Below are 130,394 nucleotides of genomic sequence, written 5' to 3'. Positions count from 1 at the left end.
TGTTGAACGCATTATCCGCTCGAACCATGCCTTGCTGGGTCTGCCCCATACTAAGCCTGTGGTCCAACCAGATCCTAAGGTTAAAAATAATACGGACAATGTCTCTGTTTCCCACAGACGGGGACAGAATAGAACAAGGACTCCTTCTCGATATAGTTGCCCGCAGATTAGTTCCTTTGGGCACCCAGACGGGCGCTCTGGTTGGTCTACACCGCCATCTCGCCAGGAGCGCAAGCGGCATATTTCCCCAGAACGGTGGGAACGGTCTAGCATTACACCTCGCAGAGATAGCAGGGTCAGCTGGGATCCCGATGGGATGAGTTTTACACTGGCCGTTCCTATCATAGAGTAATGGGAGGTTCCAGGGCTGACGGACTCAGGGATCAGACAGACTCCCAACAGGATCGGCACCACCCCAAGGGGGCGATAGTCGTAAGCCTGTATGCTTACTGTGAGATACTGTAAGCCTTCTGATAGACAACCTAAGGGATCGGTAAAGCATGAGACTCCTAAGAGGGAGGGGCAGACTTCAGTTGGTCATCCAAAATCAAGGCACAGCTGATAGTCAGGACTCAGAAGCATCTGACCCAACACAGTGAAGAGCTGGCACCCAGCCAGGGTCTCTTGAATTCCCTTATATCCTGGCAACACTGCCCACTGCTGAACAGGTACAGGCAATCTTCGATACAGGAGCTGATCACTCCATCATGGATCCTGTAATTTATTTTTCATTCATGGGATGTGGGCATCGCTGGCTAGGACAGCATTTATTGCCCATCCCTAATTGCCCATGAGAAGGTGGTGGTGAGCTGCCTTCTTGAACCGCTGCAGTCCATGTGAGGTAGGTACATCCACAGTGCTGTTAGGAAGGGAGTTCCAGGATTTTGACCTAGCGACAGTGAAGGAACGGCGATATAGTTCCAAGTTAGGATGGTGTGTGACTTGGAGGGGAACTTGCAGGTGGTGGCGTTCCCATGCATTTGCTGCCCATGTCCTTCTAGTTGGTAGAGGTCGCGGGTTTGGAAGGTGCTGTCTAAGGAGCCTTGGTGCATTGCTGCAGTGCATCTTGTAGATAGTACACACTGCTGCCTCTGTTCGGCGGTGGTGGAGGGAGTCAATGTTTTTGGATGGGGGGCTGCTTTGTCCTGGATGGTGTCGAGCTTCATGAGTATTGTTGGAGCTGCACCCATCCAGGCAAGTGAGAATATTCCATCACACTCCAGACTTGTGCCTTGTAGATAGTGGACAGGTTTTGGGGAGTCAGGAGGTGAGTTACTCGCCGCAGGATTCATAGCCTCTGACCTGCTCTTGTAGCCATGGTATTTATATGACTACTCCAGTGCAGTTTCTGGTCAATGGTAACCCCGAGGATGTTGATAGTGGGGGATTCAGCGATCGTAATGCCATTGAATGTCAAGGGGAGATGGTCATTGCCTGGCACTTGTGTGGCACCAATGTTACTTGCCACTTATCAGCCCAAGCCTGGATATTGTCCAGGTCTTGCTGCATTTCTACACGGACTACTTCAGTATCTGAGGAGTAATGAATGGTGCTGAACATTGTGTAATCATCAGCAAACATCCCCACTTCTGACCTTATGATGGAAGGAAGGTCGTTGATGAAGCAGATGAAGACGGTTGGGCCTAGGACACTACCCTGAGGAACGCCTGCAGTGATGTCCTGGAGCTGAGATGATTGACCTCCAACAACCACAACCATCTTCCTTTGTGCTAGGTATGATTCCAACCAGCAGAGAGTTTTCCCCTTGATTCCCATTGACTTCAGTTTTGCTAAGGCTCCTTGATGCCATACTCGGTCAAATGCTGCCTTGATGTCAAGGGCAGTAACTCTCACCTCACCTCTTGAGTTCAGCTCTTTTGTCCATGTTTGAACCAAGGCTGTAATGAGGTCAGGAGCTGAGTGGCCCTGGCGGAACCCTAACTGAGTGTCACTGAACAGGTTATTGCTAAGCAAGTGCAACTTGATAGCACTGTTGATGACATCTTCCATCACTTTATTGATGATTGACAGTAGGCTGATGGGGCGGTAATTGGCCAGGTTGGACTTGTCTTGCTTTTTGTGTATAGGACATCCTGGGCAATTTTCCACGTTGCCGGGTAGATGCCAGTGTTGTAGCTGTACTGTAACAGCTTGGCTAGGGGCGCGGCAAGTTCTGGAGCACAGGTCTTCAGTACTATTGCTGGAATATTGTCAGGGCCCAGAGCTTTTGCAGTATCCAGTGCCTTCAGTCATTTTTCGGTATCACGTGGAATGAATCAAATTGGATGAAATCTGGCATCTGTAATGCTAGGGACTTCAGGAGGGGGCCGAGATGGATCATCAACTCAGCACTTCTGGCTGGTGATTGTTGCAAATGATTCAGCCTTATCTTTCTCACTGATGTGCTGGTCTCCCCCATCATTGAGGATGGGGATATTTGTGGAACCACCTCCTCCAGTTAGTTGTTTAATTATCCACCACCATTCATGGCTGGATGTGGCAGGACTGCAGAGCTTAGATCTGATCCGTTGGTTATGGGATCGCTTAGCTCTGTCTATCGCATGCCGCTTACGCAGTTTGGCATGCAAGTAGTCCTCTGTTGTAGCTTCACCAGGTTGATACCTCACTTTGAGGCATGCCTTCCTGCACTCTTCATTGAACTAGGGTTGGTCCTCCAGCTTGATGGTAATGGTAGAGTGGCAGATATGCCGGGCCATGAGGTTACAGATTGTGGTTGAGTACAATTCTGCTGCTGCTGATGGCCCACAGTGCGTCCTGGATGCCCAGTTTTGCATTGCTAAATCTGTTCGAAACCTATCTCATTTAGCATGGTGATAGTGCCACACAACACAATGAGGGTATCCTCAATGTGAAGGGAGGATTTCGTCTCCACAAGGACTGTGCGGTGATCACTCCTACCAATACTGTCATGGACAGATGCATCTGCAGCATGCAGATTGGTGAGGACGAGGTCAAGTATGTTCTTCCCTCTTGTTGGTTCCCTCACCACCTGCCACAGACCCAGTCTAGCAGCTATGTCCTTTAGGACTCGGCCAGTAGTGGTGCTACTGAGCCACTGTTGGTGATGGACATTGAAGTCCCCCACTCAGAGTACATTCTGTGCCATTGCCACCCTCAGTGCTTTCTCCAAGTAGTGATCAACATGGAGGAGTACTGATTCATCAGCTGAGGGAGGGCAGTAGGTGGTAATCAGTAGGTGGTAATCAGCAGGTTTCTTTGCCTATGTTTGACCTGATGCCATGAGACTTCATGGAGTCCAGAGTTGATGTTGAGGACTCCGAGGGCAATTCCCTCCTGACTGTATACCACTTTGCCGCCACCTCTGCTGGGTGTGTCCTGGCGGTGGGACAGGACATACCCACGGACAGTGATGGCAGTGTCTGGGACATTGTCTGTAAGTTATGATTCCATGAGTATGATTGTGGCAGGCTGTTGCTTGACTAGTCTGTGGGACAGTTCTCCCAACTTTGGCACAGATGTTAGTAAGGAAGATTTTGCAGGGTTGAGTTTGCAATTGTTATTTCTGGTGCCTAGTTCGATGCCTAGTGGTCCAACCGGTTTCATTCTGTTTTATTGACTTCGTAGCAGTTAGATACAACTGAATGGCTTGCTAGGCCAGCCATTTCAGAGGGCATTTAAGAGTCAACGATATTGCTGTGAATCTGGAGTCACATGTAGGCCAGACCAGGTAAGGACAGCAGATTTCCTTCTCTAAAGGACATGAATGAACCAGATGGGGTTTTACAACAATCGACAATGGTTTCATGGCCATCATTAGACTAGCTTTTAATTCCTTATTTATTAATTGAATTCAAATTCCACCTTCTGCTGTGGTGGGATTCGAACCCATGCTCCAGAGAAATACCCTGGGTCTCCGGGTTACTAGTCCAGTGTAAGGCACAGTGGATTGCCTTTTATGAAATTCCTGTTACTATTTATGGTATTACAGCCACCCTGGAGGTCGGTTTAGTACCTTATTTGGTTTTCCCTCTTATTATAGGACAGCCTGATATTAAATACTTCCTTAAGATCACGTCCAGGCCTGTGGAAGCATCCACGGACCAGGATGACAGACAGAAATATATTCAGGCACAGCTAGACCGCACCTGCCTAGGGGGGAGGGGTGATAAGGGTCTTTTGGAAAAGCTCCTAAACAAGTACTACCCTTATCTACAGCGTCATCTGAATCAATGTGGCAAGGTAGATATAGAACCTCTCTCTCTTGATGCAGGCTGGCACAAGCCGAGAAAACAGTGGCCTATTCAGGATCATGAAGAGAAATTAGATACAATTCAATATCCCCGAGCTTTGAAAAATTTGCAGGCAAGTTTAGGACTCCTGAACTTTGCTGGATCTTTTACACCGACCTTTACTGAGCTCTCAGGACCTCTGTATGCTAGAGTAGGCGAGACAGTAAAAGGCCTGTTAATTTTTTCCCCAGATGATAATTACATCAACTGTGCTGTGATGTACAGAAGGCTATAGATTCGGAGCAAAGGGACTTGCAGGTCCCACTTAATCTTCATGTTAAAACATCTCCCAAAGTAGCAGTTGCAGTTTTTGACAATGAAAATCGAATTGTGCCAGTTCAGTTTCATAATGTTGAAAGATGGTACAATAAAAGATGGTACAAAAATATGACGATGATAGTTCAGTGCCTCATTCAGACACAAGCCCTTCAAGGGATACACCCCGGAATACCAGATTTGAGATCAGTTTTGCGAACGGCCTCTGATGAGATAAGAACCACTCAAATCCAATATGACAAATGGGCCTCCTTTTTGAATGATCGTACAGTCATTTTTAAATTTAAATAAAGCCCGCATTAATTTGTACAGCCTGGCAGGTTGTTTAACCTTGTCCATCTTGGAACGAAGATCAAAGTACGGAAAGTCCTCATCAGGGAATTCCTCTTTGCTGATGATGCTGCATTAACATCCCACACGGAAGAGTGTCTGCAGAGACTCATCAACAGGCTTGCGGCTGCCTGCAATGAATTTGGCCGAACCATCAGTTTCAAGAAAACGAATATCATGGGACAGGACGTCAGTAATGCTCCATCCAACATTATCGACGACCACGCTCTGGAAGTGGTTCAAGAGTTCACTTACCTGGGCTCAACCATTACCAGCAACCTGTCTCTTGATGCAGAAATCAACAAGCATGTGGGAAAGGCGTTTGCTGCTACGTCCAGATGGGCCAAGAGGGTGTGGGAAAATGGCGTTCTGACACGGAACACAAAAGTCCGAGTGTTTCAAGCCTGTGTCCTCAATACCTTGCTCTACGGCAGCGAGGCCTGGACAACGTATGTCAGCCAAGAGCAACGTCTCAACGCATTCCATCTTCGCTGTCTTCGGAGAATCCTTGGCATCAGCTGGCAGGACCATATCTCCAACGCAGAAGTCCTTGAGACAGCCAACATCCCCAGCATATACACCCTACTGAACCAGTAACGCTTGAGATGGCTTGGCCATGTGAGCCGCATGGAAGATGGCAGGATCCCCAAGGATGTATTGTACAGCGAGCTTGTCACTGGTATTAGACCCACCGGCCGTCCATGTCTCCGCTTTAAAGACGTTTGCAAACCCGACATGAAGTCTTGCGACATTGACCACAAGTCGTGGGAGCCAGTTGCCAGCGATCGCCAGAGCTGGTGGACAGCTAAAATAAAAACAAGAAATGCTGAAACCACTCAGCAGGTCTGGCAGCATCTGTGGAAAGAGAAGCAGAGTTAACGTTTCGGTCAGTGACCCTTCTTCGGAACTGACATATTAAAAATGTCACAGGTTATAAGCAAGTGAGGTGGGGGTGGGGCAAGAAATAACAAAGGCGAAGGTGTAGATTGGACAAGGCCACATAGCTGACCAAAAGGTCATGGAGCAAAGGCAAACAATATGTTAATGGTGTGTTGAAAGACAAAGCATTAGTACAGAAAAGGTGTTAACGGACTGAATATTGAACAGCAGCAAGTACAAACATGAAAAAACAGTGGGTAAGCAAACTGAACAAACTAAGATGAAATGAAATAAATGCAAAAAAAGGTTGCAAAAAATGTAAAAAAGAAAAAACAACTAAAAATGAAAGTAAAATGGGGGGCTGTCATGCTCTGAAATTATTGAACTCAATGTTCAGTCCGGCAGGCTGTAGTGTGCCTAATCGGTAGATGAGATGCTGTTCCTCGAGCTTGCGTTGATCTTCACTGGAACACTGCAGCAATCCCAGGATAGAGATGTGAGCATGAGAGCAGGGGGGGAGTGTTGAAATGGCAAGCAACCGGAAGCTCAAGGTCCTGCTTGCGGACTGAGCGGAGGTGTTCCGCAAAGCGGTCACGCAGTCTGCGTTTGGTCTCCCCAATGTAGAGGGGACCACATTGTGAGCAGCGAATACAGTATACTACATTGGGAGAAGTACAAGTAAATCGCTGCTTCACCTGAAATGAGTGTTTGGGGCCTGGGATACTGAGGAGAGAGGAGGTAAATGGGCAGGTATTACACCTCCTGAAATTGCAGGGGAAGGTGCCATGGGATGGGGACGAGGTGGTGGGGGTAATGGAGGAGTGGACCAGGGTGTCACGGAGGGAACGATCCCTTCGGAATGCTGACAGGGGAAGGGAGGGGAAGATGCGTTTGGTCGTGGCATCACGCTGGAGGTGGCAGAAATGGCGGATCATGATCCTTTGGATATGGAGGCTGATGGGGTGGAAAGTGAGGAGAAGAACCCTGTCACGGCTCTGGGAGGGAGGGGAAGGGTTGAGGGCAGAGGTACGGGAAATGGGCCGGACACGGTTGAGGGCCCTGTCAACAACAGTGGATGGGAAAGCTATAAAGGCAGGGCTGAAGAGGGGGAAGTCAAAGAGACTCAGCAGTTGGCAGGAAAAGAGACAGCAGTGTAAGGCGACAGCCAACTGTATAACAGCCCTGACAACCAACTTCATCTGCAGCGCCCGTGGAAGAGTCTGTCACTCGAGAATTGGCCTTTATAGCCACTACAGGCGCTGCTCCACAAACCACTGACCACCTCTAGGTGCTTATCCATTGTCTTTTGCACACAAGGAGGCCAAAAGGAAAGGAAGGAAGGAAAGGAAAATTAGTACAGATAGTGACTATTGTAAACGGGCTTACAATCAAGACCTTGTGTTCTGGGAGCAAACAGGTTTTATCAATCAAAAAGGTAAACCCACAAAACACAAGTCATTGTGGGAAGATATTCTCCATTCGCGAATGGAGAAATATAATTGTCAGGTAATTCATGTACCCGGGCATACCACTGGTTCAGTACATTCAAATGGCAACAGTCTTGCCGATGGACAGGCAAAACATTCAGGCTGCATGACACCCCGTCAAGAGGGGCCTGCCATAGTTCATGTAATCACTAGGGCAGAACGGACAGCTAATCAGAATGAGGAACTGATTCAGTTATTAGACCCGACAAAAGAGAATCCAAAAGAATATCCATCAAAGTACTCCTATTCAGAGACCCCGACTGGTATTGTACTGGTTAAGTTGCCCAAGGGTGTCGGGGAGGTACCCCCGAATCACAAACGAGAACAGCTTGTAAAAGAAGCTCACAAAGGTATAGGTCAGGCACATAGTGGTGCCCGAACAACGCTCTGTAAATTAACTCCTTTATATTGGTGGCCAGGCATGCTTAAACCTGTAAAACATATGTGGCAAATTGTCAGCCATGTAATTTGAGCAACAAATCATCACTTATTAAACCGCCACCATTGGCTCCTGTGAAGCCGAATAAATCAATGGAGAAATTTTTTGTTGATTTCATTGGACCACGACCCCCATCAATGAGGTATAAACATGTTCTTTTTTGTGTTTGGGATCTTCTTCACCCTGCTGCTCTCACATGTGTTCAAGTCTTCAGAAGAAGGAATTTTCCTCCACACAAGATCAGCTGGCAGGTTGTTAAACCTTGCCCGTCTAAGAGTGAAGACCAAAGTACGGAAAGTCCTCATCAGGGAGCTTCTCTTTGCTGACGATGCTGCATTAACATCTCACACTGAAGAGTGTCTGCAGAGTCTCATCGACAGGATTGCGGCTGGCTGCCTGCAATGAATTTGGCCTAACCATCAGCCTCAAGAAAATGAACATCATGGGACAGGACATCAGAACTGCTCCATCCATCAGCATCGGCGTCACGCTCTGGAAGTGGTTCAAGAGTTCACTTACCTAGGCTGAACTATCACCAGTAACCTGTCTCTAGATGCAGAAATCAACAAGTGCATGGGAAAGGCTTCCACTGCTATGTCCAGACTGGCCAAGAGAGTGTGGGAAAATGGCGCACTGACATGGAGCACAAAAGTCCGAGTGTATCAAGCCTGTGTCTTCAGTATCTTGCTCTTTGGCAGCGAGGCCTGGACTACCTATGTCAGCCAAGAGCGACATCTCAATTCATTCCATTTTCGCTGCCTCTGGAGAATCCTTGGCACCATGTGGCAGGACTGTATCTCCAACACAGATGTCCTTGAGGTGGCCAACATCCCCAGCATATACACCCTGCTGAGCCAGTGGCGCTTGAGATGGCTTGGCCATGTGAGCCACATGGAAGATGGCAGGATCCCCAAGGACACATTGTACAATGAACTCGTCATTGGTATCAGACCCACCGGCCGTCCTTGTCTCCGCTTTAAAGACGTCTGCAAATGCGACATTGATCACAAGTCGAGGGAGTCAGTTGCCAGCGATCGCCAGAGCTGACGGGCAGCCATAAAGGTGGGGCTAAAGTGTGGCGAGTCGAAAAGACTTAGTCGTTGGCAGGAAAAAAGACAGAAGTGCAAGGGGAGAGCCAACTGTGTAACAGCCCCGACAACCAATTTTATCTGTAGCACCTGTGGAAGAGTCTGTCACTCTAGAATTGGCCTTTATAGCCACTCCAGGCGCTGCTTCACAAACCACTGACCACCTCCAGGCGCTTACCCATTGTCTCTCGAGACAAGGAGGCCAAAGAGAAGAGAATTTTTGTGTTGATGCCTGCACTTCTTTCTGCTGGCTGGTCCCCACAAAAACTGTTTCGGAAAACGCACTTGTCAATGCTATTATTGACATTATTATTGTAGCTAGTGCACCCATAATCCTGCACTCTGATCAAGGCGGAGCCATTGTTTCCAAGGTTTTCAAAGACTATTGTGTGCAAAGGGGGATTAGGTTAGAGCACAGCACACCATGTCATCTGCAGTCAGTGGGGCTGGTGGAACGTAAAAACCAGAAAGTATAAAAGCTATTGACCAAACTGTTGAGAATCAGAGGGAATAAGTGGGCCGCCATCATTCCAGAAGTACAGTTATCACTAAATAATGTTCCCATGTGCGCATCAGGGACAGTGTTCCCTAGAACACCTTATTATTTAATGTATGGTGTTGAAATGCAGACACCATTTACTCGCAGTTCTTTTATTGCCTCTCCACTTTCTGACTCCTTGACTCAACAGCAACAATTAAATTTGAAACAAGAAATAACAGATCAACTTCATGAAATTGATCAGAGGTACAGAGAGAAGAATAGACAAAAACAGCTAACTAAAAAAGCTTGGCAACCTGTAACCGGGGAGTTAGTTCAGGAGAGAAAGTTTGAACAGAAACCTGGTTTGAGACATAAGTGGAAGAAACCTGTTCAAATACATTATATTATTAATGAAAGAACTGTCAAAATATTTGCTAACCAGCCGAATGGCAAGCACTCTTTTAAAATTGTCTCTGTCGACAACCTGAAGAGGTGTCCTGAAGGGTACAGGCATGGAGGAACAGTACAAGGTGCAGTCGTACTGTCTTTCAGGATCCAACCTGGAGGCTGGCATTGGAAACGGCGCGAATCGAACTGAAACCAACTCATCAATAAATGTTCCTCACCCACGCAGGACCTCGCAGCGCCTCAAAGGTTGGTTTCACAGGGAACCACACACGGCGCACCAAGCGATTGTCAAGTCACAACGACAGAAGAAGGAAACACTGTGGGAATGGAATGACATACTGCAGACTCTCAGTGATGAGACTTGCTCTCGTGTAAAGCAAGGATCAAGGTACTGCTGGATTCTTTTGTTCAAGATCTTCTGGATGCAAGCAGTGCATGTGACATGCCAGAGATGTCTTACCCTATGCAATTTCTTGCAGAGAAGCAGGAATAAAACATTTTACTGCATTTGCCCTGAGTGATGTTTGGAGGAGAAGTAATGCAAGTGATGTTCTTATTCATCGTAACATTGGAAGAGTGTGATGGTACTAAGCAGAACATGGCAGAATGGCTTTTCTTTGTATCGCCAAGTTCGCTTCTGATGGAAAGTACTCCAGTTATACAGATACTCAGGTTCTGAATGACGCTTCTACCCAGATGACCTCAGAATTTCCTGATATTAAGCTCTTTTCATTTTATTCCTGGTATGAGGACGTTGGCTAGAATGTGACTGACAATAGACTAAAGCACATTTTAGTCTATCTCAACAGGGCTTTATTGGTTCAAGATCAAGCCGCAGCTATGGATCCTTTTCTACTTCAGTATGTAATTTCATCGATTGTTCATTGATGTTCGACATGTCGAGCTACAGTCATCTTATTGAACATTTTACGATCTCAGATCGTGGACGCTTTGCATAGTTTTATTCTGAACTTTGTACTGGAATTACAAGATTTATTTTTGGAAAATTTAGATGATCCATGTAAAAATGTGGACTGTGATTGTTGTCAATGTACTCTTTTGTATTATTGCCCTGTTTCACATAATAGGTTATGACATTTTATTGAATCTTTATATTTTAGGCATTGTTTAGTTTAAACAATCTATTTTTGTTGTTCGCCTTTATCCAGGTCAAGAGGGGGGTGTGATGGAATATAGGTATAATAGGCTTGATTAAGTAGAATTTGAAAAAAGTTAGTATATTATACCTTTAGAGTTAAAGATTGAATAAATGTTAGTTTTCTAAGCTCACTGAAGTTCCCCTTTAAGATGGTAGAGTTAAATATTTCAAGGTCTCTGTTAGAATAGAATCTCTGTTGCCAGGGGCTTGGAAGATAAACACACACATTGAAATATCCTGTGTGACCTCAGTAAGAGGCAGCAATAAACTTAATTGGTGTATGGGGTTGTTCAGACAGGTCGGTTCTTGAGGTTGCTGTGGGTACCATGGAAAGGGTAATTAACAATAAATGGAATGTACTCACAGGAACAAGAGAGGTCAAGTAAACACAATTATAAACATTTTGACCAGATAAAAGCTCACAACTTCAAATTCCAGTAAAACATAAAATTAAAGATATGGGGCTGAATTTTACCTTAGACAGATGGGAATACCCGTTTCTGCATAGCCCAGGGATCTGTCCCGTATTTTACGGATCCCCGGACTTTAATTGTCCCGAGGCGGGACCTCCACCCACTTGAGGGAGGAGGTCCCACCTCCGTGAGCTGCTGGCCAATCAGGGAGGGAGAGGGAGGAAGGGGGGGAGGAGGGGAGGGAGAGGGAGGAAGGGGAGAGAGTGGGGGGCGGGGGAGCAGCGGAACGGAAGAGGAGTGCCTTTTTCTGTGCATGCGCCATAAACACAACAGCAAAAGACTTACTGGCCAGTCCCTGGACCCGGTGACACCAAGGTCTTCGCACGCTCGCTCCCCGCGGCTCTCTACGGCCTCTCGCTTCCGGCCCTCTCCATTCAGCCGTTCCCTCCAGCTGCGGATGCCCAATCCAGTTGCTTTCTCCCCTTCTCCACAGTACTTCAGGCATTGCAACTGTCTGGTCCCTGCATTTTGCATGCTCCCTCTCCCCACCCCTCCCTGCTCTCCCCACCCCTCCCCCTCTTCCACCCCTCCCTCTATCCCCTACCTCCACCCCTCCACCATAGTTGAATATCTGAAGTGCAGTTGCAAAGTCGGGGAAATAGCATGCAAAACAAAACCTCAACAATTCTGGGTTTAAATGATCCAGTTGCCTTCGTTGCTTGAATGCTGACCGTAAGTCTCGAGGATTGTTTTCTTGACGACATGTTTTACATGAAAAGAAGAAAAGCAAATCAGAGTCAGAGCTTGCCTCCCTCCATCCACTGAAATTACTGTTGTGCACACCTTTTTAAGTTCTGCAGTGAAGGCACCAATTGATAACGTCGCCAATGAAGCACTTATTACCCACCTCAGATGCAGGAATCATCACATCCTTGCGACATCTCCTGCACTGCCTCCTTTGCTGGAATGCCGTCCTTAAGTGTCAAGGATTGTTTTCTCAAGGGCACATTTTACATGAAAGGAAATAATGAAAGAACATCAGTGTCAGAGCTTCCCTCCCTCCAATGAAATTACTGTTGCGCATGCTTTATGCTCTGCAGTATAGGCCAATGGATCACTTAGTACCCACCTCAGCTGTAGGAGTCAGGATGATGTAACTGCCCCTATCTCGTGATGGTTCAATGCTGCTCTCAGGGAAAACATGAATGATGTGAGGGTGCTGGAAAAAGAAGCACATTTCTTTTGGACTATGAACATAAAGCAGGCCATTTAGCCCAGCTGTTCCCTGCTAGTGGTTATGCTACTCGTGCGTCTTCCCATCCATTCCTATTTAATCCTGCCTACTACTATCAGCATCATCTTCCATTTCTTTCACTCTTATCTACCTTTGCCTTAAAGCAACACTGAGGATGGAGAATGGTGTGGCTGCACTCCCACCTCACCAGTTGTGTACGCAGCAAGAGCATTCACATTTGTGCTACCACTGGACACGGCATGCTTGTTTCTTTTAGTGCTCAGTCTCTTCTTGCTGAATGTTCCCCAAGTGCTTGACCCCTTTGGACGCCTTCTCTGCTTGACAGGCAGCAGCTGGCAATTGCGGAGTCTCACAAGGCTCTGCATGGTTGTTTCAAGGGCGGATGGGGAAACATGTGGCTGTGTGTCCACGTGCACTGCTTGGATGGGTGCAGGAACAGGTGACTGTGTAACTGAACAGCAAGGAGAGGGTACCGCAGGTGGGGGAACTGGAGCTTTGAACAGGCAGGCGTATGTATGGTCCATCAGATCATTAGGCCAGGGGGTGAAACGCTCAGGATCCATGGATTGTGGCACGTGACTGATGTCCAGCGCATGGCTACCTCCATCCGAAGGTGCTTCCGGGCAATTGTTGGGCAAATTAATTGGCTCCATCTCATCAGCCAGTCCTTGTGTTTATGGCGCATGCACAGAAAAAGGCACTCCCCTTCCGCTCCGCTGCTCCCCCCCTCCCCCCCGACCTCCCTTTCCCCCTCCCTCCCTTTCCCCCCCGTCCCTCCCTCCCTCCCTTTCCCCCCCGTCCCTCCCTCCCTTACCCCCCGTCCCTCCCTTCCTTCCTTCCTCCTTCCCTCCCTCTCTTCCCCCCGGCCCTCCCTCCCTTCCCTCCTCCTTCCCTCCCTCCCTTCCCCCCTCCTTCCTTCCTTTCCCCCCCTCCCTTCCCTCCCTTCCCCCCCTCCCTTGAAATGTTTTCAGACCAACTTAACAACAGGGACTGGAGCACATGCGGTGCCCCAGACAATGTAAATATTTTCAGAGCAACTTACCTTGGAACAATCTCCTCTGTCTAATAAAAATGAAGCAAATGTCCAAAATGACTAAATAATTGAGATAAAATGCCCGACGAAACCTCTCCTCCTTCCATTTTCAAAAACTCGCGCCGAAGCTTTCGGAAGATATGCGCACATGGGCTCCGGCCATCTGCGCATGCGCTGCGGTCCGGCTTGCCAGGACCAGTTTGTGCATGCGCAGAGGCCAACCTGGCGTGTTCTCCGAGGAAGATGACGTTACGCGATGACGTCATCTGCGCATGCGCAAACTGGTCCTGGCAATTCGGACCGCTGCGCATGCGCAGAGGGCCTGAGACCGTGTGCGCATGTGCGCACCGCGGCGCATCCTGATGACGTAGCGTTGTCATCAATCACTTTGTTCAAAAAAACTCCCAGGCTGCCTAGCAGGTTAGTCATATGACTAGCTCCTTATATGGAACAGTCTCTCCTGCCAGGTTGGTGGATTGTACCTTAACAGTCTCTGGAATGCGAGCTCCCCCCACCTTCAACGTCTGGTAATCAAAATTTCATTGTTGGTTGAATGAGTCAGGGCATGGCCCTTTGTCCCTTGTTGCAACACTGTCGGTTACCATGGAAATATCTTTCCAATCAGGGGCTTGCAATGTTAAGTTTTAATGTTCATGTGGCGAAATCATGTGTGCCTCAATCTTGGCAGGTGGGCGTTTTAGCTGACACCTCCACACCCAGTGAAATGAAATGTGAATTGAAGAAAATGGCACATTTCATGACAGAGTTTGAGAGAAATATAAGATACAGAAAGAAACCATGCATTTCTCTAATTCATTTCCATTCATTCACCAATCTTGAAACTCATTAAAAATGGTCTGTTCTGGGTGCCAGGGCTGCTTTAATTTCCCCTTTTTTTCTTCCGGAGAGTTAGTAGAGGGTGGGTCTATCCTGAAATCTGAGTCATGCAAAAGGCTTTTGGCTTCAGGGGAAGGGTGGTTCCCTTTTCTTCTGATTGTGGAGTGGAGTCTTTGTTACTCTCCCCTTTGTTCTCTGGGACCATCCTACCTGCAGGTATTTGTGCAGACTTAACTGCATTCTCCTGTGACACTTTGACTAGGTGAGGCATCATGGTTTCCCTGCCCCCTAGAGGTCTCTCTTTGTCTCTGCAAGTTCCTGTAAATGGTAGGGTGCTTCTAGAGTCTGCATTCACATAGGAGGATGTAGGGTCTAACTTTTCACATTGTTCGGGGTTGGTTGACCAGACAGTAGGGGTTTTCATCCGGGATTCTTCCTGGACTTCCTTTAACCTGCCCTCTTGGTCACTTTTTCCCCACTTCTTTCTAAACCTTTGCCAGCCTGCCTGTCCCCTTTTGTTCTCGGCGGGGGTACCTTACAGTTCACCAGCCCTCTGCTGGAGGGTCCTCCTAACACCGGTACAGGACTTAGGGTTGCAGGTTTCACTGTAGGTTGGGGTTTCCCCTCAACCTGGCACATGTGGCAACTCCTGCAGTACTCCACCACATCTTTGTGTAATTTTGGCCAGTCAAACTGCTGCCTTATGTGGGTTTTGGTCTTTCGAATGCCGGCATGTACAGCCACTGTAGTCTTGTGGGTCCTTCTTAATATTTCTCCCCGGTACCTCTGTGGCACTACTTACTGGTGAACTACTGTCCACTCCTTGCCCTCAGGTCTGTGAGGAGAATTCCATTTCCTCATCAGTACCTCATTCTTTAAATAGTAGCAATCAGGATCTCCCTCTGCTTCACTTTCAGACTGGGCAGCCTGTGCTAACTCTTGCAATACTGGGTCGGCTGGCTGAGCCTCAGCTAGGGAAAATCCATTTAATTCATTGCCTGGGTCTCCTAACTTTCCAAAGAAAGTCTCAGACAGGTAGACCTCATGTTCATTTGTCTGCAGTGACAATGCAGTCTCCGCTGGGGGAGCTGGTTTGATTATGGCCTGACCCACTACGCATTCATGGACTCTGCAGGGGACCGTCTCCTGCCACGGCCCTGTCTATCTGACCTCCTGTGGTCTTTCTTTCACTACTGGGGGGACTACCACATTCACCTCTGCCAGATCATTACCTAGCAGCAGGTCAAACCCGTCCACAGGCAAACTAGGGACAATCCCTACAGTCACCGGTCCCGAAACTAGGTTGAAATCTAGGTGCACCCGGGTGTACCGGTACAGGCATACACTGCCCTCCAATGCCATTCACCAACATTTTGGTGTTCACTGCACTCTCTGGGGGAAAGGTCAGGCCTTTTCCCAGTAAAAGGGATCTGGTGGCCTCTGTGTCCCTGAGAATCACTAAGGGGTTGCTTGCCCCACTCAAGGGATATGCGGTTACTTTCCTTTATTAACTTATCCTATTAACTTTTCCTGCACTGGCCGTAGTAGGCTTCCTGGGTTGCACTCTTACTGCAGTCAAAGCCACAGCCCGTTCTGTGTTTTCCATCAGGCCCTCAACTTCACTGAGTAGGTGTGCTCTGATGAACCCTCCTGGTTTCCTCTTTAGTTTCTAGCAGTCAGCTTTTATATGCTCTGCCTTATTACAATGGAAGCACACAGGTCTCTGGGTCTCTTGCTCGCAACACCTTCCTTTTTGACTGGAGGAGGGTGTCCTGTGTCACCTGCTTTCCTTTCTCTTCCAGGACTGCCTGGGCTTCTATCACATTCCCACCTTTTGTCCTTTTCGTATTTGTGGGAGTGATTAGGAAAGGTTCTCCCTTGGGAAACCACCTTAGAAATTAAAGCAAACTCATCGGCCAGAACAACTGCTTGCTGGGCTCCCTGAAACCACTGCTCTCCTCGGCATGGGTTTTTATTGAGAATGGGAGAGTTTTTAAATTCCTCTAACAGGATCACTTCTCTGAGAGTCTCATAGCTGAACTGTATTTTTAAAGCCCTCAGCCACTGGTCAAAAGCCAGCTGCTTACTTCTTTCAAACTCCAGATAAGTTTGATTGGCTTGTTTTTTGAGGGTTCTAAACTTTTGGCGATAGGCTTTGGGAACTAATACATATGCCCTGAGGATAGTAGTTTTGGTCATTTCATAATTTGATGAACTCTCATCTGGCAACAAGGAATAAACCTCATGGGCTTTTCCAGTTAGTTCGTTTTGCAGTAAAAGAGACCAGGTCTCAGCTGGCCATTTTAGCTGCCTTGCCAGTGTCTCAAAAGGCACAAAATACGCTTCCACATCTTCCTCATTGAATTTTGGAATTATTTTATTTAGAGATACAGCACTGAAAGAGGCCCTTCGGCCCACCGAGTCTGTGCTGACCAACAACCACCCATTTATACTAATCCTACATTAACCCCATAATTCCCCTACCACCACTAGGGGCAATTTATAATGGCCAATTTACCTATCAACCTGCAAGTCTTTGGCTGTGGGAGGAAACCAGAGCACCTGGCAAAAACCCACGCAATCACAGGGAAAACTTACAAATTCTGCACAGGCAGTACCCAGCATTGAAGGTCGCTGGAGCTGTGAGGCTGCGGTGCTAACCACTGTGCCACTGTGCTGCAATTAGTTGGGCGAGTTTTAGCAATCTTGTACCCAATCCTGAATTCTGATCCTCCATATTGGCCATGCTTTCACAAGGGTTACTCCGTCGCCCCCTAGCTAACTCAAGCCGCCTCAACACTCTTTGTTCACATTCTTTCTGGAATATTCTTTCTCTCTCTCTCTCCTCTCTCTCTCGTTCCTTCGCCTGTCTTTCTTTCTCTTTACGTTCCTTTTGGAAGGCTCTCTCTTTCTCCCTCTCCTGCCTCTCTCTTTTTTCCCTCTAATTCAAGCTTCCTTTGCTCCCATTGTAACTTTGCTAGCAGTACCCTGTCTGGGTCTGCTTCTAACACTGCTTCTGCTTCGTCAGATTCAAGGGAAAAATGGTTAGCCACTAGCCTTAAGAGTTCAGACTTCCTCGCCTTGCCATGTAAAGTGATCCCACACTGCTCAGCCATTTTTCTCAACTCCTCCACAGACAGTGCTTTTAACTTATCCCAAGTTACTTCACCCTGGCTTGGGGAGCTACTCGCTTCAGTTTCAGACATGTTAGTATTCAATCACACACAACCACAAGAAAACCTGTATTGATATTTTCTTCTTTTTGATTGGGAACAATTTGGCTCCCCACTTTCCAATTTCTCTCATTTGTCTGTTGGTTAAATCCAGATGCTAGCACCAAATTTCTGTTACGACCATGGAGTTCAAATTCAAAAAAACTCCAAAGTTGCCTAGCAGGTTAGTCATTTGACTAGCTCCTTATATGGAACAGTCTCTCCTGCCAGGTTTGTGGATTGTACCTTAACAGTCTCTGGAATGCTAGCTCCCCCCACCTTCAACGTCTGGTAATCAAAAGTTCATTGTTGGTTGACTGAGTCAGGGCATGGCCCTTTGTCCCTTGTTCCAACACTGTCGGTTATCATGGAAATGTCTTTCCAATCAGGAGCTTGCAATTTTAAGTTTTAATGTTCATGTGGCAAAATCATGCGTGTCTCAATCTTGGCAGGTGGGCGGTTTGCTTCTTCTTTTTCTTTGGCCTCCTTGTCTCGAGAGACAATGGGTAAGCGCCTGGAGGTGGTCAGTGGTTTGTGGAGCAGTGCCTGGAGTGGCTATAAAGGCCAATTCTAGAGTGACAGACTCTTCCACAGGTGCTGCAGAAAAATTTGTTTGTCGGGGCTGTTACACAATTGGCTCTCCCCTGTCTTTTTTCCTGCCAACTGCTAAGTGTCTTCGACTCGCCACACTTTAGCCCCGCCTTTATGGCTGCCCGCCAGCTCTGGCGATCGCTGGCAACTGACTCCCACGACTTGTGATCAATGTCACAGGACTTCATGTCGCATTTGCAGACGTCTTTAAAGCGGAGAAACGGACGGCCACTGGGTCTGATACCAGTGGCGAGCTCACTGTACAATGTGTCTTTGGGGATCCTGCCATCTTCCATGCGGCTCACATGGCCAAGCCATCTCAAGCGCCGCTGACTCAGTAGGGTGTATAAGCTGGGGATGTTGGCCGCCTTGAGGTCTTCTGTGTTGGAGATACGGTCCTGCCACCTGATGTCAAGTATTCTCCGGAGGCAGCGAAGATGGAATGAATTTAGACGTCGCTCTTGGCTGACATACGTTGTCCAGACCACGCTGCCATAGGTACTGAGGACACAGGCTTGATACACTCGCACTTTTGTGTTCCGTGTCAGTGCGCCATTTTCCCACACTCTCTTGGCCAGTCTGGACATAGCAGTGGAAGCCTTTCCCATGCACTTGTTGATTTCTGCATCGAGAGACAGGTTACTGGTGATAGTTGAGCCTAGGTAGGTGAACTCTTGAATCACTTCCAGAGCGTGGTCGCCGATATTGATGGATGGAGCATTTCTGACGTCCTGTCCCATGATGTTCGTTTTCTTGAGGCTGATGGTTAGGCCAAATTCGTTGCAGGCTGCCGCAAACCTGTCGATGAGACTCTGCAGGCACTCTTCAGTGTGAGATGTTAAAGCAGCATCGTCAGCAAAGAGGAGTTCCCTGATGAGGACTTTCCGTACTCTGGTCTTCGCTCTTAGATGGGCAAGGTTGAACAACCTGCCACCTGATCTTGTGTGGAGGAAAATTCCTTCTTCCGAAGACTTGAACGCATGTGAGAGCAGCAGGGAGAAGAAAATTCCAAACAGTGTGGGTGCGAGAACACAGCCCTGTTTCACACCACTCAGGATGGGAAAGGCGTCTGATGAGGTGCTGCTATTCTGAATTGTGCCTTTCATATTGTCATGGAATGAGGTGATGATACTTAGTAGCTTTGGTGGACATCCGATCTTTTCTAGTTGTCTGAAGAGACCACGTCTGCTGACGAGGTCAAAGGCTTTGGTGAGATCAATGAAAGCAATGTCGAGGGGCATCTGTTGTTAGCGGCATTTCTCCTGTATCTGACGAAGGGAGAACAGCATGTCAATGGTCGACCTCTCTGAACGAAAGCCACACTGTGCCTCAGGGTAGACACACTCAGCCAGCTTCTGGAGCCTGTTTAAAGCGACTCGAGCAAAGACTTTCCCCACTATGCTGAGCAGGGAGATTCCACAGTAGTTGTTGCAGTCACCGCGGTCACCTTTGTTTTTATAGAGGGTGATGATATTGACATCGCGCATGTCTTGAGGTACTGCTCCCTCGTCCCAGCACAGGCAAAGCAGTTCATGTAGTGCTGAGAGTATCGCAGGCTTGGCACTCTTGATTATTTCAGGGGTAATGCCGTCTTTCCCAGGGGCTTTTCCGCTGGCTAGAGAATCAATGGCATCACTGAGTTCCGATTTTGTTGGCTGTACGTCCAGCTCATCCATGAGTGGTAGAGGCTGGGCTGCATTCAAAGAACAGCCAGGCGCTGCGCAAATGACTACTGGCAACACCTATGCAGTCATATTCAGCTGGCCTCAGACACCGGAAACATCAGAGGAATGTATGATGGCATTAAGAGAGCTTTTGGGCCAACCATCAAGAAGATCGCCCCCCCTCAAATCTAAATCAGGGGACACAATCACTGACCAACGCAAGCAAATGGACCGCTGGGTTGAGCACTACCTGGAACTGTACTCCAGGGAGAATGTTGTCACTGAGACTACTCTCAATGCAGCCCAGCGGTTTGCTTACAGTTAGATAAAGAAGGCTCCAGGAGGCTAGAGCATAAACACCGACATGGCCCATTTCTATGCTCTATATTTTCTGTATGTAAAATATAACATGCAAAAGCTCGCCCAGTAACTCAGTTCATAAATGCATTGCCAAATATGGTACTGAGCCACACAGATCAGGAAGATCCTTGGTTCAGTCCCTTCTGTCTATTGAATTTATCTCAGGTTGAGTAGCAGGAGGAAAGCTACAACTGACCACAGAATCCTGGTCAAAGGATATGAAAACCTAGGCAGAGTTCCTGTTTCTCATGACCACTTTACAGTGACTGGTGCGGGATAGTGGAACAGAATTGGGTACCTGTAATGCCTCCTCAATGGTAATTAGCCTCCTGACATTCACTATCAAAGTTTACACATGAAAATGGCTACTTGTATGGGGAGCTGCTGTCACCTGTAGAACTATACCCTTGCATGAGTAAATGCCTTCAGGAGAGTAAGGGAGTTGGAAAGCAAAACCATTCAAAGCTTTCCCTCTCCACCACATATCTTGAACTTTTCCAGCCCCTATGCTGTCAAACTGCTGGCCTAACATCAAATTCTGAATGACATGTAACTTCCTCATGCTAAACAATGAGAAGACTAAAGCCACAGCCTTCAATTCAATTTTAGATCTAGTATTATGTGATGAGAAAGGGCTAATTAATAATCTTGTTGTAAAACAACCTTTAGGGATGAGTGACCATATGACAGAATTTTACATTATGTTTGAAAGTGAGGTAGTTCAATCTGAAGCCAGAGTGTTAAATTTGAACAAAGGAAATTATGAAGGTATGAGGGGCAAATTGGCTGAGGTGGATTGGGAAAATACATTAAAAGGTATGACAGTACATAGGCAATGGTGGGGGGGGGGAAATAGTCTTTAAAGAAATATTATATAGTTTACAGCAACTATACATTCCTTCAAGGCACAAGAACTACAAAAGTAAATGCAGTCAACTGTGGATAACAAAGCAAGTTAAGGATTGTATAAGATTAAAAGAAAAGGCCTATAAAGTTGCCAGAAATGGTAGTAAACCTGAGGATTGGGAGAATTTTAGAATACAGCAAAGGAGAACCAAGAAACTGATAAAGAAAGGGAGAATAGAATATGAATGTCAGCTAGCAAAAAATATAAAAACGGACTGTAAAAACTTCTACAGGTATGTAAAAATGAAACGTCTGGCTAAGACAAATGTGGGTCCATTACAGGCAGAGTGAGGAGAATTTATAATGGGGAATACAGAAATGGGAGAGAAGCTAAATGATTACTTTGTGTCTATCTTCAACTGAGGAAGACACAAGAAATCTCCCAGAATTAGAGATCCAAGGGGTTAGGGGGAATGAGGAATTGAAGGAAATTAATATTAGTAAGAAGGTTGTAATGGAGAAATTAATGGGGCTGAAGTTTGATAAATCCCCAGGACCTGATATTCTGCATCCAAGAGCATTGAAAGAGGTAGCTATGGAGATAGTGGATGCATTGGAGATCATCTTCCAAAATTCTATAGATTCTGGAGCGGTTCCTGTGGTTTGGAAGGTCGCAAATGTCACCTCACTATTTAAGGAGAAGAAAACAGGGAATTACAGACCTGTTAGCCTTACATCAGTCGGTGGGAAAATGCTAGAATCTATTCTAAAGGATGTGATAAATGGACACTTGGATAATAATGATCTGATTGAGCATAATCAACATGAATTTATGAACGGGAAATCATGTTTGACGAACATGTTGGAGTTTTTTGAGGATGTTACTTACAGAATTGATAAAGGGAAGTCGGTGGATGTGGTATACTAGGATTTTCAGAAGGCTTTTGATAAAGTCCCCCACAGGAGATTGGTTAGCAAAATTAAAGCACGTGGGATAGGAGATAATATACTGGCATAGATTAAGGATTGGTTAACAGGCAGAAAGCAGAGAGCAGGAATAAATAGGTCATTCTCGTGTTGGCAGGCTGTGACTACTGGGGTACCACAGAGATCAGTGCTTGGGCCCCAGCTGTTCACAATATATATCAATGTTTTGGATGTGGGGACCAAATGTAATATTTCCAAGTTTGCGGATGACACAAAACTAGGTGGGAATGTGTGTTGTGAGGAAGATGCAAAGCGGCTTCAAGGAGATTTGTGAGTGGGCAAGAAAGTGGCAGATGGAATATAAAGTGGAAAAATGTGAAGTTATCCACTTTGGTAGGAGGAACAGATGTGCAGAGTATTTCTTAAATGGTAGGCGATTAAAAAGTGTAGATGTACAAAGGGATCTGGGTGTCCTTGTCAATAAGTCACTGAAAGCTAACATGCAGGTGCAGCAAGCAATTAGGTAGGCTAATGGTATGTTAGCCTTTATCGCAAGAGGATTTGAATACAGGAGTAGTGAAGTCTTGCTTCAATTGTATAGAACCTTGGTTAGACTGCACCTGGAGTATTGTGTGCAGTTTTGGTCACCTTACCTTAGGAAGGATATTATTGCCATAGAGGGAGTGCAATGACGACTCACCAGACTTGTTCCCGGGATGGGGGAGTGTCCGATGAAGAGAAATTGGGGAAACTGGGCCTGCATTCTCTCGAGTTTCAAAGAATGAGAGATGATCTCATTGAAACCTACAAAATACTTAAAGGGATAGACAGGGTAGATGCAGCAAAGATGATTCCTCTGGTTGGAGAGTCTAGAACCAGGGGACACAATTTCAAAATAAGGGGGAAGCCACTTAGGACAGAGATGAGGACAAATTTCTTTATTCAGAGGGTTGTAAATCTTTGGAATTCTCTACCCCAGAGGGCTGCGGAAGCTCAGTCATTGAGCATGTTTAAAACAGAGATTGATAGATTTCTAAATATCAATGACATAAGGGGATATAGGGATATTGTGGGAAAAAGGCATTGAAGTGGATCAGCCATGATCATAATAAAATTAAAATACTGCGGATGCTGGAAATCTGAAATAAAAACAAGAAATGCTGGAAATACTCAGCAGGTCTGGCAACATCTGTGGAGACAGAAGCAGAGTTAACGTTTCAGGTCAGTGACCCTTCTTCAGAACTGGCATATATTAGAAATGTAAAAGGTTATAAGTAAGTAAAGCGGGGGTGGGGCAAGAGATAACAAAGGAGAAGGTGTAAATAGGACAAAGTCACAGAATAGCTGACCAGAAGGTCGTGGAGCAAAGGCAAACAATATGTTCATTGTGTGTTGAAAGACAAAGCATTTGTACAGATAGGGTGTTAACGGACTGACAATTGAACAGCCGCAAGTACAAACATGAAAAAAAACAGTGGGTGAGCAAACTGAACAAACCAAGATGAAATAAAATAAAATAAACACAAAAAAACATTTTAAAAAAGGAAAAAGAAAAAATAACTAAAAATAAAAGTAAAATGGGGGGTCCGTCATGTTCTGAAATTATTGAACTCAGTGTTCAGTCCGGCAGGCTGTAGTGTGCCTAATCGGTAAATGAGATGCTGTTCCTCGAGCTTGTGTTGATGTTCACTGGAACACTGCAGCAATCCCAGAACAGAGATGTGAGCATGAGAGCAGGGGGGAGTGTTGAAATGACAAGCAACCGGAAGCTCGGGGTCCTGCTTGCGGACTGAGCGGAGGTGTTCCGCAAAGCGGTCACCCAGTCTGCGTTTGGTCTCCCCAATGTAGAGGAGACCACATTGTGAGCAGCGAATACAGTATACTACATTGAAAGAAGTACAAGTAAATGGCTGCTTCACCTGAAAGGAGTGTTTGGGGCCAGGGATAGTGAGGACAGAGGAGATAAATGGGCAGGTATTACACCTCCTGCGATTACAGGGGAAGGTGCGATGGGAAGTCATCAAACCTGCAGACAAGGTTGGTGCTGTTGTTGTATGGCATACCGACCTCTACCTTGCAGAGGCTCAGCGCCAACTCTCAGACACTTCTTCCTACCTCCCTCTAGACCATGACCCCACCACCGAACATCAAGCTACTGTCCAAAGGACTGTCACAGACTTCATCTCCTCTGGAGATCTTCCCTCTACAGCTTCCAACCTCATAGTCCCACAACCCTGGATAGCCCGCTTCTACCTCCTTCCCAAAATCCACAAACAGGACTGTCCCAGCAGACCTATTGTGTTAGCCTGCTCCTGCCCCACTGAGCTTATTTCTTCCTATCTTGACTCTATCATTTCTCCGCTGGTCCAATCTCTTCCCACCTACATCCGTGACTCTTCTGACGCCCTACGTCATTTTGACAATTTCCAGTTTCCTGGCCCCAGTCGCCTCCTCTTCACTATGGACGTCCAATCGCTCTACACCTCCATCCCCCACCAGGACAGTTTGAGGGTTCTCCGCTTCTTCCTTGAACAGAGGCCCAACCAGTCCCCATCCACCACCACCCTCCTCCACCTGGCTGAACTTGTTCTCACATTGAACAACTTCTCCTTCAACTCCACTCACTTCCTTCAAGTAAAAAGTGTTGCTATGGGTACCCGCATGGGTCCTAGTTATGCCTGTCTTTTTGTGGGATATGTCGAACATTCCTTGTTCCAGTCCTACTCAGGCCCCCTTACCCAACTCTTTTTCCAGTACATCCCCGAACTGGATAATTTTATCAAATTTGCTTCCAATTTCCACCCTTCTCTCAGCTTTACATGGTCCATCTCCGACATTTCCCTTCCCTTCCTCGACTTCTCTATCTCCATCTCTGGGGATAGGCTGTCTACTTATATTCATTATAAGCCCACCGACTCCCACAGCTACCTCGACTACACTTCTTCACACCCTGCCTCCATTCCATTCTCCCAGTTTCTCCGTCTCTGACGCATCTGCTCTGATGATGCTACCTTCCATGACAGCGCTTCTGATATGTCTTCCTTTTTCCTCAACTGAGGATTCCCCCCTACTGTGGTTGACAGGGCCCTCAACTGTGTCCGGCCCATTTCCCGCACCTCTACCCTCTCCCCTTCCCCTCCTTCCCAGAACCGCGACAGGGTTCCCCTTGTCCTCACTTTCCACCCCATCAGCATCCATATCCAAAGGATCATCCTCCGCCATTTCCGCCACCTTCAGCGTGATGTCACTACCAAATACATCTTCCCCTCCCTTCCCCTGTCAGCATTCCGAAGGGATTGTTCCCTCCGTGACACCCTTGTCCACTCCTCCATTACCCCCACCACCTCATCCCCTTCCCATGGCACCTTCCCCTGCAATCGCAGGAGGTGTAATACCTGCCCATTTACCTCCTCTCTCCTCACTATCCCTGGCCCCAAACACTCCTTTCAGGTGAAGTAGCCATTTATTTGTACTTCTTTCAATGCAGTATACTGTATTCGCTGCTCACAATGTGGTCTCCTCTACATTGGGGAGACCAAACGCAGACTGCGTGACCGCTTTGCGGAACACCTCCGCTCAGTCCGCAAGCAGGACCCCGAGCTTCCGGTTGCTTGCCACTTCAACACTCCCGCCTGCTCTCATGCTCACATCTCTGTCCTGGGATTGCTGCAGTGTTCCAGTGAACATCAACGCAAGCTCGAGGAACAGCATCTCACTTACCGATTAGGCAGACTGCAGACTGCCGGATTGAACATTGAGTTCAATAATTTCAGAGCATGACGGGCCCCCCATTTTACTTTTATTTTTAGTTATTTTTTTCTTTTTCCTTTTTTTCCCTTTTTTTTGTGTTCATTTCATCTTAGTTTGTTCAGTTTGCTTACCCACTGGTTTTTTTTCATGTTTGTACTTGCGGCTGTCCAATTTTCAGTCCGTTAACACCCTATCTGTACGAATGCTTTGTCTTTAAACACCCCATGAACATATTGTTTGCCTTTGCTCCACGACCTTCTGGTCAGCTATTCTGTGACCTTGTCCTATCTACACCTTCTCCTTTGTTATCTCTTGCCCCACCCCCGCTTTACTTGCTTATAACCTTTTACATTTCTAATATTTGCCAGTTCTGAAGAAGGGTCACTGACCTGAAACGTTAACTCTGCTTCTCTCTCCACAGATGCTGCCAGACCTGCTGAGTATTTCCAGCATTTCTTGTTTTTATTTCAGCCATGATCATATTGAATGGCGGGGCAGGCTTGATGGGCTGACTGGCCTACTCCTGCTCCTATTTTCCGAATTCCTGCAGAAACTCGGCAGCCCACGAGTGACTGCTTCCAACTGCCCATGCACTGTCTCAGAAGCCTCCCACCCTGCCACAACAAATCTGTGCTGAAACCCTCACACCTACAATTATAACCTCCAGACTCGACATCACTCCCTTCTTCACTGCCCTGCATTGGTGCCTGATCCCCAACAACTCAAATTAAAAATTCTAATATTTTTTTCAAATAGCTTTACTCTTCCCTATTTCAATAATCTCCTGTAGTCCTAGAAAGCTCCCCAAACTTTCTGTACATCTGACTCCAGCCTCTTGTGAATCTCTTACCTTTACCCCACTGTTAGTGGCCATGTTTTCAGTTATCCAAGCTCCACTCTCTGCAATTCCTTCATAAACCATTCCACCTCCCTCACTTACTTTAGACCCATACCTCTGACCAAGCTTTTGATCATTCTTCCTAATTGGCTCTAAATGCATTTTTTGTCACACCTCCATCAAGAGTTTTCGGATGTTTTTCTATGTTAAGGATGCTGTATAAATACATGTTGTTGTGGTTTATGAGGCTCCTTTCATGTAGGACTCTTATAAACAACAGGCAAATGAGACTTTCATTTATCATTCTAGGTTAGATTTGAATCCAGGACAAAAGAGTCCAACATACTGCACTGGAGATTCCAGTGCATGGACTCTGAGATGGAGAGTTTATATTTGAACCATCATGAGAGCTCTTGTTATAATGCTTTTTTAAAAAAAAATGGACCCAATACCGCAGCCCCCATACTTTGGTTATATTGTAGATTATCTATCTTCCATATGTGAGAACACATGGAAATATTTCTGTAAACTAGTTACCTGGGTTCGAGGCCTGATCTAATATCTTAATTACCTTTGCTTTACGATCTCTCTTCAATAGCTTTATGAGCAGAGCATATAAAAATAATTTGGCCAGATGGTACATTTGAGGGGTAGAGTACTCAATAAATCAGTTTCTTGATACAAATATGGTGGGGGAGGTCGCTTCTTGCTTATAATAGAAAGAACTAAAAAAATTAAGGCACTTCGTTTTAAAGGAAATGTACCTGCATGAATGGAAAGAGACAGAATACAAAGTATAAGGGTAATCTCATTTTTTTAATGATTGGCAGGATGTGGATATGATGTACTCCAGGAATTTCTCTTGGGCCCGCTTCTATTTTCCATTTATATAAATGATTTTAGCCTAATGGAGGGGCTTGCCATAATCTTCCAATCTTCCCTAGATATGGGGGAGGTGCCAGAGGATTGGAGACACACTTATTCAAGAAAGGGTGTAGGACAGTCCTAGTAACTAGAGGCCAGTCAGTTTAACATCAGTGGTGGGTAAGGTTTTAGAAAGAATAATCAGAGAAAAAATCAACAGGCACTTGGAGAGGTTTGAGTTAATTAAGGATAGCCAGCAGAGATTTGTAAAAGGCAGATCATGCTTGACTAATCTAGTTGAATTTTTTGATGAAGTAACAGAGAAGGTTGATGAAGGGAATGTGGTGGATATTGTCTATGTGGATTTTAAGATGGCATCTGATAAAGTACCACACCAAAGGCTGGTTAACAAAATTGAGGCTCATGGAATAGGAGGGTTAGTGTCCAATTGGATAAAAAGTTGGCTTAAGGACAGAAAACAGCGAGGCATGATAAATAGTTATTTTTCAGACGAGAGGATGGTAGACAGTGGTCAACCAAGGGTCAGTGCTAGGACCAATGCTTTTTTTGCTATATATAAATGACTTGGATCTTGGAATACAGAGTAGAATTTCAAAATTTGCCAATGATACCAAACTTGGAGGAGTGGCAAACAGTGAGGATGATATGAACTGTCTTCCACAGGACATAAATAGGCTAGCATAATGGGCAGACAAGTGGCAGATGGAATTTAATACACAGAAGTGTGAAGTGATGCATTTTGGCAGAAGGAATAGGGTGAGGCAATAGAGACATAATGGCGCAATTCTAAAAAGTGTGCAGCAACAGAGGGACCAAGGGCTGCATGTGCATCGATCTTTGAAGGTGGCAGGATATAGTGAGAGAGTGGTTAGCAAAGTGTATGGGATCTTGGGCTCCATAAGCAAAGGCATAGAGTGCAAAAGCGGGAAAGCTATGCTGAACCGTAATAAAATGCTGGTTAGGCCCCAATGAGGCTGTAAGACTGCGGATTATCACTGGAAGGGATAAGTTTTTTTTCCACATAGTGGGTTATTAAAATATGGAATGCTTTGCCCAGTTGGGTATGGTAGTATGCTGGTTATGGTCCTGAACTAAGTTGTGAGTTCAAAACATGGCAAGTGTGTATCTAAATTTTTTAAAAACTGATAAAAATGACCACGGAAGTCATGATTGTGGAAAAGAAATAAAACTCAGGGAAGACAACCACCTCTATCTAATCGGGTTTATGCGACTCCCACTCCAAACTATATGGTTTATTCTTATGTCTCTGAAGTGGCCTATGAAATCACTCGGTCGTAAAATTACTCAACTGCAAGAAGGCCCACCACCACCTTCTCAGGCCAACTCAAGAATGAGCGATAAATGAGATCTTAAAATCATAAGAAGGAGTAGGTCATTAGGCCCCTCGAACCTGCTCCATCATTCAATAAGATCATGGCTGATATGATTGTTATAGAGTCATAGAGTTATACAGCACAGAAACAGGCCCTTCGGCCCATCGTGTCTGTGCCAGTCGTATAGCGCCCAACTATTCTAATCCCATATTCTTGCACTTGGCCTGTAGCCCAGTATGCTATGGCGTTTCAAGTGGTCATCTAAATACTTCTTAAATGTTGTGAGGGTTCCTGCCTCCACCACCTCTTCAGGCAGTGCGTTCCAGATTCCAACCACCCTCTGGGTGTAAAAATGTTTCCTCAAATCTCCCCTGAACCTCCTGCCCCTTACCCTAAATCAATGCCCCCTGGTTCTTGACCCCTCCACTAAGGGAAAAAGTTTTCTCCTATCTAACCTATCAATGCCCCTCATAATCTTGTACACCTCAATCATGTCCCCCCTCAGCCTTCTCTGCTCTAAGGAAAACAACCCTAGCCTTTTCAGTCTCTCTTCATAACTGAAATGCTCCAACCCAGGAAACAACCCGGTGAATCTCCTGTGCACCCTCTCCAGTGCAATCACATCCTTCCTATAGTGTGGTGCCCAGAACTGTATTCAGTACTCCAGCTGTGGCCGAACGAGCGTTTTATATAGCTCCATCATAACCTCTCTGCTCTTATATTCTATGCCTCGGCTAATAAAGGCAAGTATCCCCTATGCCTTCCTAATCACCTTATCTACCTGTGCTGCTGCCTTCAGTGATCTATGGACAAGTACACCAAGGTCCCTCTGACTTTCTGTACTTCCGAGGGTCCTACCTTCCATTGTGTATTCCGTGGCCTTGTTAGTCCTCCCAAAATGCATTACTTCACACTTTTCAGGATTAAATTCCATTTGCCACTACTCCGCCCATCTTACCAGCCCATCTATATCTCCCTGTAATCTAAGGATTTCCTCCTCACTATTTACAACACCACCAATTTTCGTGTCATCTGCGAACTTACTGATCATACCTCCTATATTCACGTCTAAATTATTAATGTACAATACAAACAGCAAGGGTCCCAGCACCGATCCCTGTGGTACACCACTGGACACAGACTTACAATCGCAAAAACAGCCCTCGACCATTACCCTCTGCCTCCTGCCACTAAGCCAATTTTGGATCCAATTTGCCCTGGATCCCATGGGCTCTTACCTTCTTAACCAATCTCCCATGCAGAACATTATCAAAAGCCTTACTGAAATCCATGTATTCTACATCTACTGCTTTACCCTGATCGACACACCTCCTCGAAAAATTCAATCAAGTTAGTTAGACACGATCTCACCCGTCAAAGCCATGCTGACTATCCCTGATTAATCCCTGCCTCTCCAAGTGGAGATTAATCATGTCCCTCAGAATTGTTTCCAATATTTTCCCAACCACTGATGTTAGACTCACCGGCCTGTAATTACCTGGTTTATCCCTACTACCCTTCTTGTATAATGGTACCACATTCACTGTCTTCCAGTTCTCCTGTGGCCAGAGAGGATTTGAAAATTTGTGTCAAAGCCCCTGCTATCTCCTCCCTTGCCTCACATAACAGCCTGGGATACATCTCATCTGGGCCTGAGGATTTATTCACTTTTAAGCCCGCTAAAACCGTTAATATTTCCCCCCTTTCAATGCTAATATGTTCAAGTATATCACAATCCCCCTCCCTGATCGCGACACCTACATCATCCTTCTCCATAGTGAACACCAATGAATAGTAATCATTTAAAATCTCACCTATGTCCTCCGGCTCCACACAAAGATTGCCACTTTGGTCCCTAATGGGCCCTACTCTTTCCCTAGTTATCCTCTTACCCTTAATATATTTATAAAATGCCTTGGAATTTTCCTTTATCTTGCCCGCCAGTGTTTTTTCATGCCCCCTCTTCGCTCTCCTAATTACTTTTTTAAGTGCCACCCTATACACTTTCTATACTCCTCTAGTGCCTCCGCTGTTTTCAGTGCTTGGGATCTGCTGTAAGCCTCCTTTTTTTTCCTGATCCAATGCTCTATATCCCTTGACATCCAGGGTTCCCTGGGCCTGTTAGTCCTACCCTTCACCTTAACGGGTACATGTTGGCTCTGGACTCTCACTATTTCCTCTTTGAATGACTCCCACTGATGTGATTAGATTTTCCTACAAGTAGCTGCTCCCAGTCCACTTTGGCCAGATCTTGTTTTATCATATTGAAATCGGCCTTCCCCCAATTCAGTACCTTTATTTCTGGTCCATCTTTGTCCTTTTCCATAACTATCTTAAATCTTACAGAGTTATGGTCACTATCCCCGAAATGCTCCCCCACTGATACTTCTACCACTTGACCGGCTTCATTCCCTAGGATTAGGTCCAGTACTTCCCCTTCTCTTGTAGGACTTTCTACATACTGACTCAAAAAGCTCTCCTGTATGCATTTTAAGAATTCCGCCCCTTTTAAGCCTTTTGCACTAAGACTATCCCAGTTAATATTGGGGAAGTTGAAATCCCCTACTATTGTTACCCTATTATTTTCACACCTGTCAGAGATTTACCTACATATCTGCTCCTCTATCTCTTCCTGACTGTTTGGAGGCCTGCAGTAGACACCCAGCCAAGTGATTGCCCCCTTTGTTTTTAAGTTCTACCCAGATGGCCTAATTTGAGGAACCTTCTAAGATGTCATCCCTCCTTACTGCAGTAATTGACTCCTTGATCAACAGTGCAATGCCACCTCCTCTTCTATCCCCTCCCCTGTTGCGCCTGAAGATTCTATACCCTGGAATATTGAGCTGCCAGTCCTGTCCCTCCCTCAACCATGTCTCTGTGATAGCAATAATATCATAATCCCATGTGCTAATCAACACCCTCAATTCATCTGCCTTACTAGTAAGACTCCTTGCATTGAAATAGATGCAATCCAGCCTTGCATTTTTCCCTTGTGCCTTACCAGTTCTATATTTGTTCTGCCTTCCAGGCAGACTCATTTTCTGTTCTATATCACCCCCTACTTTACTTGCATTCTGTATCCCATCCCCCTGCCAAATTAGTTTAAACCCCCCCCAACAGAATCTCCCAGCAAGGATGCTTGTCCCATTCCGGTTCAGGTGAAACCCATCCAACTTGTACAGGTCCCACCTTTGCCAGAAACAGACCCAGTGATCCAGGAAACTAAAGCCCTCCCTCCTGCACCATCTCCTCAACCATGCATTTATCTGCTCTATCCTCCTATTTCTAAACTCACTAGCACGTGGCACCGCGAGTAATCCAGAGATTACAACCTTAGAGGTCCTGCTTTTTAATCTGCTATCTAGTTCCCTAAATTCTTGTTGCAGGACCTCATCCCTTTTTCTACCATGTGTACCACAACCTCTGGCTGCTCACCCTCCCCCTTCAGAATGTCCTGAAGCCGCTCTGTGACATCCCTGACCCTAGCACCAGGGAGGCAACATACCATCCTGGAGTCACGTTTGCGGTCACAGAAACGCCTATCTGTACCCCTTACGATAGAATCCCCTATCACTATAGCTCTTCCACTCCTTTTTCTCCCCTGCTGTGCAGCAGAACCATCCTTGGTGCCACGGACCTGGCTGTTGCTGCTTTCCCCTGGGAGGTCATCCACCCCAACAGTATCCAAAGCAGTATATCTGTTTGAGAGGGGGATGGCCACAGGGGATTCCTGTACTACCTGCCTGCGCCTACTACTCCACCTGGTGGTCACCCATCCCATTTCTGCCTGTGCTGCCATTACCTGCAGTGTGATCACCTCTCTAAACGTGTTATCCACGACTTCCTCAGCATCGCGGATGCTCCACAGTGAATCCACCCGCAGCTCTAGCTCCGTAATGTGGGTAGTCAGTAGCTGCAGATGGATACACTTCCTGCACACATGGTTGTCAGGGACACTGGAAGCGTCCCTGATTTCCCACATAGCGCAGGAGGAGCAGATCACAGGACTGAGCTCTCCTGCCATGACTTACCTTTAAATTAATTTAGTTACTCCCTTTAAAAAATACTAATTACACTAGGGGTCTTGTTCTACTTCAAACACTACCCACTACAATCTAAAGTCCTTAATAAATGACTCTAATTTATGTAGTACTACTCACAGTATCACTTGAGGTTTTAAAAAAAAACTTTCCCTTTTTTAAGCAATTTAATTGCACTAACAGCTGTTACTTACCCAACCAATCACTTGGCAGAATTCCCGTGATGTCACTGTAAGTTTTTTTTTCCTCTTTCCGAGTCTCAGCGTGTGCTGAGAGACACAGGGAGTCTGCCGCCGCTCCGCTCTGCTCCCAGGTAAGTGAAAGAGGGCCTCGAGCCCCGCTCTTTATTTACAGCCGCCGCTCTGCTCTGCTCTGCTTCCAGATACTGCTACCATTGTGGCCTTAACTCCACTTTCCTGCCTACCCACCCTCCCCATAACCCTTGACTCACTTGTCGATCAAAAATCTGTCTCACTCTGCCTTGAATATATTCAATGACCCAGCCTCCACTGCTCTCTGGGGAAGAGAATTCCAAAGACTAACGACCCTCTGAGAGAAGAAATTTCTCCTTATTTCCATCTTAAAAAAGGGAGACCCCTTATTTTGAAATTGTACCCCCTAGTTCTAGATCTCCCCCATGAGGGGAAACATCCTCTCAGCAATCTACCCTGTCAATCCCCTTCAGAATCTTATATGTTTCAACAAGATCACCTCTCCAATGAGTGTAGGCCCAACCTGTTCAACCTTTCCTCGTAAGACAACACCTGCATTCCAGGAATCAGCCTGTGAACCTTCTCTGAATTGCTTCCAATGCAAGTATATTCTTCCTTAAATAAGGAGTTAAAGCAAGCAAGTCCAGTAGGCAGGCCAGGCAGGGGCAGAACAGGGAGCGTGGAAGGTCTGGTAGGCTAAACTGCATTTACTTTAATGCAAGAAGCCTTACAGGTAAGGCAGATGAACTCAGAGCATTGATCGGTACATGGGATTGTGATTTTATAGCTATTACGGAAGCGTGGTTGAGGGATGGGCAGGACTGGCAGCTCAATGTTCCGGGGTACCGATGCTTCCGGCGTGACAGAGGTGGAGGTAAGAGAGGAGGGGGCGTTGCATTATTGATTAGGGAGGACATCACAGCAGTACTTAGAGAGGATATCCCGGGGGGAATGTCCAGCGAGGCCATATGGGCAGAACTTAGAAATAAGAAAGGGGTGATCACTTTGATGGGATTATACTATAGGCCCCCCCAATAGTCAGAGGGAATTGGAGGAGCATATATGTAGGGAAATCACAGATAGGTGCAGGAATTATAGGGTTGTAATTATAGGTGATTTTAACTTCCCTACTATTGACTGGGATTGCCTTAGTGCTAAGGGATCAGATGGGGAAGAATTTGTTAAGTGTGTCCAGGATAGTTTTCTGAAGCAGTATGTGGATGGCCCTACTAGAGAAGGGGCTACACTCGACCTCCTCCTGGGAAATGAAGCTGGGCAGGTGGTTGATGTGTCAGTGGGGGAGCACTTTGGGACCAGTGACCATAACTCTATGAGCTTCAAGATAGTTATGGAAAAGGATAGGACTGGTCCTCAGGTTGAAGTCCTAAATTGGGGGAAGGCTAATTTCGATGGTATCAGACAGGAACTCTCAAAAGTTGAATGGGAGAGGCTGTTTCCTGGTAAAGGGATGTCTGGCAAGTGGGAGGCTTTTAAAAGTGAGATAGGAAGAGTTCAGGGCCGAGATGTTCCTGTTAGATGGAAGGGCAAGGCTGGCAAGTTTAGGGAAACTTGGTTGACAAGGGATATTGAGGGTCTGGTCAGGACAAAGAAGGAGCATATGTCAGGTATAGGCAGCTGGGATCAAGCGAGTCCCTCGAGGAGTATAGGGGATGTAGGAGTACACTTAAGAAGGAAATTAGGAGGGCGAAAAGGGGCCATGAGATTTCCCTGGCAGATAAGATCCTAAAAGATTCTATAAGTATATTAAGAATAAAAGGGTAGCTAGGGAGAGAGTAGGTCTCCTTAAGGATCAGTGTGGTATTCTATGTGTGGAGCCATGGGAAATGGGCGAGGTCTTAAATGAATATTTCTCATTTGTATTTACCATGGAGAAGGTCATGGAAGCTAGTGAGTTCAAGGGAGGGAACAGTGATACCACGGAGCATATCAACATTACAAAGTAGGAGGTGTTGGAGGTTTTGAAACGCATTAAGGTGGATAAATCCCCAGGGCCTGACCAGGTGTATTCTAGGATGCTATGGGAAACAAGGGAGGAGATTGCTGGGGCCCTGGCAGACATTTTTGTATCATCGTTAGCCACGGGTGAGGTACTGGAAGACTGGAGGATAGCTAATGTTGTGCCTTTATTTAAGAAGGACAGCAGGGATAAGCCAGGGAACTACAGGCCTGTGAGCCTTACATCAGTAGTGGGAAAGTTATTGGAAGGGATTCTGAGAGACAGGATTTATATGCATTTGGAAAGGCAAAGTCTGATTAGGGATAGTCAGCGTGGGAAATCATGTCTCACGGATTTGATTGAGTTTTTTGAGGAGGTGACCAAGAGAATTGACGAGGGCAGGGCGATGGACATTGTCTACATGGACTTTAGCAAGGCCTTTGACAAGGTCCAGCATGGTAGGCTGGTTCGGAAGGTTCAAACACATGGGATCCAGGGTGAGCTAGCCAATTGGATACAAAATTGGCTTGGTGACAGGAGGCAGAGGGTGGTAGTGGAGGGTTGTTTTTCAGATTGGAGGCCGGTGACCAGTGGTGTGCCGCAGGGATCGGTGCTGGGCCCTCTGTTGTTTGTCATATATATTATTGACTTGGATGTGAATGTAGGCGGCATGATTAGTAAGTTTGCAGATGACACCAAAATTGGTGGTATAGTGGACAGTGAAGAAGGTTGTCTAAGGTTACAACAGGATATAGATCAACTGGGAAAGTGGGCAAGGGATTGGCAAATGGAATTTAATGCAGACAAGTGCGAAGTGATGCATTTTGGGAAGTTAAACCAGGGCAGGACATATACAGTGAATGGCAGGGCCCTGGGGAGTGTTGTTGAGCAGAGAGACCTTGGGGTGCAAGTACATAGTTCCCTGAAAGTGGAAACACAGGTAGACAAGGTGTTGAAGAAGGCGTGTGGCATGCTTGCCTTCATCGGCCTAGGCATTGAATACAAGAGTTGGGACGTCATGTTACAGTTGTACATAACGTTGGTTAGGCTGCATTTGGAGTACTGTGTGCAGTTGTGGTCACCGCACTACAGGAAAGATGTGATTAAGCTAGAGAGGGTGCAGAAAAGATTCACAAGGATGTTGCCTGGTTTGGAGGGCTTGAGTTATAAAGAGAGATAGGATAGGCTGGGTTTGTTTTCCCTGGAGCAAAAAAGGCTGAGAGGGGACATGATAGAGGTATATAAAATTATGAGAGGCATAGGTAGGGTAGATAGCCAGAGTCTGTTTCCCATGGTAGAGGTGACTAAAACTAGAGGGCATAGATTTAAGGTGAGAGGGAGGAGGTTCAAAGGGGATCAAAGGGGTAAATTTTTCACACAAATAGTGGGTAACTGGAATGAGCTGCCAGAGGAGGTGGTGGAGGCAGGAACAGTAGCAACATTTAAGAGGCACCTAGACAGGTACTTGAATGAGCAAGGCATAGAGGGATATGGAATTAATGCAGGCAGGTGGGATTAGTATAAATAGGCATTATGGTCGGCATGGACGCGGTGGGCCGAAGGGCCTGTTTCTATGCTATACGACTCTATGACTCTATGAGACCAAAACTGTATGCAGTACTTTAGGTGCAGTCTCACCAATGCTCTGTACAGTTGTAGCAAGACTTCCCTACTTTTATACTTCATCCCCTTGCAATAAATGCCAACATTCCATTTGCCTTCCTAATTACTTGCTGTGCCTGTATGCTAACTTTTTGTGATTCATGTACAAGATCCCTCTGTACTGCAGCATTTTGCAGTCTCTCTTCATATAAATAATATTCTGCTTTTCTATTCTTCCTGCCAAAGTGGACAATCTCACATTTTCCTGCATTATACTCTCTGCCACATTTTTGCCCACTCACTTAACCTACATGTATCTCTTTTCAGACACTTGTGTCTTCCTCATAACTTGCTTTCCTACCTATCTTTGTGTCCTCCGCAAATTTGTCTACAATACACTGGGTCCCTTCATCCAACTCATTAATATAGACTGTAAATAGTTTGGTCCCAGCACTGATCCCTGTGGCACTCCACGAGTTACAGTTTGCCAACTTGAAAATACCCCATTTATCATAACTCACTGTTTCCTGTTAGTTAGCCAATACTCTATGCATGCTAACATATTACCCCCAACACCATGAGATCTTATCTTGTGTAGTGACCTTTTGTGTGGCACATTATCAAATGACTTTTGGAAATCCAAATACACTATATCTACTGGTTCCTCTTTATCCATCCTGCTTTTTACCATCCTCAAAGAACTCTAATTTGTCAAACACAATTTCCCTGTCATAAAACCATGTTGACTCTGCCTGGTTGTAATTATGATTTTCTAAATGTCTTGCTACGACTTCCTTAATAATGGATTCTCGCATTTTCCCAATGTCAGACGTTTGGCTAACTGGCCTATAGGTCTATATCTTGGCAGGGTCACCCACATCCTAAGAGCAAAAAAAAATTTGAAAGTTTCTTTTGATGAAATTGGTATATTTATTTGAGAAGAAAGAGTATCAAACATATGAATCAAGAAGAAGGAAATGGAATTCAAATGCATAGCCTCAGCAGAAGATCAAGTAATGGGCTAGATGGCCTTCTTCTGGTATTGCAATTCCTAAGACTTTAAGGACTACAAAGGATGGCTGTTTTACTACATGGACCCAAACAGTTTGCAATTTGTAGTAAGCTTGTTCTTTAATAGTTTTCTTTCTCTTGTAGGTTGATGTTTCTGGGTAGAGTAATCAAATGTACTTGTAGTAATATGTGTTTGCAGTTAAATAGAGATATAAATTCACTGTTATGTATTGGGCTTATTATATGCTGTCAGCATGGGGAAGGGTTAGGGGTGTTATTTACGATCAGCAAAGTTACACAGATTGCAAACGAATTTCTCACCAAAAGTCATTTATCACATCCATTATAGGTTCTTTAAAACTTTCATTGTAGGTATCAATTTTTTGCATTGGCTATGTTTTTATTTTTTATTTTTAATTTATTTGCTATTGCAAATTTTTATTTTAAAACAGATAAACCTTAAACACAAACTCCATACACAGATATAAAATACTTAATATCAAACCTCATTGCCTCCGAAAAAGTTGAATTGGAGCTTTAATGCCCATCACCTGGTTTGGGAAGAGCAGATGGCGGGTTAACCACGCGGCATCCTGGGAGGTGTAGTCCACCTATCTTCCGCCGTATCGCGGAGCTAGGGAATCTCCTACCGAATCGAACCACAACTCCCAGGATGCGCAGCGGGACGTGCGGCCCCGCCTCGCTGTCAGTTAAGGAGCAGCTGGTCGACGATAACAAGAAACGTCAAAGGCGCCGTCTGCAGGCAGAGGGAAGGAAAATGGCGGAGGCTGTCCCTGACACTCGGCGCCTGTTAGCCAAACCCCAGAACCTTAACGACGCTTACGGGCCGCCCAGCAACTTCCTGGAGATCGACGTGGGCACCCCGCAGACGATAGGGGTCGGCAGGCAGCGTTATACTACCTACGAGGTCCGGATAAAGGTGAGGAGGCGGGCGGGGGGAAGCGTTCGCCAGGCCGGAGGGAGGGAGGGTGTGGTGGTAGTGTTCCCCCCACTCCCCGCAAGTGTTAAGGCGAAAGGGCAACAGCTTTTCTCTGTTCACTCTACTGCGGGTTCTTTCTTGCCAGGCCGATCTGTCCTTTTGGGGGTGTCGGTAGTATTAAGGGGCCGCGCTTTCCTGGGGTTGGCGGGGGAGGGTTTGGTGGCTGGGTTTCAGGAGGAAGGCGAACCCGAGCCTGGGTGACCCTCGACCCCTGTGACACCCCCCCCCCCCCCCAAACGTGTGTGTTGAAACTCCACAGTCTGGACAACTCATTATGTCCATAGGTTGAGTTCAGTTAAAACGCTGGAATGTGTTCAGTACCTTCTCGAGGGCAATAAATGCTGGCTTAGCCAGCGATGTCCATGTGTTCCTCCCTCCCCCGAACAAATAAGGTACTAGACTAGAATGCACGTTGCATTTGTTGTAACAGTGGAACGGAGAATTTGAGATGCCAAGAATTGTTTGCATATTCAACCTTTTTTATTTATAAAGGGTGCGCCTCGCAGTTAATAGACCTGACTAATCAAAACCAACATTGCTTCATTATGCTTGGGGGCCCTCTCTGTTGGGTTATATCCGAATCTGGTCAAAATGTGGCGTTACTACTATAGGCTAGGGAACGTCCAAGTACTTTTTGCTGGAACCAGATCACAACCGCCTGACGCATAATGTGTTATGTATGGTTTCTGTTCCCAGTATACAAGGTTGTAATTGACCTCTTTAAATAGGAGGAGCTCCAAATGCCCAGAAGTCAAACAAAATTGTGGCTTTATTTTTGAGTCACTCTGCACATTGGGCTGGTTGGAGTTTTTTTGCTAAATGCTAACTTATCCAAAACGTTTTGAGATTTTAAGTTTGAAAACTTTTCTAAAACTTGAGACCAAAATTGCCTGGAGGTGTGAAGCCAATTTAATGGATCTTGCTGGTAAATATGCATCATTACATACAACAATATATTCTATGGTTGACTAGATAGCAATTCAATTTTCAGAATTGACAAACCTGTTTCAAATGAGGGTTTATATAGAAGTCTTGTACAGTTGGGTTACATGTATGATAATTCATGAAACTACAAAAACCATACTGGAATTCACTGCAGCTAGAAAATCTGAGAATGATAGGTTACATCTGAATGTGCATCCTTGGTTTAATTGTTCAAAGAGCAAAGTACTACAGATCAAGTTCAATGCTGGAAACATCAGAGGGCACTATCTGAACTTAACAGACAAGTTGGAAGTTTTAGCTATGTCCTTCTTTCAGAGCTGAGATGTTAACTTGTACTTCCAGATACTGTGACCTCAGTACTTTCATATTTGAAGTTGCCTTTCAGATTTTTAACTTTCTATTCTGGAGTCCTTAATGACCTTCCTGTTAACTGTTAAGAGCAGTGTTCAGTGAATTATGTACATGAATAAATTCATAGTACAGTATGCATAAGTAGTTGCCACAATTAAATGTCTTCCTGCATTTATAGATACATGAAACTTGTGCCATAGGCATGTAATTGGCAAATTCAATATAGATAAATGAGGTGTATTTAGTATAACAAATAAGGTCACCTACTTGGTTAATTGCCTAAAATAGGGAAGAGTAAAGCGATCTAGGGTACAGATTACTAAAAGTAGTGATGCAGGTAATAGCTCAAGGCAAAAGAGCATTTCCGAAGGATGGAATTGATTAGCAGAAAGGTTATGCTAAATGTATTGAACCTTGGCTAGACTACATTTGGGACACTGTATGCATTCTCATAAGGAAGCATTGGAGAAGGTGCAAAAAAAATTCAAGAATGTTATGAGAAATGAGGATGCATTTACTTACCATGAGGCTGGGCCCCTTTTTCAGGGAAAAATAGTGACCTGAGGCCTTTAAGATAATGAGGGTAGAAAAAAATGTTTCTTGCAGGGTAGTTTAAAACTAGGGGCTGTTAATGTCGCTAATAAATCTAATAGAAATTCAGGAGTAAATTTAACCAAAGAATGTGTTCATGACCACAAGGAAGCGTTGAGACAAACGGTGTACATATGTTTAAGGGGAAGCTAGATTATTAATGAGGGATAAGTGTACAAGAATATGACTAAGGTTAGATCAAGAGCAGCAGAGGAGGCTTGGGTAAAGTTTTTTTTTTATTAGTTTCATAGGATGTGGGTGTTGCTTGCCAGGCCAGCAGTTATTGTCTATCTTTACTTGCCCTTGACGTGGGGATGGTGAACTGCTTTCTTGGACCGCTGCACCCACAGTGCTATTCAGAAAGGAGTTCCAGGATTTTGACCCAGTGACAGTGAAGGAATGGTGATCTAGTTCAAGTCAGGATGGCGTGGCTTGGAGGGGAACCTGCAGGTGATGTTGCTGTGCATCTGCTGTCCTTGTCCTTCTAGGTGGTAGTCTGTGGGTTTGGAAGGTGCTGTTTAAGGAGCCTTTGTGCATTACTGCATTGCATCTTGGAGATGGTATGTACTGCTGCCACTGCATCAGTGGTGGAGGGAGTGAATGGCACCTTGTCCACAAACAATCAAGTGGGCTGCTTTGTCCTCGATGTCGAGCTGCTTGAGTGTTGGAGCTGCACCCATCCAGGCAAGTGGAGAGTATTCAATCTCTCACCTGACTTACAGCTTGTGGATGGTGGACAGGCTTTGGGGAGTCAGGAGGTGAGTTACTTGCTGCAGGATTCTGAGCCTCTGACCTGATCTTGTAGCCACGGTGTTTATATGGCTATTCCAGTTCTGTTTCTGGTCATTGGTAACCCCCAGGATGTTTGTGGGGGATTCAACGATCATAATGCTGTCGTATGTCATGGGGAGATGGTTAGATTCTCTCTTGTTGGAGATGGTCATTGCCTGCCATGTGTGGCATGAATGTTACTTGCCACTTATCAGCCCAAGCCTGGATACTGTCCAGGTCTTGCTGCATTTCTACACAGACTGTTTCAGTATCTGAGGAGTCACAAATTGTGCTGAACATTGTGCAATCATTAGCCAACATACCCACTTCTGACCTTATGATTTGAAGGAAGGTCATCGATGAAGCAGCTCGAGATGGTTGGGCCGAGCACACTACCCTGAGGAACTCCTGCAGTCATGTCCTGGAGCTCAGATGATTGACTTCCATCTTCCTTTGTGCTAGGTAAAATGCCAAACAGTGGAGAGTTTGCCCCTTGATTCCCATTAACTCCAGTTTTGCTTGGGCTCCTTGATGCCCTACTCGGTCAAATGCTGCCTTGATGTCAAGGGCAGTCACACTCAACTCCTCTGGAGTTAGCTCTTTTGTCCATGTTTGAACAAAGGCTGTAATGAGGTCAGGAGCTGTGTGGCCCTGGCAGAGCCCCAACTGAGCGTCATGGAGCAGGTTATTGCTAAGCACGTGCTGATAGCACTGTTAACGACACCTTCCTTCACTTTAATAATTGAGAGTAGACTGGGGTGGTAGCTGGCTGGGTTGGATTTGACCTTTTTTGTGTAAGGACATATCTGGGTAATTTTCCACATTGCTGGGTAGATGCCAGTGTTGTAGCTGTACTGGAACAGCTTGGCTAGGGATGTGGAAAAGTTTGGAGCATGGGTGTTCAATACTATTGTCAGGGCCCCATAGCCTTTGCAGTATCTAATGCCTTCAGTCATTTCTTGTCATGTGGAATGAATTGAATTGGCTGAAGACTGGCATCTGATGTGGGGCACTTCAGGTGGAGGCCACGATGGATCATCCAATTGGCATTGTGAATTGGATTGGACTGAATGGTCTATTTTGTTCTGTGGACTCTGACTCGATGAAATGTGTAGATAATAAACTCAGTGCTTTCACCTGACTTGTATGTTTGTGCATCAGAAAGTAAACTCTCCATTTTTGGAGGGGGGTAAGTTGCTGATAGCTTTGTTTGCTTATTTGTGAGGAAATGCATGAATTTACTTAGTACCTTTTTTTAGTAAGTCAAATAAAATGTCTGTTTGCATACTTCAGTCAGTTGTACCATATTTGACTGAGTGACAGTGACCAGGGTGCTGGGAGAATTCCTTGTTTTATCCGTCTGAGCCAGGAGATTTGGTTTTAACATTGCATAAACTACCTCTAACTGTGCAGCACTCAGTACTATACAAAAGTCATTTTTTTTTTATAATGTGCTTGGTATGGTGTTTGAAGTGAGTCCTGCAAACTGCTGCTTGCCAGTGAGATTTTCTGCTGTTTTTGTTGCCAAAACTTGTTTTCACCAATTTTTAAATCCTCTAGACCATAAATGATTGCACAAGATAGGAGCTCACGGTATTGGGGTAATGTATTAGCATGAATTGAGGATTGGTTAGCTCTCAAAAGACAGTCAGGATTAATGGGTTTTTTTCAGGTTGAAAAGACGTAACTAGTGGAGTGCCACAAGGATCAGTTCTAGGGCTTTAATTATTTACTATCTATATTAATGACCTTGGAGGAGGGGGTAGAGTGTAATGTATCCAGATTTTCTGACTAAACAAATATGTGGGAGGGCATGTGATGACACAATGGATATAGATAGGTTGAGTGAGTGGGCAAAAACTTGGATGGGGTTTAGTATAGGGAAGTGTGAGGTCATGCACCTGGGTAGGAAGAAGCAAAAGGCAGACTATTTAAATGGAGAGATTCAAAGTGTGGCACTGAGGGATCTGGGTGTTGTGCATGAAACACAGTTAGCATGCAGGTGCAGCAAGTAATTAAGGCAAATGGAATTTTGGCTTTCATTGCTAGGGGGTTGGAGGTTTAAAAAGTGAAGTCTTATTACAACTGTACAGGGTGTCGGTGAGGCCACATCTGGAGTACTGTGTACAGTTTTGGTCCCCATATTTAAGAAAGGACATACTGGCATTGGAAGCAGTTCAAGATATTCTCTAGGCTGATTCCTGGGATGAAGGGATTGACTTGGCAAGAACGGCTAAACAAGTTTGGCCTTCATTCATTATAGTTTAGAAGAATGAGAGGTGAACTTATTGAAATGTGCAAGGTTCTAAGGGGGCTTGACAGGGTAGATATTGAAGATGTTTCCACTAGTGGGGGAATTTTGAACTAGGGGATGCTGTTACAGAATCAAGGGACACTCCATATAAAACTGATGCAAAGGAATTTCTTCGGGTCGTGAGTGCCTGGAATTCTCTACCCTAGGGAGTTGTGGAAGCTAGATCACAAAGTATGTAAAAAGATAGGTAGATTTTAGAAATATTGAGTACTGAGGAGCTGGCACAAGAGTTGAGGTCTGGGGCAGATAAGTCATGATCTTATTGAATGGGGCAGGCTTGAGGGGCTGAATGGCCTACTCCTACTCTTATCTTTTATGTTCTATTGCTGTATACTAATTTAAAAACTGAGCATAGTTCTCATCAGTGGTTGGGCAAGAGTGTTGATGCATTGATATTTTCAGGGATTACTTTGTGTATCTTTGAAATTGTATGGGGCATAATGTGATGCAACTACATGCTCTTAACATTTTGCTAGTGCTATTTGAATGTTTTGTATAGTGAGCAATGTTTCCTGAAGCTGAAATTGAAAAACTATTGCACAAAGTTTAATCAGACCTAGTTCTTTGTGGGAACAGATGAATTAGTCATAAGTGGGAATATTCAGCCCTTTAAGCAAACTAATATGCTGTCCTAAAATAAAAATACTGCAGATGCTGGAAATATTCAACTGGTCTGATAGGATCTGTGGAGAGAGAAACCGGTCTCTGACCTTTCAGAACTGGCAAAGGTTAGAAATGTAATCTGCTTTGAGCAAGTAAAGGGGGTTGGTAGGGTGGGGTGGAAAGAACAAATGTGCAAGTGTGATTGGGCAAAGGGCAGGGGAGATTAAATGACAATCTCTCCTTCCCTTTGGTTCTCACTACTACCCCTCCCCGCCCCCTTCACTTGCTCAAAGCCTATTTCGTTTCCAACCTTGGCCAGTTTTGATGAAAGGTCACAGACCTGAAACGTTAACTTTCTGTCCACAGATGCTGCCAGACTTGCTGAGTATTTCCAGAGCTTTATTTCTTATATGCTGTCCTTACATTTTACCTACCTAGAAGTGTGCCCCACATTCAATATGCTTATTCCACAAAGTACTCCTGAGGTCCTCAGTGGCAAGTTTGTCCCTTCGCAAGTTGGCATTCTGGTTCATGCTGGGAATGTAAATCCATTTTAAAACTTGGTCTTAACTTTGTTTTTTGTTTTTTTGAAGAGCCCATTAGCTTGTCCTACACTAATCCAACTTACCTAATTAAGCATTTAACCAAGTTTTGAACGTCTTTGACCTTTAACTCTGCCACTTTCCATGGCAGTCTTTTTAATTATCCTTTAAGTAAAGATTACTTATCATTTTTGATTCGATAGCCTTTGGTCTTATCTGTTTGTCCTGTGTCTATATTGTTTCAACTTTCGCGTTCTAAATTGGAATTTTAATATCGTGCAGTTATTTCACTATGCTTCATTCTTCCCTTTGTGCCCTCCAATTTGAAGAATGATCAAAATTGCATATGACTGCAAATGAAGTCTGATCTGAGGCATTATAAAGCCTTTGCATTACTGATGTAGATTTGTTTAATTTTGGTCAAGCATCTGAATATTTGAAATGTGAAAAATTCAAGTGACCAGTTCACTTGTATTTGAGACCTGATGTTTAAATAGAATCAAAATGGATTAACAATTTGCCACCTGGTTTAAGGGATCTTTTGTGTGAACTGGCAGTAGTTTTGGGATTATCCTGCAGGTGCTTTAAACAAAGTTCCTTAACTCTTCTGTGGCTTTTGGGTGAAATCCATTGCAGATTTTAATAGATATGAGCTTCATCCAAAATTGGATGAATTGCATTGCTTTTGTATGGGTTGCTATGCAATAGCTCTACAATAGATTGTCAAGATTCAAGTTTGAACTGGTGTTTGCAATGGGATTGGGTCCCTACATTTCAGGCTTCTGCGTCATCTGGCTACCAAATGGAGTCATTGGACTAATGTAGAATTGCTTTGACAGCTGTACTGAATTCTGTAGCAAACTTAAATTTCCCTGTTTGGGAGTCAAAACCTGACAAATGAATATCTGGTGAGCTGACTTCACAATGCTGTGTGATTATAACTAGAATTTGTTTGTATGTGGGATTACCAACGAAGCCAGCATTTATGACCTTGCAAAGCTACTGCAGTTCATTGTGTGGGGAGTGGTAGTGGTGGTGCTGGTTCTATTAGGCAATGAGTTCTAGAGTTTTGACCAGAACCACAGTGATCTATTTCCAAGTCAGATGTGCCTTTTTTCAAGTTGACAGGCTTTGGAGAGTTGGGTCACTCATTGCAGAATACCCAGTCTGTGACCTGCTTGTGGCTGGTCCATTCTGTTTATGGTCAATGATGACTGCTGCCCACCACCCCTGACTCAGATGGTAATGTTGTTGAATGTCATGTGTAGATGGTTAGATCCTCTTGGAGGTGATTATTGCCTGGCACATGTAATCATTTATCAGCCCAAGTCTGGATCTTGTCAGTCATGAGGAATTTCAGCTGAAGCTGCACAGTGCCTCATGCTGTGAGGAACTCCACTGATATTGGGGCTGAGATATTTGCCCACCGCCAACTTATGTGAGGAACAAGAGGATGGCCAGAGTGAGGGTAGGGCCGATCAGGGATAGTGGAGGGAACTTGTGCCTGGAGGTAGGGGAGGTCCTAAATGAATACTTTTGCTTCAGTATTCACTAGTGAGAGGGACCTGGTTGTTTGAGGACAGCGTGGAACAGGCTGATATGCTCGAACAGGTTGAGGTTAAGAGGGAGGATGTGCTGGAAATTTTGAATGACATGAGGACAGATAAGTCCCCGGGGCCAGACGGGATATACCCAAGGATATTATGGGAAGTGAGGGAAGAGATTGCTGTGCCTTTGGCGATGATATTTGCGTCCTCACTGTCCACTGGAGTGGTGCCGGATGATTGGAGGGTGGCAAATGTTGTTCCCTTGTTCAAGAAAGGGAATAGGGATAACCCTGGGAATTATAGACCAGTCAGTCTTACGTCGGTAGTGGGCAAATTATTGGAGAGGATTCTGAGACAGGATTTATAATTATTTGGAAAAGCATGGTTTGATTAGAGACAGTCAGCATGGCTTTGTGAGGGGCAGGTCATGCCTCACAAGCCTTATTGAATTCTTTGACGATGTGACAAAACACATTGATGAAGGAAGAGCAGTGGATGTGGTGTATATGGATTTTAGCAAGGCGTTTGATAAGGTTCCCCATGGTAGGCTCATTCAGAAAGTAAGGAGGCATGGGATTCAGGGAAAGTTGGCTGGCTGGATACAAAATTGGCTGGCCCATAGAAGTCAGAGGGTGGTAGTAGATGGAAAGTATTCAGCATGGAGCTCGGTGACCAGTGGTGTTCCACAAGGATCTGTTCTGGGACCTCTGCTCTTTGTGATATTTATAAATGACTTGGATGAGGAAGTGGAAGGCTGGGTTAGCAAGTTTTCTGATGACACACAAAGGTTGCTGGAGTTGTGAATAGTGTGGAAGGCTGTTGTAGGTTGCAGAGCTGGGCTGAGAAATGGCAGATGGAGCTCAACCTGGAAAAGTGTGAAGTGATTCATTTTGGACGGTCGAATTTGAATGCGAAAGACAGGATTCTTGGTAGTGTGGCTACAGAGGGATCTTGGGGTCCATGTCCAAAGATCGCTAAAAGTTGCCACCCAAGTTGATAGGGTTGTTAAGGCGTATGGTGTTGGCTTTCATTAACGGGGATTGAGTTTAAGAGCTGTGAGGTTATGCTGCAGCTCTAAGGCCCTGGTTCGACCACACTTGGAATATTGTGTTCAGTTCTGGTCGCCTCATTATAGGAAGGATGTGGAAGCTTTAGAGAGGGTGCAGAGGAGATTTACCAGGATGCTGCCTGGACTGGAGGGCATGTCCTACGAAGAAAGATTGAAGGAGCTAGGACTTTTCTCATTGGAGTGAAGAAGGATGAGAGGTGACTTGATAGAAGGGTACAAGATGATGAGAGGCATAGAGTGGATAGTCACTTTTCCCTAGGGTGGAAAGGGCTGTCACCAAGGGGCATAATTTTAGGGTGATTGGAGGAAGGCTTCGGGGAGATGTCAGCGGTAGGTTCTTTACACTGGTGGGTGTGTGGAATGCTCTGCCAGCGGTGGTAGAAGCAGATACATTAGGGGCATTTAAGCGACTCTTGGATAGGTACATGGATGATAGTAGAATGAAGGGTAGGTAGTTAGTTTGATCTTAGAGTAGGTTAAAGGTTCGGCACAACATCGTGGGCCGAAGGGCCTGTGTGCTGTACTTTCTATGTTCTATAACTGTCTTCCTTTGTGCCAGGCAGATCTTAAGCTAGTACAGAAATTTCTTCCTAACCTCACTCACTTCAGTTTGACTAAGGCTGTTTGCTGCCACTCTGATCTGATGTTGGGGGCAGTCACTCTTGTTGCCTCAGATTCAGCACTTTGCAGCCTTTATCCAGACATGAACTAATGAAGTTTGGAGCTTGATGAAAATTGAACTGAGCATTGGTGAATGGGTTATTGGTGAATAGATAATTGATAGTGCTGTTGCCTCTTTCCATAATTGGGAACTAGTGTTAATTTGCCAGGTTGGATTTGTCCTGCTTTGCCAGGGCATACCTGATCTTTTCTGATGCCAATGTCATAGCTATGCAAGGAAGTAAAGCCTGGCTCAGGATTAAAATTTAAAACCTGACCTGGGCCTAAGTCTTTTACTTTCTTAAATGCCCGACCTGAACCGGACGCATGTAGTTGCGTTTGGTTGTGCAGCCAGGCTTTCCTGTAGAGTGCGGAGACTGGACTGCATGTTTCCTGCCTTGACTTCCTGAATCTTCATTTGAAGATTTTTTTCCAGAGCAAGGCAGCACTGTCCCGTCCAGCCTGACCTGAGCCCAAATGCTGGACCTGGAAGAGACCTGACCCTGGCACATGTCATCTGGTTGGGTAGTCACACTTTACATGGAAGCTTGGCAAATGGCTGTAGCTGTTGAGCACTTTTTCACCACTAATATTAGGACCTGCAGTTTTCACTGTGTCCAATGCACTTGAATGTTTCTCTTGTGGAACAAATTGAATTGGCTGAAGATTGGCATCTGAGGTAGTAACTTGAACATCCTGCTATTTGACCTTTTGATTTGATTCCAATATGGCAAATTAAGAATGAAGTTGACAAATTTTTCTGAATCTCCTTGCATTATGGTTACTAACAGAATTAATTTCTTAATGCTGTTGACATTAAAACAATCAAATATAGTTGAACTTCAAACTAGTTTCAATTTTAAGAATTATATATTTGCACTGTTTTGGATGAATTTATTCTGATCTGTTTAATCATCAACTAGAGTTTAAAATATTTAACTCCTGACCTTTTTCTAGTCTATGCATTCCTGAATTTTTTTCTTCAAAGCAATCTCAGCAGTTGAGGCTGTGGTTAGTATTTTAGGTCTGTTTCCACCAGTGCTTCTGAACTTTGAACAGGTTAACTTTTGTCCTTTTTTGGTTGGTGGAGTTGAGGATAGAGGATTGTCAGAGGATACAGCAGGATATAGATCAGTTGGAGATTTTGGCAGAGAAATGGCATATGGAGTTTAATCCGGACAAATGTGAGATCATGCATTTTGGAAGGTCTAATGCAGGTGGGAAGTATACAGTAAATGGCAACCCTTAGGAGTATTGACAGGCAGAGAGATCTGGGCGTTCAGGTCCACAGGTCACGCAGGTGGATAAGGTAGTCAAGAAGGCATACGGCATGCCTGCCTTCATCAGTCGGGGCACAGAGTATAAAAATTGGCAAGTCATGTTGCAGCTGTACAGAACCTTAGTTAGGCCACAGTTAGAATATTGCATGCAATTCTGGTCGCCACACTACCAGAAGGACGTGGAGGCTTTGGCGAGGGTGCAGAGGAGATTTACCAGGATGTTGCCTGGTCTGGAGGTCATTAGCTGTGAGGAGAGGTTGGATAAACTCGGATTGTTTTCACTGGAACGATGGAGGTGGAGGGGTGACATGATAGAGGTTTACAAAGTTGAGTGGCATGGACAGAGTGGATAGTCAGAAGCTTTCCCAGGGTGGAAGAATCAGTTACTGGGGGACATAGGTTTAAGGTGCGAGGGGCAGAGTTTAGAGGGGATGTGCGAGGCAAGTTCTCTACACAGAGGGTGGTGAGTGCCTGGAACTTGCTGCCAGGGGAGGTGGTGGAAGCAGATATGATAGCGACATTTGAGACATCTTGACAAATATGAATAGGAAGGGAATAGAGGGATATGGGCCCCGGAAGTGCAGAAGGTGTTAGTTTAGGCAGGCATCAAGATCTGCGCAGGCTTGGAGGGCCGAATGGCCTGTTCCTGTGCTGTACGGTTTTGTTTTTAAATTTTGTTTAGAGATACAGCACAAAAACAGGCCCTTCGGCCCACTGAGTCTGTGCCGACCAGCAACCACCCATTTATATTAATCCTACATTAATCCCCATATTCCCTACCACATCCCCACCAATCTCCTACCACCTACCTACACTAGGGGCAATTTACAATGGCTAATTTACCTATCAACCTGCAAGTCTTTGGCTGTGGGAGGAAACCAGAGCACCTGGCGGAAACGGTCACAGGGATAACTTGCAAACTCCACACAGGCAGTACCCAGAACTGAACCTGGGTTGCTGGAGCTGTGAGGCTGCGGTGCTAACCACTGCTGTCCTTGACTAGAAGCTCAATTCCTTAACTCCTTCAAATGCAAAAGTTGTAGGAAATGGCTTCATATTCCATAAAGTTTGACAGCTGCTTCTGCATTCAATGATTCCTGAGATTTGTTTCCCACTTTGTGTTGGATGAAAAATTAAAGCTATATGTATAGTGGTATCCAAGTACTTGATGCTCACTTGTGACATTACAAAAACAACTTCCATCCAAGTGCAGTTGATGCATGAAACTTGTAGTCTTGACTGAACTTGAGCACAAGCTACATTTAGATTTGACTTTACAATGTGGGGGTTGAATCCAAAGATGATGGCATTCAACATAAAAGCTCACTAGTGGTAGAATTGGGAACAATCTCCAGTGTTAGTATGGCACAGGCAGAATTGTCGGCTCCATTTTTCCTATAGTGTATAGCCATATCAATTGTCAAGTTTTTCAATGTGGTACTCCTGCAACTTGGTCTTGCCTTTGTCCCATACATTAGCACAGATTGATTTTTCAATGCTGGGTGAAAAATCATTGCCACTTGCCTGTTTTATTGCTACCCCCCTAGGAGTAATTTGTTTTGTAAGTTGCTTAATGTCCATTTCACAGAATCTCAGAATTGTTGGTACAGAAGGAGACCATTCAGCCCATTGTGTTTGCACTGGCTCTCCAAGAGCAATTCACTCAATTTCATTTCCTTGCCTCCCTCTGAAACCTTGCGCATTCTTCCTTTTTTCATATAACAGTCCAGTTCTCGTTTGAATGCTTCAGTTGAACCTGCTTCCACCACACTTGGGCAGTGCCTTCCAGACCTTAACCATTTGCTGCATGAAAGTTTTCATGTCACAGTTGAGTTGATGTATGACATTTCATACAGCATATCCACATCTTGGTGTTAACAGATTCTGAACAAGAATGAAACCTATGGAATGAACATATTTTGTAGCCCCATGTTTGCACCTATCATAAAAGGACAAACTAGTGACATTTATTTGTAAGTTGGCTGTTATATGCAGAAGTCACCAAATGCCAATGAAGAATATTAATTTACAGCAATCAAGCACCATTATACTCTTTCAAAATTTCTGGCTAATGAGCAACTGTCAGAAAATGGACCAAATTGCTCTAATTTCTTGTACTTTGCAGCATTTATTGTGGGGAATTTTATAAAATATTTGGGCAGTATGCTTGAATGATTTTGAATTGAGATCAGTAAGTGATTTGCTTTCTCTGTTTTGAAGGTCTAGATTGTCATAAAATATTTTATTTCATGGGATGTGGGTGTTGCTGGCCAGGCCAGCATTTATTGCCCATCTGTAATTGCCCTTGAAGGTGGTGAGCTGACACCTTAACACTGCAGTCTGGTGTAGGTACACTCAATGCTGTTGGGGAGTTACAGGATTTTAACCCAGGAGCAGTGATTTTATAGCTTCAAGTCAGGATGGTATGTGGCTTGGAGCTGATGGTCCCATGCTTCTGCTGCTCTTGTCCTCTGTGGTAGAGGTTATGGGTTTGGAAGGGGCTGTCAAAGGAGCCTGCTGCCACTGTTGGTGGAGGGAATAAATGTTGGTGGATGGGGTGCAAATCAAGCAGGCTGCTTTGTCCTGGATGGTGTCTAGCTTCTTGTGGTGTTGGAGCTGCACTCAGCCAGGCAAGTAAAGAGTGTTCCATCACACTCCTGACTTGTGCCTTGTAGATGGTGGATAGACTTTAGGGAGTTAGGAGGTGAGTTACTCAATACAGAATTCCCAGCCCCTGACCTGCTCTTGCAGCTACCATATTCATAAGTATGGTCCAGTTTAGTTTCTGGTCAGTGGTAACCCCAGGATGTTAGTGGGGGATTCAGCAATCATAATGCCATTGAACATCAAGGAGATGGTCGTTGCCTGGCACTTGTGTGATTAAAAATGCAATTTGCCATTTAGCCCAAGTCTGAATGTTGTCCAGGACTCTATGCATATGGACACAGATTCACTATCTGAGAAGTTGTGAATGGTTAACCTTGTGTAAGCATCTCTACTTCTGACCTTTATTATGGGAAGGTAATTGAAGCATCTGAAGATGGTTGAGCCTAGGGATCAGTGCTGGGGCCTCAACTTTTACGGTTTACGTAAATGACTTGGATGAAGGGACAAAAGCTATGGTCACTAAATTTGCTGATGTCAAAGGTAGGGAAGTAAGTTGTGAAGAGGACATGAGGCTACAAAGGGATATGAATGAGTGAGCAAATACCTGGCAGATGGAGTATAATGTGGGAAAATATGAAGTCTTTCACTTTGGCAGGAAGAATAAAGTATCTAGATGGTGAGATTTCAGAGCTCAGATGCAGAGGGATCTGGGTGTCCTTGTGCATGAATTGCAAAAGGTTAGTGTACAAGCCTGTAATTAGGAAAGCTAATAGAACGTTATAGTTGCAAGGGAAATTGAATACAAAAGTAGGGAGGTTATGCTTTGGCTCTTTAGGGAATTGGTGACTCCACATATGGAGTATTGTGTACAGTATTGGTGTCCTTCATTTAAGGAAGGATGTAAATGCATTGAAAGCATTTCAGAGAAGGTTTTAGTTTTGTACCTGGAATGGGCAGGCTTTCTTGAGGAAAGGTTGGACAGGCTAGGCTTGTTGCTGCTATTTAGAGTAAGAGGCAACTTGATCGAAACATACAAGATCCTGAGGGGTCTTGACAGGGTGGATGTGGAAAGGATGTTTCCTATTGAGAATCTAGAACTAGATCTCTTTTTTTTTTTTAAAAAGGCATGTAAGGCAGATGTGAAATTGAAGGTATTGAGTCTTTGGAACTGTGCCTCTAAAGACAGTGGAAGTGGAGTCTTTGATTATTTTTAAGGCAGAGGTTGGTAGATTTTTGAGCAAGGGGGTGCAATGTTATCAGGTAGGTGGCAATGTGGACTTGAGGTTACAATCGATCACTAGATTTTGAATGGCAAAGCATGCTCATGGGGCTGCAGGGCCTACTCCTAATTCACATGTTTGTAGAGTGGGGATGTGATGGGCCATGAAGTTAAATTGTGTTTGAATACAATTTTGCTGATGGTCCACAGTACCTGTGGGTGCCCAGTTTAGAGTTGCTGGATCTGTTTGAATCTATCCCATTTAGCATGGTGGTGCCACACAACAGTTTAGAGAGTACCCTCCATGTGAAGATGGACTTCATCCCCACAAAGACTGTGCAGTGGTCACTCCAAGTACTATTGTGGACAGATGCATCTGTGACAAGTAGATTGGTGAGGATGAGGTCAAGTAGGTTTTACCCTCTTGCTGACTCCCTCACTGTTTGCAGACTGCTGTGTCCTTTAGGGCTTGGTCAGTAGTGGTGGTGCTGAGCTACTCTGGACATTGTATGGTCCTTTTTTTTTTTGAAGGTGGATGCATGAAGTTAGTGACCCACATGTCCAGCAAACTTGTTACTTGCTAACAGCCTCATGATTGAGGGTTGTACATGTGCTTCAACATGTGCATGCATTTCAGATTTGCATTACTGACTATTTGACATGGATTCTCAGATACAGTTCAATTTTTCTGCCTTAGCACTTGGTCATTTAGCTCAGTCACATCTGCATCAAACTACATTTTTGGAACTATACTGTACATTATTTACAATACAGTCCCAAACTGCAGTTGCAAGTGAACTTATTTTTTTGGATGATCCCTACCTGCTTTCTATTTTGAAGCCATTTTTTCCTGTTGGCAAGCTTGCAAATTCTGCAAATCTTGTATGCAGAATTATATTAAAATGTATCTTTTGAAAACTAGCTTCTCTGCTCTGTATCCTTGTCAACAGAAGCTGCTTTTTCATTTGAGTCCTGAATTGCCACTGCCTGTACCCAATTCATTGGTAAATCTGGGATTCACTAAGACTGTCCATCTAGAAGTTGGAATAACAGGGCATTTCCAGTAACCGTCTTAATCTTTGGGTTGAAGTAACCAGAAGATCTGTCTGGTATTTCTTGTATAGGTCTGATTAATATAAAATGAACTTATTTGCCCAAAATGATTGACTTCATTACCTTGTACTTAATTCTGTATTTTTCTAATTTACATACTGTCAGTCAGACATGCATGTGTATTGGCACAGGCTTGTCATAGGCTGAAAATGCTTGTGTAGTTGGGAGTGAAGTCTGTTGTAATCATGGTGACCTTTTTCAGCCAGTGTTGGCAATGCTGACAAATGGATCCAATGAATGTGAAGGGCCCATTTTCCCTTTCCCATCCCTAATTTGTGTGAATTAGGGATGGGAAAGGGAAAATGGGTACTGGGAATGTGCATGCACGCACACTATCAAGTCCCCACCGGTCTTGTCATTCAATACGATCACTTCTTATTCTTGACTCCGATGGGTATAGGCCTGATGTGCTCAATTGTTCCTCAGACAACCCCTTCATCCAAGTATCATTAGAGTGACCCCTCTCTGATCTGCTTCTAATGCAACTAATCCTTTTTAAGTAGGGGACCAAAAGTCTTCAGTAGTACTCCAGGTATGTTATCAGCAAGACCCTATATAGCTAGCAACACTTTAATTCTCTTTGCAATAAAGTATCAGTAAAAATGCTAATCTGTCTTCCTAATTGCTTGCTGTACCTACATACTAATGTACAGAGGGATCTAGGTGTCCTGGTACCAGAGTTCTGCAGTCTCCCAATTCAAATATACTGTCTTTCTTTATTCTTGCCAGTGAACAACCTTGTGTTCCTACATTATACTGCATCTGCCAAATTTTTGCTCACTCACTTGCATAGAAACATAGAACATAGAAAATGGGAGCAGGAGTAGGCCATTTGGCCCTTCAAGCCTGCTCCGCCATTCATTATTGAAAACGTACAATGTTTTGGCCTCAGCTGCTTTCTGTGGTAGCAAATTCCACAGGCTCACCACTCTCCGGGTGAAGAAATTTCTCCTCATCTCAGTCCTGAAAGGTTTGCCCTGTATCCTTGGACTATGACCCCTGGTTCTGGACTCTCCCACCATCTGGAACATCCATCCTTCCTGCATCTACCTTGTCAAGTTCTGTTAGAATTTTATAGGTTTGAGATCCTCCCTGAACTCCAGCAAATATAATCCTAACTAACTCAATCTCTCCTAATATTCAGTCATGCTATCCCAGGAAGCAGTCTGGTAAACCTTCGCTGCACTCCTTCTTTCTTCAGATGAGACCAAAACTGCACTCCATATTCCAGATATGGCCTCAACAAGGCCCTGTACAATTGCAGCAAGACATCCCTGCTCCTGTATTCTAATCTCCTTGCTATGAAGGCCAAAATACCATTTTCCCTTTTACTGTCTGTTGCACCTGCATGCTTACCTTCAGTGACTGGTGTACAAGAACACCCAGGTCTCCATGCATATTCCGTTCTCTATTTATAGCTGTTCAGATAATCTGCCTTCCTGTTTTTGCTACCAAAGTGGATAACCTCATTTATCCACATTATATTGCATCTGCCATGCATTAGCCCACTCACTCAACTTGTCCATATCACCCTGAAGCCCCTCTGCATCCTCCTCAACTCCCCCTCCCAGTATTGTCATCTGCAAATTTGTAGATCTTGCATTTAGTTCCCTCATCTAAATCATTAATGTATGTTGTAAATAGCTGGGGTCCTCGCACCGATCCCTGCAGTACCCAACTAGTCACTGCCTGCCATTTGGAAGAAGACACATTTATCCCTACCTTGTTTCCTGTCAGTCAACCAATTGTCTATCCATTGCAATGTACTATCCCCAATCCTATGTGCTTTAATTTTACATGCTAATCTCTTATGTAGGATCTACCTATCTAATCCTTTTGTAGACTGTTTTCTTAACCTGCTTTCCTACATTTAAGACATTAACAAGTTTAGCTACTGTTTGTCATCAAAATCATTTCATTTGTAAATAGTTGAGGCCCCACCCCACTAGTAACGGCTTGCCAACCTAAAAATGACCTATTTATCCCTACCCCTTGCTTCCTGCAAGCTAACCAATCCTGTGTCCATGCTAATGTTACCCCCTACACCATGAACTTTTTTTAAATTTTGTATAGTGACTTTTTGAGGCACCTTTTATCAAAGCCTTTTTGAAAACAAAGTACACAACGTCCACAGGTTCCCCCTTAGCCACCTTGCTTGTTACTTCCTCAGAACTAAATTTTAGTCAAATACCATTTCCCTTTCTCAACCATGTTGGCTCTGCCTGATGGGACATTTAAAGAACCGTGATGCAATTGCCTCAATAATGGATTCTAGCATTTTACATATAACATGTTAAGCTAACTGGCCTATGGTTTCCTGCTTTGTGTCTCCTTGAATAGTTCCATTTGCCATTTTCCAACCGGTTGGGACTTTTCCAGAATCTAGAATTTTGGAAGAGCACAACCAATGCAAATACTATCTTATAGCCACTAAGACCTTAGGATGCAAGCCATCAGGTTGAGGGGACTTGCCAGCCTTTAGTTCGATTAGTTTTCCCAGTACATTTCCCTAGTCACTGTGAAAACCCTCCCTTTTGCCTCTGGTTTTCAAGTATTGTTACCATTTTGTCTTCAGTGAAGACAGACAATACCTGTTCAGTGCCTCCACCATTTCCTTGTTTCCCACTAATTCCCCAAAGGGACTGACACTCACTTTAATGACTCTCTTCCTTGTTAATTACTTGAACTCTTGCTATCTTTTTATGCTTCTAGCTAGCTTTCTCAATCTAACTTTTTTTTTCTTTTAGTCACTCTTGACTTTCCTAAAATCTGTCAAGTCCTGGCTTGCCACTAATGGTATTGTATGCTTTTTTTCAATCTGATAACTTCCTTAGCCATGCATTGTGCATCAGCCTTAATGTAACATATCTGCTGAGCTAGGAAATAACTCCTTTTAAAGGTATGCCACTGTTTCTCTCCTATCCTACATTTTAACCCAAAGTCCAGTTCACTTCAGTAAACTGTCCTCATACCCTTGTAAATGCCTTTATTATCTTAATTCCACACTTGCATTTTGCATTCAGTTTCAAGACATGTTTCATAGTAAGGAGCCTCTAGGCAGTCAGTCATCTCATTCCATATTACTAGATCTACAGTAGCCTGCTCCCTGGTTAATGCTAAAACGTCCTGCTCTAAGATTGTCCCAAATACACTATGAACTCCTCCAGACTACCTTTGCCAATCTGTTTTGTCTAAACACTATGAAGATTAAAATCACCCATTATTGCAATACCTTTCTTAGAAACCTGCATTATTTCTTGTATACTGTTCATAGTAGCTACTGTTAAGAGGGCCTATAAACTATTCCCACAACTGACATTTGTTTAAACTTTTGCTGTTATCTTTACCCAAACAGATTTTACATCTTGATCTTTTGCACTAAAGTCATCTCACTGTGCTCATGTCATCCTTAATTTAACAGTTATGCCACCACCTTTTTCCTAGCTTCCAGTACTTCTGGAATGTCAAATACCTTTCAATATTTAAGTCCCAGCCTTGGTCACCTTACAACCAAGTCTCTGAAATGGCTGTCAGGTCATAGATAGATATTTCTGTCATCAATTCAGCTGTTACAAATGCATGCATTTCCATCTATTACTGTTCTTACAAACTCTGGCCTGCTGCACTTTTCAGTTTATGCACTGTTCCTTCCTGCCACACTGTGGTTATCATTACCCATATCACTACACTGCTCTATTGCTTTGTCCTTTCATAAATTTATCACATCTATCTCTTTCCACCCATGTGATCCCTCCATCAGTTTAAAGCCCTCTACTGCCTGAGTTAAGACTTGCTAGAACGCTGGTACCAGCATGGTTCAGTCAAGACAGCCAATGATGCCGCTCCCTTTCTGCTGAACTATGGTACTGGTGCCATTGCCCCTTGAGTGAAACTCATTTCTCCTGTACCAATCTTTTGAACCACATGTTCAACTCTGATCTTATTTACCCTCTGCTCCATTGTTTATGGCTCAGGTAGTAATCAAGTAATCACTGTGTAGTTCTGCTTGGGGCTAAATTAAAAGCTTTTAAGTCCTTTCTTCATCCTGTCAGTCATTGGTGCCCACAACTGGATCCTTCCTCCAGCCCTAAGCAGATGTCCTAAATGCAGGCACTGGGTGGGCAACACAACCTTCTGGACTTGCGTGCTCGGCTGCAGAGAACTGTCTATTCCCTGACTTTATTCTCCAACGTTCACTGCATTTCTATTTACTCTCATTTGAATGGCTCCCTGCACCAGGTGCATGGTCAGTTCCACCCTGCAGCCCCTACTGTTGTCCATCGAAGCTGCAAGAACCTTGAACCTGTTGTGTAATTACAAGGGCTGAGGCTCCTCTAGTGTTACCTTATGGATCCCCAACTTGCCTCACTCATAGTCATGTCCTCCTGTCCTTGGCCAGCGACTAAATCGGACACCAGCCTAAAGAGTGTTACCCTGTGGAACAGTGTCCACATTGCTTCCCCTTCCACAATGCAGCCAAGTATCAAGCTCTTCAGCGACAAACGCTTGATGCAAATGTGATTGCTGTGGATATCTCGGGTGTCCCCATATCTCAGCTGCAACACATCACCTGCCCTGACATCCTTTATTGTGTTCAAATTAATTTTTAATGCCTCTAGTCCTGCTTGTGCTTATTTCAATTAATGTTATATTTGCCCCAATTAAAATTCCCTTATTTAGATAAAATCAACTACTTTTTCATATGTTGCATTTCGATTTTTCTTGAGTGCTCTGAACCCACAGACTCAAACCCCCTCTTTTTCTTTTCTTCTCCCCCCCCCCCCCCCCCCCCCCCCTCTTAACTCTTGCCATTGTTTCTAGTTTACCCTCTTGCTAGTATGCTCTCGACTGCCTGCCCACCTAATTAATGCTTCTGGGCTTTCAGCTCTGAGCTGCACCAAACTCTGAAGCTCATACTGTCTTGAGCTGCTGCTTTAGTTCCTGCTTACATCATGCATTTAGCAAGACTGCTTGTTTATGTTGGTGCAGATTTTCAGTTGAGTCATGCACAGCTAGCAAGAGAAACTAGTTCAAATTAGATACCTAACTATAGCTGCCTTTCCAGTAGGGTGCTACTTTATCCCTGACTAAGACTGAAAGAAACTAGATGTAAGCAATGTACTTACAATCTGGTCATAAATGAGAAATTAATAATTCAGGCTCCATTGTCACAGCTCTAGGCAAAATGAGTCCAATCCCAGGTTTGGGATCTTCTGTTGAAGCATAATGTGCCAAATGAAATTTTTTGCCCTTGCTGTAGATATTAGCTGCAGGAAGGGGCAGAGGACTGCAATGATTTTTTTCTGGTCAGATTGCAGAGTTTCAGATATGGTGTTGTAGTTTTAAATGTTCCACAGCATCACTAGTAATGGTTACTGCATGTATTTGAGTTTTCAATTAGAAGTGACAAGTACTGATTGACTTTACTGGGCCGCAGGTTTCCAGTGAGTGTCAAATTCCAAAGAACTTTGGATTACAATGGGTGAATATGCTATTCTGCTTTTTGGCAAAATGGAGGGCTTCATACATGATTACAAGTAACTCTTATAGGATCATAGGCCATTCAGTCCATCAAGCTTGCTTTGCCATTCAATTAGATCATAGCTGATCATCTACCTCATCATTTTTTCCCACTACTCCCATTTCCCTTGATGTCATTAGTATCTAGAAACTTATCTCTTTTCTGTCTTTAATATGCTCAATGAGCTTCCACAGCCCTCTGATAGAGATTTCCACCGATTCACCACCCTCTGAGTAAAGAAATTCCTACATCTCTTAAATGGCCCGCCCCTTCTTTTGGGCCTCCTTATCTCGAGAGACAATGGATACGCGCCTGGAGGTGGTCAGTGGTTTGTGAAGCAGCGCCTGGAGTGGCTATAAAGGCCAATTCTGGAGTGACAGGCTCTTCCACAGGTGCTGCAGAGAAATTTGTTTGTTGGGGCTGTTGCACAGTTGGCTCTCCCCTTGCGCCTCTGTCTTTTTTCCTGCCAACTACTAAGTCTCTTCGACTCGCCACAATTTAGCCCTGTCTTTATGGCTGCCCGCCAGCTCTGGCGAATGCTGGCAACTGACTCCCACGACTTGTGATCAATGTCACAGGATTTCATGTCGCGTTTGCAGACGTCTTTATAACGGAGACATGGACGGCCGGTGGGTCTGATACCAGTGGCGAGCTCGCTGTACAATGTGTCTTTGGGGATCCTGCCATCTTCCATGCGGCTCACATGGCCAAGCCATCTCAAGCGCCGCTGACTCAGTAGTGTGTATAAGCTGGGGGTGTTGGCCGCTTCAAGGACTTCTGTGTTGGAGATATAGTCCTGCCACCTGATGCCAAGTATTCTCCGAAGGCAGCGAAGATGGAATGAATTGAGACGTCGCTCTTGGCTGGCATACGTTGTCCAGGCCTCGCTGCCGTAGAGCAAGGTACTGAGGACACAGGCCTGATATACTCGGACTTTTGTGTTCCGTGTCAGTGCGCCATTTTCCCACACTCTCTTGGCCAGTCTGAACATAGCAGTGGAAGCCTTACCCATGCGCTTGTTGATTTCTGCATCTAGAGACAGGTTACTGGTGATAGTTGAGCCTAGGTAGGTGAACTCTTGAACCACTTCCAGAGCGTGGTCGCCAATATTGATGGATGGAGCATTTCTGACATCCTGCCCCATGATGTTCGTTTTCTTGAGGCTGATGGTTAGGCCAAATTCATTGCAAGCAGACGCAAACCTGTCGATGAGACTCTGCAGGCATTCTTCAGTGTGAGATGTTAAAGCAGCATCGTCAGCAAAGAGGAGTTCTCTGATGAGGACTTTCCGTACTTTGGACTTCGCTCTTAGACGGGCAAGGTTGAACAACCTGCCCCCTGATCTTGTGTGGAGGAAAATTCCTTATTCAGAGACTATCCCCTTGTTCTAGACTCACCAGCCAGAGGAAACATCCTATCCACATCTCCCCTGTCGCTCCCTTTAAGTATTATGTAGGTTTCAATGAGATCAGCTCTCATTCTTCGAAACTCTAATACAGGCCCAGTTTCTGCAGTCTCCCCTAGTAAGACAATCCTGCCAACCCAGGCATTATTCTGGTAAACTCCATTGCATGTCCTCTATGGCAAGTATATCCTTAGTTAGATGAGACCAACTGTACATGACACTGCACCTGGAGTCTCACTAAGGCTTTATACAATTGAAGCAATAAATCTTTACTCCTGTATGTGTCCCCTTGCAAATGAAGGCAAACATGCAATTTGCCTTAATTGCTTGCACCTGCATACTAACTTTTTTTTGGTGACTCACGGACAAGGACACGAGTCCTTTTGGACATCAAACACTTCCCTCCATTTAATTACTCTGCCTTTCTGTTTTTTCTACCAGTGGTTAACTCCACACCACATTATATTCAATCTCTGCCGTGTTCTTGTCCATTCATGTAGCTTGTCTAAATCCCCTTGAAGCCTCCTTGCATTCATTTGTTTTGCCATCAGATTTGAAAATATTACAATTGGTCCCATATCCAAATCATTTTTATAGATCATAAACTGCTGTGGCAAAAGCACTGATCCTTGCAGCACTCAACAGCCTGTCATCCTGAGTGACCCATTATTCCTGCTGTTTTTGTCTGAGCAATTCTCAATCTGTTGCAGTATATTATCCCCCCCCCAATCTCATGTGCTCTAATTTTGTTTACTAACCTCTTATGTGGGACTTCATCAAAAGCCTTCTGAAAATCCAAATATACCACTTCCACTGCTTCTCTCTATGCTGCAAGTAACATCCACAAAACTCCAACAGGTTTGTCAAACATGATTTCCCTTTCACGTCCATGTTGACTCAACCCAATCATAATTTTTTTCCAAGTGTCCAGTTATTTCATCCTTTTATAATTTTCCTACTACTGTCAAACTAACAGGTCTGTGTAGTTCTGTTTTCTCACTGCCTTCTTAAATAGTGGAGTTGCATTTGCTACTTTTCCAGTCTGCAGGAACCCTTCCAGATTCGATTGATTATCTTTCAAAATTCTATGTATCCACTATCTCACTCTAGCCATCAATACTTGGATGTAGCTCATCTGGTTAAGGGGATTTATCAACTTTCAATCCAGTTAATTTTTGAGTAAAAGTGAAATACTGCAGATGCTGGAAATCTGAAATTAAAAACAAGAAATGCTGGAAATACTCAGCAGGTCTGGCAGCATATGTGGAGAGAAGCAGTTAATGTTTCAGGTCAGTGATCTTTCATCAGAACTGGCAATTACAAATGTAATGGGTTTTGAGCAAATAAAGTGGGGATGGGGCGAGAGATAACAAAGAGAAGGTGTTTATGGGACAAAGTCAGAATGCCTTTGCTCCATGACCTTTTGTCAGTCAAACGGTATGTTAATGGTGTGGTGAAAGATAAAGCTAACACCTCTTGTTAACACCCTCTCTGCACTAATGCTTTGTCTTTCAACACACTATTAACATACAATTTGCCTTTGTTCCATGACTCTTGTCCTATCAACACCTTTTTCTTTGGTTATCTCTTGTCTCACCCCCTCTTCATTTGCTGAAAACCTGTTAGATTTCTAATTGCCAGTTCTGATGAAGGGTCACAGACCTGAAATGTTAACTGTTTCTCAACAGATGTTGAGTATTTCTGGCATTTCTTGTAATTTTTTGAGTAAAACTCTTAGCTTTCAGTTCCTCAGTCGATAAGTCCCTTGGTTCCCTAGGTTTTGGAGATTTTCTAACTTCCTCTAAAGACTGACAAGGTAATTGTTTAGTGTCTGCCATTTCCTCATTCTCCATCACAGACTCTGCTGTCTTTGCCTGCAACGGACACACATTCGTCCTGGCTAATTGTTTCCTTTACACATACCTGAAGCTTCCTTTTGTTGCTAGCTTGCATTCATAATCTCTTCCCTTTCTTTCAGTTTCTTGGTCCTCTTTTGGACTCAATTGCTCCTAATCCTCTAGTTTACCATTTCTTGTGACCTTGTAAGTCACTTCCTTTGACCTAATGCAGTCTTTCACTTTTGTTAGCCACGGTTGATTCACCATTCCTGTTAAGATTCTTTTTTAGAGATATAGAAATGAAACCGGCCTTTCAGCCCACCGAGTCTGTGCTGACCAACAACCACCCATTTATACTAACTGTACAGTAATCCCATATTCCCTCACACCTACCTACACTAAGGGCAATTTACAATGGCCAATTTACCTATCAACCTGCAAGTCTTGGGTGGTGGGAGGAAACTGGAGCACCTGATGAAAACCCACGCACAGGGAGAACTTGCCAACTCCACACAGGCAGTACCCAGATTTTGTTTCTTGGTGGAATGTATATTTTTTGTTTAAGTGTAATACTTTAAAACCTAGCCATTGCCTGTACCATCAAATCTTAATGTATTTTCCCTATCCACCATATCCAACTTGTCCCTCGTAACTTCATAGTTTCCTTTTTTGTTCAGATTTAAGACCCTAGTTTCAGAACAAACTATATCTTTCAAACTTGGTGACTAGCATATGATCGAATTCCATATTTCCTAATGGCTCCTTGACAGCAAAGTTATTAGCCCTTTCTCAGTGCATAATACTAAATCTAAAATGTCCTGATCCCTAATTGGTTCTTCATACTTCTCCAGAAACCCTCTTCGTGCACTCCAGGAATTCATTCTCCACAGCACTAGTGCTGATTTAGGTTTGCTCAATCTATAAGTTGAAGTCACCCATGCTACGTGCAGCTCTAATTTCCTTATTTATACTATGCCCAACATTATAGGCCACCACATCAGTGATAAATGGCTCCCACCAATGTTTGCCCCTTACTGTTTCTCAATTGCACCCAAACTGTACGTATTGCTGCTTCAATCTAAGATCATCTCTCTAATGTATGGAATGCATCCCTTTACATGTACACTTTTTTTTTCTACCCTTTTTTTTCTCCCCAAAAAAAACTATCCCTACTGAATATTCAGTTCCCAGTCCGAGTCACCCTGTAACCACGTCTCCCAAGATTATAAATAACCTTGGGTTGGGAATGTCTTCATAGACTAGTTGACTTGTGTAGATAAGCCATGACAGATGCTCTAAAAACCATGCAGGTTTGGTCGCATTTGTGGAGTAACAGTTAATGTTTCAAGTTGATGACCCTTTTCGTTAGAACTAGCTTTTGCTCCCTAATATTTTCAAATCTCAATTGAGTACAATATGGAGTGAGATGTTGAGCAGTAGGACTAAGGAAGAGCAGGCAGGGAGATGTTGCTGAGCACAGCAGGACTGGTGGTCTGAAGTGTTTGTTTCAGTGCGAGAAGTATAACAAGGCAGATGAACTTAGAGCTTGGATTAGTACTTGGAAATATGATGCTATTACAGAGACTTGGTTGAGGGAAGGGCAGGAGTGGCAGCTAAATGTTCCAGGCTTTAGAAGCTTCAGGTGGGATAGAGGGGGATGTAAAAGGGGTAGGGGAAGTTGCATTACTGGTTAAGGAGAATATCACAGCTGTACTGCAGGAGGACACCTCGGAGGGGTCATGCAGCGAGGCAATATGGGTGGAGCTCGGGAATAGGAAGGGTGCAGTCACTATGTTGGGAGGCCTGTAGTAAACCCCCAACAGCCAGTGGGAGGTAGAGGAGCAGATATGTAGACAGATTTTGGAAAGATGTAAAGGTAACAGGGTTGTAGTGGTGGGTGATTTTAACTTCCCCAATATTGACTGGGACTCACTTAGTGCTAGGGGCTTGGATGGGGCAGAATTTGTAAGGAGCATCCAGGAGGGCTGCTTGAAACAATATGTAGATAGTCCAACTAGGGATGGGGCCATTCTGGACCTGGTATTGGGGAATGAGCCCAGCCAGGTGGTCGAAGTTTCAGTAGGGGAGCATTTCAGGAGCAGTGACCATAATTCCATAAATTTTAAGGTACTTGTGCATAAGGATAAGTGTAGTCCTCGGGGGAAGTCTAATAACAAATATTAGGCAGGAACTGAAGAATTTAGACTGGGGGTGGCTGTATGAGGGTAAATCAACATTTGACATGTGGGACTCTTTCAAATGTCAGCTGATTAGAATCCAGGACCAGCATGTTCCTGTGAGGAAGAAAGACAGTTTGGCAAGTTTCTGGAAGCTTGGATAACACGGGATATTGTGAGCCTAGCCAAAAAGAAAAAGGAAGCATTTGTAAGGGCTGGAAGGCTAGGAACAGATGAAGCACTTGAGGAATATAAAGACAGTAGGAAGGAACTTAAGCAAGGAGTCAGGAGGGCTAAAAGGGGTCATGAAAAGTCATTGGCAAACAGGATTAAGGAAAATCCCAAGGCTTTTTACATGTATATAAAGAGCAAGAGGGTAACCAGGGAAAGGGTTGGCCCACTCAAGGACAGAGATGGGAATCTGTGTGGAACCAGAGGAAATGGGTGAGGTGCTAAATGAGTATTTTGCATCCATATTCACCAAGGAGAAGGACTTGGTGGATGATGAGTCGAGGGAAGGGAGTGCAGATTGTCTCTGTCATCTCTCAAAGGAGGAGGTGTTGGGTGTCTTGCAAAGCATTAAGGTAGATAAGTTCCCAGGGCCTGATGGAATCTACCCTAGAATACTAAGGGAGGCAAGGGAAGAAATTGCTGGGGCCTTGACAGAAATCTTTGCATCCTCATTGGCGACAGGTGAGGTCCCAGAGGACTGGAGAATAGCCAATGTCCTTCCTTTGTTTAAGAAGGATAGCAAAGATAATCCAGGAAATTATAGGCCGGTGAGCCTTACGTCAGTGGTAGGGAAATTATTAGAGGATTTTTCGGGACAGGATTTACTTCCATTTGGAAACAAATGGACTTATTAGCGAGAGACAGCATGGTTTTGTGAAGGGGAGGTCATGTATTACTATTTTGACTTTTTTGAGTAAGTGATGATTCAGGGAAGGGTGGTGGATGTTATCTATATGGACTTCAGTAAAGCCTTTGACAAGGTCCCTCATGGCAGACTGGTACAAAAGGTGAAGTCACACAGGATCAGAGGTGATCTGGCAAGATGGATACAGAATTGGCTCAGTCACAGAACACGGAGGGTAACAGTGGATGGGTGTTTTTCTGAATGGAGGAATGTGACTAGTGGTCTGCAGGGATCAGTGCTGGGACCTTTGCTGTTTTGTAGTATATATAAATGATTTGGAGGAACATGTAGCTGGTCTGATAAGTTTGTGGACGACAAAGGTTGGTGGAGTTGAGGATAATGAGGATTGTCGGAGGATACGGCAGGATATAGATCGGTTGGCGACTTGGGCGGAGAAATGGCAGATGGAGTTTAATCCAGACAAATGTGTGGTAATGCATTTTGGAAGGTCTAATGCAGGTGGGAGGTATATAGTAAATGGCAGAACCCTTAGGAGTATTGACAGGCAGAGATATCTGGGCGCATTGGTCCACAGGTCATGAAGTGGCAACGCAAGTGGATAAGGTGGTCAAGAAGGCATACGGCATGCTTGCCTTCATCGGTCGGGGCATAGAGTATAAAAATAGGCAAGTCATGTTGCAGCTGTACAGAGCCTTAGTTAGGCCACACTTAGAATATTGCATGCAATTCTGGTCGCCACACTACCAGAAGGACGTGGAGGCTTTGGAGAGGGTACAGAGGAGGTTTACCAGGATGTTGCCTGGTCTGGAGGGCACTAGCTATGAGGAGAGGTTGGAAAAACTTGGATTGTTTTCACTGGAACGACGGAGGTGGAGGGGGCGACATGATGGAGGTTTACAAAGTTATGAGCGGCATGGACAGAGTGGATAGTCAGAAGCTTTTTCCCAGGGTGGAAGAGTCAGTTACTAGGGGACAAATGTTTAAGGTGTGAGGGGCAAAGTTTAGAGGGGATGTGCAAGGCAAGTTTTTAGAGGGTGGTGAGTGCCTGGAACTTGCTGCCAGGGGAGGTGGTGGAAGCAGATACAATAGTGATGTTTGAGACCTCTTGACAAATATGAATGGGAAGGGAATAGAGGGATATGGGCCCTGGAAGTGCAGAAGGTGTTAGTTTAGGCAGGAATCAAGATTGGCGCAGGCTTGGAGGGCTGAATGGCCTGTTCCTGTGCTGAACTGTTCCTTTTTTTTTAACTTTGAACAAAGAACAAATTACAATAACACCAGCATCAAAGTGCTGGAGTGGTTGCTATTTTGTTCATGCTGTACTGGTTGTACTGATATTGAAACCAGTTTGAAAATATTATAAATCCATTTGATTGCGTTTGAGAGGTACTAACTCTTGCTGATTTTGAGCAGCTAACGTGCACCAGGGAAGTAATCCATTTCTTCCCTTCTCGTTTCAGTTGTGCAAATTAGATCCCAGTTAGCCATAGCCTTGCCAAAGGCATCAGTTGGAGCAGTATATGTTTGAACTTGTAGATGTTCCTCCTGCCCAAGTATTCTGTTTGGGCAGTGTTGTCCAGTACATGAGCTATTTGCCTTGTATGGTAAACTGCATTTCTTGGTCAAAAGTCATAAGACAGGCATCTGACTTTTCAGTCATATGTATTTATATAACTTTTAACCTTTTTAAGACTACAACCAGTGTGAGTGCTTTTGATTTGTGAATGGCTTACTTCCTTAGTTACTGGTTGTTTGCTAAAATGTAAAACGCTACACTTCAAGACAATGGAAACAGCAGTAACATTGTACGGAGAGGGGAAGTGTCAGTCAGCTCACTCAGAATAACTGCTCCAGGCCAGCAGAATAAAGAACCACAGCAAACCACTAGTTCCAACAGCCAAGGCTGAGCAGCATTCAACTGTTTTCTGAATGGAGAGCAGGAGTGGATCTGGCATACTGGGGGGGGGGGGGTGGGAAAGAAATTTGCAAAATACATTGTTTCCTGGTGTTTTGTAATGTATTTCAGACATTTAGTGAATTGTTCTTTTGAGAGCTGACAACTGAAGCAACGGGGTGAGATTGGATGAAAATTTCAAATTAAATTAATTTTGTCCTTGTGGAAAGTGAGACCTTGTCTATTCTGCCCAAGGCCCTTTTGAGAATAAGTTGCCTATTTGAAAAATGTGCTTTTTAGACTATTTGGAGTTGGCTAGCATGAGTACAGTCTTAACTGCGATAGTCTCAGTCGAAAACAGTCCTGAAACATTTTGGTTTTAACTATAGCCAGTTACAAAACTGAATTCTGGTGCCAAAAATTGAGTTAGTAAAAGTTTTTGTGGTGAAAAGTCCAGCACATTTTGCTGGAGAAATACTCTCAACTTTTCTACAGATTTAATTTTGTTTATAAGATGAATCCTATAATCCTGGAATAAAAACAAGAAATGCTGGAACCACTCAGCAGGTCTGGCAGCATCTCTGATCCTGGCACTGCCTAGTTAATTTTGGGGAAATGTTTAACAGAACTTAAACAGAACTTAAAGAAAAGTGACGTTTAGCAGCAGCCAAAACTAGGCTTAAGGTTTGACTCCAGCTTGGACAGAAATGGTCCATCTGCCATGATTTAGTCAATGTTGAAAAATCCAAGTAAGATCGGAAGTGCACATCAGTCACTGGTCTCTAATCAGACCCTTGCAGATGTGTTGCAAAATGTAATGCTTTTTTAATCAATCCAGCATGCTGACTAGTCACTCCAATAGAGCAAGACTTTCTTCCCCAGTGTAGTTTTCCATAACTTGCTGGCAAACATTTTGGGAGAAATTGAAACATCAATCTCAGCTTGCAGTTAATATAGGATCCATTATGCTCCCAGTGGGAACTTGCAGGAACTAGTGGAACTGCTCTCCGGACAAATACGAAAGGGCAATGAATTGAAATGCTAAGTGCAGAAACCAATGTCACCATGCTTGTGTCTAGGTGCTATGGCCTTACTGTGATGGAAAGAATCTTAAATACTGCCAGTATGAGCTTCCAATTTTGCTAAGCAATTGATCTTCATAGTATATGTACTTGCACCAAAACCAATCAATGGCAACTACAAAAGGTTCAGATGTAGCTGAACTACCCAGGTTTGAGTTCATACCTAATCTCAGCTGTGTCTCAGTTGGTAGCATTGAATCACAAGGTACCTGGTTAAGTCCCATTCTAAGGCTTGAGCACAATCAAGGCTGACACTCCAATACAGTACTGAGGAGTGCTGCACTAGTCAGTAGTGCCATCTTTTGTTTAAACCAAAGCCCCTATCTGCTTGCTTGGGTGAACGTAAGATCCCATGACACTACTTTGAAGAACAGGGGAGTTATCACTGTCTTGGCCAATATTTCTCTCATTCAACATTGCAAAGATTATCTGCTCATTTTTTTTTTAAAGTTGCATTTTCTACATTACCGAAGTGACTACACAGTCCATTAGCTGTAAGGTGAGATTGAGTAGTTGTGGGAAAACATTAATTTGAAGTCTTTGAGATATTTTACAACTCTGCCATTTCCCTTTTGTACTAAAATATTAAACCTTGCTCTTGAACAAGATAGGTTTCAGCCCATTTGTTTAGCTTTGAGTAAACAGTGAGTGACTTCCTTTTTTAATTTTAGGTTTCACAACTTCTATCATGCAGTACAAAAGGGTTGCATACAGCTGAACTGTCGTTCTGAAAGAGATCTTGTTTCTTCCATCAAATGGAAGTAAGATACTATTGCACTATATTGAAGATCAAGGGAGTTCTCCTTGGTATCCTAGCTAATGGTCATGCAACCAATATCTCAAAGCAGATTATCTAATAATTAGCCAAGTCCCATAAGCAGTGTAAGCACAAATTGGCTGTTTCCAACATTTCAAGAGTACTTAATTGGCTGTAAAGCACTCTAACATCCTGAGATTATGAAAGGTACTATATAAATGTAGAACAGGAAATGCTGAAAATACTATTGGGCAGCATCTGTAGAGAAGGAAAGCAGTTAACATTTCAATAAAAGCAAAATACTGCAGATGCTGGAAATCTGAAATAAAAACAAGAAATGCTGGAACCACTCAGCAGGTCTGGCAGCATCTGTGGAAAGAGAAGCAGAGTTAACGTTTCGGGTCAGTGACCCTTCATCAGAACTGACAAATATTAGAAAAGTCACAGGTTATAAGCAAGTGAGGTGGGGGTGGGGCAAGAGATAACAAAGGAGAAGGTGCAGATTGGACCAGGCCACATAGCTGACCAAAAGGTCACGGAGCAAAGGCAAACGATATGTTAATGGTGTGTTGAAAGACAAAGCATTAGTACAGATTAGGTGTGAATACACTGAATATTGAACAGCAGCAAGTGCAAACCTGAAAAAAAGCCAGTGGGTAAGCACTGGGTGCTGTTGTTGTATGGCATACCAACCTCTACCTTGCAGAAGCTCAACGCCAACTCAGACACTTCTTCCTACCTCCTTCTGGACCATGACCCCACCACTGAACATAAATCCACTGTCCAAAGGACTGTCACTGACCTCATCACCTCTGGAGATCTTCCATCTACAGCTTCCAACCTCATAGTCCCACAACCCCGGACAGCCCGCTTCTACCTCCTTCCCAAAATCCACAAACGGGACTGTCCCGGCAGACCCATTGTGTCAGCCTGCTCTTGCCCCACTGAACTTATTTCTTCCTATCTAGACTCTATCTTTTGTCCGCTGGTCCAGTCTCTTCCCACCTACATCCGTGACTCTTCTGACGCCCTACGTCATTTTGGCAATTTCCAGTTTCCTGTTCCCAACCGCTGCCTCTTCACTATGGACGTCCAATCACACTACACCTCCATCCCCCACCAGGATGGTTTGAGGGCTCTCCGCTTCTTCCTTGAACAGAGGCCCAACCAGTCCCCATCCACCACCACCCTCCTCCGTCTGGCTGAACGTGTTCTCACATTGAACAACTTCTCCTTCAACTCCATTCACTTCCTTTAAGTAAAAGGTGTTATGGGTACCCACATGGGTCCTAGTTATGCCTGTCTTTTTGTGGGATATGTCGGGCATTCTTTGTTCCAGTCCTACTCAGGCCCCCTCCCCCAACTCTCTTTCCAGTACATTGACTGTATCGGTGCTGTTTCCTGTTCCCGCCCTGAACTGGAAAACTTTATCAACTTTGCTTCCAATTTCCACCCTTCTCTCACCTTTTACATGGTCCATCTCTGACACTTCCCTTCCCTTCCTCGACTTCTCTGTCTCCATCTCTGGAGATAGGTTGTCTACTAATATCCATTATAAGCCCACTGACTCCCACAGCTACCTCGACTACACTTCACACCCTACCTCCTGTAAGGACTCCATTCCATTCTCCCAGTTTCTCCGTCTCCAACGCATCTGCTCTGATGCTACCTTCCATGACGGTGCTTCTGATATGACCTTTTTCCTCCCCGAAGGGATCGTTCCCTCTGTGACACCCTGGTTCACTCCTCCATTACCCCTGCCACCTCATCCCCGTCCCATGGCACCTTCCCCAGCAATCGCAGGAGGTGCAATACCTGCCCATTTACCTCCTCTCTCCTCACTATCCCAGGCCCCAAACACTCCTTTCAGGTGAAGCAGCGATTTACTTGTACTTCTTTCAATGTAGTATACTGTATTCGCTGCTCAGTGTGGTCTCCTTTACATTGGGGAGACCAAGTGCAGACTGGGTGACTGCTTTGCAGAACATCTCCGCTCAGTCCGCAAGCAGGACCCTGAGCTTCCGGTTGCTTGCCATTTCAACACTTTATTCCCCCCCACCCCCCTGCTCTCATGCTCACATCTCTGTCCTGGGATTGCTGCAGTGTTCCAATGAACATCAACGCAAGCTCGAGGAACAGCATCTCATCTACCGATTAGGCACACTATAGCCTGCTGGACTGAACATTGAGTTCAATCATTTCTGAGCATGACAGCCCCCCATTTTACTTTCATTTTTAGTTATTTTTTTTACACTTTTTACAATCTTTTTTTTTTGCACTTATTTCATTTCATAGTTTGTCCAGTTTGCTTACCCACTGTTTTTTTTTAAGGTTTGCACTTGCTGCTGTTCAATATTCAGTGTATTTACACCTAATCTGTACTTTTGTCTTTCAACACACCATTAACATATTGTTTGCCTTTGCTCTGTGACCTTTTGGTCAGCTATGTGGCCTGGTCCAATCTAGACCTTCGCCTTTGTTATCTCTCGCCCCACCCCCACCTCACTTGCTTATAACCTGTGACTTTTTTCTAATATTTCAGTTCCGATGAAGGGTCACTGACCCGAAACGTTAACTCTGCTTCACTTTCCACAGGTGCTGCCAGATCTGCTGAGCGGTTCCAGCATTTCTTGTTTTTATTTCAGTTAACATTTCAGGTCTGTGGCCTTGCAACATTCTGAGACTGAGTGGGACCAGCACAGTTTAAAAGAGCAGTGGGAAGGAGCATAGCTGAGTGGGACCAGCACAGAGTGGAGAGCAATAGTGCCTAAGAGCAGTCCAGGCGTGTGGCGTTTTGGGAAAAAAAGTCAACAGTGATTCAGTAGGAAAGCTGCATAAGTGGATGGTGAGTAACTGCTGCTGTGGAATAGCTGTAAATAGCTGGCTTAGTAACTAAGATGAGAACTCTACAGTTTATTGTCAGTGTTTTAAGAGTTCTGCAGTAATGAGGACCAGGGAAGAAGGGCCCTAGAGTAATTGAGATTATTTGATATTTAGCACCTCCCAACAGGTTACATTTAAAGGGTTAAATCATGGCAAGAGCTCAAAGCTGTGGTGTACTCTGTGGGAAGCCAGGAACAATTCTAGTGCCTGGGACCAGCATGTGTGCAGGAAGTGTCTCCAGCTGCAGCTCCTGGAAGCCCAGGTTTCAGAACCGGAGTGGTGGTTGGGGATATTGGAGCATATCATGGAAAGCACAAATAGAGGTGGTCACACTGCAGGCTCAGACTCCAGAAACAGGAAGGGAATGAGTGACTGCTAGGCAAGCAGTGCAGGAATCTCCTATAGCTGTTTTTTTCCCCCCCCCTGCAAAACAGATCTTACATGTGGCTCACATAGCCAAGCCATCTCAAGCGCCGCTGACTCCATAGTGTGTATAAGCTGGGGATGTTAGCCGCCTCGAGGTCTTCTGTGTTGGAGATATGGTCCTGCCACCTGATGCCAAGTATTCTCCGGAGGCAGCAAAGATGGAATGAATTGAGACGTCGCTCTTGGCTGACATACGTTGTCCAGGTCTCGCTGCCGTAGAGCAAGGTACTGAGGACACAGGCTTGATCCACTCGGACTTTTGTGTTCCGTGTCAGTGTGCCATTTTCCCACACTCTCTTGGCCAGTCTGGACATAGCAGTGGAAGCCTTTCCCATGCGCTTGTTGATTTCTGCATTGAGACAGGTTACTGGTGATAGTTGAGCCTTGGTAGGTGAACTCTTGAACCACTTCCAGAGTGTGGTCGCCAATATTGATGGATGGAGCATTTGTGGCATCCTGTCCCATGATTGTTTTCTTGAGGCTGATGGTTAGGCCAGATTCGTTACAGGCAGCCGCAATTCTGTCAATGAGACTCTGTAGGCACTCTTCAGTGTGAGATGTTACTGCAGCATAGTCAGCAAAGAGGAGTTCCCTAATGAGGACTTTCCGTACTTTGGTCTTTGCTCTTAGATGGGCAAGGTTGAACAACCTGCCCCCTGATCTTGTGTGGAGGAAAATTCCTTCTGAAGACTTGAATGCATGTGAGAGCAGCAGGGAGAAGAAAATCCCAAACAGTGTGGGTGTGAGAACACAGCCCTGTTTCACGCCACTCAGAATAGGAAAGGGGTCTGATGAGGTGCCGCTATGATGAATTGTGCCTTTCATATTGTCATGGAATGAGGTGATCCTTGGTAGCTTTGGTGGACATCCGATCTTTTCCAGTAGTCTGCTGACTAGGTCAAAGGCTTTGAGTTCAATGAAAGCAATGTAGAGGGGCATCTGTTGTTCGCAGCATTTCTCATGTATCTGGCTAAGGGAGAACAGCATGTCAATGGTCGATCTCTCTGCACGAAAGCCGCACTGCCTCGGTATATGTGCTCGGCCAGCTTCTGGAGCCTGTTTAAAGCAACTCTAGCAAAGACTTTCCCCACTATGCTGCTTTGGATACTACTGTGGGGGGGGAAAGGGAAGGGGGAAGCAGCAACAGCCCAATTTGTTGAACCACAGTTGACTCTGCTGCACAGGGAGGACTGCTGAGACATGGCTGCAGGGTGCCCAGAAATGGGAAACTAACATCTGGGGTATTCTGGAAGGACAGACAAAAGAAAGGTGGAGTTGCATTGCTGGTTAAAGAGGAAATTAATGTAATAGTGAAGGATATTGGCTGACTATGGAATCTGGGTAGAGCTGAGAAACACTAAGGGGTAAAAAGCATTGGTGGGGGTTGTCGATAGATCCCCAAACTGTAATGATGGGAATGGCATTAAACAGGAAGTTAGAGACGTGTGATAAAGGAACATCTCTAATTATGGGTGACTTTAATCTGCATCTAAGTTGGGCAAATCTCAACAGAGGAGGAATTTATGGAGTGTATAGGGGATGGTTTTCTGGACCAAAATGTTGAGGAACCAACTAGAGAACAGGCCATCCTAGACTGGGTATTGTGTAATGAGAGGAATAATTGACAATTTAGTTGAGACCCCTTGGGGATGAGCTACCATAATATGATGGAGTTCTTCAAGATGGAGAGTGATGTAGTTGAGACTAGGGTCCTGATTTTTAATAAAAGAAACTATGAAGGTATGAGGTGCGAGTTGGCTATGCTTTGGGAAACGTTAATAAAAGGGATGACGGTGGATAGGCAAAGGCAAACTTTCAAAGGGCGCATGGATGAACTGCAACAATTGTTCCTATCTGGTGCAGAAGTAAAACTGGAAAGGTAGCCAAACCATGGCTTGCAAGGGAAATTAGAGGAAACATTAGATCCAAGGAAGAGGCATACAAATTTGCCAGAAGATACCGACCTGAGCAGTTTAGAGTTGAGCAAAGGAGGGCCAAGGGATTGACTAGGTAGGGGAAAATACAGTATGAGCAAGCTTGCGGGGAAGATAAAAATTGACTAAAAGTTTCTATAGGTATGTGAAGAGAGAAATTGATAAATGTAGATCCCTTACAGTCAAACAGGGGAATTTATTATGGGGAACAAAGAAATGGCTGACCAACTAAATGCCTCTTTTCCTCTTCACAAAGGAGGACGCATCATACCAGCAATGTTGGGGAACATGGGGTTTAGTGAGGGGGAGGAACTAAAGGAAATCAGTAGTGGAGCAATGGAGTTGGAAATTGGGATTGAAGGCTGATAAATCCCCACGGCCTGATAATCTAATCCCAGAGTACTTTAGGAAGTGGCTGTAGAAATAGTGGATGCATTGGATGTCGTCTTCCAAGCTTCTATAGATTCTAACAGTTCCTACAGATTGGAGGGTAGTTAATGTAACCCTACTATTTTAAAAAGGAAGGTAGCGAGAAAACGGAATTATAGACCAGTCAGCCTGATGGTAGTTATCCAAGATTTTATAGCGGAGCACTTGGAGAACAGAGAACATCCTTCAGCCCACGATGTGCCAAACCTTCAAGCTACTCTAAGATCAAACTAACTACCTACCCTTCATTGTACTATCATCCATGTACCTATCCAAGAGTCGCTTAAATTCCCCTAATGTATCTGCTTCTACCACTGCTGGCAGCGCATTCCACACACCCACCACTCTAAAGAACCTACCTCCGACATCTCCCCGAAACCTTCCTCCAATCACCTTAAAATTATGCCCCCTGGTGATAGCCCTTTCCACCCTGGGGAAAAAGTCTCTGACTATCCACTCTATCTATGCCTCTCATCATCTTGTACCCTTCTATCAAGTCACCTCTCATCCTTCTTCACTCCAATGAGAAAAGTCCTAGCTCCCTCAATCTTTCTTCGTAGGACATGCCCTCCAGTCCAGGCAGCATCCTGGTAAATCTCCTCTGCACCCTCTCTAAAGCTTCCACATCCTTCCTATAATGAGGCGACCAGAACTGAACACAATATTCCAAGTGTGGTCGAACCAGGGCCTTATAGAGCTGCAGCATAACGTCGCGGCTTTTAAACTCAATCCTCCTGTTAATGAAAGCCAACACACCATACGCTGCCTTAACAACCCTATCAACTTGGGTGGCAACTTTGAGCGATATATGGACATGGACCCCAACATCCCTGTGTTCCTACACACTACCAAGAATCCTGTCTTTTTAAGCCTGTATTCTGCATTCAAATTCAACCTTCCAAAATGAATCACTTCATACTTTTCCAGGTTGAACTCCATCTGCCACTTCTCAGCCCAGCTCTGCATCCTGTCAATGTCCTGTTGCAACCTACAACAGCCTTCCACATTATCCACAGCTCCAGCAACCTTCGTGTCATCGGCAAACTTGCTAACCCAGCCTTCCACTTCCTCATCCAAGTCATTTATAAATATCACAAAGAGCAGAGGTCCCAGAACAGATCCCTGCGGAAAACCATTGGTCACCGAGCTCCATGCTGAATACTTTCCATCTACTACCACCCTCTGACTTCTATGGGCTTGCCAATTTTGTATCCAGACAGCTAACTTTCCCTGAATCCCATGCCTCCTTACTTTATGAATGAGCCTACCATGGGGAACCTTATCAAATGCCTTGCTAAAATCCATATACACCACATCCACTGCTCTTCCTTCATCAGTGTTTTGTCACATCTTCAAAGAATTCAATAAGGCTTGAGGCATGACCTGCCCCTTACAAAGCCATGCTGACTGGAAAAGCGTGGTTTGATTAGAGACAAATCATAAATCCTGTCTCAGAATCCTCTCCAATAATTTGCCCACTACCGACGTAAGACTGACTGGTCTATAATTCCCAGGGTTATCCCTATTCCTTTCTTGAACAAGGGAACAACATTTGCCACCCTCCAATCATCCGGTACTATTCCAGTGGACAGTGAAGGCACAAAGATCATCGCCAAAGGTGCAGCAATCTCTTGCTTCCTGTAATATCCTTGGGTATATCCCGTCTGGCCCCAGGGACTTATCTGTCCTCATCATTCAAAATTTCCAGCACATCCTCCTTCTTAACCTCAACCTGTTTGAGCATATCAGCCTTTTCCACGCTGTCCTCAAACAACCAGGTCCCTCTCATTAGTGAATACTGAAGCAAAGTATTCATTTAGGACCTCTGACTCCAGGCACAAGTTCCCTCCACTATCCCTGATCGGCCCTACCCTCACTCTGGCCATCCTCTTGTTCCTCACGTGTAGAACGCCTTGGGATTTTCCTTAATCCTACCTGCCTAGACTTTTTCATATCCCCTTCTAGCTCTCCTAAGTCCATTCTTCAGTTCCTTCCTGGCTACCTTATAACCCTCTAGATCCCTGTCTGATCCTTGCTTCCTCAACCTTAAGTAAGCTTCCTTCTTCCTCTTGACTAGCTGTTCCACATCTCTTGTCATCCAAGGTTCCTTCACCCTACCATCCCTTCCCTGCCTCATTGGGACAAACCTATCCAGCAGTCGCAGCAAGTGCTCCCTAAACAACCTCCACATTTCTGTCGTGTATTTCCCTGAACATCTGTTCCCAATTTATGCTCCCCAGTTCCTGCCTAATAGCATTGTAATTCCCCCTCCCCCAATTAAATATTTTCCCATCCCGTCTGCTCCTATCCCTCTCCATGACTATAGTAAAGGTCAGGGAGTTGTGATCACTATCACCGAAATGCTCTCCCACTGAGATCTGCCACCTGGCCTGGTTCGTTGCCAAGCACCAAGTCCAACATAGTCTCCCCTCCAGTCGGCCTATTTACATATTGAGTCAGGAAACCTTCCTGGACACCTGACAAAAACTGCTCCATCCAAACTATTTGCACGAAGGAGGTTCCAATCCATATTAGGGAAGTTGAAGTCACCCATGACAACAACCCTGTTACTTCTGCACCTTTTCAAAATCTGCCTCCCAATCTGTTCCTCTGTGTCTCTGTTGCTATTGGGGGGTCTATAGAAAACTCCCAATAAAGTGACTGCTCCTTTCCTGTTTCTGACTTCCACCCATAATGACTCAGTCAAACCCTCCTCGATGACCTCCCTTTCTGCAGCTGTGATACTATCCCTGATTAGCAATGCCACTCCCCCACCTCTTTTACCTCCCTCCCTATTCCTTTTGAAACATCTGAACCCCAGAACATCCAACATGCATTCCTGCCCCTGTGATATCCATGTCTCTAATAGCCACAACATCGTAGCTCCAAGTACTGATCCATGCTCTAAGTTCATCACCCTTATTCCTGACACATTTTTATTTTTTTATTTATTTAGAGATACAGCACTGAAACTGGCCTTTCGGCCCACCAAGTTTGTGCTGACCAACCACCCATTTATACTAATCCTACACTAATTCCATATTCCTACCACATCCCCACCTGTCCCTATATTTCCCTACCACCTACCTATACTAGGGGCAATTTGTAATGGCCAATTTACCTACCAACCTGCAAGTCTTTTGGCTTATGGGAGGAAACCAGAGCACCTGGAGAAAACCCACGCAGACACCGGGAGAACCTGCAAACTCCACAGTACCCAGAATTGAACCTGGGTCGCTGGAGCTGTGAGGCTGTGGTGCTCACCACTGCACCACTTGCATTAAAATAGACACACTTCAACCCATCATACTGGCTGCAACTTTGCCCTGTCAACTGTCTAACCTTTCTCACAGACTCTCTGCACTCAGTATCTGCCTGTTCAACAGCTACCCCATCCACTGATCTGTGACTCTGGTTCCCATCCCCCTGCCAAACTAGTTTAAACCCTCCCAAAGAGCTCTAGCAAGCCTCCCACCCAGGATATTGGTGCCCCTCAAGTTCAGATGCAACCTGTCCTTCTTGTACAGGTCCCACCTTCCCCAGAAGGTATCCCAATGATCCACATATCTGAATCCCTCCCTCCTACACCAGTTCTGTAGCCACGTGTTCAGCTGCACTTGCTCCCTGTTTCTAGCCTCACTACCACGTGGCATCGGTAACAATCCTGAGATTACTACTATGCTCGTCCTGCCTTTCAGCTTCTAACCTAACTCCCTATATTCGCTTTTCAGGTCCTCATCCCTTTTCCTAGCTATGTCATTGGTACCGATATGTACCATGACCTCTGGCTGCTCCCCCTCCCCCTTAAGAATCCTGTGGACTCGATCCGAGACATCCCTGACCCTGGCACCTGGGAGGCAACATACCATCCGGGAGTCTCGTTCGCAACCACAGAATCTCCTGTCTGTTCCTCTAACCATTGAATCTCCTATCACTCGCTATTGCTCTCCTATTCTTCCCCCCCTTCCGTTCTGAGCCTCTGAGCCAGGCTCAGTGCCAGAGACCTGGCCACTGTGGCTTTCCTCTGGTAGGTCGTCTTTTTTTTTTTTTTCCCCCCCCCCCTCAACCGTATCCAAAACAGTATACGTATTATTGAGGGGAATGGCCACGGGATCCCTGCACTGCGCCTATTCCCTTTCCCTCCCCTGAGGGTCACCCAGCTACCTTTATCCTGTAACTTAGGTGTCACTACTTCCCTATAACTGCTCGCTATCACCCACTCAGCATCCTGAATGATCCAAAATTCATCCAGCTCCAGTTCCTTAATGCGGTCTGCGAGGAGCTAGAGTTGGGTGCACTTTTTCTTGAGATACAGCACTGAAACAGGCCCTTTGGCCCACCGAGTCTGTGCTGACCATCAACCACCCATTTATACTAATCCTACACTAATTCCATATTCTTACCACGTCCCCACCTGTCCCTATATTTCCCTACCACCTACCTATACTAGGGACAATTTATAATGGCCAATTAACCTATCAACCAGCACGTCTTTGGCATGTGGGAGGAAACCAGAGCACCCGGAGAAAACCCACACTGACACGGAGAACTTGCAAACTCCACACAGGCAGTACCCAGAATTGAACCTGGGTCACTGGAGCTGTGAGGCTGCAGTGCTAACCACTGCTGCCCTTTCTCTCAGGTGAAGTCAGCAGGGACACAAGTGATGACCCTCACCTCCCACATCCTACAAGAGGAGCATGCAACTGCCTGAGCTTCCATCCCCTCCACACTAAATTGACAAGAGATTTAAAAAAAGGAAAACCTTACTTTACCAAACCCTCCACACAAGTCTTTTTTTTTTTCTTGGTTAGAGGAGGAGGATGGGTGGCAGACACTACACATGTAGTGTTTCTGGTTTAGCCACTGCCCGAATATATAGGTTTACTTGCCCAGCAGTCCCCTTGTCTGCCAAAACTGTGGTAGAATCGGACAGTCAGCATGGATTTACAAAAGGGAAATCCTGCTTGACAAATCTACCAGAATTCTTTGAGGATGTAATTAGTAAAGTTGATGAGGGGGAGCCAGTGGATGTGGTTAATTTGGACTTTCAGAAGGCTTTCGACAAAGTCCCACATAAGAGATTAGTGTTTAAAATTTAAAGCGCATGGGATTGGGGGTAGTGTATTGCAATGGATAGAAAATTGGCAGAGAAGAAACCTTGTGAATAAACAGCCATTTTGCCAAATGGCAGGCAGTGACCAGTGGGGTACCGCAGGGATCGGTGCTAGGACGCCAGCTATTCACAATATATATTAATGATTTAGATGAGGGAACTAAAATGTAATATCTTCAAATTTGGAGATGACACGTGGGAGGGTGAGTTTTGAGGAAGATGCAGAGAGGCCTCGGTGATTTGGTCAAGTTGAGTAGGCAAATGCATGGCAGATGCAGTCTTTCCTTTGGCCTCCTTATCTCGAGAGACAATGGGTAAGTGCCTGGAGGTGGTCAGTGGTGTGTGGAGCAGCGCCTGGAGTGGCTATAAAGGCCAATTCTAGAGTGACAGGCTCTTCCACAGGTTCTGCAGAAAAATTTGATTGTCGGGGCTGTTACAGTTGGCTGTTCCCTTGCGCCTCTGTCTTTTTTCCTTCCAACTGCTAAGTCTCTTCGACTCGCCACACTTTAGCCCTGCCTTTATGGCTGTTCGCCAGCTCTGGCGAACGCTGGCAACTGACTCCCACAACTTGTGATCAATGTCGCAGGACTTCATGTCGTGTTTGCAGACTTCTTTAAAGCGGAGATATGGACGGCCGATGGGTCTGATACCAGTGGCGAGCTCTCTGTACAATGTGTCTTTGGGGATCCTGCCATCTTCCATGCGGCTCACATGGCCAAGCCATCTCAAGCGCCGCTGACTCAGTAGTGTGTATAAGCTGGGGATGTTGGCTGCCTTGAGGACTTGTGTGTTGGAGATACGGTCCTGCCACCTGATGCCAAGTATTCTCCAGAGGCAGCGAAGATGGAATGAATTGAGATGTCGCTCTTGGCTGACATGCGTTGTCCAGGCCAGTATGATGTGGATAAATGTGAGGTTATTCACTTTGGTAGCGAAAACAGGAAGGCAGATTATTATATGCATGGCTATAAACTGAGGGGAATATGCCAGAAGATCTAAGTGTTCTTGTACACCAGTCACTGAAGGTAAGCATGTAGGTGCAGCAGGTAAAAAGGGCAAATGGTATATTGGCCTTTATAGCGAGAGGATTAGAGTACAGGAGCAGGGGTATCTTGCTGTAACTATACAGGGCCTTGGTGAGGCTACACCTGGAATATTGTGTGCTGTTTTGGTCTCATCTGAGGAAGGATATTGCTATAAAGGGAGTGCAGCAAAGGTTTACCAGACTGATTCCTGGGATTGCAGGGCTGACAAATGAGGAGATTGATTCGGTTAGGATTATATTTGCTGGCGTTCAGAAGAGTGAGGGGGGATCTCATTAAAAACCTATAAAATTTTAACAGAACTTGACGGTAGATGTAGGAAGGATGTTCCAGATGGGGGAGTCCAGAACCAGGGGTCATGGGTTTACCCTGTATCTTTAACTTTCAAGAATGAGATGAGGAGAAATTACTTCACCCAGAGAGTGGTGTGCTTGTGGAAGTCACTACTACAGAAAGCAGTTGAGGCCAAAACATGTATCTTTTCAAGAAGGCATTGGATATAGCTCTTGGGTTTAAAGGGATCAAAGGATATGGGGCGAAAGTGGGAACAGGTTACTGAGTTGGATGATCAGCCTTGGTCATAATGAATGGTGGAGCAGGCTCGAAGGGCCAAATGGCCGCCTCCTATTTTTCTGTTTCTATTCTGAAATGTTAATTATTCTTGCCTTTCCTCAGATGCTGCCTGACTTGAGGATTTCCAGTGTTTTTCCCTGTTTCAGATTTCCAGCAATTCTTTTTTACTTGAGATTAATCAGCTCTTTTTGTTAACAGTAAAATTAAAACTTCTATTAAATTTAAACTGCTAAACTAGTATTTCCTACAGAAATGCATTCCCGGCACAGTGGAAATTAAGTTACTAACTACTTTGATTCTGCTCGACAGTGCATCTGATGCAGCATAATTTTTTTTTTAAAAACTAGGGCAAAAGTTTTACTGGAACAACTTTGATTTTTTTTTTCCTTTGGTAGCATACAAATTTCTGTGATAACTGGCACTAACTTCACGGTGCCTTTTATAAGCAGGCCATTTCTGTTGTCAAATGTTGCCATTTCTAGAGATCTTGCATACTGAGTAATGAACCATGTCCGTAAGATCAAGCTTTCACCTGTGTATTGAATTTGATGGACAAAAATTTGTCCTATAGTTCAAGAGCTTTTGTACTTGTGCTACTGTGATACAACAGTTCCACTTGTTTCAGGTTTGGAAGGTTACCACTTAATCCAAGGCAGTACCATAGACTATGAAAATAGCACTTTCTTGGAGTGCCTATTGAAAAAGCTGAAACTTTTATCCAAGTGCAGATATGGAATATTGAAGTGGCTCAAACTAAGCTGTTGTACAAAATGCAAAAATAAGTGTTCACTTCAATTGAAGCTTTTTGTGGATGAAAGGGAAGAAACACTTGTGCATTTGTTTATCTAGTATATCACTATAGTAGAGATGAAGTGAAGCAACTATTGAAGTATGCAATGGTTTAAGTGTATTGACTGGACTATGTGCACAAACTTTTTTTCTTAAGTTTTTGTGTACACTTTTCTGAACATTTTCATGTACCATTTTTAAATACAGCATCTGAGGCTTAAAACATTGCAATTTTGGAGGGACAGATAGCCAAATGTCTGTCTCCATTTTCAAATCTTGGCTGAATCTGAAGTTAATACAAAAACCTATGGAAAACACTTTAGTAATGCCTTAAATGAACATTTGAGTTCCTGCTATAGGTTCAGCCCAGGCCCATTGCTACAAGTGGGAGTTTCTGCTGTATGTCTATTGCACTCCAGATGCATTTTACTGCAGACATGAGATCTGTAGCTGTTCAGTACTTGAAAGGCATTCTAAAGCTTTAGCAAATCTCTGCAGTACCTTTTTTTTAATACTTTAGCCCATGCACTCCTGAGCTTTTGCATGAGATGTTTCACAGCACTCCTCCACCTCTTCACTAAACCTTGAAGTAAGGACTTGTTAATCCCAGGTTTTCTTCACTGCACTTTTAGAACCAAACTTGTATTTGAAGGCCAATGCCTGGTTCAGGGCAGGGCAACACTGCTGTAATGCTTTTTTCCTCGGCCATTGGGGTACCATGCACAGTAAGCGCAAGAAACTCATTAATTTCCATCAGATGAAGGCCACATGTGCTCATCCTCTGAAGTACTATAGGATGTTTCTTGCTTTCAGTGCTTTTATTGATGCTGTCTTTTTTTGTTTGACTTTCCTCTTCCCACCACCAAACCAAGCTGACTTTCCTGCATGGGCAGTAAATAGCATTAGTCTTATAACCACTTTAGGTTTAGAATGTACCATTGGGAATTGTGATTGATTCTAATATAGTTTAGTTGTGCCCCTATTTAGAGGGCACTGAGGCAACCCCAATATCTCATGTTCATTGGAAAAATTCATCTGTTTAAACACTTCCCTCCAAGTACTGCTCTGCAAAAAAAAAAAAAAAAATTTCCCTGTTCTGAAGCTGTTGACCACGCATATTTGATGCTGTCCCTAGCTTCAAAGCCTGCATAATACTTAGCACAAGATAATTTGTAATAAATGAAGGCTACATTCATATATACAGTGAAGTCTAATTGAGTATAATTGAGGTGGATATTTTATATACTGACCTACATTCCAGTGTTTTGAAGGAGGTGACTGTAGAGATGGTGGATGCATTGGTATCTATCTAGCAAAATTCTATAGATTCTGGAATGGTTCCTGCAGATTAGAAGGTAGCAAATGTAACCCTGCTATTTAAGAAGGCAGTGAAAGAAAACCGAATTACAGACCTGTTTGAAGTCAGATTCTAGCATCTTGCCTATTATCAAATATGCTAACTGGGCACTTGGAAAATATGATTGGGCAGAGCCAACATGGATTTATGAAAGGGAAATCAGGTTTGACAAACCTGTTAATTTTGAGTGTTACTTGCAGCATAGATAAAGGAGAACCAGTGGATGTGGTATATTTGGGTGTTTAGAAGACTTTTGATCGAGTCCCACACAGGAGGTTGGTAAGCAAATTTAGAACTCTAGATCAGGGGTAATGTAGTAGCCTGGATTGAGAATTGGTTAAGACAAAACAGTAGGAATCAACAGGTCAGTCTCTAGTTGACAAGTTGTGATTTAGTGGGGTACCACAAGGATCAGTGCTCTGGGGGGGGGGGGGGGGGGGGTGCCTAGCTATTCCAAATATTGATGTAGATTGTGATGTGGGGATCCAATATAAACTTCCAAGTTTGTTGATGCCACCAAACTTTTAGGTGGGAATGTGAGTTGAGAAGGATTCAGAGGCTTCAAGGGGATTTAGACAAGCTGATGGGGCAAGAACATGGCAGATAAAATATGTGGGGAAAAATGTCAAGTTTTCCACTCTATAGGAAAAACAGATGCTGAGTGTTTCTTAAATGGTGAGATTGGGATGTGATTTCCAACGGGACCTGGGTGTCCTTGTTCATCAGCCACTGAAGGCCAATGTGCAGGTGCAGCAAGCAATTGGGAAGACTAAAGGCACTTTGGCCTTTTTGCAAAAGTAAAGCAGTCTTGCTGTGTTTGTGTTGAACTTTGGGACTGCACCCAAGTATTGTGTAGTTTTGGTCTCTTTATCTAAAGGATATATTCGCCAGAGGGAGTGCAACAGAGGTAATCCCTGGGATGGTGGGATTGTCCTGAGGAAATGGCCTGTATTTTCTAGAGTCTAGAAGAATGGTGATATTATTGAAGCATACGAAATTAACAGGGTAGATACAGAAAGGATGTTACCCTGGCTGTAGTGGTGGGGGGGTTCTAGAAGCAGGGGACACTATCTCTGAATAAGGGGTAGAAAATTTAGGACTGAAGAGGCATTTCTTGGGTGGTGAATCTTTGGAATTCTCTAACCCAGAAGTCAGTGGAGGCAGTCAGTGAAGACAGATTTTCTACATATTCGTAATCAAGGGATTGAGTAGTGCAGGAAAATGGCATTAAGGTAGATCAGCCATAATCCGTTGAATGGCAGAGCAGGCTTGAGGCTGAATGGCCTATGTTCTACTGGCTACTTTGTCCAGAATACTTGAGCTGCTGGGCACTGCATCATTGTCACTTTTCTTGAAAATTTTATATTTGGACTTCATCGCCTCTTAATCAGTCCTTTCTGATATAACTTTGTTCCTGAAGGACATTGCTGAAAAGTTTTTTTTTTTTTATTTTGGTTTGGACCCATCTTTTCTTGTGCTGCTGTGCACTGCTGTTTTGAGTTTATGTTCACTTCCTCTTGATCATAAAAGTTACTGCTATTGATTTGGATTGCTCTGAGACATGGGTTTAGCTCCTCCTTCAATAGAGTTTCCATCTTGGAAGCAATAAGAGGTGCTCTTCAGGTTTGGTCTGAAAGGTAACTTTTCTTGCCAAAAAGCCACTTCAAGCGAGAGTTAACTCAAGTCCCTATTGTGCCCAGTATTTTTCAGTGATTTTTTTTCTTGTACTTTGGACAGCAAATTGTTGGGGTGTAGCATGTTACCCCTCATCTGTACCTCTTGTTTCTAACAATATAGTAAACTAGGTTGGGAAGATTATGGTGAATGTTAATGTTTTGGACAAAGCTGAGAAACACAAGTCTTGTCTTGCTTTGACCGATTTAGTTTGCTCGCATTAAAAATCAAACTTTTGAATGCTGTGTAGCTGAGACTGATCCTTCCTCAGGCAGGTGAATAAGATTGCTGTGTAGAGATGACATCCAGCTTTGACAGCATAGCCTGGAGATAGTATGGTTAAATTTGTATATTTTCAAGTTGTAATTCATCAGGCTTCAAATTTGTAACTCTGAGCATGCTTAATTTATGCAAGTTGAATATTGTGCTGCTGGTTGTGCTTTTTGCTTTCTAAGTTCCTTCTGGGTAGCTTGAACTGCCCAACATTTCCATGTAAAGGAAATGTCTACCAAACCAACACTAGATCAAGGAATTGTCAGCAGAGTTCCTACAATATTGTATTTTTTAATAAAATGGCACTGGCAGCCAGCCCCCCTCAACTAGTCCATCAATTTAAATAACAGCAAAATACTGTGGATGCTAGAAATCCTGAAGTAAAAACAGTGCTGGAAATACTCAGCAGATCTGGCATCATCAGTGGAAAGAAGCAGAATTAACATTTCAGGTCTGTGACCTGTTCTGATGAAAGGTCACTGACCTGAAATGCTAATTCTGCTTCTCCACCAATGCTGCCAGACCTGCTGAGTATTTCCAGCACTTTGGGTATTTAAATTGAAGTAAACATTTGAGTTGCCACTATTCCTTTTTCACAGGATCAGATTGTGGGCTGTTTGAAGAAGCTCTTTGAAGTAAAACTTGAGCACAAGGGCACTAATAAATGCCTTACGGCTTAACTTTTTTTTATGGTTCTGTAAGGTTATTTGTTTAAATGGGTTACTTGTGGTTGAAGTGCTTGCTTTTTGAAGCCATTTTCAGCTATATTAACACTGCTGCACCAGATTACCACTCAATATATAGACTAATTTTGAAGTATAAGAAAATACATGTTAAAACTGTCTTGTTTCATGGAAGAGCAACTTCAGCAAAAAAATTTACTTTGCGCTCCAGTGAGCTAATTTTGCAGTTTGCACCCAGATTGCAATTCTGCTTTAAACTGGAAACTCTTGGCAAATGAACTGGCATAGAATTGGTCCACTTTTTTCAAATTGGGCAAGAGATAGTGAGCTATTCACATTTTGTGGTAAATGGCTAACTTAATCTTGGTGTACGTTTAGGAGAGCAGGAAACCTGCATCAGGACTTTTTATACTCTTTCAGATCTTTATCCATATGTTCAATAATGTCTCAAACTATAACTTTTAAGATCTATTGAGTCAAGGCTCAAGTTGTGCATTTATTTATCTCATTTGATTCTACCTTTGTACTTTATGACTTGCAATTGCATGTATTTGACAGACCATGTTTCTCTAATTGGTTTGAGAAGTGTTGAATGAATTCCAGCAAATGGAGAGGCATCAAATCCTGTACAGAAGTAGTCTAGAAATTAGAATAGTAAACCCTGTTTAATGTGTTTACTATTGGATGCCAACCATTGCATTTGGGTTTTTCTAGATGCTTGGTATATTTTCATGGGTGCCCTTCTCTTTCCAGTCTGTCACACAAATTAACTTCAATAACTATTCACTTGGGAATCAGGCTGGACTATACACTACTCTATTCCTGCGCAAAGGCTCCTGTGCACATTTTCTAGCAGTGTTTTCTAGATATAGTGGAAATAGATTTGTTTGCTTTCTAACTAAATGGCCACTTTCAGCAACTGTAATTGCCATGCTGGCTATCTTTTTCAGATCAGCATATAATAAGGATTGAACTGGAGACATTCTTTTCTTTGTTGCTCACCCATCAGGGGCCCTGAATGTTAGATTTCTAAAATGGCATTTTTAAAAAGCTAGGTCAGCTAAAGATTAGTGCCATAAAGCTAGAGCACCAGTGAAGCTATTGCACTTTACAATAGACTAGATGTCTTCAGCTTTTTCCTGTCGGGTGAACAAAGAATGAGGGGTGTCGGAAGTTCAAAAAGGAAATTTTCAAGGCAAATTAATATGGATTATCCTTTCCAGTCAAACATTGTACCTGTAACGATAATCTGTTCCAGGGATTAACTTTTATTATAGACTTCCGTGCCCACAGGTAAAAAAAACTCAATATAGGCTTTTTAGCCAGGTTGATCTTTACACCAAATAAAATGGAAGCTAATCTCTTTGTAATTTGAGAGGGTATTTTAAATGCAGAGTCCCATTTTTTTACATAATCAGTGTTGTAAAGGTTTTGTTCAATGTATTAAGACTCTCAAAGACCCAATGGTGTGTTAAGGTGAGGAAGGGCAAGTTCAGGTAGAAATCTAGTGGGTGAAATTGGATCGCTTTAATCCAGAGTCCAGTAAGTGCAAATTAACTGCTTGCTGTCTTAAATGGGAGTGTTTTATTACCTTTTAAGAAAGCTGCTGTCTCTACCTCATGAATATAGCAGGTCCTTCTGGTCAGAGCTGACTTTTGGACAATTGACAGTAAATTGGTTAAATGTGTTAAATTGCTAATTTGCTCACTATTCGTTTCTGGGGCACACAGTATTGCAGTAACTTTGTTTCAGGTGAAAAAGCTCCAAGCTGTTGAAGCAATCAGATCAAATGCTCAACCAAATTGTTAATTATAGGAACCATTGAAACAGTACAACTTTAGTAATTGTATCTGGTTCAGTTGTATTCTTCGGAAATGTTAAGCTGTACTTTCTCTTGATCAAATGTTACATCTTTTTTGACTGTTCTATCTTGATGGTTTAAGTTTCTTGGATCAGTTTTTGATTAACTTCCATGGCTTGGTGAATAATTTGTAACTGATTTTTGTTTTAATGGCTTGGCATATGGTTTTTATCAATGGTCTGCAATACTTGGGTAAATGTTCCCCCACCAAATAAGCATTCTGAAAAGTTGAAGCATTGGCTGAGTTAAAATGCTGCAAATCAACAATTTATATACTCCTTTTCGTGTCGTAAAACATCCCAAGGTACTTCACAGGAGCATTCTAAATGACAGTTACCTAGAGATGTTGGGTCAGATGACCGAAAGCTTGGTCAAGAGGTAGGTTTTAAGGAGTGAGAAGAGTGAGGGTGTGTGTCCTAGGGCTTAAGGCTGAGGCAACTGCAGGCATGGCCATCATGGCTGCCAGTTTTTCAAAGGTTAACTATAGGATTCCAGCATTTTTCATTTCAGTTGGAAACTTACATTAAAATTAAAATTCCTCACTTGGAATAGCATGTTCTTGACAGATTCATCAGTTCACTAAGGTCCCAATATGCTGTTATTGCTGTACTGTTTACTTGTACTTCCGGCAAGGCGAGTCACAAATTAGCTTCAAGCTGAAGGTGCAAGAAAATGTCTAAAAGGAATACTGAGATTTAGCTCTTATTTTGAATTCGACCTCTTGTCCATGTAATCTCTCAGATCTCACATTCTAAATCTAGAATGGAAAGCGAAATGTTACATTTCCTTGAAACTAAAGTGACTACATCTGATATGAAATTTAAAAACACTATGCATCTTCCAAGGTACTCACTGGTAACTATTTTTACATGTACATGGCTAACTGCTTTTTAAAATGCTGTCAAAGATACTTAGCCTTTTGCAATAAGCACACTATAACGGGCATTTTCATTGCACTGTTACCATAATGTGGATCTTTTATTTTTTTGCAGACTAATCTCCCGATATTCAAGCTGAAGGAATCCTCTGTCAGAAGAAGATATAGTGACTTTGAGTGGTTGAGAAATGAACTTGAAAGGGAAAGTAAGGTAAAGTTTCAGTTTCTCTGAATTTTGGTATAGAGCAACCTTGTGCTGTTCAGGTCAACAGTTGAATTATCAATTTAGTGTACTTGGTCCTCCAACCTGACTTAATTTTTAGTTCAAGCCCCATACTCCCAAGGATGGTGTATACATTTATGCCCAATAACAATTTAAGGCCTCATAAATAGCTTTGTACTACAGCTGGTTTTATTTGGACTTGTCACTTAAAATAGTACATTTTCGTCAAGCTACATCTTGTTTTTGTTCATCTAACACTAATTTTTAAACTAGTGAAACTGAGATTTCTCAACAGAACTATCAAGGGTTGTTCCTCACTTCTACTCTGCTAAATTATATCTCGTGCTAATGTTGAACCTAAGTACAACTGTCTCCTTGTATAAAACAGTAATTTAAATTGCTACTTAGCCAGCAACTAATTTCAGATTTAAAGTGGAATCCACTGGGTGGAGGTTTGCTGTGCCTATGCAAGTGGTGTTTTGGAGAAGCATAAAACCACAAATTAAGCTTAACATTTTGAATTAGTGAGTAAGGAAAGTGAAGTGCTCTGTAGTCAGGTGGTGCCATTTTCCCAGCTAGTCTATTAACAAGGTGTAGCTCCTGATCATTACTGGTATTTTATATACTGCCTGGCTACAATTGAGATTCTCTAGGCTCAGCAGAAATCTGTGCATGCGCAGGTCTACTTGGATTGGAAATGATTGTGAGAAGGAGGTAGGCATGTATGTAAAGCTTATTTCAGGAGCCCTTGAACACTTCTATATTCAAAATCTGTGCCTCAGCTAAGCAGTGAGACTACTTCCTGGAAGTTTCTAGCCAGTCCCTTCCAAAATTGAGCCAAGAATTGCTAAATTGAACTTCATAGTTATACAGCACAGAAACGGGCCCCTTGGCCCACTGTCAGTGCCGGCCATCAATTCTAATTCCTATCTATTCTAATCCATTTTCCAGCACTTGGCCCGTAGACTTGTATGCTATGGCATTTCAAGTGCTCATCTAAATACTAAAAAGTTGAGTTCCTGCCTCTACCACCCCTTCAAGCAGTGTTCCAGATTCCAACCACCCTCTGGGTGAAAAATTCCTTCCTCAAATCTCCCCTAAACTTCCTGTACCTTACCTTAAATCTATGCCCTGTAGTTGACACTTCAGCTGAAGGAAAAAGTTTCTTCCTATCTATGCCCCTCATAATTTTGTGTAGCTCAATTCAGTCCCTTTGCTGCTCTAAGGAAAATTAACCCTAACCTATCCAGTCTGTTTTCATAGCTGAAATGCTCCAGCCCAGGCAACATCCAGGTGAATCTCCTCTGCCCCCTCTAGTGCAATCACATCCTTCCTATAGTGTGTCCAGAACTGTACACAGTACTCCAACTGTGACCTAACCAGCATTTTATACAGCTCCATCATAACCTCCCTGCTCTTATATTCTATGCCTCAGCTAATAAAGGCAAGTATCCCATAGGCCTTCCTAACCACCTTTATCTACCTGTGCTGCTGCCTTTAGTGATCTATGGACAAGTACACCAATGTCCCTCTGTACTCCCTAAGTTCCTACCATCTGTTGTAAATTCCCTTGCCTTGTTAGTCCTCCCAAAATGCACCTCACTCCTCAGGATTAAATTCCATTTGCCACTGCTCTGCCTATCTTACCAGCCCGTCCATAATCCTGTAATATAAGGCTTTCCTCCTCTCTATTTACGACATCCAATTTTCATGTCATCTGTGAACTTACTGATCATACCTCCTATATTGTCTAAATCACTTACTCTAGTTATATACTTGAGTACAGTTGCTTGTCTACATGAAAATATTCAGGTTGAAGACAGTTATAATTTATAATTGAATAAACACCATGGTATGGTGCTTTATTTAGCAAGGTGTCCTGTAAGTGCCCATATTGGTATACTTCTGTTATGGCTGGGGGAGTGGGTCTCGGGATTCCCTCCCACCCTTTCTTTGACTGCAACATGGTGGGTTTTTAAGTGGTTATGCTTACTGCTTGAGTGTTGTATCTTTCCTCTAATGTGATTACATGGAGCCAATTGGACCAGTTTTCCTGAGTTTAAATGAGTTAAGTTTTGTACTTTAACACTACTTCAAAGGTATTTAAAAAAAAAAATACACCACATTCACCCAATTACATGCAAATAGATTAGGGGGAAACTGATTTGGTTTGATTAGAGTCCAGAATAAATGGAACTTGAATGCAGTCTGGAAATCTCAAGCTGTAAGTCTTGAAGTCCTCACTGGTCAAAGTGCACTGTAGTTGGCTTGCTTTGTTCCAGTTCCTGAAGGCAGAATTGATAATTGATTCTCTTCCCCTAATTGGCTGTAGTAGGCTTGGAGGGGCCCCCCAGTTGTAGCTGGTTCTTTGATATTTTCTAGGGCGAGCAAGGTGTCTGGAGAGTAGCTGCTGTCTTTGCTGCTATACCCTCAGTTACTGCTTGTCTGTCACAAACATTTAGTTTCCTGAGATGAGCCAGCAGTCACATGGGTCTGTCAATCCCCTTTTGTTTCCAAGGAGGTTTTTTCTTGAATTTTCTGAAATTCAAGGTGCTACATGCCCCAGGGTCCCCATCCACACTTGGAGGAGGGTTGCCTCTTTCAAAAGTTCGTGGATGGGAATGGCTGAGCTGATCAAGCCATTCTAGGTAATTCAGTCACTTCAGGCAAGCCATTGTCCTGACTGAGCTTCTGTTAGACTCTTGTCTCCAGTCCAATCTCCTGGTGTTTCAAATGTAAATTGTAGTGGCCATCTTAGTTGCTAGTTTTTTTTTTAAATGTTAACTTGTCAGATGTTTCAGTAACTAAGGTAAGTTTCCAACCAATGAAATTAGTATGTCCCATTTGGCAGATGGGGGTTTCCCTGACATCTATAAAGTTACTCTTGGTTTGACTTTGTTCAAATATCCCCACTAAATTCAAATTCAGTAGTTTGTATAATATCCACTTCCACTATTGCCTTTTTCTTCCCCTTCTCTGCTTTTTGAATTAAAGGTTTTTAACAAATTCAAATCCATTTCAAACTAAATTTACTGAACATTAAATGTTTTAGTTTCCACCTGTCTTCAACCTGAGCGTTGACCAAATTCACTTGTAACTATTTGTTTCTGGCACAGCGGAACAGGATTTTCACAATTTTATTCCTTGATCAACTTCAACCATTTGTAATGTGCAACATTGGGCAAGTACAACACTGCCTTAGTTAATTAGTGTGCATGGATTAGCTAATTTTTTTTAAATTCATTTCATGGGATATGGGTGTTGCTGGCCAGGCCAGCATTTATTGTCCATCCCTAATTGCCCTTGAGAAGGTGGTGGTGAGCTGCTGCAATGAACCACTCCACTCCATGAATCTGCTGCCATACTATTTCTAAATAGCGTTGTGCTGTCTGGCATCATACTTCAGTCTTTTTATTTTACTCCTCACAAATGGATAAATAGTTTCATCTCTAATTTGGGAGAATAACATCCAGTCATATCACTCCACTGATCAAAGGTCAGTTCAAATATTTCCTAGTGGTTAGTATAACTATTTCTTGTTACTTCGTCTCCTATGCTAATCATGAAACAGCTTTATCTTGCCCAGTATGGTTAAGCATTACCGCATTGTGACTTGTGTAGCACAATCCTTAATACTTCAAACATTCATAATGCATAGTTAATCTGACTGGACTTCCAAGACATGAGTAAACAATAGTGATTAGCCATTTATGATCAATCTTGCTTGCAGCAAAAATGTGCTAAGCAATTGCCCATTGCTGAAGCAAAAGTGAGGAAACCAAAGATTTTGCAGCATTACCTTGCCTTGCCTAAAGAAATTACTGCTCCATGACAAAATAGACTCGAATACTCACTTCTCTAATTTCTCTGGCTACTGGTTTGCACAATGCACGTGTGTACTCTTCGTGATTTCAAAGTTTTTTCCTTAGGTTGTGGTGCCACCATTACCTGGCAAAGCACTCTTTCGTCAGCTGCCTTTTAGAGGAGATGATGGAATCTTCGATGACAGTTTTATAGAAGAAAGACGACAAGGACTTGAACAATTTATTAATAAGTGAGTAAAGCTTCCCTCTTTCAATGGCTTTTGCACTTCATGTGTAGTAAATATCAATGGAAAATTTTGACGTCACTTGCTTTTTCAATTTTTAGAAACTGGGTTTAAGTTTGTCGTCTTTGGTACTAAAATGATGGAAAGCAGCAGTCCAGAAACACATTGTACAAGTTAAGAATGGAAAATAACATTGACATGCAGTGTTTTACTCATGCAGGATAATTTTTTTATAATTACTTTCAGAATGATTCCAATAGGAGGCTGAGGGTGCAAAGGGGTCTAGCTGAGTTTTAAATTTATTGTTTTCTATGCATAATTTATGTAAATTGCTATTAAAATTGTTTTCCTTTTAAAAAGTCGTGCTTTTTTTCCCACTCACGTACTTATTTTTGGTCTAAGGTGGTCTTCATTTAAAGTGAACAATGTTATACCTGCAATTATTTCAGATTGCTGTTGCCATCTATTTCATGTGTAAATGTGGCATGGCTATTGTTTTGAATAATAAAGCCTGACAAATTGAGGAGTGAAAGCATGTTAATTTGTGTGAGCATGTAATGAGATATAAGAACCCATACCACTAAATCATTCAAGATTTGGCTGGGGGGGGGGGGGTTTGGTGGTGGTTGGCAGGCGGGGGAACAAAAGGGTAATTTTGAGTGAGTACATCCAATGTTCTAACTTCTATTTTACATGGGCTCACTCCTAAAATGCAGGCTCTCATTAATGAAATAACAAAATATTTAAGATTGGATTTTCATAAGTTTCTAACTGCTTCCTGGAAGTTTATGCTGAGTGTTTGATTATTTTAGCATCAATTCTGTTACCTCAATTCCTAGATTTTTCACTTGACTAAAAACTTAGGCAAAGGCTTTTATTATCAAAGGTGCATATTGTTACTAGTTGGGAGAGGGCAGACTTGTTGCATGGTCGCTACTGCCTGAGCAGTATAGGGCTAAGAGATTGGTTGTCTACCAAGACTTGTGCATGTGAAGCATTCTTTGATCTCTCTGGTAATTTTTTTTATTAATGTTTAAGAAAATGCAAGTAGAACACTAGAATAAATTTAAAAAGCAGAATCTTTGCCCCATGCTAAAATTGAAGAATTTGGAAATTGAGGTTAGAAAGCAAATGGATCCTGTGCAATGAAGGTCCAGGTTGGGGGCACTTGAAGCAGCAGACTGAAAAATGGCCCTGTCACATTCCAGGAGACAGGCAGACCTGTAGGGAAAATGTCTTGCACATTGTTAAATTGCCTGAAAAGATGTCCAAGGTCACAAATGGCATCCATTGAAATAATGGAGAATTGAAGGGACAAACTAAATTTTAAAAACCATTAGGTATATTTGCCCAAACATTCTTTACTCATGGAACCAGCTGCAAGGACATATGGTTGGGGGTAGCTATTGGGTGTGATGGCCTGGCCATGTCTGTCTTGCCTGCAACTGGCTGGTATAGCTGTACAAATAAGACTTCTATACCCTTCTCCTATTGAATATGCACTTGGACTTGGTCACTTTTTTTTTGAGGTTTGAAATTAGGGTGGAAGTAGAGTATCCATGCTTCATGGACTTAAGTTCATGAGAACTTCATGGGTGATTTGATGTCTGTGTGCACCCTCCTGACACTGACCACTCCAGCCTTAAGGTATATGGGGATGTTTGGGATAATCTCTCTGCAGGTCTAGTTAGGCTTCCTAACTTCCTTGGTGCCTACTGTTGTCATTTTTCCTATCATATGTGATTAGGTACCTTTTGGACAAGTGCCAAGTGTATTTTCAAAAGGAGAAAGATATAGTAGTCTGATTTTGTACAGCTATACCAGCCAGTCTCAAACAGTGAAGTCATTTAAGTTGGTAGTTGGAAAGATGAGCTTTAAGACAACTGGTGCAGATAAATGGGGAATTAAGCTTTGGGAAGGAAGGTGAGGGATGGATAACACTTCAACCAAGAAGTTCATCTTGATGTCCTGAAAGCAGGTTGTTCTCCAAGGAGAGGCAAGTGATCAACTCAACCACTTGACTATATGGATATCATAAATTCTGGGCATTGCTAACCATACACAAACACTGGAAAGCTAATGCTGTTCATACCAATTTAATATTGCTAGTTGGTAGATTTGAAAATCAGCAATCCAGTTGATAAATTATGGTGATGCACAGAATTGTTTATAACCTCTTCAAATTGCTAGACCATTTGTAACTAAATCATATCTAAGCAATGATTAAAAATTGAAGTTGAATTATTTTGTTTATTTGGCAAGAGATTCAGTCATTTAGTAGCTTGAGTATCCCAGTTGAAGTAAACTTCAATCAAATAGTGATGGAAGACTGGCAGACCAACTTGGGCATCACCTGAGGTATAAGTGGGTGTTTAAACCCCAGGTAGGTGTTTTGTAGAGTTAGTGAGGGAGTTAATTTCTTGGCATCTTGTCAGCTACATGAACCCAGCGTTCTTGCAGCCACAAGGATATGAAAGATGTGAACTTGTATGTGCTCTTTTTTTTTTTAATGGTGATGTACTGATGTGGACTTCACCACCTTGACTTTGTTTTGGTTAGAGGGGTTTGGAAGGGAAGAAAAGGGCTGTAGCCTGCCCTGCTGTAGTTTATCATTTTGCTTCTCTTCATTCTCATTTTCTCGTAATTTAATACCACGCATGGTTCCTTCCAACAGCGGTCAGGTACTAATAAAATGGGTATGGTTTATCTTCCCACAATTTCTTTTAGAACCTAGGCATTGGGGTTCACTAGCTTCCATGTACACTGCTTTGAACTGAACCATGTCTATATTGTAATTTGAACAGTCTAATTTCTAGCTGCATTTGCTTACAGTTGATATTCCAGGTTTCTTTTCAAATTTTAAAACTGATTTCTAGCACTAAATGGTTGAATTGTTCACTGGAAAATAGTGATAGCCAATTAGGTCACTTTGATATTCTTTACATTTCAGAGTTGCTGGGCATCCATTGGCACAGAATGAACGGTGTCTTCATATGTTCCTGCAAGAGGAAATCATAGACAAAAACTACACACCAGCAAAAGTGAAACATGCACAAACAGTGTGAATGGACTAAAACACTGATCTGTCCGGGCAATCCTTCCATACCAATTGAAATTGCTGGTTTTGGCTAATCCTCAGTACGTCTTTCTGCTTATTGATGTTTCTGAAAGTACTTCATCTCAGGTGCAGATCAGAAGCAAGAAAGATCTGCATTCAGGATTAGAGCTGGCTACTTTATTTTGGCTTTGTATAACACTTTTTTGCTTAACATTCATTCTGAAGCCTTATTTTGAGTAAAGAAATGTGCTGATGTAATCTTTGTTCTTTGTGCCAGATGTTACACTTGGCAGAAATTACTGTCAGATGAACATGTGGTATAAGTGCAGCATTTCTAAATTTTACCAGATGCTTCAGTTAAAAATATTTTTATAATGCATGTGCTTTATAAATTAAGAAAATCTAGCTGAAGATTATCCATATTTGGCAAGATGTCTTGGTTTTTGAAAAGTGCATGGCATATAGATGGTAAGACTCAACACTTAATTTGAGGCCATCCGTAGCCAACATGAACTTGACATTTTTCCTTTATGAAAGTTTCTGGAATATTCCTTCAGACTGAGTTGCAAAGTTCAATTGAGACACTGCTGTATAGTCTCCCTTTTTCCCCTTCCAAACTAATAAGCCCATATCTACTTTATATACTGCATCTGTACCTATGTCTGTTGTAGTACATCAGTATGGTGGTTTAAGGAAGTTTCATAAAATTTTGTTCACTTAATGTTTTTGTACTAAAGCCTTCCTGATGGCCAAGTCTCAATACACTTTTTCAGTCTATCAAACACTAAGACTGATTCTCCTGTGAAGTTGGAATATTTTCAAATAAAGTCCATAAGAAAATGCTGACAAATTGTTCAAACTTATGGATGTTAATTTAATTTCAGTAAGCTTTTTGCTCCTGTTCAGTTGCGAGACAAAATCTAGATTTTTGACTGTCTACCCCTTTTATAGCACATACTGGTTGTTGGCCAAACTGCAGGAATGCATTTTGAATGACTGCCAAGTTCTTCCTCTTAATGTGGATTAGCAGTACCAAACAGTTAAATTGAGTTTAGTTTCATTTTAAAAAGCATATTTTAGACTTGCACTTTGCAGTACTGAGTGACTGCATTGTCTGAGGTATTTTCTGTTGGATCTTTTCTTAACTTCAGGTAGACAAGATCACCATTTATTGGAAGAGCAGCAGGGAGCTCTCTTCCTAACCGCACCAAAACTGACCTATTTAGTTGATTAATTTAGTGGCCATTTTCTTTCTAAGTAACTGTACTTGAGAAGTACTAAGTCTGGGATGTCCAGAGAATGTAGAAGGCACAGTTTAAAAAAAATTCTGACTTCAGTATTTTCAAAGAGCTTTCATTTCCTATTTGAAATTAACTCTACTCACTGCTCCTGGAGTGTAGTAGCCATTGAAATTGCTTATTTTGGACTCTTGAATCAGGTTGCATGTGGCAGTCTTCTATTAGGGTCCAGTGCTGTATTCCAACAAGATAATGAGCAAGCAGTGTGGCAAGAAGCTGTGGGTTGATGTCATGTTTTGAAACCCAGAAGTACCCTTTTGTAACTTGGCCCCTGAAATTTAAGGATTGGAATCATTAGCATACTATAGCAGCAATTGGCAATAGAGCAAGTTCAAAATGATCAGTTGGGCTGCTGGCATATAAAATTGGCCTATAAGTTGGCTTGCATAATGGGTGTTGTCTTGACTTAATTTAAACTTAACACAGCAATGAAGCCTTTTAATTACTTTGAACCTGGTATTTGATATCACATCAAAATGTGACCAGTTAATTAAAATCATGGATCCAACTCTCTACCATCCTTCCCATCCCTGATTCATCAAAGCCAAATTTTGTGCATTATATGAAATGTATTGTATATTGGCTCAAAGAAATATGCAGTTTAGTAACAGAACCCAATTTTAATGAATTGAGATAATGTGGAGGGGAGTGGGGGTGGTGGGGAACAGTTGGCCATTTCAATTATTGGCTTCAAGAATTGGTTTTTGGATGCAAAAAGCCAAACTTGTAAAGTATTGAAGCAAACCTTGACACTCTTGATCTTTTTTCCAATCATGTTCCTGTTCTGATTCTTTGAAAGATCAGGAACAGACTAAGGTCTAGTTGCTGTTGATGTGTGGGGTTTTGAGGTCTTGGTCAATGAATTTCAAGCAGAAAGCATCATTCACTTTTTTGATGGACACAATCTACATTAAGTAGCCTGATTTCAAGTGTAGCTTGCCATGCTTTTGCATTTACAGTGTGCATGTAGCTCTTGCCTCCAGTATTACTTTTGGTTTGTAAGCACTTCAAATAGATCAAGATCAGAATTCTCCATATTCTGTACTTTCCCTTTTTTCCCCTTGAAGCTTCTAACTTCAAAGCTTGATTTGCCTTTAAGAAAATCTAGCTGGGAACTTGGAACTAGGAACTAAAATTTTTCAAGTTGGTTAAACATGCAGGCTTCCACCTGCCAAGAATGAGGCACGCATTATTTCACCATGAACATTAAAACTTGAAATTGCTGCTGGGAAGAAAAGAGGGCCTAACGCAAGGAATTGCCAGGCCCCTCACCAGAGACTTTTTTTGCATTGGAACAAAGGGGCCACTCCCTGTTCCAATTTAATCCACAATGGACTTGACTACCAAATGTTGAAGGTGGGGGGGCTAGCATTCCAAGGTAACTGCTAAGATGGCTGAATACACAAACCTCTGGTCACAGTTTAGTCACATGACTGGGGTTTTGTGAATTTGAACTTGCCATAGTTTCAAAACTGAAAAAGCTCTTTGCTCCTGTACTGGAAAGACCTCCCTCCTGTCATTCTTTCAGAACTGAAGCCACATGAACCCCAAGAGAAAAGTCTCCTACAGTGAACAAGTTTTAAGAATAATACTGGCCCCAATGGAAAACAAGGCTACCTACAAAGGGACTACAGTGAACTCGAAGCACAGTAAACAAGAAACTCCTCTTATTGCCTCAAACCTCTACTTTTTATAACTTTTTCTTTCCTATTTGCATGTGTATCACCGGTGCATTCCAGCGTGAGGGTGTTGTACATCTGTAGGTGTTAACTGAATTAGAGTTTAAGTTTTTAATAAATTTTACTTTAAACCTAAGAGAACCTGGTGTGCTCATTTCTTTGCCTTATAAATGGAAAGCAATGAACAAGGATTTACCAAAGGGAGCTCAAAACGGTGTTTAAAAATCAAACCCTATTCAAATAAGACCAGGTGAAGACAGTAAAAGACCCCTAGACACCTTTCTCACCTGGATGTAACAATACATTTTTTTCACTTACAATGGACAAACTTCAATGTTTTCTCATCTACCTGACCACAGCTGTACTTTTGGTGAGGATGTGACTTGGAGGGAAACTTGCAGGTGGTCCCATGTGTTTACTACCCTTTTCCTTCTAGCTAGTAGATATGGGTTTAGAAGGTGCTGTTGGTGTGATTTGCTGTAGTGAATCTTGCAGATGGTACACTGCTGCCACTGTTGGTGGTGGATGGGGGTGCCAATCTAGTGTGCTGCTTTGTCCTGGTTTGTGTCAAGCTTCTTGTGTGGTTGGAGCTACAACCTTTCAGGCAATTGGAGCAAGTATTCCATCACACTCCTGACTTGTGCCTTTTTATAGATGCTGGACAGGCTTTGGGGAGTCAGGTGAGTTACTTGCCACAGAATTCCCAATCTCTGACCTGGTCTTTTAGCCATGGTATTTATATGGCTGGTCCAGTTAAGATTCTAGTCAAGTCAATGGTAACCCCCAGGATGTTGGTGCAGGATTCAGTGGTGATACCATTGAATGAATGTCATGGGGAGATGGTTAGATTCTCTTGGTGATGGTCATTGCCTGGCACATGTGATTGTTCCTTGCCACTTATTAGCCCAAGCTTGAATGTTGTCCAGGTCTTGCTCCTTGTGGACACTGACTGCTTCAGTATCTGAGGCGTTGTACAATATCATTTGCAATGTTCAATCTGAACATTCCACTTCTGACTTTATGGAGAGAAGGTAATTGAAGCAACTGAAGATAGCTGGGCCTAGAACACTACCCTGAGGCACTCCTGCAATGATGTCTTGGGGGTTAGATGTTTTGATTCTGGCAGCTATTTCCCTTGGTTGAACTCATCCAATTGAGTTTACCCACCCCCCCCCCTAATTCCCATTGACTTTAGTTTTGCTAGGGCAATCAAATACTGACTATGTTGAGGGAAGTGACACTCACTGCACCTCTTGAATTCAGCTCTTGTCCATGTTTGGACAAAGGCTGTAATGAGGTCCGGAGCTGAGCGGCCCTTGCAAAATTCAAACTGAACATCACTGAGCAGGTTCTTGCTGAGTGCTGCTTGATAGCACTGTCAATGTCACCTTCCATCACTTTGTAGACTGGGCTGGTAATTGGCTGGATTGGATTTGTCTTGCTTTATGTGGACAGAGCGTAACCTGGGCAATTTCCCACATGATTATGTAGATGCCAGTGTTGTGGCAATACTGGAACAGCTTGACTAGCAGTGTGACTTTTTCTGGAGCACACGTCTTCAGTACTCTGATGTTGTCAGGGCCCATAGCCTTTGCTTTTTCTGATGCCTTCAGCTGTTTGATGTGGAGTGAATCAAATTGGCTGAAGACCAGCAGCTGTGATGCTGGGGATCACAGGAGGAGACTTAAATCATCCACTCAGCTGCTGGCTGAATATGGTTAAAAATGCTTCAGCCTAGTCTTTTAGTGTCCTCCTGAGATTCCCTGCCCCCCCCCCCCCTTCTCTTCTCACCCCCCACCCCCCCCAACCATTGAGAATGGGGATGTTGGTGCAGCTGCCTCCTGTTAGTTTAACTGTCTGCCATTCACTGGATGTGGCAGGTCTGCGGAACTTTGATCTGTTGGTTGTTGGATTGCTTGGCTCGATCTATAGTCTGCTGTTTAATCATGCATGTAGTGCTGGATTGTACCTTCACATTGGCACCTCCTTTTAGACGTCTGGTACTGGTCCTGGTATGCTCTCCTGCACTCCTCCATTGAACCAGAGTTGATCCCCGACTTGATAGATGCTGTGCCATGAGGTTACAGATTGTGGTTGAATACAATTCTGCTAATGGCCCACAGTACCTCAAATGCCCAGTTTTGACCTGCTGGATCTGTTCTGAATCCATCCCATTTAGCATTTAGTGCCATGCCATACAACACAATGGACTACATCTTCAAGTCAGGTCTTTTCCTTTACCAGGACTGTGCAGTGGTCACTCTTACCAATTGTCATGAATAGATGCATCTGCGACAGTACGTTAAGGATGAGGTCAAGCAGGTTTTGACCTCTGGTTCCCTCGCCACCTGCCACAGGCTCAGTATGGCAGATGTGTCCTTCAGTCAGTGGTGCTACCAAGCCACTCTTGGTAATGGGCATTCAAGACCCCAACCCAGGGTATGTTCTGTACCCCTATCTTCAGCTGCTTCCAAGTGGTCAGCATAAGTACTGATTCATCAGCTGAGGGAGGGCAGTAGGTGGCAATCAGGTTTCCTTGCCCATGTTTGACCTGATGCCATGAGACTTCATGGGGTCCAGAGCCAATGTTCAGGACTCCACAGGGCAACACCCTCACGACGACTCCACTGCCACCAATTTTGATGCGTTTGTCCTACCAGTGGGACAGGACATATTTGGGGATGGTGAGTCTGGTGCATTGCCTGTAAAGTGAGTCTTACTATGTCAGGTTGACTAGTGTGTGGGACAGCTGCCCTAATTTTGGTACAAGTCCCTGGTTGTTAGGACTTTGCAGGGTTGACTGGGCAGGGTGTGCCCTTGTTTCCCGTGTTTAGGTCAATGCCAGATGGTTCATTGGATTTTAATTGAGTAGCAGTTTGGTATAACTTGAGTGGCTTGCTAGGCCATTTCAGAGGGCAGTTAAGAGTCAACACATCACTGGGACTGGAGTTGCATGTAGTCCAGACCAGGTAAGGACTGATTTCTTTCCCTAAGGAACATAGTGAAGCAGCTGGGTTTAAATGACACGCCAGTAGTTTCAATGTCACCATTACTGAAACTGGCTTTTAATTCCAGATTTAATAAATTGACTAAATTTTTGCCAGCTGCCATGGTGGGATTTGAACTGATGTCCTGGTTAATGCTCTGGGACCTCCTATTTACTAGTCTAGTATTCTTCGAGTGTCACTAGCAAGGCCAGCATTTATTCCCAACCTAACTGCTCGAGTAGGTGTTGAGCTATCCACAACTCTGGCTGGAGTGGCATGTAAGCCAGATTGGGTAAGGACACCAGGTTTCCTTCCCTAAAGAGAATCGAACAAGGTGAGCTTTTGACAAGCCAGTAGTTTCATGGTCACAATTACTGAGACTAGCTTTTTATTCCACATTCTCATCACTGCTTTCCTTCCTCCTTTCCCTGTCCTGAACACCTTGTTCAGGAATATTTGGTACCCAGAGGAATTTAATTTCCTCCAGTTGCCATAAGTGGGATTTGAACTTTTTTTTGGAGCAATTGCCCTGCCCTCAATTACTAGTCCAGTAACATTATCACTATCATACTGTCTCCTAATTGAGAAGCAGAGTATGAGACATTGGCAGGCAACTAAGAATCTAAAAGTCTTCTACAGGCATCTAAATAGTTAATGGGTCTTGAGACAAGGCATGGTGCCACTTGCTCCAGATAATTGTTTCTAAAAGCTTTGCCTCCACCAAGGTTAAACTGGCTTGCAATTGCAGGGTTTAATCCTTGCACCCTTTTTGAACAAAGGTGTCACATTTGCAATTCTCCAGTCCTCTGGTACCTCTCCTCCAATCTTTAAAGGATTGGAAGATTATGGCCACCTTGCATCCAAGGATACTGAAGTATTTCTTGTCCTCGTGATTTAATTTTAAGTGCAGTCAGCCTATCTAATACCTGCTCTTTATCAATTTTTGTCCCATCCAGTGTCTGAAATACCTCCATTCACCATGACTTGGGCAGCAGCATCTTGCTTGGTAAGGACAAAGTACTCACTTAGTACCTCAGCCATGCCCTCTGCCTCCATGTGTAAATCCTCTTTTGGTCCCAAATTGGCCCACCCCTCTGCTTAAGACCCACTGACTATTTGGATGCCCATTGTCTCTTGGATTCTCAAGTTAGCTCTGTCTCCTCATACTCTTTCCATCTGTTTTTTCACTTTCCCCTCCTGAACCTCCCATATTCAGATGGGTTCGCAATTATAATTTCCACCTGACATGTCATACACCCGTTTTTGTTTCATTTTGCTCTTATCTCTAGTCATCTAGGGAGCTTTGAATTTGTTTGCCCTACATTTCTCCTGTGGGAATGTATCTCAACTGTACCCAAACCATCTCTTTAAAGGTAGCCTGAGTTTTGCCTGCCAATCTTTGATTCCAATTTACTTGGGTGAAATCTGTTCTCACTCCATTGAAGTTGGCCTTCCACTAATTCACCTTTACTTTGGATTGCTCCTTGTCCTTTTCCATGGCTAAACCTTTCAAGTATTGATGTGATGATCACTGTTCCCTAAGACATCCCCTACTAAAACTTGATCCACTTGACTCGCCTCATTCCCCAGAACCAGGTTCAGCATTGCCACCATCCTTGTTCAGACAGAACTATACTGATCAAGAAAATTTCTCTTGAACACACTTCAAAAACTCCTCTTTGCCCTTTTACTATTGGCATTGCTATCCCAGTTGACCAGATAATTTGTCCCAAATTAGCGCCATACTTTTTGTATGTCTCTTGCTGCAAGTTTGTTCCTCTATAGGCCATTTGCTTAGAAAGATGCCTCTTGTTTCTTGGCTCTAACCAAATGGATTCTTAGTTTAGTTTAGAGATACGGCACTGAAACAGGCCCTTCAGCCCACCGAGTCTGTGCTGACCATCAACCACCCATTAATACTAATCCTACCCTAATTCCATATTCCTACCACATCCCCACCTGTCCCTATATTTCCCTACCACCTACCTATACTAGGGGCAATTTATAATGGCCAATTAACCTACCAACCTGCAAGTCTTTGGCATGTGGGAGGAAACCCACGCAGACACGAGAAACTTGCAAACTCCACAGAGGCAGTACCCAGAATTGAACCTGGGTCACTGGAGCTGTGAGGCTGAGTCTTCAGAAGAAGGAATTTTCTTCCACACAAGATCAGGTGGCAGGTTGTTCAACCTTGCCCATCTAAGAGCGAAGACCAAACTACAGAAAGTCCTCATCAGGGAACTCCTCTTTGCTGACGATGCTACATTAACATCTCACACTGAAGAGTGTCTGCAGAGTCTCATCGACAGGTTTGCGGCTGCCTGCAACGAATTTGGCCTAACCATCAGCCTCAAGAAAACTAACAGCGTGGGACAGGGTGTCAGAAATGCTCCATCCATCAACATCGGCGACCACGCTCTGGAAGTGGTTCAAGAGTTCACCTACCCAGGCTCAACTATCACCAGTAACCTGTCTCTCAATGCAGAAATCAACAAGCGCATGGGAAAGGCTTCCACTGCTATGTCCAGACTGGCCGAGAGAGTGTGGGAAAATGGCGCACTGACACGGAACACAGAAGTCCGAGTGTATCAAGCCTGTGTCCTCTAACTTGCTCTACAGCAGTGAGGCCTGGACAACATGTCAGCCACGAACAACGTCTCAATTCATTCCATCTTCCCTGCCTCCGGAGAATCCTTGGCATCAGGTGGTAGGACTGCATCTCCAACACAAGTCCTCAAGGCGGCCAACATCCCCAGTTTATACACACTACTGAGTCAGCGGCACTTGAGATGGCTTGGCCATGTGAGCCGCATGGATGATGGCAGGATCCCCAAGGGCACATTGTACAGCGAGCCCGCTACTGGTATCAGACTTACCGGCCGTCCTTGTCTCCGCTTGAAAGACATCTGCAAACGCAACATGAAGTCCTGTGACATTGATCACAAGTCGTGGGAGTCAGTTGCCAGAGATCGCCAGAGCTGGCAGGCAGCCATAAAGGCGGGGCTAAAGTGTGGCGAGTCGACGAGACTTGGCAGTTGGCAGAAAAAAGACAAAAGCGCAAGGGGAGAGCCAACTGTGCAACAGCCCTGACAACCAATTTTTTTCTGCAGCACCTGTGGAAGAGTCTGTCACTCTAGTATTGGCCTTTTATAGCCACTCCAGGCGCTGCTCCACAAACCATTGACCATCTCCAGGCGCTTACCCATTGTCTCCTGAGACAAGGAGGCCAAAGAAGAAGTGTTATCTGTCTTTCTCCAATCCTTTTTGTGCATCTTGTTTCTCCTTTTCTAATGCTATATCCTAGTTTCTACCTACCAAGTTGGTTTATAATCTCCAACAGCAACCTGTCTGGCCTGTATAGATCCCAGAACTGGTCACAATGTTCCAGGAATCTAAAGCCCTAACCCCTGCATCTTTTTTTAACCATGCTTTCATCTCTACTATTACTATGCTCTAGTGCCTGCCAGCAGGAATAAGATTGCTACCTTTTTTCAGGTCATGCATGCTAGTCTCTTTCCTAGCTCCCTTTTTTAAAAAAAAAATCTGCCTGCAGGACCTCCCCCGCCCATGGTGTTGGATATGGATCACAGCCTCTGCCTGTTCAAACTTCCCCCTCAAGTGCTTTGTAGCTACTCAGTGACTCCCTTTTTTTTATTTACGGAATGTGGGCATTGCTGGCCAGGCCAGCATTTACTGCCCATGTGGCAGTACTATTTGGAATGGAGATGCAGGATTTGACCCAGTGACAGTGAAGGAATGGCAATGTAGATCCAAGTCAAGATGGTGTGTGACTTGGAGGGGATTTTGCAGGTGGTGTTCACTCATCTGCCCTTGTCCTTCTAGGTGGTAGAGGTCACAGCTTTGGAAGGTGCTGCCTGAGTAGCCTTGGAGCAGTGCTGCAGCCTTATCTTTTGCACTGATGTGCTGGGCTCCCCCATCATTGAGAATTGGGATGTTTGTGGAGCCACCTCTTCCTGTTGTGAATTGTGGCAGGACTGCAGAGCTTGGATCTGATCTGTTGGTTGTGGGATCGCTTTGCTCGATCGCATGCTGCTTATGCTCTTCGGCAAGCAAGTAGTCCTGTGTTGTAGCTTCACCAGCTTTGAACCAGGGAAGGCAACAAATGCCCATCTGCCTTTCCCCTAACAGTTACTCCCCCTGCACTATTACTTTCCCAATCTTCCTTCCTGGCCCCTCTACAGCTGAGCCACCCATGGTGACACTGCCTGCACGCCCCAGAGTGACGATTCACCAGTATTCAGAGTTGATTATCAGTTGGAGTGTGTGTACTTGATCCACTCACCCCATCTGCCTAGTCCTGCATTTTCGGTTGGTAGTCATTCATATACTCTCTGTATTCCCTTATCCTGCAGCGTGACCACCTCCAGAAAGGTGTTGTCAAGTCTTAAATGCACTGCATTTACGTGAGCTGCGCCTCAAGCTCCCAAACCCAGAGCTGGAGCTCCTCCAACTAATAACGTGCCCTAGACAACCAGACAAGCAGAATGTGAGAAGCATTCTGGAGTTACCACATGGAGCAGCATATGCATTCCACGGGCCTGAGACCTTCGGGACGTAAGAGTAGGACTAGGCCATTCAGCCCATCGAACCTGCTCTGCCGTTCAATACCATCATAGCTGATCATCCATTTCAATACCTTTTTCACCACACTATCCCCATATTCCTTTGTCATTGTTTTGGCTAATATTACAGTATATAGTTTATTACAGTACTAATCAAACCGAACAGGGCTTCTTTTGAAACAACTTGAAATTTAACACGAGTGGGTTTAAAATAGAAATTTTATTTCCGAGTATTGGATCCTCATCTTGATCATCGTTTGTTCGTTCGGGTTCTGCCACTACTATCTCACTGCAGTGATTCTGACTTTACTCTGACCTTTACTGTTTGGATATCTGCCTGTGTTCTCGCCCTCACCTTCTCGTCAAGCCTGCCCTAATGTCACTTTTCAGCCCGAGCTCTGCCTTTCTCGACGGCACCCGCTGACTCGCCCTCCCCTTTGTATTTTGGTCTCCAGCACGGTTTTCCCTCTGGACTCGTTCGCGTCCCCTGACTCTCTACATAGCCGATTCTGATGCAGCCGTACAAGCAACAGAATAAGCCTCCTCTAATTGATCAGGACCCAAGCTCTTTCATCACTTGGTGTTAGGTGGCAATAGACGTTCTTAAAACTAACCTATGTATGCAAAATGCCAGCATAACTTAGGGAGTCAGATCACTAACCTACACTATCGCACTAGGTAGCTTCGCACTGGCTGTAGTTTAATTCTTGCATGATGAGGTGGTTCATTGCACCAGCTGTGTATTCTAAACTTTTCAATGTTAACATCTTATGCTTTCAAAAACATATACTTTAGTCAGTAAGAAATCAAATTCCTGTTGCACTAGTCAGTGAAAGTTGTAACTACTGAAGTAGCTCAGGGCTACTGGCTAAATATTAAACTGTATAGATGCTGGTTTGAGACTATCGTTACGCAGGAAAAGGGTATAATTAAATGTACAGCAGGGTTGTTAGCCTCATAACTTTACGCACAGTCGTGTACTTATGTTTACAGATTTCCTGCGATGTGTGGAAAATAAAATTCACGAATGCTCTGTTTCTTTTTCCCCCGGTATTAGAGTCCTTTTTTTGTTACAAGGTTTTTTTCCCCCAAAATATACTTTATTCATAAAAATCTGTAAAAATTACATTGCCAAACAGTTTCAAACAGCACCAAAATGAGTAATTGATGTTCTGTATTTGGTATTCACAAGGTATAGTGGTTTTCAGACCTGGTATTATATTTGGCTGAGCGACAAGGTGCTGCCTACCACAAAGTTGTACATTTAAAAACAGCATTACGAAACAAAACACTCATTGTTTAGATGGTGACAGGAGGGTGGTCAAGTATTTCAAGTCTAATTGCTCACCTATTGGGAGTTAATTTTGATTGAATTGTTGTCAGGTGGTGTAGTTTTGAATAATTTATTGTCTCTACCTTTCTCTGCAAATCACATTGGCCCCGATTATATTCCCCCGCCCCCGCAACGATGAGATTTGCGGTGTACGCCATAAACTTTTGTTTTTCTAATTGGAATACACGATAACTAGCATCACCGCGAATCAAGCGCTCAGCGCCGATGGTAAAGCTGAAGTGACAACCCATTCACCATGTGGCGCCACCGGAACTTTTGAGTGAATGCAAATGCAACTTCTTAAACTTTAACGTTTATTGTAGTGCTCTTTTCTGAAGTTTCGAGTTTTGTATTTCTAAGGTTATGTATGATGTATAATTTCAAGCCACTCCAAGTACCTATATTTGGGCCACAAATTGGTGCAATGGCATATAACATTAATTTGATTTTTCTGATTACCATTGACATATTACTATGCACCCCAAATAGTTATGTCGTTAGGATAATAGTACAGCGATCTGGGAACTCTTGTACGTTTTCAGTGGCATATTTTCTTAATCAATGAAAGGGAAAGAAACAGCAGATGACCCCGAAGGAAAGGGGATGAATTAGTCAAATTAAAGACCGGAATAAATGGAGGGAAATAAAGAGTAGGTTACAATACAGATGAAAAGTAAGAAAAAATTGAAGAACAAGCAGAAGAAACAGACATTGTAATCTAATTGTGTTTGGGGATTGTTGTTTTGTTCCTTGTGTTAGTGAATGGCAGGAGGATGTGTGACATGTATAAACCTTCTTGAGCCCAATACTCTTCTTCTTTGGCCTCCTTGACTCCAGAGACAATGGGTAAGCGCCTGGAGGTGGTCAGTGGTTTGTGGAGCAGCGCCTGGAGTGGCTATAAGGGCCAATTCTAGAGTGACAGACTCTTCCACAGGTGCTGCAGATAAAATTGGTTGTCGGGGCTGTTACACAGTTGGCTCTCCCCTTGCACTTCTGTCTTTTTTTCCTGCCAACTGCTAAGTCTCTTCGACTCGCCACACTTTAGCCCCTCCTTTATGGTTGCCTGCTAGCTCTGGCAATGGCTGGCAACTAACTCCCGCGACTTGTGATCAATGTCACAGGATTTCATGTCGCGTTTGCAGACGTCTTTCAAGTGGAGTCAAGGACGGCCGATGGGTCTGATACCAGTGACGAGCTCGCTGTACAATGTGTCTTTGGGGATCCTGCCATCTTCTCTGTGGCTCACATGGCCAAGCCATCTCAAGCGCCTCTGACTCAGTAGGGTGCTGGGGGTGTGGCTGCCTTGAGGACTTCTATCTTGGAGATATGGTCCTGCCACCTGATGCCAAGGATTCTCCAGAGGCAGCGAAGATGGAATAAATTGAGACGTTGCTCTTGGCTGACATACGTTGTCCAGGCCTCGCTGCCGGAGAGCAAGGTACTGAGGACACAGGCTTGATGCACTCGGACTTTTGTGTTCTGTGTCAGTTCACCATTTCCCACACACTCTTGGCCAGTCTGGACACAGCAGTGGAAGCCTTTCCCATGCGCTTGTTGATTTCTGCATTGAGAGACAGGTTACAGGTGATTGTTGAGCCTAGGTAGGTGAACTCTTGAACCAGTTCCAGAGCGTGGTTGCCGATATTGATGGATGGAGCATTTCCAATGTCCTGTCCCATGATTTTCATTTTCTTGAGGCTGACAGGCCAAATTCGTTGCAGGCAGCCGCAATCCTGTCGATGAGACTCTGCAGACACTCTTCAGTGTGAGGTGTTAATGCAGCATCGTCAGCAAAGAGGAGTTCCCTGATGAGGACTTTCCATACTTTGGTCTTCGCTCTTAGATGGGCAAGGTTGAACAACCTGCCACCTGATCTTGTGTGGAGGAAAATTCCTTCTTCTGAAGACTTGAATGCATGTGAGAGCAGCAGGGAGAAGAAGATCCCAAACAGTGTGGGTGCGAGAACACAGCCCTGTTTCACACCACTCAGGAGAGGAAAGGGGTCTGATAAGGCGTCGCTATGTTGAATTGTGCCTTTCATATTGTCATGGAATGAGGTGACGATACTTAGTTGCTTTGGTGGACATCCGATCTTTTCTAGTAGGCTGAAGAGACTATGTCTGCTGAGAAGGTCAAAGGCTTTGAGATCAATGAAAGCAACGTAGAGGGGCATCTGTAGGTCACGGCATTTCTCCTGTAGCTGGTGAAGGGAGAACAGCATGTCAATGGTAGATCTCTGTTCGAAAGCCACACTGTGCTTCAGGGTAGACACGCTCAGCCAGCTTCTGGAGCCTGCTTAAAGCGACTGGAGCGAAGACTTTCCCCAGCATGCTGAGCAGGGAGATTCCATGGTAGTTGTTGCAGTCACCGCGGTCACCCTTGGTCTTCTAGAGGGTGATGATATTGGCATCACGCATGTCCTGTGGTACTGCTCCCTCGTCCTAACACAGGCAAAGCAGTTTGTAGAGTGCTGAAAGTATAGCAGGCTTGGCACTCTTGATTATTTCAGGGGTAATGCCTTCCTTCCCAGGGGCTTTTCCGCTGGCTCGAGAATCAATGGCATCACTGAGTTCCGATTTTGTTGGCTGTACGTCCAGCTCATCCATGACTGGCAGCGACTGGGCTGCATTGAGGGCGGTCTCAGTGACATTTTCCCTGGAGTACAGTTCTAGGTAGTGCTCCACCCAGCAGTCCGTTTGCTTGCGTTGGTCAGTGATTGTGTCCCCTGATTTAGATTTGAGGGGGGAGATCTTCTTGATGGTCGGCCCAAAAGCTCTCAATGCCATTATCCATTCCTCTGATGTTTCTGGTGTCCATAATATCATTAGTAGCATCCCCAATACCGAACATCTGTTCCTGCTGGGGGACTTTAATGCCAGGGTTGGGGCCGACCATGACTTATGGCCCTCCTGCCTTGGGCACTGTGGCATTGGAAGGATGAATGAGAATGGACAGAGACTGCAGGAGTTGTGTACCTATCATAACCTCTGCATCACCAACTCGTTCTTTCATACTAAACCCTGGCACCAAGTTTCTTGGAGGCACCCAAGATCACGTCGTTGGCACCAGCTGGACCTCATCGTCACAAGGCGCGCCTCTTTAAACAGCGTTCAAATCACATGCAGCTTCCACAGTGCGGACTGCGACACCGACCACTCCCTGATGTGCAGCAAGGTTAGACTCAAACCAAAGAAGCTGCATCATTCCAAGCAGAAGGGCTGCCCGCGCCTCAACACTAGCAGAATTTCTTATCCACAGCTGTTACATAAGTTTTTAAATTCACTTGAAAAAGCACTTCAAAACGCTCCTACAGGGGATGCAGAGACCAAGTGGGCCCACATCAGAGATGCCATCTATGACTCAGTAATGACCACCTATGGCAAACGTGTGAAGCAGACTGGTTTCAATCTCACTTTGAAGAGCTGGAACCTGTCATAGCTGCTAAGTGCATTGCATTGCTGAACTACAAGAAAGCCCCCAGTGAGTTAACATCCGTAGCACTTAAAGCAGCCAGGAGCACTGCACAAAGAACAGCTATGCACTGCGCAAATGATTACTGGCACCACCTATACAGTCATATTCAGCTGGCCTCCGACACCGGAAACATCAGAGCCCAATACTATAGAACCATAATCCTTCATTAGGATCAGCAGCCCTGTACAGGTTTCATAGAACTTGTTAGATGGTGGAATAAAAGCCAAGGTCCATCTAGTTCATATTCTAGGGTTACATGGATTGGAGAAGCTTAAGAGGAGATTTGATGCAGGTTTTCAAAATCATGAGAGGTCTAGACAGTAGATAAAGAGAAACTGTTACCACTGGCAGAAGAGTCAAAAACCAAAGGACCCCAATTTAAGGTGAACAGTAACAGAACCAAAGGCGAAATGAGGAAATACTTTTTACGCAGCAAGTGGTTAGGATCTGGAATGCACTGCTTCAATATGGTGGAGGCAGATTCAATTGTGGCTTTCAGAAGAGAATTGGATAAGCATCTGAAAAGATGATTTGCAGGGCGCTCTGGAAAGGCTGAGGGAGTGGGACTAGCTGAGTTTTCTTGCACAGAACTGACGGACACCCTAGGCCAAATGGCTGCCTCCTGTGCTAGAGTCATTCAATGACTCTATCAGGCAACCAGCAGGATGGTAGAAACAATGGTAATGGAGCTGTGGACTAATCATAGCAGTCAATTTCTATCAAATAGTCTACAACTGACCCTGACATGAGGCACCTCCCAGTGGTGGAGAGTTTTGGGAACCATAATCCTAAGCCATCTTTTTCCCCTCACGCTTCACGTACCACATCATATCTCACATTTCTCAAATCATAAAAAGATTCAGAACTTTATATGATTTGAATAAGTGAGCCTTTTCTGGGTTAAGCCAATTTTCTGCCCTGAAAATTGCCTTCCAACATTAACAGTAATGTGGATGACAAAGCTGGCACAAATCCTGCCAAAGAGAGTAACAAATCTCTGGGAATAATTTACTGTCTGGAGAGAGATTCCACAACTTAATTGCACTTTGAAGGCCTCCAAGGTTGAGTGTCATGATAGGACCATCAATCACTTCATTAACAGGGATTCTATGGTACGTGCCATAGTAAACCAGAAAGTAAAAAGCACTGGTTATCATTTGCTTTTTTAATCATTTGCGAGTGAAATATATATTGGGGCACATGGGATTCAGGTAGAAGCTGAAATGTAAACAAATTTTAAAACCTGGGTCATTATTTTAAAAATCTAGAGTTTTTGTCATGGAATGGAGGGAATGATACTTATGTCTTATAAAATTAGTTTTTTAGGGCCAGAGAGGTTGTTCAGAAGTAATTATGACTTAGTATGCAGTTTAAAAACTCACATCTCATTCAAAAAGGCGTAACATTTTCGATGTTTTCTAACAGCAAGAATAGTGCTTAACAAGTGAAATTCACATCAACTCACTGATTTCTATGATGAATGCATTTGCGAAGACTGCAACAGTTGCACCCTGTGGAGGAGCAGGATATCCTTGACAGCAGCTTCTGGATTTCTGCCTTTGACTGCATATGTGTGGATGTCAGTTTCAGGGTAATGATGCTGAACATTGACAGCAAAATCCAGGCTAATAAAAGTTTATTTTTTGATAGTATGTTTGATATTTCAGCTTCTACCTCAATTTGCTGTCATGGGAATAATTCATTCTAACGCCAACACCTTCATGATCACTATTAAGTTCAATGGGGAGTGAGATTAAACCTTTACCAACTTTGGTGAGGCTGATGATGGAGTGGTGCAAATCAGATCTTGTGGCGTATCTTTTTAAATTCCTGCTGTTTATTTTTAACTAATAATGGTGAGTGCTGTTATAACTTCATTCAAATAACATGACATCCCAGTGATCTTTGGCCCAATAATTTGATAATTACTGACTTTTCTTTGTGCAATATGAGGGCATAAAATTGAGCTAAGCAAGCAGGGGTTATTGCCAAGTTATGTTGGCTGGTAGCAGAAGGGCAGAGTGGGTTAGTTTTGATTAAAAGCTTACACGGGAGCCAGGCCTTTTAAAAAAAAAACAGACACTAAAGAAGTGAGCCTAAAATTTTGAAGCAGGCGGTCATGCAGGAAAGTGCTGCAAGAAAATCAAAAGGCAGGGGACTGCAGGGAGGGAATTTCTGTTTATGTAATATGACCCACCTGAGTTGAGGAAGTAACATCACATCTTATATTTGTTGAAGGATACAAAATAGTTACCAATTTGAACTAAGTTCAAACTAATAATTATTGGTCACTTTGCTGTGGAATAAAGTGTTTTCATGATTCAAACCAACCTATACCTTAAAGTAGTTTTTGGCTTTCGGGGGATTGAAGAAATGCAAGGGAAAAAGTGCTGATATATGTTTTAGTTTACCAAGGGATCTACTGTTAGTCTGCAGGTCTTGCAGCCATACAGATAGATTTAGGGCAGCGTGAGTCATATCCCATAAACGGAAGACTTTCAAACCACTTAAAAGGAGCAACTAATGCCACAGAACTCAAGAAGATGTAACAACTTATATTGATGTAGAACCTTTGCTATAATAAAACATCCCAAGGTGTTTCAGGGGAGCATTATGAAACAAAGCATGACACCAGGCCCCATAAGGATCTGTTAGGACAGATGAACAAAACCTTGGACAAAGAGGTAGGTTTGAAAGAGTATCTTAAGGGAGGAAAGCAAGATAGCGAGGCAGAGAGCAAATTTCGGAGCTTGGGGGCTGGACTATTGAAGGTGGAAAAATTGAAATCGGGGATCAAGTGACCAGTATTAGATGAAGAGTTGTGGGACTGGGGGAGATTAGAGATAGGAAGGGAAGAGGACATGGAGGGATTTTAAAAAGTTGAAAAGTTTAATATTGATGTTGCTTGACTGGAAGCCAATGTAGATCAGCAAGCACAGGGGTGAAATGCATTGTTAATTCATTCCCACCTTCATTTGACTTTCCCGTGTGAACGGGACTTGGTGTGAGTTAGGATGCGGATGGCAGAATTTAGGTTGACCTCGTTTATGGAGGGTAGAATTTGGGAGACCAGTCAGAAGTGCATTGGAATAGTTAAGTCTAGAGGTAACAAAAACATGAATGAGGGTATTAGAATTAGAATTAGAACACTACAGCGCAGTACAGGCCCTTCGGCCCTCGATGTTGCGCCGACCTGTGAAACCATCTGACCTACACTATTCCATTTTCATCCATATGTCTATCCAATGACCACTTAAATGCCCTTAAAGTTGGTGAGTCTACTACTGTTGCAGGCAGGGAGTAAAGAAACTACCTCTGACATCTGTCCTATATCTATCACCCCTCAACTTAAAGCTATGTCCCCTCGTGTTTGCCATCACCATCCGAGGAAAAAGACTCTCACTATCCACCCTATCTAAACCTCTGATTATCTTATATGTCTCTATTAAGTCACCTCTCCTCCTCCTTCTCTCCAACGAAAACAACCTCAAGTCCCTCAACCTTTCCTCGTAAGACCTTCCCTCCATACCAGGCAACATCCTAGTAAATCTCCTCTGCACCCTTTCCAAAGCTTCCACATCCTTCCTATAATGCAGTCTCACCAGAGTTTTGTACAGCTGCAGCATGACCTCGTGGCTCCATATGCCTTCTTAACAGCCCTATTAACCTGGGTAGCAACTTTCAGGGATTTATGTACCTGGACACCAAGATCTCTCTGTTCATCTACACTACCAAGAATCTTCCCATTAGCCCAGTACTCTTCCTGTTACTCCTTCCAAAGTGAATCACCTCACACTTTTCCGCATTAAACTCCATTTGCCATCTCTCAGCCCAGCTCTGCAGCCTATCTATGTCCCTCTGTACCCTACAACATCCTTCGGCACTATCCACAACTCCACCGACCTTCGTGTCATCCGCAAATTTACTAACCCACCCTTCTACACCCTCTTCCAGGTCATTTATAAAAATGACAAACAGATGAGCCGCAGATGAGCTGAGACGGGCGGAGTCGGGTGATGTTACGAAGGTGGAAAAAGGTGGTTTTAGTGATGGCGCAAATATGTGCTTGGAAGCTTATCTTGTGGTCAAATGTGACATCTAGGTTGCGAACAGACTGGCTTAATCTCGGACTGTTGCCAGGAAGCAGGATGGCAGCAAGAGCTAGGGAATGTAGTTTGGAACAGGTACCAAAAACAATGGCTTCAGTCTTACCAATACTTGATTGGAGGAAATTTCTGCGCATGCAGTACTGGATGTCGGATAAGCAGCCTGATATTTTAGCAACAGTGGATAAGTTGAAAGAGATGGTGGTGAGGTGCAGCTGCATGGCATCAGTGCCCATGGAAACTAACGTGCTTTCAGATGATGCCACTGAGGGACAGCATGTAGATGAGAAATAGGAGCGGACCTGGGATAGATTCTTGGGGGACATCAGAGGTAATGGTGCAGGAGCAATATACATGGCAGACTTGAACTTATAACAGCAACTACACTTCAAAAACAATCTGTTGATTATTAAGAATTTTAGTATGTCCTGAGGAAGTAATCAGGTATTATGCCAATGCAGTTTTGTTCTTTTTAAGTGCTGATTTTTTTTTATTGGATTGAATACATGGTGAACTGGTAAAATTTAACACCATCAGAAACTCTAGTTCTAACTATAGCTTTGACAAATACTTTTTGATAAACTCCAAGCAAAATTTGGCCATGTAAACTTATGTGCTGTCATCATATTGGGCTGGATTTTCCCAGTTTTGTAGCGACGGGGTTGGAGGTGGACTGTCGAGAAAAAGGCGGATCGCCAGGTTAGGACAGCTCCCTAATTCATTCCCGCCTTCATTTGACTTTCCCGGGGAGGACTGGGAACCGGATTGGCTGCCCGCTTCAAGGAAATGGGTAGCCAATTAGTGCAATTAACGCCCCACTTAGGTGCCATATTGCACTGGTACTGGTATTTTACCAATGGCGGAGTGGTACCCTGCCATGTGCGGCCGTCCAGCGGCCATCGGAGCCAGCGGCTCCATGCCCCTAGGATGGGACTGCAGATGAAAGGCCACAGCCCTCTCTGTGAATAATCTTGCCAAGGAGTTTTCTCTCCAACTCAATGGCCCTACTGGCTTCGGGCCTCTTTAATTTAATTAATCATTTCTATGCAAGCAGCCGAGGGTACCCACGTGTTGAGGTGTCCTTGCCCTCGCACTCGCCTGGCTGCCTCAGCAGAGTCCATCTCTCACGGTGTGGGGTGCCAGTCTGACAGTCTTCTGATTAAGCCTACAGCATTGGGAGCCCACTCACCATTCTTAATAGGATGACAAGCACAGAGGTGGTCAATTAGGCCGCTTCCGGGAAGGTTGCCAGCGGGCACGCTGATGGGCTCAGGATCTCCATATGGGCCTGACATCAGGGTCCCAGAACTCTTGGAAAACCCAGCCCATTATTTCAGTAACCCCCATATGGTTAACTCCATTTCTGTCCCTCTTAGTTTTAAAGGTCTGCGTCCCCTTTATCCCTCCCTTGTTGTCTATGCTGCTGGTATAGCGTTTGAATTTTTATTGCTAGATATTTTCTCAGGTTCCACTATCACTTTTGAAAGAAGTCCTCGTGTCCCATACAATCTGAAGTATACTGTTTTCTATGCAATGTCTAGATGGCTGCAGTGATTGTAGCAGAAAGCCCTTATTTTGTAGACCAGTTACTAGAATCTATCTCCATGTCACCATGTGAATTTTCTATTCTGTAGAATCAATGATCTAGTTGAGATTCAACTGAGTTGCGACAGACTTTGAACCAACAGTGGTTTATTTACATAAGATATGGACAGTACACAGTGTGATATATTTACATTTGTTTATGTAAAATAACACACAGCTCTCTTCCTATCTAACTATAATCTCTAACTGTTTTTACCTAGAAACCTCAGACGAGCCTGATTTTGTTAGTCAGGCTGACATATGACTTTAAAACATCAGTTTTGCAGCTTATGTCTCTGCATTACAAGTGTGCTCTTCTGGCTTTTTCTCTGTTCTTTTTGATGCTGTGTTTTTCACATGCTGTTTCTAGTATTGTAGCATATATAAAAAAACTCAACATGGATGCAAATCTATTGTTTTTGTCACATTTCCCAATTGCTTTAAATTCGCATAGTATGTTTTTTAAAATAAATCTTAAGTGCTTTTATCTGTAAAAGCAAGATTTAGCCAGGTACTGTAGGGAAATCTGTGGACTTTCTATGTCCTATGGTAGCAAATGACACTGCAATTTTGCTCGCTGATTTTCTCAGTGTCGCTTGGGCTGCAGCTTTTACCGGATGCTGTTGCCTCATACTGGCAGTGGACTACCTGATAAATCAGAATTCCTGCCTATAGCACAGCACCTGATCCTTTAGCGATGTAAGAGCAGCAGTTGGATCGGTAGTGGGGTGATCAAAGGAAAAGTGTCTCTGCAAACTGGAGGAATGGAAGAAATATTCCACAGAGAAAGTGCCTCTGCAGGAGGACGGGCGAGTGACTGCTGAGCAAGAGGGTGGAGAACTGAAGGTTTACTTTCAGTTGAATACAGATAATTTCAAAATCCCTTATGTTTCCCATTTTTTAGATTAAAATTTCGTTATAACGTTGTTTAAATTTAACAGTGCACTCTTTTAATGCAAAAGTTAATTTTTTCCAGACTCTCCTGTCTCTCAAGCACCTAGAATTACTTACACCAGCAGCTTCAGTGTACATACCCAAGTGTCAGAGTTATCAGCACAGAAATAGGCCCTTCGGCCCATCGTGTCTGTGCCGGCCATACAGCACCCAGTTATTCTAATCCCATATTCCTGCACTAGGCCCGTAGCCCTGTATGCTATGGCATTTCAAGTGCTCATCTAAATATTTCTTAAATGTTGTGAGGGTTCCTGCCTCCACCACCTCTTCAGGCAGTGTGTTCCAGATTTCACGCTCTGGGTGAAAAAATGTTTCCTCAAATCTCCCCTAACACTCCTGCCCCTTACCCTAAATCTATGCCCCCTGGTTCTTGACCCCTCCACTAAGCGACAAAGTTTCCTCCTATCTAATCTATCAATGCCCCCTCATAATCTTGTACACCTCAATCATGTCCCCCCCCACTCAGCCTTCTCTGCTCCAAGGAAAACAACCCTAGCCTTTTCAGTCTCTCTTCATAGCTGAAATGCTCCAGCCCAGGCAACATCCTGGTGAATCTCCTCTGCACCCTCTCCAGTGCAATCACATCCTTCCTATAGTGTGGTGCCCAGAACTGTACATAGTACTCCAGCTGTGGCCTAACTAGCGTTTTATATAGCTCCATCATAACCTCCTTGCTCTTATATTCTATGCCTCAGCTAATAAAAGCAAGTATCCCATATGCCTTCCTAACCACCTTATCTACCTGTGCTGCTGCCTTCAGTGATCTATGGAAAAGGACACCAAGGTCCTTCTGACCTTCTGTACTTCCTAGGGTCCTACCATCCATTGTGTATTCCGTTGCCTTGTTAGTCAAAAGACTTGCAGGTTGGTAGGTAAATTGGCCATTATAAATTGCCACTAGTATAGGTAGGTGGTAGGGACAGGTGGGGATGTGGTAGGAATATGGGATTAGTGGATTAGTATAAATGGTTGATGGTCGGCACAGACTCGGTGGGCCGAAGGGCCTGTTTCAGTGCTGTATCTCTAAACTAAACTAAAAGTCCTCCCAAAATGCATTACCTCACACTTCTCAGGATTAAATTCCATTTGCCACTCCTCCGCCCATCTTACCAGCCCATCTATATCTCCCTGTAATCTAAGGCTTTCCTCCTCACTATTTACAAAACCACCAATTTTCATGTCATTTGCGAACTTACTGATCATACCTCCTATATTCATGTCTAAATCATTAATGTACACTACAAACAGCAAGGGCCCCAGCACCGATCCCTGTGGTACACCACTGGTCACAGGCTTCCAATCACAAAAACAGCCCTCAACCATTACCCTCTGCCTCCTGCCACTAAGCCAATTTTGGATCCAATTTGCTAAATTGTCCTGGATCCCATGGGCTCTTACCTTCTGTGTCCTGCAACAGCTTTCCCTCCTACCCCAACACAGCCAGTGCTGGAGTTTCCCGTGATCCCATCTTTGCTTCCTTCCTATTCTACATCCACATATGCCCAGTGGCACCACTGTCGCTAGGCACTGGATCACCTAGAATTTGCATGCTAATGACACACAGTTCTACTTGTCTGTTCCCTCTGGATTCTACATTCACCTCTATATTGCCTGCCTACTGTTCCAATGTCAACCGTACGTTATGGGTGAGCCACCAACTTATCTCTGGCACTGACCTCTATGAAGTTCTTTGGGCCATTTTGCTTCGATAAAGAGAGAACAGTCTGTTGTTTCAAATAAATTTGAGAAATCTCCAGCTCCTGCACAGAACATTTGGTACTAAATTGCGAATCTCACTCAAAGTAGTCACAAAATGATTATTGTAGGAAATGGTGAACTAGTGAAGTAGGAGATGCTCTACTCTGGTGTTACAGTTGAGGCACATTACTCGAGCTACTTTTATTTGAAAAACTGCTTCACACAATCTGACATCTTCCTTGATGTTATCACCATCAACACCACCCTCCTTGGACACGAATCCAGATAGCATAACAATCTCTACTCAACTACCATGGAATCAATCCAATCATATCAGACAACTGCCATATCTATATATAGTGATCTGCATCACAAGGTACCTTTTAACATTTGTCTTTGTTTTCTTGCTGTTCACTTCTATCATCCTTTCATAATCATATTTGCTTGTTACTCTGAGATAAATTTCCTGGTCATCTTCCTGAACAACATACCACTGGAGTTCTGTTTTGACACCGAGGGCCCTACTGTGCCAGTCTTGCGTGGTCTGTCAAATTACTTGCTTGGGATGATTTCTACATGCAGTCTCTTTGACTCAGCTAATAGATTAATAACATTTCAGACAATGGTGTCTCTACCTCTGCTGGAAGACCAAAGAGTTAACAGTTTTGCCAGAACCCCACACCCATATAGGAAGGATTCCATGAACCAAATGAATGATCAAATCTGATACAGCAACACTCAAGGCTTTCATTTGAGAGCCAATCTCTCAGAGAAGGCTGCCTTGGAGCAGTTGAGCTTCCGTAATCAGCCATGACGTTCCTGCTGGCTACCAGGAAGGCTCCATGCACAATGTTTACAGTAATATGGAAATGACCTATGCATTGTATGTGGAGAACCTCGTTAATCCTCTACGGTTTAACGCATTTCATATTGACAAATGCCAATGTGGCATGCCTAACCCCCACTTCCCCTCGGTTTCTGCACCCTGTGACATGTGTTTTATAAAAGGTATTCAGAATGTAAACCTTTTCCTCAGATTATGCCCATTTGGGTCTTCAGTTTGGCTCTCAGCAAACAGAAATATTTTGAACCCATTGAATCTTTATCTTGTTTCATACAAACCATGACGTATTGGCCCTGGTGTTAGTAGGCAGGAGCAATGAACTTCAGAACATAAGAACATGATAAATAGGAGCAGGAGTAGACCATGCATCTCCTTGAGCCTACTCCATCATTCAATACAATCATGGCTGATCTTCTGCCTCAACTTTACTTTTCTGCCCACTCCCCATATCCATTGATTCCATAGAGAAAAATCTGTCTATCTGCACCCCGAGTGAAGCTGTTCCAGTACAGCTACAATACTGGCATCTACCCGACAATGTGGAAAATTTCCCAGATATGTCCTTAAATATACTCGATGGAACATCCACAACCGTCTGGGGTGGACAATTCCAAAGGTGCACAACTTTCCAAGTGAAGAAATTTCCCCTCGTCTTAGCCCTAAATGATTGGCCCCTTATCCTTCCTTAAATATGGAGACCAAAACTGCGCACAATATTCCAATTGTAGTCTCACCAAAGTCCTATAAAATTGTAACAAGATTTTCTTATTGTTGTACTCCAGTCCCCTGACAATAAAGGCCAACATATCTTATGCTATCCTAATTGCTTGCTTGCTGTACCTTAATGCTAACTTTGTGTTCCTTGTATGAGTCCACCCAAGTCCTCTGAACATCAACGTTCTTTTAAAAAATATTCTGCTTTTCTATCCTTGCGACCAAAGTGAATAACCTGTTACTTCCCCGCATTACTTTGCTGTTGATTGAGAGACTGGTGGGGCAGAATTTGGCAGGATTGGATATGTCCTGCTTTTTGCGGACAGGACATACCTGGAAAATTTTCCACGTGTTGGGTAGATGCCAGGTTGTAGCTGTACTGCAACAGCTCAGCTAGGAGTGCAGATAGTTCTGGAGTACAAGTCATCCGCACTACAGCTGGGATGTTATTGGGCCCATCGCCCTTGCTATATGCAGTACACTTTGCCATTTCTTTATCATGTGGAGTGAATTGAATTGGCTAAAGACTAGCATCTGTGATGCTGGGGACCTCAAGAGCAGGCCAAGGTGGACCATTGACTCGGCACTTCTGCCTGAAGATGGTTGTAAAGGCTTCAGCCTTGTCATTGGCACTGATGTGCTGAGCTCTGCCAGCACTGAGGATGGGGGTGTGCATTGTGCCTCTTTCGCTTGTTTCTTGCTTAATTTTCCATCATTCATGACTGGATGTGGCAGGACTGCAGAGCTTTGATCTGATCCATTGGTTGTGGGATCGCTTAGCTCTCACTGCTTCCACTGTTTAGCATGCATGTAGTCCTGTGTTGTAACTTCACCAGGTTCATGTCTCGTTTTTAGGTATGCCTGGTGCTACTCCTGGCATGCTCTCCTACACTTCTCATTTGAAACAGGTTTTGTCCCCCAGCTTGATATTAATGGTAGAGTGAGGGATATGCTGGGCCCTGAGATTACAGGTTGTAGTGGAATACAATTCTGCTGCTATTGTTGGCCAACAGCACCTGATGGTGCTCAGTTTTGAGCTGTTAGATCTGTTCTGGATCCATCCCATTTAGCACAGTGATAGTACCACACAACACAATGGAGCATGTTCTCAGCGTAAAGACAGGACCTTGTTACCACAAGAACTGTGCGGTGGTCACTCCTGCCAATGCTGTCACGGACAGATCCAACTGTGACAAGTAGATTGGTCAGGGCGAGGTCAAGTAGGTTTTTCCCTCATATTGGTTTCCTCACCACCTGCCGCAGGTCCAGTCTGGCAGATATGTCCTTCAGCACTTGGCCAGCTCAATCAGTAGTGGTGCTACTCAGCCACGCTTGGTGATGGATATTGAAGTCCTCACCCAGAGTACATTCTGTGCCCTTGCTACTCTCAGTGGTGTTCAACTTGGAGGAGTACTGATGCATCAGCTGAGGGAAGTGATAATCAGTAGGAGGTGTCTTTGCCCATGTTTGACCTGTTGCCATGAGACTTCATGGGGTCCAGAATCAATGTTGACAACTCCTTTGGCTACTCCCTCCCGACTGTACCACCACTTCTAGTTAGACAGGACATACCCAGGGATGGTGATGGAGCAGTCTGGGACATTGGCTGTAAGGTATTATTGGGTGAGTAGACTATGTCAGGCTGGCGCTTGACTTGTCTGTGGGACAGCTCTCCCAATTTTGGCACAATTTCCCAGATACCCAGGGTCAACTGGGCAGGGTGTCCCTTTGTCATGCCCAGTGCTTAGGTCGATGCCATCCAGCTATATTCTTCTTTGACTTTTCTGTAGCAGTTTGATATAACTGAGTGACTTGCGGGGCCATTTCAGATGGCAATTAAGAGTCAACCATGTTACTATGGATCTGAAGCCACACTAGGTAAGGATGGCAGATTTCATTCCCTAATTAATGAACCAGATGGATTTTTATAACAATCCTGTAGTTTCATCATTACTGAGACTAGATTTTTTTAAATTCCAGATTTATTTCAATTAATTGAATTTAAATTCTTCCAGCTTTCATGATGGGATTTCTTCATGTCTAGTATCTCGTGAGGGTTAGGCCAGGGCTCTGGTTTACTGCTCTAGTAACATTGCCACTATGTTATCTTTCCCCTATATTTGCAACATCTCACATTTTACTGTTGCATGAGGGAGGTCACTGATACTCTCTGTTTGTTGAGAACTGACTACATTTCATTCTCTCTTGCTAGAGATAAGTAGGCAGAGCAAGCACACAGCTTTGCTAGGATTACAGGCTTCCCCATGGTTCAGGGTGCCATTGACTGCACACACCTGGTATTGCGGGCATTGCTTGTTAACCCTACCCTACATCAGAACCAAAAGGGATTACATTCTCTCAACATCCATCTGGTAGGTGACCATATGCAGGGAATCATGTGGGTCAATGCCCAGTATCCTGTTAGTGGTCCTTCTGCAGCAGTCCGCTGTGCCAGCTGCATTTGAACCACCACAGCAAACCAAATAGTGGCTGCTGGACAATAAGGGTATTGTTGATGACATGGCTCATGACTCCAGTGCACAACCCACTGTCTTGCAGACCCCCATCTGCCAAGAATGAGGCATATTAATTTTATCATATGAACATTGATTTTAAACTGTTACTGGAGTGAAGAAAGGACTTGTTAAAAAAAAATCACCAGACACTGGGCTGGAAGGACATTTGTATCCTAAGAGACGCTGCTTGTGGAGACAAAGGACTATTCCCTGGTCCACTTAACCCAAAATGGACTTTGATCACCAGACATTGAAGATGAGGAAGCTCACATTCCAGGGTGACTGCTAAAATGGCAGAATCCACAAACAGAAGTGGTCAAACCAGCTAGTCACATGACACCTGCTGGGCCACTTGGGGTTTATTGAATTGTGCCAGAGAGGGAGGCAGATGGCTGTTTCAACTGGAAGCTGGAACAAGGAAGTCTCTCTCGCGCTCTCTTTCTCCCAAGCCACCAGACACATGGAAGACACGTAAAGCTCGAGAAGAAAGACTCTGACATCGGAACAAGTTGAAGCGTGAACTGGGCCGCAATGAATTGCAAGACTTACTGGCAACCAAAGACTCTGCATTGAACTTAAAGGACTGTAACTACCAGCTATTGCCTCACACTTTTCCCCTGTATTCCTTCTACTTTTCTGTCTCTATCTGCATGTGTGTTTATCGCGTATGCATGCTAGCATTGTCGCATCGCATATTCGTAGTCGTTAACTGGATTAGGGTTTAAGATTAATAAACTTCTACCTTTCTTGTTTAAATCTAAGAAAACCGGTCTGAATTGATTTCTTTGCCTTACCATTGGAAAGTGATGAACAAGGACTCACTAAGGGGGAGCTAAAACATTGTTTTTTAAAATTAAACCGTGTTAGGGTTAAACCAGGCAAAGGTGGAGAGGGAACCCCTGGACCACTCTCACCTGCTCGTAACACCACGCATACATGCGCAGCATACATACAATGAAAGCCATGCTGTCACATGAAAAGTGACAGAGCAGACCATTGACATGTTGAAACAATGCCTCTGCTGCCTTGACCCCTCTGGAGGAGCCCTACAGTAGTTGGCAGAGTGAGTTAAGATTTATGGTGTTGCACAACTTGCCAGCATGAGGGGACAGCTCTTGCCACCAGCTATATGGTAAGCAGCACAGGAGCAGGAGCCTGAGGAGGAGGAAGAGAGAAGGCAACTTAGGGAGTTCCTTTCTGGCTGGGCTCTCCATGAAGAACTCATCTGAGGGTGATACCAGTAACAGCAGCCAAAATTCCCATTCACCAACAATCCCACACCTTACCTTACCTTTCCTCTTTCACTGGCCATCACTGCACCTGCCTGGTTCACAATGCAAAAATAAAAGCCACCAGAAAATAAACATACCAAAATAGATTTATAAATGAAATCATTCCAAATTGCATACAAAAGCCAATGAATCTCCCTTGCACATTCTTGGTGCCTGTCTTCCATCTGCCTTTGCTTGGCCTAGTGCTCTGATGCAGTGCTACTTCAGCCACTTGCGCATGGCTAGTGAAGGCCGCTGACTTTCACTGGAAGAAACTTAAAATTTTTCTTGGAGGCAAATCTTAAGCAGCTCTGGCCTTAGAATGCCCAGCTGTGAATTGCACCATCTCAACACGGGTGGCAGCAGTCTGAACTGGGTGGCTGACAGGCAACAGCAAAGGCAACGGTGGAGAGGCGAGGACGGAGGACAATTCCTGTCTTCTTGAGAGAGGACAGCAGATTCATGCTCTGTGCAGCCACTGCCACTCCCAGAGTGGCACCTCAGCAATCATAGCACTAAACATTTTTTTGTGCATATCCATCAGCGTTCCTCTGTAGACCCATCAAAGTGCTCATCTCAGTCCTCTGCAACAGAGCCTGTGTGCAATCTTGCCCTCCAGTGAGCTGGCATTTGCTCTATCCTTGCCCCCTTCCCTGGCTGCAGGTCACTCATGCCCTATGTCTCAGCAGATGCAGATCCCCCTCTATGCTATCCCCTAAATTACACTCAGTGTCATTATTTCAAGCTGGTGGCTGCAACTGTGAAATGAAACGATGGTGCTGCGTCTTCATTATCACAGTCATCTTGCTGTTCCTCCACTGCCTGGCCAGGCTGCATTTCTTGGGTATCTGAAAGAAAAAAGGGTAAGGTTGTGGAGTAGGAAGAGGGGGCAAAGTAAAAGGTGCATGATTATATCCTGACCGATATAGATTGTTGGTAGATGAGTGATTGGGTGTGGTGAATTCAGCAGTGTCCAGTGAAGCTAGTGGTGTAGTTGGTAGAATATGGCATTTGAAGATGCAGGCACTGACATTGAACTTTTGCAGCACTGCATCCAGATGCTCAGGGCTTGACTCCTGCCATTGACGTCCATGACTATCTGCTCCCATTGCCTTTGAAAGTGTGTGTCTGCAGGGAACTCCTCGCACCCTGCAGATTCTCCTCCTTTCCATCTCCTTCACCAAGACCTCCAGTGCAGCAATGGAAAATGTGGGTGGCCATGCTCTCCCATGTTCAGCCATTCTTCTGTCTTGCCCAGGTCAGATTCAGCTCACAATGAACTCCCAGCACCTGCTCCATCCACAATGTATCCTCTATTTAAGAGATGCAAGCTAGCTTTAAGCAGTGCAGTTTAGCTTTATCTGGCATCACTCACGATATTGTCTCCCTACTTTTTTTTTCAACAGCACAGTTAGCACTGGCTGGCTGCTGAAGTCATGTAAAACAGCAGGCAGCATGAAGGTGTGCTGCCAGCATTGCAGTAAACTGGCGCGAGTTAATCATGCATTGCGATCCCCACATCCATTTTGGGGGCTATTGAATTTAGCTCCTGGTGATTCTGATGTGTCAAGTTGAGAAAGCAAAGTTTGATGAATTTGCATATTTATCATAAACATTTAACCATTTGCAATGTTTGCAGCATAGTGGATCCCCACTGATTTTCTAAATGTGGTGCGCTAGGATTCTACATAATTACATATTTTGAATCCAGTCTTTCTTTGCTGTGCATGGTGCATTTGTTGATAGCAATAGCTTTTCAACTTTCGTCCACTTTTCAAGATGTTCTAAGTTTTACTGAATGGAGAGGAGCTTGCATTGTATATTAATGATCTGATTCTTTGTCACAGTTAAACCATTTTGTTTTCAGTAGGTTTCTTACAAGAGATGAAGAATTACTTTAAGATAGCAAGAGAGTAATTGGTTCAACTTTTGCTTGGCTTTGAAGACGGCTCAGTTTCTAGTAGAAAGACGATATGGGTAATTAATGAAATGTATAATTGGTTTTACAATTTAAATATTGATCAAAAGAAATAAAAAGTTAATAATTCACAATACATTGTGGCTTTCTTATCCAGAATGTTTAAAAACAATTTGCATTTGTATGGCTTCTTTAACATAATAAAACCTCTTAAGGCATTCACACAAAAAAAGAGACCAACTAAGAGTGGTAGTGGGATTAAGAGAGTTAGCCCAAGGCACAGTCAAAAATGGAGATTTGAGGAAGACTAAAAAGACTTTCATTTACATAGCACATTTCATGTCCTCAAATTCCTGAGGTGCTTTACAGCCAATGAGGTACTTTTGAAGTGTTGTCACTTTTGTAATGTAGGGAACATGGCAACCAATTTATGCACAGCAAGATTCCGCAAGCAGTGATGCCATGATGAGCAGATAATCTGATTTTACTGATGATGGATGGGGGATAAATTTGTTTCAGGATTACAAGGAGCACTCCCCTGCTCTTCTTTGAAATAGTGCCAAGGGATCTTTGCCTTGTTGAACATCTCATTGTAAAGGCTGCACCTCCCACAGTGCAGTGCTCTCTCAGTATTTCAATAAAAGGCCATCAATAAAGAACTGCATAGTGGACTCATGACTAAGGCCAGAACATGTGGAGTGGGGGGTGGGGAGAAGTAGCAGATTGGTTAGCAAGTTGGCTACAAAACAGAAAACAGAGAGTTGGGATTAAAGGTATTCAGATTGGAAAAAGATGGGAAGTAGTGTTCCACAAGGATCAGTGTTGAGATCACTGTTGTTTACATAAACAATTTGTACTCTGGAATTGGAAGTACAATTTCAAAATTTACAGATGACACCAAATTGAGGATTGTAGTTCATACAGAGGAGGACTGTGATAAAATACAGGAAGACATTAATAAACTTGTAGAATGGCCATGTAATTGGCAAATGAACTTCAATCTGGTTAAGTGTGAGGTGATACATTTTGGTAAGAAGAATAAGGAGGTCACATACTTCTTTGAAAATTTGAGTCTAAATGGTGCAGAGAAGCAGAGGGATCTGGAGATTCAGATAGCCAAATCACTAAAAGAAGCAATGCAAGTTAATAAGGCCATAAAAAGCAAACAAAACACTGGGGTTTATTACCAAAGTGATATAATTGAAAAGCAGAGAATTATATTAAACTTGTATAGAACTGTAGTTAGACCATACACTTGGAAGTACTATAGACAGTTCTGGTCTCTATTATAAAAAGGATATAGAGGCACTGAAGGTGCAAAAAGATCAAGTGGAGTGATAACTGAGAGATTATACCTATCAGGCAAGATTGTACAGGTTAGGGCTCTTATCTCTTTAAAAAAAAACTAGGGGGTGAAAGAAGATGTTTTCACTTGCGTAAAAGACCAGAACTAAGGGCCATAAATAAGATAGTCCCTAATAAATCTAATAGGGAATTTAGGAGTCTTTTTTACCCAGAAAAGTGGTTAGAATTTGGAACTCACTACTACAAGGAGTAGCTGAGGCAACTGGCATAGATGCATTTAGATGCTAGATAAACACATGAGGGGGACATGATTATGTTGACAGGGTTAGATGAAAGGTGGGCAGAGGCTTATACAAGAACAAATACCCACATGGGCCAATTGGGCTGAATGACCTGTTTCTATACTGTAAATACTATGTAATATATGTAATTCTGCACTGGTATATTAGTCTTGATCTTGTGCTGAAGTCTCTGGAGTGGGACTTGAACTCACAATCTTCTAACTCAGAGAAGGGAGTGCTACCACTGAGCCAAGTCACATCCCAATACCGACGTAGCAAGGAAGCTAACTGTGGGAGTCCAGAACATGGGCCAAGATGATTGCAAACTCTTCCACCAAGCAACGAACACTGTAAGTGGGATATAAAGACCAGAGTCAAAAGATCTTAGGATCTGGGCTAGGAATTAGGATCGCAGGAGGTTTCAGAGGTCTGATAAATGAGACTTGAGGGATTTGCAGTAGAGATTTTGGCGTGCTGTGGGACGAAGGAACCAACGAAGATTAAGTAGGAAGGGATGATGGGTGAGAGACTGAGTGCGGGCAGGGTATGGTGGTGTTTGGGAGGCGGTGAAATTTCTGTAGGAAACGGGAGGCCGGTGAGGAAAATATTGCAAGAGTCGAATTTTAAGGGAACGCCACCAAACAAGGTATAGAAAATTTGTTCATGTAGATCGTCATTAGCTTACATTGGAAGTGTTGGTTCAGATTGTGATGATGCAAAAGCAACAATTCTGGGCAGTATTTGTGGCGACTTTATCGTCAGACATGAAACTTGTGCAGAGAATTACTAATTCATGTCGGCAATTTGTACACTCAGTGCACGGTTTTCATTGGTGTACCTTAAGGATTCAC

General features: G+C 43.9%; 1 protein-coding gene across 1 annotated transcript; it reads left to right on the top strand.

Annotated features, from left to right (window-relative positions):
• Positions 1 to 38,304: 38,304 nt before the first annotated feature.
• snx3 (sorting nexin 3) lies at positions 38,305 to 100,100 on the top strand. Its single transcript, XM_068027165.1, has 4 exons — positions 38,305 to 38,525; positions 89,782 to 89,877; positions 93,819 to 93,943; positions 96,888 to 100,100. Exons 1-4 carry the CDS (start codon positions 38,364 to 38,366, stop codon positions 97,000 to 97,002), a joined length of 498 nt encoding a protein of 165 aa, XP_067883266.1. The 5' UTR covers positions 38,305 to 38,363; the 3' UTR covers positions 97,003 to 100,100.
• The last annotated feature ends 30,294 nt before the right edge of the window (positions 100,101 to 130,394 follow it).

The sequence above is a fragment of the Heterodontus francisci genome, chromosome 3 (assembly GCF_036365525.1).
Source record: "Heterodontus francisci isolate sHetFra1 chromosome 3, sHetFra1.hap1, whole genome shotgun sequence".
Classification (NCBI taxonomy): domain Eukaryota; kingdom Metazoa; phylum Chordata; class Chondrichthyes; order Heterodontiformes; family Heterodontidae; genus Heterodontus; species Heterodontus francisci.
This window is presented reverse-complemented; position numbering and strand designations above follow the sequence as displayed.

Bases quoted from the DNA above. Each gene is read 5' to 3' on its own strand.
- snx3 (XM_068027165.1), top strand. From the start codon at position 38,364: ATGGCGGAGGCTGTCCCTGACACTCGGCGCCTGTTAGCCAAACCCCAG. The intron at 38,526-89,781 runs GTGAGGAGGCGG...ATTTTTTTGCAG, and splicing joins CCTACGAGGTCCGGATAAAG to ACTAATCTCCCGATATTCAA. The intron at 89,878-93,818 runs GTAAAGTTTCAG...TTTTTTCCTTAG, and splicing joins AACTTGAAAGGGAAAGTAAG to GTTGTGGTGCCACCATTACC.